The sequence below is a fragment of the Leptosomus discolor genome, chromosome 8 (assembly GCF_034619465.1).
Source record: "Leptosomus discolor isolate bLepDis1 chromosome 8, bLepDis1.hap2, whole genome shotgun sequence".
Classification (NCBI taxonomy): Eukaryota; Metazoa; Chordata; class Aves; order Leptosomiformes; family Leptosomidae; genus Leptosomus; species Leptosomus discolor.
The window spans coordinates 24199113-24343291 of record NC_141398.1 but is presented as its reverse complement, the minus strand read 5'-3'; the positions used below and the strand labels follow the sequence as shown (position 1 = coordinate 24343291).

General features: G+C 35.8%; 1 protein-coding gene across 3 annotated transcripts; it reads left to right on the top strand.

Annotated features, from left to right (window-relative positions):
* The first annotated feature begins 51390 nt into the window (after window positions 1–51390).
* LOC104345085 (cadherin-9) lies at window positions 51391–118389 on the top strand. Of its 3 annotated transcripts, none has more exons than XM_086469018.1 (11): window positions 51391–51633; window positions 74708–75002; window positions 93300–93419; window positions 95707–95874; window positions 99704–99891; window positions 101200–101453; window positions 102740–102876; window positions 104256–104377; window positions 113378–113495; window positions 113589–113840; window positions 117902–118389. In XM_086469018.1, the coding sequence occupies exons 1-11, from the start codon at window positions 51403–51405 to the stop codon at window positions 118387–118389; spliced, it is 2373 nt and encodes a 790-aa protein (XP_086325144.1). In that variant the 5' UTR covers window positions 51391–51402. The 3 variants fall into 3 exon arrangements, with proteins under 3 accessions (XP_086325144.1, XP_086325143.1, XP_086325145.1); XM_086469017.1 differs by having other exon boundaries at window positions 51448–51633; window positions 117866–118389; XM_086469019.1 differs by lacking the exon at window positions 93300–93419 and having other exon boundaries at window positions 51565–51633.
* Window positions 118390–144179: the final 25790 nt, after the last annotated feature.

The following is a 144179-nucleotide window of genomic DNA, read 5'->3' as shown; positions in this document are numbered from 1 at the left end:
CTCCCTGCTCTCCTTGTTGAGTTAAGGAAAAGGAGAAGTCCTCTATTCTCTGCCTATTACCATTTCCCAAAACAGCCTGCTTCTGTACATAATTGCACATAAATGAGAGCAACCTTTTCAATAACCTAGTATTAATCAGAAAATTAAATTACTTGGCAATGTCAGAACTGGTGGCCAGAAAATTTGCCATTTAGATAGATATGCTCCCTGTTCAGCTGTATTGATCTCACAAGCCAGTCATATATATGAAGGAACAGTTGGTTTAAATACAGTTATAGAGAGATTAATTTTAAAGGCTGATACAATAATTGGTATGTGTGAAGAAACCACAGCTGGGCTACAAGACCTACACATATTTCTAAGAAAGAATTAACAAGAAAAATGGCCAATATTTATCAAATAAAATTTATCTTGCAGTAATACGTATATTATATTGTTTAACATTTAAATGAAGTCAGACAGGAAATATTTTTCCACCTTGTAATAAATAAATGGTGTTTCAAATTAAAAAAAACCCACAAAAGATCAACATAAAGTTTGAAAAATATATTAAAAATTTATTTTTTTATTAATTAATCTCTACATTTCAAATTTTCTTCAACTCACTGCAATAAAAATAGATATTCTCTTTTAATTTTCAAAATGTTCAGTTTCAGATCAGTATTTTAATCATGATTTCCTTTTGCCTGTAAATTTCTGTTTCTACAATCATCATTTTGTAAAAAAATAAAATAAAATTTGAACTCTAAATTTGACTGAGTTTGAGCCATATGTTTGTCAGTTGATCAATCATATCTGTATAGCATTCCAGCTTTCACTTTGTTCTAACATTCCAAAATTTAACATATTCCTTGAATTTATTCCCATAAAACTGATTTTGTACTTATAAAGTTGAACAGAATCATCTGAAAACACCTTCACTGCCAGCAGAGGATGAAGTAAGAATCACAGTCACCTGAAACACTCTCTAGGAATTACCATGCATAATCATTAGCAATATGAGGCATAGGTAAAATTTAACATACAGGAAAATTACCTTCTTTACAGAAATCCAGGAATGAATTGTATGACAACATTTTTTAATGGTTTGATAAACAGTCATAACAGAATAAGAAGCACTGCCTTTTAGCTTTACCTTATAAAAACAAACTAAAAATAAAGTAACAACAAAGTCAACAATAGCACCACATTTCCACCTTTGACACACATGTAGAAAATGAATATTCCAATAACACATCAATCAATGTGAAATCATCCATCATTGGAGAAAGAATCCAAGTGAGGAAGTGGAGAATTTCCTCAAACTGGTTAATATTTTCAAAAATACAGGTTTGATTTGTTTGTTTTCAGATTTTACAGTCACAAAACCAAAAAAACACAATGTGGAAAAATATCTCACTATTTCATGCTCTGGAAAAAGCACACTTCACCATGTTCTACCATCCTAAATTGTTCATTTCTTGTATAGCCATGATACAAGGATTTAAAAATATATAGGTAAGAAAGATTCGAACAAGTTCAAAACAAGACCTGTCAGTAAGAATTACCAAAACAGGACCTTCCAGAAGATTTCCTTACCTACAATTTGTTGTTATTAACTTCAAACTCTGAAGCTAAGGAAACAAAGATGCAGTTAAAACCACAATGAGCAATTTCAGAAGTTCTGTAGACTCCTACAACAGTATTGACAAAGTGATGTCAGCCTCATACTATTTACCCTAGAGCTCTTGGGAAGACCTTAGAGTTCTCCTGCTACTGAAACAATCTTCTTAAATGGAAATTGAGCCTTGCCCTTAAAACATCAAAAGCAATAATGGGTGAAATAATAGCCTGAGAATCAAATTCTAGATGTTTCAATTCCAATGTCATTATATATCTAAACTTTTTTTGGTGCATTTTTTATTTTTAAATGAGCAAAAGAGGCTTTCAAGAATCTGAAGACACTCTGGTTTTACCGGTTACTGAAAATGTTATTTTTTTCTTGTTTTGAAAATGTGATTTTTTTTTTTCTTGTTTCAGGTTCTGTATGACGCACTTAAATTTAATTAGAAGGAAAAAAGAGCATCACGTATATTCTTGGATTGTTCCTTTTCCTCAAGCCACATTGAACAAGAAATATGTAAAATATTACCTTGTAATGAGTTTTTCCTCACAGCTTTGGCTTTGTATAAGAACACCCTCTGGGCTCCTGATTGGATTCATGGAAGTTTATTTATAAATAAATGAATAAACAAAAGACGTGAATACTGAATATGCCTGTGGTCAAAAGTAATTGACATATGGATTGTTGGAAATTGTCAAGACAGACTATCTAAATTTCTTGCTTATGCTCAACTGTCTAAGGACCTAATGCTTCATTCTCCTTGAAAGCCAAAGACACTAAAGGAAAAATCAGTTGGAAAAACAAGTAGCTAATTTGCTAGTCACTTCTAGCTCAAAAATAAGAAAAACTCGCAAAGCTATTAAATATAGGGAGACCCGGGATCTGTGGATGAACTGAGCATAATTACAGAGGCACAGGCATCTCAAAATGCCAAAACTAAAAAAGTCCTTAATTTCCTCCAGCAGGTTTGCTATTGGCTGCATCATTCTTTCTATAGCTCACAAGCAAGATTTTTTAGCAAAACCCCTTATTTCACTAAATTATTCACAAATGGGAATAAAGTACATTGTGAAGAGTGATTGGATTTTACTGTATCCCTGCTTGCCTTCCAGCAAGCACAATGTGGCTTCACTATAGGGTTCCACTGATGTGAGGACAAGACCAGCTAACTTGTAATTTTCACATGAGTAAACATGTCAAAGTCTTGTCTCCTTCAAGACTTTAACTTGTGCTAGTAACTGGGGTTAAAACAACAAACCATTTTGTTTTCATTAAAATTCTGTTGTAATGTGATTCCTTCAAAACGAAAAAGAAACATGAAACTTCTCATATTAGTTATGTGAAAGATAGACTTATTCTGAGGGGAGAGCTTTGGCACTGTCTTAAAGAGAAGAAAGTATTCCCGGGTCAGCTATTTCTTGACTTTTATTATGCTTCCAGCTTATATTTATCTCCTTCTCTCAAAATAATTAGTGTCATTTACTGCCACTCAATCATAATCCTAAATTAAGCACTATACCTTTGCTGAAATAACAGCTGAAATGAGCAGAAAATACTACTATAAAACGTATTCAATTATGAGATAGTGCTTTACAAAGGGCAGGTTGTCAACTCTGTCCCTTATCCACGTTTGAATTTGAAGAGAAGTCAAGCAGAAGAAGAAACGAGAAGGATGAGGGAAAGTAGGTTAAGACAGGAACAAATGCAATACAATCTAGATTATATAAAACCAAGTAAATCCTATGGAAGCAAAGATTATTTTTTTTTTCTAATAGATGTAAAATAATTTACCATAAGAGAGTAGTTTTATAAAACACTTTTGTCAAGTGACAGTAAAATCTTAAACCCTGGCAGCACAGATAATAGTAATGCCCCATAGTTATTTAAATAAATAGGATTCTTTCTCTAATCATCCTGACCTGAGACAACTAATAGCTGTAAATCCTTCTAATTACTTCCTAGAATAGGATTACTTTCACCTGACTGAGTAAACTGACATTTAAAATTCCTTTTTAGAATATAACAGGATGTATTCTGTTCAATGCCGCATTTCTAATGTTCCAGTGTCTGGCAGAAGCATATTGTGAATTTCATTCAAAATACCAAGGCAGGTGTTTAAATAGATATCCCAAGCTCCAAAGAAAACACAACAAAAGCCAGCATTTAACTTGCAATGAAGAAGGAATGGCAAGGAAACATGTCAGCTTGTGCAATACTTAAGAAACAGAATAACACAGAATATATTTAAACTTGCATCACATTCATCTACCTAGTACGCAAACTTTGTCCCAAAGTCATTTTACTTCTTTAGAACCACATTTTTTGTATGAAAAACCGCACACTGACTGCAGGGATTTGCTTTGCTGAATGAATGTGCTCAGATACAAATCCTGATGTAACTGGAGTGCTAACAGTTAAAGTCAGTAGAAAATAGAAGGACTAGACTTTGTGACATATGCAACAGTTGTTTACAGCTGGATATGATGCAGGTGAGAGACGCAGATAACTTTACATGTATTTCTCAACAATGCAACTCAATTACAATAATTGAAAATGCTCTGGAAATTCAGAATTTGGTCTGGTTACTCAAATATGTAAAGATAATGAATTTTCCCAAGAAATTCTTCTTGAAGAATGAATGCATTTTATTGAAGAATTTGGAATAAAAAATAGAGAAAAACATGTCAAGGATATCAGTTTGGCAAGGATACACGTGACTAACTTTATACAGCTGAGGCATCTCACAAAGTCAAAGGAACAACTTACCTTAGCAGCTAACATTTGAGATTAAAAAAGTTAGTCATATGTAATTTAGCCAATTTCCCTCCTCGTTACACACCTAAAAATTTGTTTCAAAATCTTTTCTGGAGGAGCTTTTGTAGAAACTCCATCTTATTTCAGTGAAATCCATTGGCTGCACAAGATTGACTCCAGAGAAAAAAAACAGAAAGAAAGAAAAAATTATTGAAAAAAAAGTTCTTTTCAGATGAAAATAGGATTTACTAAATGTATTCCCAAACCTGGAGAACATGTCTTGTGGTAACATATGATTCACATGTTTAAAGAGTGTTAAAACCAGTTGAAAAAACTGATCAATAATCTGACATTTAAGTGAAAAAAAAAACCAAACCGACAAACACAAAGCATTCTTAAAAATTGGAGGTTAGTTCAGCAGAAAGAGGTGTAAGACTGACTGTGTAGCCATCATTAAATGGTTTGTCATAAGCACCAATGGATGCAGGATCTAGGTCAGGATGTTTGCATGTCCTTCAGAAGATTTTCAGAATTAAATGTGATATTGAAACAATGAAGCACATTATTACATAAAAAATGTATAATCAAAGCCACTAAACAACACTAACTTTTTAAAAAAATTATACAACAGGAAATATAATTAGGAGTAATGAACAAGTTTGTTGGGATCTTTTCATGAGACATCCATTACAATTTTCCCTCTCTAGCATCATTGCAAAAGCAAGTACGACATTTTTAGAGTCTCGACTTATATATTTTAACACAAATCTGTATTACTTTTAAAGTAAATCTTAGCACTATGTGTTCTGCATGTGTAGTGCTTGATTTTGTGATAATTGTCACTATAATCGGTTCTGCTCTGGAATTATAAATATGTTTTTCTAACTTTTCCAAATTTCTTTGAGAACCTCCCATGAAAATATTTAATCACAGACAAACACAAATCAAAGACATTCTGGAAGAAAATGTTGTTTTAAAATGTTTATGACAATGTAAGGATTATAAAACTTCAAGCTACACTGAACATTAAAAAAAAAACCCAACCAACAACTTGCCGCTTTTGGTTTTTGGTTTACCTGTATTATCTGGATCTTTTGATTAACTCAGAATAATGAAAAACAATGAAAACACTCTGCCCAAATTAAAATGCATATACAGCCAATTTATGTTTTCACGTGTATCTGTCAGTTCAAGGCTGAAAAATTGTAATGGGTCTGCATGGCAAGGTTTTGGTAGCGGGAGGGTTACAGGGGTAGCTTCTGTATGAAGTTGCTAGAAGTTTCCCCTATGTCGGATACAGCCAATGACAGCCGGCTTTAAGACGAACGCACCACTGGTCAAGGCTGAGCCAATCAGCGACAGCATTTTTTGCCTCTATGATAACGTATTTAAGAGAGTGGAAAAGTTGTTGCACAGCAGTAATTGCAGCGAGTGAGAGGAGTGAGAATATGTGAGAGAAACATCCTGCAGACACCAAGGTCAGTGAAGAAGGAGGGGGAGGAGATGCTCCAGGCGCCAGAGCAGCGATTCCCCTGCGGCCTGTGGTGAAGACCACAGTGAAGAAAGCTGTCTCCCTGCAGCCCATGGGCGGTGGAGCAGATGACTGCCTACACCCCATGGAGGGCCCCCACGCTGGAGTAGGTGGATACCTGAAGGAAGTTGTGACCCCGTGGGAAGCCTGCACCAGAGCAGGCTCCTGGCAGGACCTGTGGCCAGTGGAGAGAGAGAAGCCCACGCTGGAGCAGGTTTGCTGCTAGAGACCCCGTGAGGGGGGGCTCATGCTGGAACAGTCGGTTCCTGAAGGACTGCACACTATGAAGGAGACCCACGCTGGAGCAGTTCATGAAGGACTGAACCCATGGGAAGACTCACACTGGAGAAGTCATGGAGGACTTTCTCCCTTGAGGGGGACACCACATGGGAGCAGGGGAAATGTTTGAGGAATCCTCCCCCTGAGGAGGAAGAAGCGGCAGAAAACAACAGAGTGATGAACTGACCCCAATCCCCATTCCCTGTTTTCCCCCCTGTGCCGCTGGGGGGAGGAGGGGGGAAAATCAGGATCAAAGTTAAGTCCGGGAAAGGAGGGAGTGGTGAGGGGAAGGTGTTTTAAGATTTGGTTTTATTTCTCATTACTCCTGAGTTAATTTGCAATAAATTACATTTTTCCTTTAATGGAGTCTGTTTTGCCCGTGACGGTAAATGCTGAGTGATTTCCCTGTACTTATCTCAACCCCACAAGCCTGTTGTTATTTTTTTTTTCCTCTTCTCTCTCCTGTCCAGTTAAGGAGTGGGAGTGATAGAGTGGCTTTGGTGGGCACCTGGCATTTTGGCCGGGGTCAACCCACCACAAAAATCAAATATACTGCACCAGAAAACTCACAAAGGAGATCGCACTACATGGCTTTTATAAGGTGATTTACATTGCAATTGCAGGTAGCAGGGAACACCTTCATCTGTCTAAAATCTGGTATATTCCATGTGATTTAGTCAGAGATGGTCTTTTCTACAGAGACATTTAGTTCTGTGAGTTCAGCAATATCATCCAAGTTATGAGCAATCGTATCTTGAGGTAGATGGAGTTTTCCATGGAGAGAAGCATCAGCTGATTTCCAGATTAAATACAGGGAAGCTGGGCTATTGAAATGGTAGCTGAAGGCAGCGTCACAGATTCTGTGAGAGGAGAAGAGAAAAAATGCTTTGCTAGTGAGACAGGGACATACATGCCTCTTTTATCACAGATAATTAAATTAATCAGAGCTCTATTGCCAGCAGAGCCTCATACCCCTATCTCTTGATTTATCTGGTAAACAGTGGCCCATGTGGATGTCACACCATAGGGAAGGGCAGCATCAGTGCAAAGGCAACGTGGCACTTGATAGCATGTTAGGGAATCTGACATCTGTGTAAACGAGACATTTATATATTTGTGAAGAGGTTAATAATTGAATTGTCAAGCTAACCTAACCAAAACTTTCAAGCATTGTGAAGGTAAATGGTTCATATAATCAGGATCTTGAAAACATTCTGTGTTAGTTTAGGCTCTGTGATGTCTTCTTGTGATGGACAACTGAAATTTTTCTATCAGTTTTGTGTAACATACAAAATATTCTTTGAATCAAAAGTAGTTTACACGAAGAATTTATGCCTTCTGGACTCTTATTTTAGTTTTAATTTAAAGAAATTAAAAACCCAGGAAACAACAAGAGCTTCAGGAAAATAAGAGGATAATTTTGTTGATTTTTTTCCAAACTTTAAATTAAAGGAAAAAATTTCTTGCTTGTGTTGTCACTTAAATCTTCCATGAAAACGTAAGTAATTTTCAGACTATTTTTTGATAGTGCCATTTGCACTCAAAAAAGATTTCTTTAGCTATCTTTTTAGCAGAAAGGAGTAGTGTAAGTTTCCTACCTAAACAAGTAAGACTCTCATATTTTTGTTGGTGATTAGGAAACCCTGTTGTCGAATACATGTGCTGTACACCCAGTTCTTATGCACATAGTATAACTGATCACATGACACGTACCATCCACATGCAATTCACCATACATCAGCTGTTCACATACATCTGGAAAGCCTTGGATCCAGTATGCACATACTATACTGTTGATTTACTTGTGCAAAGTAAGACTGAAGCATCCAACCAAGCTATAGCAGGTACGCCTATGCCAACTGGCTTCAGGATGTCAAGAAACAAGTGATTAAACCTCTCAAATTTTGCGTAATTTTTAATAGCCTAAAACACAGACAAATCTTGATAACTATTGTCCTGCATGCAATTGTCTTGATGTACCCATAAAAAAAAAAGAAAAAACATGAATCAGTTTATTCAGAAAAAGAATTGTAAGATGTGAAATCCAATCTCTTACAACGGATCATATGCAAATATTTTGTTCTGAAGTAGTTGTTGTTGTTGTAGGTATAGTTTATTTCAGAAAGCAAAAGCAAGGAAACAAAGTTAAATAAAAGAAACATAGCTATCTGGCGCTCTCCCACAAAGAGGTATCAAATATCTCTTTATCACAAATATCATGCACTGTAGATCAGTCATTGACACTTCAACTGCTAGCATTATGGTTTATCAGGCTTTATATTCCTAACATTAAGACTATCATAGATGAGTTGCTCCAGATTTTCGTAAAAAGAAGGGGTGGTTTGAAAAAAGATTCAGTACCAGAATGTGATTACAGATGGAAAGGGGCAGGCTGCAACACTGTTTTTTCAAGAAATCTGGAACTGCTCTGCACATTGCAGTCACAGTACACATCATAGCATTTGAGAAAGTTTCCAGCTTTTCTATTGGGGAATGCACTTCTTGTGTCACCCTATAATCCATGGCAATGTTACAAGGTGCTAATGTGCTTAGGGAGAAAACCTTAACCAGTGAGTACTCAAGAAAGAATTTGGTGTCAAGTTGCCTCTTTAAAGTTTAGTAAGTATCAATTTTTCACTAATTCATAAATAAATTAATGATTCTTGAAGTGCAGGGACTGCTTTCTTTGCCCAATGTGAAAGATGGACTCTTCTGGCACTTGTCTGCTCAGTCCGTTTGCTGTACTTGCATTGTGACCTTGTTGAGTTATTTAGTTGTCTCCTTTTTTTTTTATACTGGTCTGCCATTCTTGAGGGATGTTCTCACCATGAGCATTCTGAAAGCCAAATCATCAAACACCTCCCCAGATACAGTTTGAAACATGCCACCTATTGGCTGAAGACCTAGAAGACTGAAAAAAAAAAAAGCACAGGAAAACAAACAAGCAACTCTCCCTATACACCCATTCCAAAACTGAATTTTCTCACCGAGAGAACTGGAAGTATGATGTGCATGCTCACCACACAGAACACTGCTCAGTCTGTCTTCACTAGCACGCACTATTTCTACTTTTGAAGCTCATACTATGGTTAAAAGGCTGTCTCGTGTGTAAAAAAGGCAATAATTCATAATATATTAATATGTGAGAACACAGTTTTATCATTATCTTGAACAAATAATTAGATGGAAATCAATGGTAATGCCACACTGACAACACTAGTATGTATAAGGAGAAGGAGCTAATCTTTCAGTGGCAAAGAAAAACCTTTTGTATTGCCTTACCCAGTATGCTTCAATAAAAACACTATCATGATATGAAGTATATGTTCAATTTTAAGCATATACTGTACTTCAAATATCATATTCATTTAGTATGAATATACCTACCCTTTTTCCATGTTACTTTGAAAAATATTCTATAATATTTTGCCATACATCAGTTTCAAAGAGCCTGAAGCTATAATATATATCAGTAATTTTCCTGTCCTTTAAGAATTTTTGACATATCAAAAATTTTCCCATCTGAAACGAGGCCAGAAAAGTCAAAATCCCCAAAATAAAATAGTGAGAGCTGATTAATCCTTCAGTCCATACCCAGTTTAGTTTCACATATTGTGTTTTACATCGACAACAACAACAATCACTGATTACTTTAAAATACATTGTTTTACTTTGGTGATTTTCTTTTAAACTATTCATTGGGTTTTTATTAAATATTTTTGATACAAAAAAAAAAAAAAAAGGTAGTTAAAAATATTAGAGTCAGCTGTATTAGAGTCAGCTCTATTTACTAGGTCCCCAAATCTACACAGAGAACAGCCATGGCAAACTGATTTCTCCTCAGTAAAATGAGAAGCCTGCGTCTGTGAATGTCCTTAAAGGCAATTTTTGAACTTCACAAATATCACACACAAACTACAGATACAAGGCTTCCCCAGAAAACAAAGAAAAAAAGAGTATCGCAAGATTAGTAAGTTGTTGTCTGATTATTAAAAATTTGCCCTTTTTTGAAGCCCAACTCATATTTCAATCCTTGGGATTGTAATCCTAAAAGATACATTCAGTCTAAGAAAGATGGGAGAAGAAATATATGACTAGCAAACACTAATCGTGGTAGTAATAATAAATCCTAAACAAACAGTCCTTTAAGTGTGTTTTAGACAAACAAAAATGTGTTATTTTTTAAAAAATGAGAACATCTATTGATAGTTACTGGCATGTTTACCCCATGTTTATTCTTTATGTTTTGTACATTAAGACTCTAATTGTTTATTAAAAATGAATTAATGAAAGCAAACTTTATGGCAACAGAGGAACACACCAGAATGAAACAGAAGCTGTCAGAATAAAGCAAATTTGCCCTGAAGCCCTATTAATCTGAGGCTTTATGATTGCCTGCTGCTTGTGCTAAGATGTCAACGACTGAAGTGTTGTACGTTTGGGATATTTTTAATCTCTAGATGCAACAACCGTCAGTCAGAGGGAAATTACATTTGAGTAAATGAGTATGGCTGTCCTTTGGGGTAAAGGGAAATGTGTCAGAATTATCACAGCAAGGCTGGCATAGTGTCTGGGCTGAATTAATCTATCACGGAGGTCTTTAATGTCTCTGAAAGAGAAGTGCACACAGACCGCATGCTTCTTCTGACACATGGAGAGATTTCCCAGGAGACCTCACTTTGGTCTACAGTATCACAAACAGTTTTAGGCAGCTTGACACAAACTGAATTTCATCAGTGGTCTAATTTCCCTAGGATTTACATTCCCCTTAATGCAAACGTCTGTCCTTGGGGGAGGTTGCACACAGATTTTTTTTTTTTCATTTTTTCATTAAGATTATGAATGGCACTGTGGTTAAAAAAAGTGATAATAAGTAGTTTAAAGCTAATCAGTGACATGTTGAATATCATCAAATTCTTTTCTCACTCTCACTACATCCCTAACTTGAAAGGGGAGCAAATTCAGTTTAATCTTTTAAGTAGCTTGGCAGAAGGTATATAAACTGAAAGACAACAAGACAAATAATTTAGAATTTACAAAAGAGAAAGGAGTCTTGAATAAAATCCCAGAGGGTAGTTTTAAAAGAATGCAGCTTACACTCGAGGAAATACAGCAGCCACTGTTAAGCTAGTCCCTGTATCGATTCTGACTACAGGTCTGAAGGTTAAAAGATCATTGCATCTTCCTTGATAGGAAGGACCCTTTGGCTGCACCAATTTTGTAGCTTAGCAGGAGAGAAATAATTTTACAATACAAGATCTTCGGAGTCATACTGCAGAGGAAATTCTTTTAATTCAGACCTCCCTTTTTAACAGCCCTCCAACTGTTCGGTTTTGTGTGCTATAAAACATCCAGTTTCAAACTAAAGGGCAGCAAAGTGGTGTTCAGGGCTCAGACACTAGGGAGGAGTGTGAAAGTCCTCTGGTACTTCTCAGATGAAGGAGGAAAAGAGCAGAGCAGTAACAGGAAAGCAAGTGTTGAGGCAGGATCATACCAGGGCTCTTGTTTGAAGAGGCCAACAAAAGGGTGGCTGTTCCTTTTTAGTCTTCCTAGCAAGGCCCATATCAGTGCCTGAAGAAAGGAATTGTGACTGGCAGTAAGGTAAGACCAGGTCAGTGACTGAATCTGCGTATTTTATAAAAAAGAATTGTTAATGTTACACTGTGACTGAAGCTGAATGCACTGAGATTAAAACATAGGCATTTCTTTTATTCTGATGAGTTCTTACACTCAAATTAACTATTGCTCAGAGTAATTTTTCTGTACTGGATAAGCTTCCAAAATTAGTTTTGTAATAGAAAAGACAGCAAACTCTATGTTAAAACACTAAAATGACACTACTATAGTAAAGACATTTATTCTTTGTTATCTGTTTGATCAGCTATGAAGGACTCTAACCTGCAGATTTCCTTACTACAGTGGCCTCAGCTGTCTGCTTGACTTAGCTTGAGAGAGCAGAAGAGAATTCACTGTATTAACAACACATATACTAAGTAGCTAAACTTATCCTCAAGGCAATACAATAAGTTTATGCATGTAACAAAGATTTCTTGGTAGAAACTGGACAACACTGTCATTGAAACTTTATAACAAAAATCCGTATTGAAATTTGAGCAATAATAATTCTTACTCAAAAGTCTTAATATTTGAATTGACCAAAATCTATTCCTACAATCAAAAAACCCAGACTCAGTAGTCAGAAATAATTAAATGTACTGGAAAATGATGTCCTCTTCCTTGTAGGATATATAAATTATTTGTTAATAAAATGTGGAAAAATTGAGGAAAAAATGTTACTGTCAGCATAATTATCACAACACATCAACTTTGTCTTTGTATTACTTATTCTCGTACTTTAACCCAGGCTTTCAAGAAAGATGGTTTCATTTGGTGTTTTTATGTTTTGTTTCATTCTGTATTTTAATTTTCCCTACTGCTACAGCTGATGTAGCTATAATTTTAAGTTTACTCCTTCATTTGTTCCAAAGCAAAGTTTTATTAGTGATGTGCACTAAGCTCAGAAATACTACTACTTAGTTTTTCTGGCTCATCTTTTCAGAGTGATTACTTTAGATATATTTTTTTTTAATTCTAGTGTCTGGTTTCGTGAGTTTTGATCTTACAGGGTAGGACCACTTCTGAGCACTCTTTTAGTTCAATAATAAATATCTCTAAGGCTCCAAAAGGAAATAAATGGGGAGCTGGAAGGATTTGAATATATTCACATGGGCGTTGTGATTTCCAACTGGCCAAAATGTGCAAGCAGATGGAGCTATGTCATTACAACTTCAGGTTCCTGGACAATGTATGTCACAGTCATTTGGCCACTGAATGCGATGGTTAGAGCTGAGAAACACTGAATGTCTCCTGACAAGACAGAAGATAGCTCAACGTTGTCAAGGGTATGTTGTATTTTTGCAGATGGTGGTCTGATGATCTATGGCCATTAGAGGAAAATCCCCTCATCTAGGCACAAAAGGACCATTGGATTGTACCAGAAGAAGATCACACACACGTACAAAATGCCCCACAAACAATAACAACAGAAAAAAAAAAACAAAATAAACCAAAACAAAAATAACACAAAAACCCCAGAAAAATCCAAAAACTGTCTATGGCAAGAACTGTTGCTGCTCAACTGGCAGACAGTGCAAAACTGAAGTGCTGACTGATGCGTCAGAGAGCAGGAGGTGCATATTCCATTCCCACTAACCAGGACAATGTGGCCACAGTTGCGCTTTAAACAATTGCCTGTAAAGTGGTCTGAAATCAGCATTATGGTCTAGGGGAGACACAGCACTCAAGGGGGAATGTGGACAGCTGAGTCTTCCCATCCTTCCCCTAAGCTGCTATATGACTGAGAGGAGTCATTTCAGCATAGTTTTATATGCGTTGCTCCTTCACACCCCTTCCACTCACATTAAGAGGTGTCTGGCTATTTAAACTGTACATTAGAATCGTAGAAAGAATCATAGGATCATATAGTAATTTAGGTTGGAAAGGACCTTTAAGATCAGGGAGTCCAACTGTTAACCTAGCACTGCCAAATCCACCACTGAACCATGTCCCCATGCGCCACAGCTACTCATTTCTTAAATACTTCAGTGAATGTTGACTCAATCACTTCCCTGGGCAGCCCGTTCCAGTGCTTCACAATACTTTTGGTGAAGAAATTTTTCTTAATATCTAATCTACACCTACATTCAAAAGTGTGAAACCACAGTCTTACAGCATCTTTCAAAGTAACTAGCATAACACATTCCAGAGTTCTACAAAAGCCCTCTATGCACCACAAAAATAGAAACGGATAGTAATAATAATGACCGAGTGTCACAATACAGGTTGGAGACTCATTCAAACACAAATTTATAAATCTGGCTGCATCTAAACCACTGTGTCATCCCTCTGTTGAAGTAACCTATTTTGCTTTTTGAGGGGATTCAGTAACAAAGTACTCCGCTGCCTTCTGGCCTTCATTCTGACGATACGTATTCACTCCAGCATAATATTTTGAAGCTTGAGCCGTTCTGTACCTCAGGATAATGCATTTTTGGAGCGCTGTATATTGTTTATCACTAACATGCAAATAGCTTTTGGATTTTGAATAAATTTTGATTCTGAATAAATTTTGAATGCTGTACTAAACAACAAAGTTAGCAGATGATCAGGCCTCACATTTGGATGCATTTATCTAATATATTTTCCTCTCATCTGTCTCCTTTCTTTTTATCCTTATGGCGAGCTATGCCCCCTCCTGAAATTTTTTTCCCATCTCCACACCTAACTTAAGGTGCTTCAAAACCAGCAGAAAACAGTTACTGATTTCATATAATGTAAAAAATAAATAAACAAAAAGTATAGCATTTTTAAACTAACCTCTATAAGTTCAAGTGTCACTGTGTGCACACTTATAGAATACGGTTATGGGTTTTCCAGTAACCTCCCAGTAGTATACAAGAATTCAGTATAATCTAGACAGTATTGCTTCTGATATTTATAAAGAATGGTTGATCTTACACAGAGCCCCCCATAAGCAGCTCTCCTTTTAAATTATCCTGCTATAGTTGGAGTAACATTTACCATAAATGTGTGTTGTTTAGAGAAAACTGATTATGTGGGACATGAAGACGCATAAGATTTCTAGTTAAGATAAATTCACATTAAATCATCACAGTCTTACAAAAATAAAGGCCAGGAAATAAGCACTGTGTAGATCATAGTCCCATAAAACAGTGCATAGCGTTTTGCATAATAAAAAAGAGGCATACAAACATGAGAGCACAATATTAGTTCTCTCTCTTCCTCTCCTGCTATTAGAGAAAGAAATGCTATAAGAGTTGACTGAAACAGAATTTCGAGTAGTTTAAGGTAGGGGTTTTTTCAAATCAAAATTAAAGACAGAAATGCTAATAATTAAAAAAAAAATCAAGAGGATGAAATATTCTGAAAAATAATCAGACTCTTCAGAATGTCAAAATGGCCTGATTTTTTCAAAAGACATGAGCCAAGTGGTTTCCCCACATACTTTAAACTATGTTCCCATTGGGGAAGCACCATGAAGAGTTGCCTGCAGAGTGTACTGCCTGTCACTTAAGCTGCATATCCCAGCTCAAGTCATGGACACTGACTTCCCTTAGCACCACAGCTCCAGCCTGGGGCTTTCAGGCCTTGCTGTCTCCAAGTCTGTTGCTGAATCCTCAAAACCAAATCGACTACCAAAGCCCAGGAACTCTCTGAGTGACTTAAGAACTGCCCAAAGACCAAACCAGGTTTTATTAACTTCCTGATTGTGCTTTGGTGAAGTCTTGAACAATTCAAAATGTTTCCTTGAAATATACTGGTATTGCCAAATAGGTTTTGTTGTTGTTTTCTTGCTTTTCTACTCTAAAATATTTTTAATTAGAAAAATCTTAATCGTCTGTGTACCTCCTACGCTCACATGATTAGTAGAATCTATCTGTGGATCCATTAAATCCAATTGGTTTGACCAGGTCAAACTGGTTAGTAGCACCGCTTATTCTCTCTGTATGCCTACATTTATATGGTCTATATAGATATCTTTTTGCAATTCAGCAGCACAGCAAAGACAAGTTCTGAGAAAACAGTGAGACGTCACAATATTTTTGAACAAATAACATGCTAAAATCTTCTTTCTTGCCCTCTTTTTCAGTTGCACTTTCATTCTACCCTCCAAGTCATGATGACTAGAAACATTAACAACAAATTAGGGGGAAAGATGACTCTTGAATAATTGGCATCATGCATCATAGACATTTCAGAAGTCCAGGAGCTGGAACTTGAGGACAGGATTCATCTCACCCGTCATCAGCAGTTGAAAGTTAAGCAAACAGTTGAGCTTCTCAGCAGGGTTCCCTCCATAGTCAGCTGAGAGAAAGAAAAAAAAAAATCCAGATAAGGTTGCTTAGCAACTCCAATTTTCTTCAAATGTCTTAGCTATCTTAAAATGGGATGAATCTTCCTCTGGAGACCTCTCTCTCCTTCCAATGATTATAGATGAAATAGCTTAAAGTGGCTGCCTAACTTCTGGATCAGCAAAATATGTGAAATTAATTCCATCTCAAGATCCAATTACAGCACAATTACAGATTTTGGTTATGTTCCAAGGACTGTAGTGGAAGGGAGCTTGAGTATTACCACACAGAAGGTGAAGAAGTTGATCTAAACAAGCTAATGTAAACAGAATAGAGATTTGCCAAACTGATGGAGAACAGCAACATGTGCTGAGAAGATTATGCTTTTATGCATTGTTTTACGTCCATAAGCAGAGACCAACATGGGAGAGGTCTGGGAATATTCTACACAAACAAAGATCTCTGCTAATAGACTTTTTTTTATGCATGTATATTTATCCCAATGTAGAAAGAATGAAAATTAATTTATTCAGTTTTAGGGTCGTTCTTTACCTTTGTCATATCAAGGGGTCAAACATCATCTGACAGAGCTTTATTTCTTTTGAAAAAAACTGCTGCTTCTGCTATTTTCTTTATTCTAAATCAGCTGCTTCTCCAATGTTAGAGGAAAACAACTCTCCTCCCACGATTTCTTTCAGTAACTCTTCACAACTGTCATATGTCACACTCTCTAAGCAAAGAATCTAGGCATCAAGCCCATGAAGCAATGACAGCTGAAGGGTTAGCAGTTCATCTTGATAAATTTTTGAATGCACATACAGAGCTCATATGGACTCTAGATAGGCAATTAAGGATGGAAATTTCTTGTGAAGCTAAATTACTTTTTATCTGTTCCTTATAAGTCAGAAATACCACAATATTTATTTTTATTTTCTGAAAAGAAAGTGTTTTCTTAAAAAAAAGCACTAGTTTTACTGATATTGTAAAATTCTACTCAATTTTTTTTTACATTTTTTTCAATATTGTAATTTTTATGGGTCTTATTTGCAAATTCATTTTAATAATTCAAGATATACCTCTACAAATAAGTACTGAGTCCAAATACCGTAGATGTGGGCACCTGCACTGACTAGGGTTCATTTTTCTGTAGCAAGAAGGCAACATTCACACTGCAGAGCACTTTGTGTCTTTTCAGAACCACCTGAAACAGTTAGGTAGGTAGGTAGTTAATTAGTTTGTGTGTGTGCACATGAATGAGGGTGGGAGCAGTTTTTGATCTAAGACACCGCGGCCCATCAGAGGGATGCTTCTATAACACAAATGTGAGGGTGGGTTATGTCTGGCCATGGATGTGGCACAGTTTCTAAAAGGAATTACATGCTTTGTTTATATACTTATTTTCTCTAGAAGGTACTCAAATGCCATTGTAGATCTGGTCTTCTGTTCTGTAAGTAAGGTATGTGGAGGACCACCCTGTGCAGGAACGTATGCTCTGTTGGGCTGGTCAGGAGTCTTGCATATTTTTATTAATATTTAAGAAACCCTATTTTCTTAATGTTTGGAGGTAAGGATGATGCTCTTTTGAGGAGAAAGTGGATTCAGGATATCCAAACCAAATTATTTCCTTAACTTTATTTCCTGTACCAAAAGAACATTTAACTTGATTATTTCACCCCTGTAGCTGAAGTTAATTTTTTTGTAAGTCCATCTTAGAAAGGTGTCTTTCTATTGCAATTAATTGCATAATTACATTAGGGCAGTCAAGAAATTTTCCATTCAATGTGATTCTTCAAATTTCTGAGAAATAAGAAGTCCTATCCCCAAGTAAAACATTTTCAAAATATTTTCATATTGAGAAGCAAAAAAAAAAAAACCCTCCAGAAAATCTCTTTCAATAAGGTCAATCAAAACAATGCATTTAAATAATTTTGAAAGGTTTCATTTCATGCAGGAATCATATGCTCACAATTTTCTGCACAAAGAATTGATAAAGGAAATAAACAAGCAGCGACCAATCATCAATAGTTTCATTAAACCAATATTTCCAAGTAAAGATCGTGACCAGGCCTAAATATCCATATAAAAATTGTGTATATAAGACTGAAAAGTAACATACTAAATAAGTCAGTTTATAAAAGAGTTGTGACTTGAAACAGCCTGGCACTCACACTTTTCATGTATGTGACTTTGACTTTACCTTTTCTTCAGGTATTAGTATCTTCCATCCAGTATTTGTTGTTTCTGCATAAGTATACTCCACTTTACTTTTTGTGTATGCAATATATTGATTGAAAATTAGAACATTTTAATTTTTATACATAGTTGCATTTGTTACGATGTACTTTCAAAATCTCTCTCAGCTTTGAACTGATTAGAAGCTAAGAACACATTAAAACCTTGCCACTGTAAAATCTTGCCTGATGTTTTAAAACATCAGTTCAGCAAAATTTCACCCAGATTTTTATTTTAATATTTTGAAAGTGTATTTGCAGACTGAGGAAATAAAGCAAGATAGAAGTGATCAATACCATGATTTATGGATGATAAAATTTTTAAATCAAAACAAATGAGTAAATTCGAAACTTCTAGGGATTTTTAAAAATGTTTTTCTACCTATTTAACCAGTGAAATCAAGTTAATTTAATATTACTTCTGAATCTTGAGATAAACAAACTTTCTCATAGAAATAAATGGAGGTGTGCATATGTGCAAATACGCATATGCATGTATGTGTGTGTATGCTAATAACTCTGATCATTTTGTGCCAACTGTCTAAAAAAAAAAACCACTGGATTTTTACCAAGCTGAGAAAAATTCAAATTTAGGTATCTAATTTACTTTAAAATGATGTAAACATAGTATACAGTTTAAGCTATGAAACTGATTGTTGCATATATTCTTAACTAAAGATTTTACTACTACATTTCTCAGAAACATAAATAAGTCTGGAGACATGTTAGCCTAATGCAATGATCCGCGTGACACAGGGTTGCCTTATATACGTGTTTTAACTTTGCTTTTATTTTAAGCAGCTCAAAGTTTAGCAATGTATAATTGTTCTTACCATGTTTTGGTATTGTTAAATGTTCTTGCCCACTCCCACGTACACATCTTCCCTCCTCTCTTGTCTTTTCTGGGAAACTGAAGACACATACAAAAATGTAATTCTCCTTCAGACAAGACAGAGTGGCTGTTCCTTGTGTAATTGTACCAAAGGAAGAGGTTCAAAAGTAGGGAAAGGAGCAGATTTCTTGTTCTCTCTCTTATGCCCTATCCTATGTATATCAAACAGGGGCAGCCAAAATCTAGTGCTTGTCAGGTCTGATTTAGTAATATTCTGACAATCTTTCAAAGTCATACACTTCATCATATTCTTTAACAAATAAATCATTTAAAGTCTTTCACAGGAAGAGAGAAGAAAGCCTGGAGAAAAGCTAATAGTATTTCTTTGAAATGATTGAGTACATGAAAATACAGGTATGTTTAAAACTAGTTTTTCAACTAGTGGCAATTATTTGATCCAGTTTCTTTGTGTTTCAGAATCTTAAAGGCTCCGGTGAAAATGAACAGAGCTGAAGTTTCACAACTGTTGTCTTTGTTCTTCTGAATCTTGGGGAGCTTTTCTTATTTATGTGCTTCTTGATTGTTCCATTCTGTTCAGCTCTATTATTTTTTTGGCATCACATAGAGTCTCTTATTTGAGAAAGACTAAATACATTTTTAACATTTCTGACAATGGGAAAAAACCTCATGTAAGTGTCACACTGAAGGGAAGGTGTTGCTACCAAACCCCAGACCAAATTTTCCTTACAGACCCTAGGACATCTGTGGGAACACAGATTTCGAGAATTCAGGCCTGCCTTGGCTTATCAGAAGCACAGAAAGAGGTAGCATGAGATATCAAAGTCCTACTGGCAGATTTCTAGACATCATCTACTGAGTGGATATAGGTGGAAAAACCTAGAGATAAAAATATATTATTCCTTTCCTCTTCTGAAGTTTTATTTGCATTTAGTTTTGCCTAAACAAGTTAAGGGTAAACATGTCAGGAAAAGAAAAAATGATGAGACACAGTGATTGAACTCAGAATGATGTAACATGGCAACCAGCCCAACTCTGTGCACTGCTGAGTGATAGTAGCCTCTGTGAAATAAGGAAATGTTCAGAATTTCAATGAAGACTGGGTATGCAATCACCACTTCCCACAGATGCTAGCAGACAAATCTTTAGGAAGGTAAAGAAAGGAAGATGAATAGGGGTCAAGAGAGAAAAGACCTAATTCCAAAAAAGAATTCATAAAACATAAAAATGAAGTAAAGCCTGTCTTGCAATAAAAACAATCCTGCTTCACCCTTTTTGGGCAATTTCTGCTTTTCCATATCTCTTTCTGCTGCCCACTCTTTTTCAGTAGGAGCATTTTGTTTTCCTCTCCTGTAGGGAGTAGCCTTCTGTGTGTTAGAGCACAGCCTCAGATTTCCACCAATCTCTCCCTATTTGCTGTCACACCTATGCTTTTTTCGTTTTGGCCTACTTTTGATGTGTATTCCATTTACAGAGTATATTGCAAAACTTTTTACCCCATCTTGCAACACTGTTTGCATCAAAAGTACCTCATGTTTGTGAATGCATGGCACATAATTTCAATTTTTTCCCCCTGTAGTAGTTACTGTGCTATATTTACAACACCATGAAAAGTATATGTGAGAGAGCAGGCATTATGCTGTCTAATATAAATAATATTGCTTGTTTTACTACAAAGTTGTAGATAACATCAACAGAAACAGAGCCATTTCCATTTATCTGAGTGTCCTCTGCCTGGTATTGAACAGATCTATGCCAGACTTTAAAGTAGAGGCCAGACCCCCCGCTGCCACTGAATAATGCTTTCTAATGCTCAAGGAAGTACTGTGCAAAGACGCTTTGTACATCTCTCCAGTTTCAGGGATTCCTCTGTACCTGGATGGTCTCCTAACATTGATTAGAGTAGCAACAATGTTCCTGAAGATCAGCCAAAAGAGCGAAAAAAAGCCAATACAGTGAAAAAAGCAGAGCCATTACTCATGCCTTTTTGTCATCCAGACATCTTCCTATTAAGAAAATGTCTTTTAGGATCCCCAAGATTTAAGGCTGCACTGGGACTATAGAGCATCAGAGATATGCACTTGTCTGCAGCTTTTCTTTTTACTCTCCCGTGTAGTTACTGAGACAAAAATTATACTAAATCTTTTTTCCAGTAGTTCCACTGCTAAAGTGGACCACCTGTTGGATGAAAATACTGATTAAAACTTCACTTTACAGCCTTTAGCTGAGGTACAGTAATTGATTTTGTTCTGGGTTTGGATTTTGCTTTTTGATTCTCAAAATATTAGACCAAATTCTGCAGTCGTCTACACATATGCAAACATTGTTTTAATGGATGAGCAGCATTCTCAGAGAAGACTTAGTTCACTCAGGGCCAAATTTAACTTCCACCAAAATCAATGGAAATGCTCTGACTGATGTCTATACGAATTGCATCAATCACTTAATCATTTAAAATGAGATTTAATGGTGAAATGGTCCTCATTAGAAACAGTGTACTGTGAATATGAGCCTGCTGAGCTCATCAATGGCAGTATTAAAGCAATAATAAAAGCATAAAGGAAAAGGAATAATTTATTTAGGTTTCTCAGTTGGCTATTTGATATAAACATTCCTTTTGTTACAGAAAAGTTTCTCTGCTAGAATAAACAGATTCCTCCTTTCACCTCAATTACTGAACCCACAACCTTAATGATATTTCATAATGAGAAACTAGCCTCATGATCCATCTTTCTAAGAGAAAATTTTGGTCCTAAATTAATTATGCTACAAGCCCAGAGAACTGCACTTCGTAACATTTCATGTTATACTATTGGTGTCCACAACAGTCATCTGATGAAAGCTGTCTTCAGGGTTTGTTAGCACAGAAAGTGATTGCAATGTACCAGTTCCTAGAATTCCCATTGCAAATCTTTATCTTATGTCAGTGGCTGAAATAGCCATTAGTAACCAGAAACCCACAAAAAAGCACAAACAGAAGATCCAAAACCAGGACTTAAGATACTCTAGTTCTCCCCTTTTAATAGATAACATCTTATACTTCAGTTGAAGTTGCTTGTTTAGGCAAACCGAAATATTTGTAATATTGAACATCTGGTGACATAGTAGGGAGCTGTGACTACTTGTACCCAAACAGGCTACACCAGGAAACAGAAAATTCATTACTATTGCTGGCAAAACCATATATTCCTGTGAATGATCTGAATATTATTAGCAACAATTCCTGGAACATCCTTTGCAGCTTTGTATTATGTCCACTTTCAGGTACAGTGACAAGCCCATCATTATCAATCGCTGTAACTGACACTAGTGCTGTAAACCTGTTGAGTACAGGGGGCAATCTCCCCCACCTTGCCTTCTTTCAACTTAATCTCATTTGTTACTGCAGTGTTACAGGGTAATATTGCGTTCTTCAGTGACTATGTGCACACAAATGGCACTGTATTGCTAGTTTAGATAATTAGACTAAATTTTTTCTCCACATAATTCACAGGTTATGGGCATGCCTTAACCCTTATTATTAAAACTGAAAACAAATAAAACTGAGCTGGTAGCATGAGTCTATATTTAAGCCTCAGTTAATAAGAGGGTCCTTAACAAAGCCCTCCTCTCTGAACCCTCCCACTGCATTCACTTGCAAATCACTGTATGGCTGGCAAAGCTGTCGTCCTGTCCCCCCTTCCAGCCCCAAACGTTCTCATGTTTAGCACTGCGGCTCTATGAGCAGCAACATCTCTCTGTGAGGGATGTTTCTTATTAGTCAGGGGCACTGAATGGAAACCAATCAGATAGAGAGTCCCTTTGGCTTCAGCTCCCTGCCTGCCTGACTTAAAAGTGATGCTGGGAAAGAGGGAGCCCTAGTTAGATGCAAGTACATACAGCACTGGAGATACAGTAACAGGCAGAAGGGAGGAAGCAGGTAGAGAAGCAGCGCTGGACGGAGAGAGCTAGTCTCGCATTAGCAAACACGGTAAGTAGACTAACTTTCTTTAGCATTGAAATTGCTGACAGCAAAAGAGCAGATGTTTTCTCAAAGTGTCTGAAATGTTAATGATGTCTTACAGATACTTTTCAAGGAGGGGGATGGGGAGTAGCTTCAGCAGAACACTTTGGGAAGATTTCTTTCATACAGTTCAGAAAAAAAATAATTGTACTAAATCTGAAATCTAAACCTCTGTTGCTGCATATATGACAACTGCTTGTCCATATTAGAAAGCCAGCAATGTGTATGCTATTTGGCAATGCTGTTAGATCTTATTCAGTTTTTACTGCAATATAACAGTAACAACATAGCCCAACTTTTGTGTAGGATGCTTTTTCACACGTCCAGATAGAAGCTATCTTCCTTTTCTTTCTTTCACATCTGTTTTTATTGAAAATGTCTAATCAAAATAAACCCAGTTAAGAAAGATGAAAAAGAAGGAGGTCTTTACTACTAACAAGAATGAAGTACCAATGCTTTATTTTGTTCTTCTTTAGTGGGAGTCGCAAAATTAGAGGTTTTTTATATGTGTTACAGGGCAAAGTGGCAGCTCAGGATTCACGAAAATTGAGAGCTGAGGGAGATGTCCCTTTGGATATTCACAGCAGTAAGTTAAACTCAACAGGCTCAAAGTGTAAAGATGTTTTCCAGAAGTGTTACCAAACAACCTTATCAGCCTAATATGTATAACCAGAGACTAGCACAGAAAGCAGGACAGAAAACATAAAAGGTCAAACTGACCACTTGATTTTGATGCAACCAGCAGAAACAAATTGCCCAGTGAATGACATTTTGCTTTTTCTTTTCACATGCTAGAAACGTGCAGTCACATCCGTTCAATTTCACCGTATGAGCTTCAAACAAAGAATGATGCATATGAACTATAAAGAAATTGATATCCCTTGCAGTTGTATGGCAACATGCATACAGTAGCCATTCACCTTCTCACAGATTTAAGTATTAGGTTAGAAAATACAACGGTATTTTCTTAGGATAATTGCCATTTCCAGTAAAAAAAATTTACAACCAGCATATCAGTCTTGCTCTGACTAAAATCAGTGACAAAACTCATATTTTACTTAAATCACAGCAGGATTATGCTTCATTGCTGAGTTCTACACTAGTTTCTCACGGTAAGGACAAATATGGGTAAAAAGGCAAGTGTAATACTTGCAGTAGTTTCACTGATGTGATCAAAAGCTTGATTTAATAAATAATATTGGTGGTAATGGCGGGAATTGCTAATGACAGATCTTTAAAAATCATTGTTTCCAAGTCATTCTTAAATCTAAAATGTTAATTCCTATTCCAAAAAGTGAGAATGGTCTAATTAAATATTTAGAAGTCAGTTAAATTTTTTTCCAACTATTAAGGACTCCATAGAAGAATTATGTTAGTTTTTAAAAGGCATATTGTTATTTATATGTCAATTTGACAGGTAAAATACATTGTTCTGTCATTTGTCCTTCACTATGTAATAACGTAAATTCAAGATAGAATTAAGTATGTTTACAGCTAGTGTGATTTTCTGTTAGCAAAAATACAAATCTTTTACAAGGTCATGTTATACAACAAAACACTTATGAAAGAAATAATTATTGTTTTGGTTTTTTTAGATTAGATAAGCAAATTTGATTTTAAATGGGGAAATGTAACTGTATCAGTACTACATACTAAATTTGTACCTAAAATATTTGTCAAATCTTTTTAAACTTGATAGGGTGATTTCAACAATCAAAGTTTTTCATATGTTTATTTGTGTGAACAAATTTCAGAGTATTTCAGAGGCTGTGTTGCAGCCGTTATTGTGAAAAATTGCATAAGTAACCAGTAAATCGCACCTCAACACAAAAAGCAGTTTGGAGAGAAATTGTGGAGAGAAACAGCTCTGCCATGGGCTTTGTACAGCTCCATGATAAAAGTGCTTCAAGCTTTCAGTATTTTTACACTTGTCTACAGAAGCAACCATTCCAAAAAGGCTGTCCTCCCCTCTGGACAGCAGCCCATTCATAGGGGTCTGTGCTCTTCCCTCACCTGGCTGCTGTTCCACAAGGATACTGATCTCAGTGGCAGTTGCATGGCATTGGCAGAGACACTCTCTCATCATTGGGTCAGCCAATGAGGATGATTTCCTTCTCCAATTTATCTGCCAAACAAAATATAATAACATTCAAACTAGTGGATTTAAATTATCACCCACAATGCGTCAGAAAGGACTGTACAACTCAGTTCTGACATTTGTTTATAGCCTGGCATCAGGACATGGTTTCTGAAGCTGCGCAAGGCGAGTTACAGGGAATCTACTGGCAGAATCGCTGAGTAGAGCTAGATAGTAACAGGACTGACAATTTTCTCTGAGGATGAGTTTGTTCAGGAGATAAAACAAGGTAGACTGATGTCTCCTGCTGGCTGTCCAAAGCTTGATGATAACAGGACACGTGAAGAAGCAATTATTACACACACACAGAGTGTCTTGCAGCTATTTTCAGAAATAAACAAAGATAACTGTTCTACCTTTCTTCCTCCTCCTTCTTCTTTTTCTAATTTTCCAAACTGTTCAGGAGATACAGCAAGACTTAACTGAAAATAAAAGCTCAGTAACAACTGCTGTTTAAAAATTATCTTAATTCCTGTACAAATCTTGTGCTTATAGGAAAACCGGACTATGTAATGTAGACCTGGATATAAGACAGTATAGCTATATAATTTTACATGTTTCTTTCATGCAGTTAGTGCTATTTAACTGCAGAAGGCAACTGGAGCAAAAGCCTAGACAAAAATGCATCTCCCACTCACATCAGAATGCCTTCTGAATTTCTAAGGCTTGCAGCAGGTGTTACATGCAAATGTTATTTTCAGAAGCACAAGTATTTGAACATGAATAGGGATGTCTGAGTGAAAGCTAACTGCATTCTGTGTGTGAGTGAGAAAGTTTATGAAATGTCATTTATAGAAATAAATCCAAAATTTTGCTAAAAGGGGGTGGGAGGAGAAGGAAAATAAAGCAAAGTGAAATGAACGAACAGAATCTTTGTAAAAGCAGTCAAGCGCCATTTTAATACCTTTCTCCTTTTGTCTTTTAAACAAATAGGAAAATGCTGAATGGCAAAAGGCAAGTTACCAACCTGACTTTCAGTGACTGATCATGATAAAAAACCCTAGTGGCACTGAGGCCTCCTTGCTGAGCGTGACTGAACAGGAAAGACATATCTTGATCACATCATGCTATGTGTTTGCAGTGCAAAATCATAGCAAAATTTGGCTTTGGTTACTTCAAGGAACATGTTGTTACTACCTTCAGGGAAAAAGGAAAAATAGAGGATGCATACTGCATCTTACAAGAATTCTCTAAAATTAGTACATTTTAGAAAGAAATAACTTTTTAATGCATAGTATGTAATGTAATTACAGAAAAGATAGGAAGTGAAGTATGTTATTTATAATCTTCATTCTGAAACCTTGGAAAGATTACAAAAGGAGATGGGTGGCATTGTCTTTGTCCCATACACAAAGATTATTGCACAGAGTTGAATTGACTTGGTCTCAAGTTAGAGTAGTCCAGTGTGAGAGCCAGAGGTAGAATGCTGCCTCCGTTTTTCCCAGTCCTCCAATTTCTCTGTATGAAAGCATTAATGTTCATAAAAATAAATGTACTTTGAATACTTCGCAAACACCATAAAGAGCCACAAATGTTTCTCTGGAAATATATACCTCTAACTGCAAAATGGAAGGCTCAAGTGATGGCCAGTGTGGTTCTTTGCAAAATAAATGCAAATTTCTATATCTACATTTCACACTTTTTAGTAGTAAGAGCAATAGCAACATCAAGACAACATCACATTAGATTGTTTTCCCTGTCTCATATGAACATAGTTTTCATACTAGAATCTCCTGACATGAAAATGCAAATATCACAGATGTTTATGTAAGCACAAATTTTGTAGATGTTAGATGGTGTTCAGGTTGCTTTGCCCTCACAAACTCAACAACCAGCTTCATGGATATTCTGCCTGGAAGAACATTGCAGTGTTGGGCCATGCATTTCGTTGCTTAGAGACTCCAGTTTCCAAAAAATACTGAAAGCATTTTCCTGTTGTATAGAAGTATGTTAGGAAAGAGCTCCTGAATTACTTGTCCAAATTCAAAACATATTCTATCCAAGAAAAGTTTCTGTAAAATAGAGAAAATTGAGGGCCATGCATTTATGTTTGGGGATGGAAACAGCAGGCCTTTCCCTCATTTCAGACAAACTACACAACAACTCTTATAAGCAAATTATCTCAATTTGCATATTTCTAATAGGTCAGTTGAAGGCAATTAATAATCTATACAAACCTATCCAGCAATATATAGAGGCATTATTAGATTTAGCCGTTACTTTCAGAAAATCATAATCAATTACATTGATAATCAGTGCTGCAGAATTTGACATTTATATTTTGGCACCTCTACGAAAGAATTAAATGAAATATCAGGTTGTATAAGAGTGTTCAATAAAGGAAAATTAAAATGTATAATGATCTAACATTCTCAGCTCAAGATATTAATGAAATAATTGTTCCTTATTTTCTCTGTATTCCATCACTCAATATTTGCTCCTGAGGAGATGAAGAAGAGATAAAGTGAAAAGGGTGTGAGACAGGCATAAGGGTGAAATTAATCACATTACTTCTGTTTTGAAAGAAAAATTAGGCATAGCACAAATGAAAATTAACATTTTAAAATCCAGCAGTTACAGGTTATATATGCTTGAAAGATATCAGTAAACTACTCATACCTGAATTCAACAACTCAAAATAGCCCCAGGTCATTAACAGAATTCTTCATATATATACGCATATTCATACCTATCTATTTATGTTTACAGACATAAACTCAAGGATAATTCATGCAAGTTATAAGATGAATGATAAAATGTTTTAAAAGGAATAGATTAAAATGAATTTGCTTAAGTTTGCAGTGCAACTTTCTGGCTGGATATGTTTGCCTGCTTACTTTGTTGTTTGTAACAATACTTTTATGTGATTTGCATTATTCTTTATCATAACACTCTATACTAATGGATTCATATATCAAGTTTTGTAGTGGGAAAGTATTGTAAACAAGACCTTTCTTCTGATTTTTAAGACATAGGTGCTGGTTGTTGGCAATCTTATGGAAATTATTCTGCCTGTGTAGTAACAGAAAAAAAAAAAAAAATCAGGAAAACAGAGTTATTTCAAAAGGAAATTCTTGCAGTTTAAATTATTTGTCAGAAGACCTGTTTGTGTTTCTGCCACGTTCTGGAACCTTATTCAGAATGACTAACATTTTGCAATAACACTAGTTCCACTGAAGCCAGTGAAATTGCTTTTGTGCATTTCCCTTACTCAGAGCAAAAGTGAGTGCTGAATCTGTGTTTTTATAATTATTCTATCTAATAAAAAAATATATTTTCCTCAGAGTAAACTAAAAATATTCCATTACAGAAAATATTTTCTTATTTCCTGCAAGATTTGTAATAAACCTTACATTTGTTTCCCAAATGTAAAAGGAAATTTCACCTCTAATCAATAGTCAGACTTGTTGAAAATATCTTTAAAATTCTTTAAATATCTTTAAAAATTAATGTAGAATTTTTGTTTCTTGCTGTTGTCTGCATCCCACGGATTACCATCAATTGATTCAGATCTTGCTCCTAATGGTTTTAAATTTATGTGATACATGCCTTCTTTCCTAATCAAGACACATTTCTGGACTGTATTTATATCTTTTCTAGGGGCAAGATACTGAGCAAAACCCTTTGGGTTCTAAAGAAAAATTAGTCCCTTACTTTTCCTTCATGGAGACAGAACTTCTTTATCTATGATGCTGAAGATATTGTTCTTTGCTTGGTAGTAGTAGTATCAAGGCTGAGAACTTACATGTCATTTCAAGTAAGGATTTGTAATATTTTAATAGCATTTGTCACATTTTAATAAAATCCAAGCTTCTGGTGCTGCCTGCTCTTTCAGTCATAGTTCCAATGAAAAATCCTCACTACCCATGATGGCAAACCATCCCTGCAGTAAAAATAGGACTTTCAAAACAGAAAAGTATGTCATGTATTTAATACACTTCTAACTACATTAAGGCAGCTAAAGAGAAGAAATTCTCCAAAAGGTTGGTACAGCTGCTTTCAGCTACAAGTGGCCAAAAAAACCCTACTGGTTGAGAACCTTTCCCTGAAGTTTTCATTCAGGAAAGGGGAAAATAGCACTAGGGAAGTAAATTAGGAAGAGGCTAGACTGCACTACAGATTGATGTTTGGGGCAAAAAAAAGAAAGAAACAAAAAGAAAAATAAAAGATGCTCATTCATACTATATGACATAGATCTGAAAAGATTGAATCTAATAGATAATGGTTTAGGAATGTACCCAGTGTTGCACCTTCAGAAACATAACTGTTATCACTACTAGAAGAAAAGATTTAGCACTCCTGCCAATGGTGCTCACTCTATTTATTTGTTATTTGAATTTACACTCAACAAATTCACATTTACATTTTAGAGAAAATGTGCCTAAGAGCCCCCTACAATTATATATCCACAAAGAATAAACTTCTCAAATATACAAAGGTCCTTTGTTTTTTTGTGTCCCCAACATGTTCAGATTCTAATTTGTAATACTTTCCCCAAACTAAAAGTCTACAGGTAGAATAGATACGTTCTTAAAGCTACTTTAAGGATTTTGTTTACTAACCATTTGTTTGATCAGTGAACTGCACTGCTATACGCAGACACAGGACCATAGTTACCTTTGATTACTCAAGAAATATATTCAGTAATAGCAAGTAATATATAAACTATGATTTCAAAGAAAGCACACCTCTGAAGATTTCCTAAAAATTGCATATGAGACCAGATAGTTTTTGTGCAGTTTGTATACAGATCTGTGTAACACACTAGGAGTAGCATATATTCACAACTTGAGTGTTGAGCAGAACTAAAATGCATTTTATGTATTAACCAGCATAGGATTAAAGTTGCTGGTCTCATGACATAAAGAGAATCTCAACTTCTATTCAAAAAGAACTCCACTACTTTTTAACTGGCAGAAACTTGTATAAACTCAGGATAAATATTTAAGTGATACTTTTCTGAAAGTACAGGTAGTTTGAAACAGTAGCTATGTGTTATGCATGTAACTGGGAACTTTCCTAAGACCTACCCATGGGGGTCCCAAACAGTACAAAGCCAGGGCAGAAACATACCTGATTTAATTGTTAAAGGACATGCCTAGAGCCACTAGAAGAAGTCCTGCCAACCCGGCAAAAAGAATCACTAGCTCTCTAGAGAAGGAAGGCAGGCAGCTTCCTCTCCAAAACTTCAATAGTGGATTCACTAAGAAGAAACAGCATGAAGATTTACTTAAAACAGCACAAGATTCTGGATTATGTGATTTGAACACTCTTTAAATGCAATACTGAGGGCAGCTACAATGTAAACAGGACCAAACTGAAGGTTGTGGTTTGTCTGTATCCTTTCTGTACAAATAACACCAGAATCATTAATTTGTACAGACTGAAAGCTGAAGTCTGAAAAACCATGCTTTTAAGGAACATAAATAGGGGGACATTGCTGTGAAATAGAAAATAAATGAGTCACATTAATTTTCTGCTTCTTTCACCTCAAGTTGATTAGCAATAATTAAATGTCATGGTACTCAACCTGTGAGTTTACTAGGCAATAAGAAAAATTCTGAAATTTCGTTGCTTGTGGTGAAAACACACGCACACATATATATGTATGCATACAAATATCTGTATCGATATTGATATAATTTTAGAGACAGAGATGAGATGGAGATAAAGAGATTCAGAGATACCTATGTAAATATATCTCTATCTTCACATCAGCATAGATGTATGTATGTATATATATGTATGTGCACAGCATCGGTGTAATAAAAGCCACGCATGTACTTCCATCGTAAGGCCTCCAGTGGTATACGTTTTAGCCAATATCAGGTAAGGCAAATGCTTGTGTGCTCTGAGTTGAGGAGATCTCTGCAGACCATTTCAATTTGCTAACAGCAGACCCAGACTGGTAAATATCAGAGGAAAACACAGCAAAACAGATGATCTGCCTACATAATCAATTCAGAATCATAGAATGGTTTGGGTTGGAAGGGACCTTAAAGATCATCTAGTTCCAACCCCCCCTGCCATGGGCAGAGACTCCTTCCACTAGACCAGGTTGCTCAAAGCCCCATCCAACCTGGCCTTGAGGGAGACAGGGCAGCCACAGCTTCTCTGGGCAACCTGTTCCAGTGTCTTAGCACCTTTACTGTAAAATGCTTCTTCCTTATGTCCAATCTAAACTTGCCCTCTTTCAGTTTAAAGTCATTGGCTCATGTCCAATTTTTCATCCACCAGCACCCCCAGGTCCTTCTCAGCAGGGCTGCTCTCAATCCCTTCATTCCCCAGCCTGTGGTGATACTGGGGGTTATCCCAACCCAGCTGCAGGACCTTGCACTTGACCTTGTTGAACTTCTTGAGATTCACGTGATCCCACTCTTCAAGCCTGTCCAGGTGCCTCTGGATGGCATCCTGTCCCCTCAAGGATATCAACTGCACCACACAGCTTGGTGTCTTCTGCAAAATTTCTGAGGGTGCACTTGATCCCACTGTTTTATGTTGTTAAAGAAGACACTAAATAATACTGGTGCCAGTATAGACTCTTGAGGGACACCACTCGTTACTGATTTCCACTTGGACACTGAGCCATTTACTGTAACTTTTTGGACATAGCCATCCAGCCAATGCCTTATCCATCTAACAGTCCAACCATGAAACCTGTATGCCTCCAATTTAGTAGCAAGAGTGTCATAGGGGATCATATCAAAGTCCTTACAGAAGTCCACATAGATAACATCTGTAGGTTCTTGTCCACTGATGCAGTCACTCCATCATAGAAGGCCACTAGATTAGTCAGGCAGGATTTCCCTTAGCGAAGCCTTGTTGGCTGTTCCTAATCACCTCCCTGTCTTTCATATGTTTTGATATGTTTTCCAGGAGGATCTATTCTATGACCTTCCCAGGCACAGAAACGAAGCTGACTGGCTAGTAGTTTCCAGGGTCCACTTGTCAGTCAGCCTCAGTTTATTCTTTTAAGATTTCCAGGAAACAATTTCCACTTCATTCAATAACTTTGTATTGAGGCAAGAATTCCCTGAAAGAGGAACTCACGACTAAGTCACCTTAATACAATTACATAGCATGACTGATTACTTTCAGTGAAGGGCCTATCTTTACTTTAATACACATACACTTTCTACTTCATAACATGTATTGACAAGATTCTACCTTCAGAAAATTTAAGCAACTATTTCAAAGTGCAGTTTTCAGCTTATCTCACTGTTTATCACCTCAAGGGGCAAAGATTCAGGAGACCTGGAATCTTGTTGCTACAATGCAGTTTTCAAAATACCTTCAGCCTTACTGTATGGTCATCTAAATAACCATTCCCAAGGCAGACAAAACAATACCTCTGGTAACTTTCATTTAAATGTCCGTTTACAATACAAATATAAAGTGGACTTCTTATTCCAATTTTACTTACTTACTCCTAAAGTTCACCTTTATCCTGATAATTGACAGTCAAATGATGCAAGCATGATCCTTTGTTTACATTTAGCCCGTATCCAGGACTAATGTATAACAGTTGCTGTATCACTCAACAGCCCCTCCCCAGCCAGGAAGGGGAAGCAAGAAAAGGAGATGACACCCACGGGTTGAACTGAAAACAGGTTTAACAAAACAGCACTAACGTCAACAAAGGTGTACACAGCTATACTTAGCCAAATTAATATGCAGTTGTCACCATTGACATGAGAGCAGTCCTCAGAGGCAGAGAGAACCCCAGGAGGAACCACACAAGAGCTCCCCTTCCTTAGCAAACCTTCCCCCTTTATAATGGCCGTGACATTATGGGATGGGCTACACCTGTAGCTCACTCAGGTCAGCTGCCCTGGCTGACTCCAAACTACTAACAGCCTGCCTGGCATGGCTGGGCTAGGATTCTGTCCCAGTCAAACCAGGCCATCCTTTTAAACAAAAATTTCTATCCAGGTGGCCACTATCAGGTATCTGAAGGACAGGAAGGACAAGAAAGGTACAGATATGTTCTCTCTCCTTTCAAGGTAGTCTCTGGTGGTTAGTTCTAAGGCACGCTGAATGAAGTATGAGGTTTTCAGGATTGCCACAGAATATCCAAAATTTCTTATCCTGTTTATAAAAAAGAGAATTGTAGATGTTAAGATTTTTGTTTAAATCTAGTCATAGGACAAGCAGGTTTAACTTTGCCAGAGAAAATCCCACTGTCCTGATAGAAAATATTTGTAAGTCTGTAAACCATAGTAATCAAAAAGGAAACAACTTAGAATAATGTTTGTCTATTGTGTTTTCAACAGATTTGAGGTTTATAAAAAAAAAAAAAAGACACATGGTCTAAGTAACTTTGTGTTCATGTACTGCAAATAGTGGAAGCACAAAATGGGGAGGCTGTGAAAGGACTTGAGAGAGGAATTTTTTTATTCATACTTTGTTGTGATTTTGATATCACTAACAAATCTGAAGGACGGGAGAACAGACAGGAAGGCACAGACAGTGAAGTTTTAAAAATGAGAAGTTTTAACATGAAGCTATTGACAAGTTCAGAACTTGCATGGATATATCTGCATTTGACTTCAGCTAAGATAAGAATAATCAAATAATTTTAAAACTGAATTTGGAGTCCTGTTAAATTACTGGTACAACAGGAGAGTATAAACAGAGATATAGCTTACTGTTTAGTAAAAAAAAAATACTCGAAGTTGTATAAAAGGTTTTCTGATTAGGCACAGAATAAAATACTGAAATTAAATCTTAAAGAAGAAATCTAGAGATTGAGAAAATTATACAAATAATATTAGCACATCATATGTAATGTCTTTATACGGTTCTATCTCACTATCACCAAATTGAAAGAAGATCAGTGTTGTATTAGAGACCAAATAAATTGATATTCATATGATGCTCCCAGAAATTACCAATTACCAGTCAGTAATTAGAAGAAAGTATGTCAAATTGTTCTATGAAAGCAGTTAAGTATAAGCTCCAGGTAAACAATAAAAGTGCACACAGACTTGATGGAAAGCTCAACATGGTCTGGTTGAATATTCCCATGGACATCAGTAACATTTAGATTCAGTCTTTACAGAGGGAGGAAATACTGTCATGGTCATTATTAAGCAGAGCAGAGGAACTGAGACCTGTAAAGGTACAGAAGGGGCAGAATTCATTATGCAGCTGGGCACCAGCTTGTTCAGGAACACCTGAAGTGCCTGACCCACACCAGAGCCCACATGCTGGACAATAGCAACCAAACTAGGGGGGAAATGCTCAACTATTGTGTAACTTAACTAATGTTAAATTATAAGATTTTTTTTTCTTTTCAGCCTCTTCACACCCTTCCTCCTGCACGTTAGTTTGTATAATGTGTGTGTGAATATAATGTGAGCAGATAGATAATATTACATGACAAAGCCAATTTACATACAATATGTGAAAAATTTATTTGGATAATTATTTTTTTTAAAATGAATTATCTTCTGCAAATAAGTCATCAATATTCAAACAAATAAATGGAATAACTCTGTGCTCCTTGCAAGGTAAATGTCAGAGTAAACAGTATTGAAAAATGCCAACAAGTACTGATTTCTGATACTGTAAAGATGTTTCCTTCTGCACAGGCTGAGAGAGAAAGGGAAATTATGGCTTGTTTAGCTATCAAAATGAGATTGAAATATAATTTCCATATAGCTTAAAACAGGATAAATAGAATACTGTGAACATATTGCTTATAAAAGTGATAAAACCTTTTATTATATAAAATAAATAATTATACTTGAGTACTGCATAATTAGAACAATAGATAAATGCACAGTAAAGATTTTAGATTTATACACAGGGCTAAGAAATCTTTGGTTTAAAAAATCATAATCAAATGTATACAGTAGTAACATATGTTAAAGAAGCCATTGCTTTAGAAGGCATTAAAATGCATATATCATTAAAGAAACTTTCATTAAAAGACAGAGACACTAAGTAACTAATGCTGGATAAAAAGCAGAAAAAATACAGAAATGCAACAAAAACCTATCTGTAAGACCCTGAGGTTAGCAGAATTTTTTACTAACTTATAGAACTTTCTTCCAAGTTGTGTAATTTCCTGCAAGGTTGAGAACAGCAAAAAAAATATCAACAGTATTATGCAAACCTGAGCAGAGGAAATACATTGCATGTAGGAAAGAGGGGAAAAAACCCTACTCCTACAAAGATTAATTTCTTATTGAGATAATGTCAGGTGTAAGTGATGGAGGAAAGAAAAATGGAAATAAAGAATGTCTTACCAACTTAAGCTTTGAATGCATGCCAAAATAAAGATGATACTGAAATAAATACACCAAAGAGATCCAGAAAACATTATCTTTCAGAAAGGAAAAGCAAAATTATATTTATATGTCTCAGAGAAATCACCAGCAATTGGGATTTCCAACTATGAAGTAAATACCTAAATTCTTATGAAGACCACCTTTGTTAGTGTAGGTACAGATACAACCTGCTTTAAAAACAAAGAGTTATTAAGTATTAATCATAATTCACTGTATGACAGAGGACTTACATGATTAAAACAAAACAACAAATTGAAAGTATGAATGTTTTTGACTTGGTAATGGAGTATTCAAAGTGAGCCTGATGGCACGTAAAAGAACTTCAGTGAACATAATTGGAGAAAATGTGAACATATTTTCAAATGCCAACAGGAAAAACAAAAAGTAAAAATACGGCTGGAGTAAGCACTTTTATTTTTAATTATATTCATGAGGCTCACATCCAAATGAGGAAAGTTCCACATGTAGTGTATTTTTCAATGCATTATCTGTTATAATTTCAACATTCACAGGCTGGTGTTAAAAAATGTATTTTCTTACGTATTCATCAAGACTAAAAAGAGAAAGTTAAGATCAAAAAATAGGTTTAACGTCAAGCTCCTAATTTCTTTTGTGATGACTTAATGGCAGCTGATACGTTTTCTTTTTTATTTTACGAAATGATCTTCTGTCCAAAATCACTCACTTTCATTATAACACAAGTGGGAGGGGGGTTCAATCTGGAAATTGAGATAAAGTATTTCATTTTGTAGTAGATAATAAGGCCTCCAATAATTGAAGTAGTTTTATTATTTCATATTAACTACTAAAACATATCACAGCAGAAGTGAAGTGGGAAGCTGTTTACATATTGTGAAGCAATATAGTAAAAACTCATGAAATATTGATAGTAAAAATGAAAAGCATAAATTTTAAAGGATATCAACTAAAAAAGTTCTCTTTTACAGTATATTTGGGAAAATACTGATAATGAGAGCAAATTATGAAAGGTGAACAACTCTTAACTCTTAGCTCTTAATAATAACCTGTTGAACACAAACAGTTGTAATCAATCTTCTCTTTTTGAGTTCAAATATATTGTTGGAGGAAATTATTGGGAGGGCAAGTCACAAGCTGTTCCAACAAGGTGCATTATAGGCTGGATCGACATGTGATAAAGTGACATGTGATAAGCAAAAACTATCTAAAGAATTTCAGAGTGAAGAAGAAACTGCCTAGGTGCTTTGTTTGGCTAAATTATTTTAAGGTGGAAAGTTTTTCTGTCGTGCTTTATTTGGTTGATTGCTTTTCTCAAAAAAATCTGCAGTCCTACTTGCCTACTTTGAAGTAGAGTCACTCTTAAATTTTATCACAACTCCAATAACATAACAGTTTTCCTAAAATTTACCTATATTATATTGCAGTAGAAACTGTTAGGTGACTTCAGATATCACTGTGGTAAATAACTGATTTATGTGAACGATGCTTGTTCCCAGGCATGTGTATCTTTGAAGCTCTGCAAAAAGTGTCAGAGGCTCTTAAAACACATGGAGAAAATACTGCTATAACATGTATTTCCAGTGAGGAAATAGCTAGGGACAGAAAAGTTTAGTGGATCTCAAAATAAATCAAACAATAGACCCAGTGTAACACAGACCATTTTCAGAGTTGCTAAGCATTTATAAAACTAGTTGAGTTCCTGGACCTGCTGATACTCAGTATCTCTGAAAAAGTCAGATCCATGTTTCTTGAACTGAGTAACTGAAAACAGCAATTCTAATGGACAGCCAAACTTTATGTAACAAATATATTCTATGAATGGAATGCTCACACTTAACTTTATAACTTCTCTGAAGAACACTTACCCTCCTTTCCTACTGCTTTTTTGTTCTCAAGTGTTTGTATCCTCTTGTTTCTTCTCTTTCCGCTCCTCCTTGGTACATTTGTTCTTTCCCTTCCCTATACTTGCCTTCCTCTTTTCTTATTTATTCAGCACGCATTTGATTAAAAAAAAAAAAAAAAACAAAACAAAGAAACAAAACAAATCTGAGAGAAAAAAATGTAAAGCTTTAGATTATATAGTGCATGTAGGCTGTGATATTTAATTTTACTTGGAATAAGAAAGGAAAAAACCTAGAAGCAATTAAAAAAAAATCACATTCCATACAAGGGGTAACATGTATTTTCTTATATATTTGAGCATATGTGGGTTCAATCATTGAATTTGTATTTATACTTGCATCTCCAGGGTTTTAATTTGGTCTGTATTTTCTTATTTACCAAATAGGTCTATAATGTCAACATTAACGTTACTTTCTACCAATTACATTGCTACCAAATAACGAGAAGTAGTCATAGTCAAACGAGCAAGAGTTATTTTTTGTAAAGCAACAGGCAAATCAAACCTATATTTTAGTTCAAAAATATTAGAAAGGGATTAAGTAACTACCAATGCTTCTCTGATGCCACAAATACCAAAAAGTCCCTCCTCACATAAGCTTATTGGGGTGTGCTGGTCTCCCCATGTGGTGCACAGAACTACTAGGAAGAGGCAAAGAGAATGGCTCTACAAAAATAATGAAGGTAAAGCAAGTGTTACTGATCACTCTGCTTTTCTATTCTACTCTTTCAGATACATCCTAGTCCACTGACCTTTCAGATATGAAGGCAATCCAGTCTATGCTTTCTAAAATATGGGTAATGCCATTATGAGTATTGTGTTCCTCCAAGCAAATGTTTCATAGAACTGGATGTCTCATCAGTTATTAAGAGGGATATTTTACGTTGATCTTACTTTTTACAGAGACAAACCACCAAAGTATGTTTAGCAAATATCTCAAGAACTCTTCTCTGATAATAATTATTTTTTCCATTTCATGTGGTGGGAAAGGAGTACAGAGAGATTAAACTCTTTTCCCAAAATGGGTAAAAAAGCATGTGGTGGAATCAAGGACAAGAGAAATTAATCCAACGGGTTTTTTTATGACAGGATGTTTTTCTTTTGTTTAAGCATATTTAGTACAACCATTTCACTCAGCGCCAGTAAGATTGTTAACATGTATTATCTAGTCCTGAACTATATTATTCACTCATATAAAACCAAAAAACCTCAGAGCAAACATCATCTTTAAGTACAACTAAGAAATAGGAATAAAATAATGTATGCAGCTTCACTGTCTCAAAAAGTGAAAAGGTATAGTATAATGTTATGGCTCCCTCTTTTGGATAGTACATATCTAGTATTCAATAATAAGAAAACTTATTATGTCCTTAACACCAAAAAAATAACACAAGCCTCTCTATTTTTCCCCCAGATCCTGCTTAACAGTAATAAATGCAGCCAATAAAAACCTGATTTTTATAAGTTTCTTGCAAAATGCAATTATGTTGCAGATCTCTACATTTTATAAAAATAGACATAAACTTCCCAGCTGGGACTGTAACTAGAATATTTTTAAAATACATTAAACATTATCAAGTACCTATAAAAATTGGAACGCTAAATTCTCTCATGGATTGCTCCTTATTTTAACAGTGCTGTTAATATAAAATGGAGAACAATAAACAGCAGATTGATGGAAAGCACTTAATCTAATTTAGTCCCTGGACAAACGACCAGAAAGGAACAAATTTTTTTCCCACACTATTATCTCTTCTTTGGGAACTGTGAGTGAAAAATAAAATACATGGTCATTTGGGTTGCTCTTTTAAAATCTTCAGCATAACTGTGACCTAGTTGGAAGTCCAGAGACTTATATGCATTGGCTTCAGGAAATTTTTAAACATACCCTTGAAGAATTAAAAGACATCATATAACATTTTTAGCAGAAAAAAATCATTCCTGTAAAATAAAAGTTTTATTAGATGCAAAAGGTGAGGAAAGAGTAAAAATTGTTAAAAGGTATCAATCAACATAAAATAGTGAATCCTGAGAGTCTGAACTCCTATAGTTTTAAGATTTTTTTTCTAATGTAAGATTAGTGATCAAACATTGTTGGCTTTATAGATACAGTTATATTTAATTCTGAATTGGGATTTGGCTTTGCCAAGTATTGGAGGCATACCACCATTCTTCTACATTAATATCTAGGCATAATTCTACACTACACAACAGGTTCAATTTTCTCCATGTCTCCATGTATGCTGCTTGTGAGACAACTAAAAATAAAATTTTTGGCAAAAAAATAGTCATGAAAAATTCAGTAGCTCTATTCAATGACTTCAGCTGTGTCAGCTTGAAGACAGACTTTATTTCACTCAAAAATCCTTCCTGTTGTTTTCTTATTACCTTTATATAAAATATTGATGCTAGGCAGGTTAAATGAACTGTTCTACAGGCTTTGTTTAGCACTTTCTGTTACTAAAAATAGCCATTCCTCATCATCCATTAAGATGTTGGGCTATACAACTAAAAAATTGTTAGATATATATCAATTAACTTAAAATGGTTATATCATGATGCCCCTTTTAATGATGCCATTGCAACATGTTTTCCCTTCACAGCATCCAGAACTGCAATAGGACAATTGCATTTGGCTGTGCTGGATCCTTATTATTCACTCTGTTTATTAGTAACTGTTAATATAAGATATTTATTTTAAAATCAGCACTGTAATAATGAGATTTAGATAAAGGTAAATTCTTCTCCATGAAGAACTGCCTATGGATATTGTATATGACAGTTCTCCAGAGTTAATAAAAAATAGGTAATTTAGCATGCTTTGCTGACAGTGGTAAAGAAACTGTTTCACTAACTTACACCGTGTACCCCCAGCCATAGTACCAAAAAATTACATTAAAATTTGGTTGTAAGGGCGATTGCAGAAGCACAAAAATAAAAAGAGGGAGCAAATTCACTTGTAGGGAGTGTAAGTTTGTTTCACGCAAAATATCTATTCCCATGTAAACCAAGATCAAAGAAAAGTAGCAGACATACACATCCATATATACAGATTAACTATGCACTTTCTTTTTTCCTATTATGTGATTGAGTTAATTTGTTTTCCTGTGAAGCCAGATATTGTGTGACTTGCCTTAGCAGTATGGAGCCCAAACACAGCTGTGGTCCCTCATATATACCCTTTGCCCTTATCTTTTAGGAATAAAAGAAGGGAGACAGTCACATTTGAGTTTATTTGAGAAAGTTCTAAAGCTTGACTATGCCCTGCCATGTCAGGCAAAGCTGGACAAAAAATACTAGAGCAAAAAACATAAAGCAAATTTTTTGTTATATCAACGTTTTCCAGGCATACTTCTAGTCTTTTTTCACTTTGAAACTGGAACATTATACACGGTTTAATGAAATTTTATCTTTTGCTTCTTACAGAATTTTAATGAAAAGGGCAGAAAAATACAGAGGGTAATTCTGGAATTCTATCTGAAAACTACTATGTGTGTTTTGAATTAATCCAATAAATCACACGACAATCTGCATGCTCTGGGAATTCATGCTGAGAATGACTATTAAACTCTCTCTGGTTCAGATTTTACTCAAGGAAACATTCACATAATTTGAAAGCTAACTGGTATCTTAAGAGAAATAAACTAGTTATTCCTGTCTCTGGTTTTTAGAAACAAAGAAATCAGATAGTAAACTAGTTTGTATCAGCAATAACAACTGCAGTCCCATCAGAGCATGATTAAATGCATATGCAGATGTCATTTCCCCATCTTTAGATTCAGTTCTAGATGGGTCTGAAGTAAGTCTTCTGAAGTTGCCTATCACGGTACCAACAATAAACCACATACAAAATCTAAGCTAATGGTAGAAATCTGAGGAGGGCAAATTCAGGAAATACTATAGGAAATCTTGAAACCTTATTGGGTGGGGGTGGGGGAAGATTAATTTTTAGAGGATTTCTTTGGGGTTTTAAACTTGAAGTAATAAAATTTCAATATGAAATTGAGCATGGAGTCCAAACTCTGAGCTATCAACCAGATTTCTTGATGGGCTTCTCTGCAGGACTGTCAAGTACCAGAGGGAGTTTGACTGACCACATCAGGGCTACTAGCTCTTAGGAGAGAGCATAAACCCTTAAGAAACAGCAGAAAGCAACTCTACGAGAACAGCCTGTACACACAACATCCAGTGCCATGTGTCTCTGTGATACCCTTTCTGTCACTTCATCAGAGGAGGGAGAACCACTTTGATTTTAACAAACCGCTACAATTAAAAAATGAAAACTTCTTTGGGAAGTTCCATGAAAAACTTTACCATTAGTGCTACGCTTGTGTCTACCCAGTGTTCTCTGGTTCATTTGTCACAGTTTTCAGGAGAAAATGGAAAGGGTTATGAACCCTGAAGGATTGAATGCCAGATTTTTTTATTATTTTATTCATGTATTTAACCAGGGACTCATCAGAAGATCTAATTTCAGTACAGTGGGATTTCAAGTAATAGTAATGGCAGTGGCTTCACGCATACTATCAGGAATCTTAAAAATCTCAGTGATGAAACTGCTGAAATATTCATTATTTTCTTTAATCTTTCACTTCAACTTCCCTGATATTTGAGAGTTTCAAGGTGTCAAATGTGATGTCAGCTTTTAAAAAAGTTTCAGTTCTACCAGGGACAAGTCACAGGGGCAAAGTCTGAGGTCCAAACGAGTGAAACTTAGCAACTCTGATAGAGAATACAGTTGTTGGACACATGACACACTGGGCAAAATTTCGTGTATTTTTTGGAAAAGGAAGTCCTGCCTCACAGACCTGTTCAAGTCCTCTGAAAGAGTTTTCAAGCATATGGATAGCTTTGACCTCTTCAATATGATGTAGCTGTGCCTATAGAATGCTTTTGACAGGGTCGCTCACAAAGCTTTTAAGCAGCCACGAGATAGAAGTGAAGGTCCCTGCATATATTGATTAAATGACAGGAACCAGCAGGAAGAAGTAAATAATGAGTTTTCACATTGAAATAAGATCTGTTGTACTGTTCCACAGTGATCTGTACTAGGGCCAGCACTACTTAACATACTCATAAATAAACTGAAAACAGGTTTGAATTTCAAGGTGAAAAACTTCACAAGTGACATCCAGCATAATAAAGCCAAGGGGCCTTGGCAAAAGCTTGAAGAAGGATCTTATGGCTATGATTATACTAATATACTTCACCTGGCAAGGAAACTGGCTTTTGTGATGTAATTGTCCATACCATTTACTGATGTTACAGTCCCTAACATCAGTTTAGCCTGTACCAACTGGCACTCTCTCAGAAAATTCCTGTCAGTGTTTGCAGACCAAACCCAGGGTGGTTCCTCATAGATGATACGGATGTGGCAAACCTGTTTTGGAGGGAGGTAGGAGAGAGAAGAGAGTTTAGCCATATGGATTTGAGCCTTGCCATGCAAACCAGTCTCTGCCTTACAATGGTTTAATAACTATATTAGTTTGTTATATATAAATTTGCAGTCCATGCAAAACAGTGAGTGGACACCAAAATGGTGGATGGTGAAATTGTTATGAAATTATGTAAAGCCACACACATAGTAAACCCCAGATTTTACATTTAAAATAGCAGTCTGACTGTTGTCATTGGGGAATAACACCATATTTTAACAATAAATAATAATAGGAAAACACTAACCCAGAGCTCTGAGGCAATCAAAAAAAGCGAAAAATGCCATGTATCATGATGAAATTAAGTAGACAACATGATTAAGCTGCTGTCTATATATGCATGAAGCTCCTGCAGCTTGAATACTGCAAGAAATTATGATCACCAATCTCAAAAGATACACCAAAAAAAAAAAGGAAGAGATTCAGAGGGCTACAGGTGAATCAAAAGTATGGTACAGCTTCCAAACAAGGTATGATTAAGCAGACAGTTCTAAAAGTTTTCATCTTGGAAAAGAAACAACTGAAGTAGAAGCTGATTTAAGTCTATACATTCATCAGTGGCAAAGAGAGTGAAGAGGGAATGACTATTTACTGTGCCTTCCAATGACGGTAACTAGCTGTCTAATGTCAGTTACAACATTCAAAAAACAAATGAAAAGAGTTGGTTCTTTTCACATGATTGTTAAACTGTGAGTCTCCTTGCAGAATGTTATGGCTTCTAGGAACTTACATGATTTCAAAGCAAAAATGGAGAAAGTTATCGCAAAAAAAAAAATAATCTATTGAGTATTACTAAATACCTAATATTTGGAGACTGAAAAAACATACAGGAGAAAAATCATTATATACTTCTCCATGTATCATGGATGATGGATGTACACTTCTTGAAGACATCCTCATCTTGGACTATCAGACTATGCAATACTTTACTACACTTACTTAGAATTTGTTCATGTTTTGCATTTGTCTTTCATTAATGAAATCAAATGAGATGCAAGTGAAAGTCTTCTTTGGTTATTTGGGGCAGGGGATGCTTTTTGTTTTTAAGGAAGAAAGTCAGATCTAGAAGAGGAAAAAAAGGAAAGTCAATGTATTTTGTATTTCTGAGATGATATTATTCCTGTAAGTGGTAGAATTACAGCTTATAGGTATTTTAGGGTGTTTATTATGGAAATAAAGTTTGAAGCTTCATCTGCATCAGATTCCTTTCAGATTAACTGAGACAACAAATTGCAAAAAATTTTGTTAAACCTATGCACTACCTCTGTGCACAAATCCCTATGCTTGCAAGGGTCCTTCTTAGCTCTGATGATAAGATCTTTCTCGATTTTGTGATCCCATTGGAGACAGTCAGAAGGGCGTAAAGGGGGTTGAGACAGCATTCAACATTCCTTCAGGAAGGAAGCAGCAACAATGGATTGCAATCACCAGTTTGAATCTGCTACCTACCTTTAATTGGTCAGCAACTCTGTTTTTCCAGTCCAGAGATGTGGATGTATATTCTCTTGCAGGCAGTAGTTAAGTCTGATTTTCATAATCCTTCTCTATAGGAACAAGATTTCTAATGACTCAGGAGTACATGAGCAAACAAAGGAGGACAGGAGAGATTAATAGTTTTTAAAAGTCTAGGAAATACTAGCTCAAAGATGTCCTTATTCCAAGAAATTCTGTCTTGTAATTCAGAGCCATTATACAAGCTGTACTCAGGAAGTTTAGCAAGCTCTCATCATGGTGCCTGCTATGCTCAGGAGATATGCAGAGGTGGGAGACATCTGACATGGAATCTCAGACTGCTTCATTACGACGTAGCTGTGTGACCGGGGTGGACTGCTGCATAATGAATCAGCAAGAAAGAGGCATTTGGCAAAAGCACGTAGTCCCAGTTATCAGGAGAACTGGTGAGTATGTCCTGTCATTAACAGCGCTGCCACAGGTGAATCTCATCTGCTTCATGCAGACAGACTGATGACAATCTATGTGCCTGGACAATAGGGGCCTACACCTCCAGATACTGCTTGGTTTTGTATCAGGCAAATAGCGGGCTATGCTGTTTATGGAAAAAAAACAAAACCAACCAAACGAACAAACACCCCCCCAAAACCAAAAAATGCATTAAATGTTACAGGGTATCAATATGAAAGTACAGTCAATCAGTTTAGGAGTGACAGAATTTGAGACAATCTTAAAGTGGAAGCAAAGAGAAGAATTTTGCTTTGATGAGAGCATTTATTTTTTCCTCCTGTTTCTGAAGGCTATTTTTAAAAATCATGAATGTGATGAATGGATTGCATTTGTAAATAAGGTGTGGTATAAAAACTTATAATGCAGCTTCATTATATGATAAGAGTAAAATGTGTTCCCTGTGGAGAAAAATTGATACTAAAGATCAAAGGAATATCTTCAAAAGACCTTGCGTTAAGGGTTTACAAGTGCTCTATTTCCTAGTTCCCCTCAGGTTGACGAAAAGCACATCCTGTAAAAAGGTTCATTATTGGATAAAAAGGGTCTTTTTTTTTTAATGTAAGAACATACATTTCACTTTTGTAATCCACTGACCTGCTGCCTCAAGAGTAGATATTTTTAAAGTCTTTTTTCAGTTTCATTGAATACTGTTGCTAACAAGTGAGAAACCCTTATACAGAATGTGTTGGAAGTGCTGCAGGCTTCATTCACTGGCTGACAGGAGGATGGCTGGGGGAGAAAGAGTCCAGAAACAGTTTCATCTGCATCTCAGAAGAGACTTGCTCCAGAGAAGGGCAGATGGTATTTTCACTGCCCAGGGACAGTTGCTTTAAATCACAGTTGTGTCTCTGCACAAGTCTTTCCCAATGGGGATTGTCCAAACATGAACCAACAGATTCTCTTGCCAGATCCACCCACCTGCCCGCTTGGGGGACTGACGTTACTCACTGTGAGTGCTATAGAGAGGCTCAAGTCATGTTGAGTTGAATTTGGATCAGTTTCTCCAATGTACATGCCCAAGAGGCTGGCAAAACTCTAAAATAAAAGCTAACTCTCTCTTGTCACAGCAAGATAAATGTTTCTTATAATGTGCCTACTAACCATAGATTTGTTTGCCTAAAGACATTAATTCAACAGACATTCCAATAGAATTTTTTATTAGTTAGCATTCCCTAGAACTTTATTTATATTTGTGCGACTCTTCATGTAGCTAAGGGAAGCTGCACTGGTGTCCCAGACAAAGAATTGCCCTCAGCTGTTTCCTGACAAAAATTTCAGCTGAGCTTATCTCCACTGTATATACTGCTGAACAGACCAACAACGCAATTGGCAAAAAGGAGCTCTGAAAATCTGTTCCAAAAGGTTGCAGCAGGAGCTGCTGAGAGGGGAACAGTTTCTTTTTCAGTGTGCTCATGTTTCTGTGCCTGAATGGGATCTGAGTACTTGTACTCAAAGAATAAGTGTTCATCAGCCAAAAATCTGACCCTTAAGTTTTGGGGATCCCTCAAAAGCTGCTTCAGCTCTCACAGAAATAAATGAAAAGAGCTTTCTTGATTCTCCCAGGTTCAACACGGGAGGTCAGTCAAGATGCACATTGGCTGTTCTCATTCTTCAATGTTACACTCAACCCCACCTTTACCTATGAAGAGGGTAAAGGGAAGGAAAAGAATTAGGAAGATGAAAACAAAAGGAACTTGCTTTTTGAAATTTAGCCATCAATGATCCATCCACAGTCTATATCCATGTTTGTAGGATGACTGCATTCAGAGAACATTTGAGTGCTGCAGTCAGAGAGAAGTACTAACCTGGGCTAGTTAGGGGAGTAAGAAAAGTGAACCTACAGTGGCACAGACCTAACCTCTACCTAAGCCTTGGTATTACCAGTGGCAGTGTGCTGTTTATAGCACAGCCTTTTGTTGCTACATCTTCACTGTTCTTAGTATTCAGTCTAGGTATGTCAGAGTTGCGTTCAAATATTTCGTTTTCAAAAGAAGCACAACCAGTCAATGAGACTACTTCCATGCATGCAGGTTACACAAGATTTATACTTGCTATATCCTGTTAGAATATATATTTTGGTTTTACAGATTGTTTGGACTATCCTGCAAATCAGTTGCAACTTCCCTATTTAAAGATTAGTGAGCACAATATGAAGCACTACTGCTGCAGTTAGCTCTGCTATTTTTAGCTATGGCACTACAGCCTTTTTCTTTTAGAAAAGAATTTTACTTCACTATTAACAAATGAAACAAACTAATGTGGGATACATTATCAAGTTGCCGAAGGTTAGTCTTTCTTCATGTCGTGCTTGTGAGTGACTGTGCTGCACTAATTAAAAACATTGCCATGGCAATTGCTATAGAAACATTTAAATTGGCATCATTGCTAACAAATCCCTGTTATTGATCCCAGCAGGGCTTATTTCACACTACACCTGAAGAATCTAAATAGAATATTTTACATTCAAAAGGACTTCAAAAGATGTATTTTTTCCAGTTGCTAATGTGCTCAGGAGAATAATGTTTTTCATACAGAGGTAATTCATTTACCTGGAACTGTTGTAGGATTCTGATATCAGAGTCCTTACTGCAAGGAGAGACTGTAATAGTTCTAGCCTACCACCACAGATCCCTCAAACCGTAAAAATAAAAAAAAAAAGTTTATTGCCTCCACTCAGATCCTCTGATTTTCAAAGTGGGGAAAGAACACAGATTCTCTACAATTTAGGGCATTAAAATGTTTAATACACAAGTACCTAATCTTAAAGGAAGTTTCCAATGCAACAATGAAGAAAATAATTTTCCATTGTTTGACAAGAACAATAAATTGGCTGTTGTATTGAGTAAATGGTGGAAGAAAAATGAAGCAAGAGAGACTGAATATATAATTTTGATCAGTTAGTTGAACAAAACCCATTAAAATTATTCTCTCTGGTTTCAGACTTAAGATCTTTATATATTTACCATAATGTTCAGTAGATCTGGACAGATCCAGACTAATAACTCTCTGTACACCTAGTACATCCAACTATTGTAACAATCAAAAGAGGGAAACAATGGGCTACATCTTTTTTCTTTACTTTCTTTCTTTTTTCTCTTTTAAATAATTCCAAAAACCGGGTTTTACCCTTCTTGACCTTTCAGCAATAGCAAAGTCCTTCTGCTAATTAGCAAGGACTTCAGTAGAGGGCAGCACTACACAGAAAACAACCTGAGATTAAGTTCTGCCCTGGCTGGAATAAAATGTGGTAACCTAGACTCCTCTGAGAAAAAATTTGTAAAAAATTGGTGTTTGCACAGAAATAATTTCTCATAGCACGATCAGAGCATCTGTGCACAGTGTACTGTGGTCACTTGAACAGCTGCTCTTACTTTTCCAGGCTAGACCAGAATCCTTTGTTCTACTACTAAACTACACCTTCTGAGTCTACCAAACACAACTCCTGAGCCACTTGAACAGCTGACTACAAGATAAGATGCATAAGCCAATGACCACCTCGAAGTATTTCTTTGAGTACAAAGAAAAGAGTAGCATAAACATCTTATGTGTTTGAAGGAGTATGGCAAACAGTATTTGCACAGAAAGGAATGAGGGCAATTTCAGGAAATCAAATATTTCTAGTTTTGAAAAAACAAAAGTGAAGCTTTTGAAATTGTATTTCCATTTGAAATTATTGCAAAACTGAACATGAAATCACACGTCTCCAAATGGCCAAATGAAAATATATTGATGTCCCCTATCCTTCTCCCTGTTTCAAAAAAAGAGTAAAAATAAACCAGACTAATCATCTGTTAGATTTGTCTAAGTTTCGAAACAAGGATATTTTGAAGAGAAAATTTAAACTGTTTGACATTTTTTGATAATTTATTTTTTCCAGCAGTCTTCCAAGGCTTAGAGTTTTTGCAAAATATATTTTTAGGATGATTAGTAGTTTCATAAATTTACTATGTGTTAAAATTTTGCTAAATACTTATGTAGTTTTCAGGGCTTTTTGTTTGTTTGTTTAATGGTTTGTTTTGTTTTAACACAGATCTGACATGTTCCAAGAAATTAGAGAAACAAATCAGTCATGACCTTAAATATATAAAAACATAAAATATATCAGAATAGTTAATAACAACATATCACTCAAATGCAAAACCAAAGCAATCAAATCCCGAATTTGATCAATATTTGAACATGTTAGTGTTCAGAAGGTATGCAAGTTGAATTCTTGAACTACAGTCTAACAAAAAGTTCTGTAATGCAGCTGTCAAAGACCACTATTTGAGGACACATCAAGCAAGAGTATCTCAAGAAGAGATAACAGACTTTGGAACCATTGGATAAACTCAATAATCTGCGTTTTGAGTACAGTATTTTCAAAAATAGTTCCTGTTGTTATTTACTTTCATTTTACAATACCTTAGGCAGGATTGGATTTATAAAGTCTGAAAAGGCCCTGCAGTCTGCCTCAGATGGTGCAGTGGGCTGGATTTGAGGATCTGGATGATCATGTCTTATGCTCTACATTGATAAACAGTTTTATTCAGAGACAAAAACTAGTTCGGTCTATATTACACAGGGAATTAGAATCATCAAATTGAGATGTGGTTAAAAAGTTGGCTGAGTTTTTTTTTTCTTTTGATCTGTATACAGTAAGTTTCAATCACAAGACAAGATCATCATGTACAGAACATGTTTTCCCATTAATGTCAAAATTTACTGGTATTAAATTAGTCACAGGAGACTTTGACCTTCTTCATGCAACAGGAACATACGAGCATTACAAGGAAGAAAAAAGGTTTTCAAGTATACTTACAGAATTAAAAAAAAATACAGCCACTAGTGTATGCCAAGATCTATGTACATTCATGATTTTATGCAAATAGTTAATTTACTTTGTGCTTTGATTCTTCAATTAAAATAAAGAAGTAGAAGAAAATAAGAGTTTTCCTGCATTATATCCGTGATCTGCTGCGTAAATTTGACACCTATTAAATTGTTTTCTTTTTTGTTTTTGAACATGATGTTAGAAAGTGATAAATATTCCAAGCCTTCACTTCTTGCTCAGCTAAAACTCTGTTTGAAGTTACTAAATTGCTAAGACTTTGATCCTCTTTCAGGATTACTAGTTAAGATCCTGAGACCATACAGGATATCATCATTTTAAGGAAAACTTCACACCAGGGCACAATTCTATCAATTTAATCATTAAGACCTTTAGAGTACAATTCACTAAATGTTTTCTGTTAAACAGTTTTGGTTCTCAACTGACTAATAAGTTTCACAAAAAGCACCTTATTTCAAAAAAATTCTATCTTTTAATACAGGAAAAGATTTCCTTCCCCTCCCCTAAAAAAAACCAAAGTGAAAGTAGCTTCTGGTAATGCTGGGTTGTGGGAGAAAGGAGGATAGGTATGTATATTTTTTTAAAAAATTTTGAAAATTTCAGTACTCTAAAATTTCTGGGTGTGTGTCTTGATCCTATTGTTACGGTTCATGGACTAGGAGTCCCAGAGCAAATAATACTTTTGGTGTTGAGTTGTTTTCCTCTGCTTTCTGTAATATACAATGATAGTTCAGCTAAAGATATCCTAAAGCAAAAACAGACTTGACAGGAAACCTAGATTAAGGAAGACTGGGACACCAGGCACCTTAGTTGTACTGCTGAATAAAAAGTATAGACGGGAAAAAAAAAAAAAAAGTTTGGGTTTGATTAAATGTTGTTTACAAACTTCTACACAATACATCAGTTCCAGTTTCAGGAAAATAATAATAACGATAAGATTCTACATCATGAAATTTCCCATTCATTCAAGAGGAGAAAAAACCAAAATACTTTCCGAATGCAGAATTTTGCTAACCCCAGCAGGATTCTGGTGAACTGAAACTTACCTAAAAAGTATCTTTTCTCTATTGAATAAGGAATCCGTTGAAGGCATCAAAAATACTTTAAATTTCATCTTATGAGTTCCTTTATGCAGAAATGGACAATAGGGGGCTAGCAAAGGCGACGAAGGGGCTGATGTAGTACATGAAGTAACAGGAAATTCAGGTTTGCAGGCAATTCTGAGTAGATGGTGAGAGAGGATAGCATCAGGTTGTGCCAGGAGAGTCTAGGTTGGAAGGTTTCTTACTATTCGGGCTGTTTCATTGGGTTAGGATTCTGCTGGTAGCTAAAGCTTTCAGATGAAGAAGTATTTTACTCAGATTTAGATTGTGTTTTAAATTAACTACAATAATTAATTACAAACACTTAGATTGTGTTTTAAATTAACGTCTATACACAGTGTGAGAAAGTGAAATAGAAGAAAATGAAGGAGACATTGAAGTCCTTGACTTAAAACTCTCTGAGTAACTTCTGGTTATATGTATGGTTACATGTAATTTCCATGAGTTACTGTCATGATCAGTAGGATACTGGTATTCTTGTTTCCCTAAGGTTGTGGCCTTAAGGAAACAAAATTATTGCAACTGACTCAAATACTTTTCTCCATCCTATAGGTCATACACAGAAGTGGAATATAACTTTTGAAAATTTTGTTCTGGTGAATTATTAGAGGAGTGGAGGCTAACAGCACCTCTGCAAATGATGAGGACTTACTCCTTCTTGACAGTTTTGCTTTGTGGCTGTATGTTTCATGCGGTTCATATGATGCCATCCCAAAAAAGAACTAACAAGAACTCACTCAGTGAAAGGATAACAGGATTGTCAGAGAATGATGGAAAAACACTGCACCGCACCAAGCGTGGTTGGATGTGGAATCAATTTTTCTTGCTGGAGGAATACACAGGTCCAGATACTCAATACGTGGGCAAGGTAAGACTTGTGTTTAAAGGATTCTTTAAACCTGATGAATCTGACACCCTTGGTATTTTCCCTCCTTCTCCACAATTGTTTTGCTTTTTATACAGAAATGGTCCCAATTTAAGTCAAAAAAAGCATGTCATGGAACACCTGAGGCTTCCATGATTGTTCAAAGTTGTAGGAGAAATGAACTAGTTTAGTAAAAAAAAAAAAATACGCTGTTCAATCTAAAATGTTTCCATTTCTTATTATACATGCCCATGCAAGTTTTATCACTGAATCATGTCCAGTTTTCAACTGTTAAACATAAATACTAGGTAAGGAAATAGAGGAGTTACGCCTTCGTTCATCTAACTCGTGGCATTTGCTGGTATACTGAGATGTGTACTTCATCAAGTGAAACAGAATTCTATCTATATTAATAAAATTGCTGTCTGTTCACAATTCCAAGTATGGAAAAAGTGTTTGAGGAGAAAAAAATCTGATTTTCGTCATTTCTGCAATACACTGAGATCTTTACTTAATGGCTTGAAAGACTTTCCATTCTTCGAGACCTATCTACAACAGCTATTTCCAACAACAGCTATTTATTTCCAACAACAGCTATTTATTTCCAACAACAGCTGTTTCCAACAAGAGCTGTTTCCAACAACAGCACCTCTGAATTCCAGCTGTCTGCAGCCTAACCTTTTCTGGCAAGACAAAGCTCAAAGATTTCCAGATTTTTAGCCCTTTGTGGTATCTCACCATCCACAGACCTGCCTTGTGGTTTGGTGTAAGTAAACAATCTTGGCAGAAACCTAGAATACACACAGCAACCTCCCAGAATGACTTACAAATTAAGGAAATATTTATCTTATTATTTTAAGTTAATAAATGCCGATTCTGTCTTCTGTGATTCATCCACAATGCTGTCACTAGCTCAGACTGTTAGGTAGCTCTCTCACTTTCTAGTGCTTAACTATCAAGTGGATTGAGACATTTTTAATTAAAAGACCCCCAAATGTTTTTGGACATTTTCTAATATCTCTGGTTGTGGGAGGCATGATCATCTGGAAAATATGGAAATCATCTCTTTTTATTATGAAAAAAATGTCAAAGAAGCCAGCCACAGTATGAACTTGATTCTGACCTCATCTATACCAACATTACACTCATACAATTCTGCTTTCAGCAAAATTAATTCTGATTTGCAGTAGCAGAAGTAAGATGAGAATGAATAATGCTATTGCTAGATCTATTTATCAGCATGTAGAACAGGAAGGTTTGTTGTAGGCAAAGAGATCTTCAATAATGAGTGTTCACCTGTATAGAGACATTTCTAAAAAAATATGTGTTGGAAGTATTTTTTAGTATTGAGTAACTTGCAAAGAAAACATACAGTAAGGCACACAATAATACGGATGTCCATAGCCATAGATTCTACCTAGACTCACAGAAATATTTTTTTGTAAAAATAGAAAGCTGTCATAGAGGAGAAGTAAAACATGAGCTGATTCCAGTTTCAGCCCCACTGCTGTAGATGAATGGACGCCAAACCGTCTGTGCTATTATAAACCTCAAATAAATTAAGTTTACATCAAGACCGTCATCACCATCTCTGTTTCACAAAAGGAATGCCTACATGATATATTGCAACAGCCGAAACATACTCAGCACGTATTCCAAACTAACTAAAAGCCATTGGGCCTTATTACCATAGAGTTAAGTCCAGGAAGGAAAACAAATGGCTGTACAGCAGTTGGATCTGAAATTATTAATTTCTTACAACTCAGATAACAGGTTGATATTTTTCACATTTCACTGCAAAATACTGTACAGAGGCCCTGAGGGAGAGGTCAGCATTATTGATTCTCAGATGGAGATGGAAATCACCCCAGATACTATCCCATGTTCACAAGAGATGAGGTTGGATTGAAGTGATAAACTCCATGTGGTTGCATTAACTTTAGAACAGTTTATGACATGACAAAATGATCATAAAACCATAGTAAATCCATTTGAGTTAGTTCAAATTATCAAGTACATGTGACATACAGCACCAAGAGTGAGCTGCTACAACAAGTCAAGTAAGGAATTTCTTTCTTTTTTTAAAAAAAGCAACAACTTCTTGGAACAATATTATTCTGAGAAAGGCTTAAATCTCAGGTTTAGTATTCTCCTGCTCAAAGTGATGGTAATTAGCAAACTGATATGTGTGAAGAGAGAGCACTTTCATTCCAACCCATGGGGACTAGTTCATAGCAAGTATTCTTATCCAGTTCTCTTTAATATGGGTATGCACAGACAGATGGATTACTGGGGTAGAATAATAAATGTTGTATTAAAAATTAAATAAACTGAATGAAACTTTATTAGAAAATAAACTTCCAAGGGATCATAGCCATAATACTAAAAAATTAGTTTTCTTACCCTAGTTTGATTTTCAAACAATTTTAATTTGTTATGTTATTGTTTGTGCTTTGTTAGTGGTGCTGCTTTGTTGATGCTTTATCTTGTTCTGAGTGCATTCTGCTATTTGCAGTGGGGTAGGATCACTCAGTATGACACAAAGGGATAAGATTTATTTACTAAGGACGGGTACATGGGATGGACAGCTATTCTGTGAAATCCACACACATCTCACTCCCACCACTCAGCCCCCCCAGCCCAGTTTATAAGAGCAGAAGGGACCCAGAGGAACCAGACACTTGCTTTGACTGCTGGACTGTTCAAGCCCTGGCTAGCAATATGGCCCCTACGAGGGCACTTCTACCTTGTGCTCAGGCCCCACTTGGTGTCAGAGGTCCCTGGAGGGAGGGGTTTCTCCCCCATATCTGAGGTGTTACCATCTTAAGCAGTGTTTTTTAAAATTGTGTTGCCAGCAGCCAATAGCCTCACTAGCCAAGTAGCCCCAGGACTATCTCTTTCCCAATATCTAAGGCCAAATAGCCATTGTTACTGGGGACACTCTCACCCTCTGGTCTCTTTCACAAACATCTTCCAAGAATGGCAAGTGGTTAGCTCCATCATCCCTGATTTTTTGTTTATCTCCTGCACACACCAGACTAATCTAAGCAGTTAGAGCTGGCAGATGCAATCAAGGACTCATTTATTTGAGTGATTTTGTGTGTAGGCTTCATCCTGTGACAAGAAGTAACTAAAAAAGAGGTCTGGTGTACTTGTAGCGTAGATGAAAAACCCAGCTCCACGCAAACCTGGTGCATGGCTCCCAATACTGCTAACAGGGGTAACACAGTGTTAATGGACTAGAACAGAGCTTCAGTTTCTGATTATAGTTTTACAGCTTTTAGACAAAAGCAGTGGTAGTGATTATTGTCTACATTTATTTAGCCTGTACCCAAGGATAAACTGTAACAGTTGCTCTATCACACAATGAACACTCACCAACCAGGAAGGGGAATCAGGAAAAAGGAGAGCAGTAGCACAGGTTGAAGTGAAAGAGATTTCATGAAAAGTATTATTGTACCTGCAACAATGCAAGAAGTGCTTATGACATCCTTCGATTTCTTATCCTTTTAAAATCTATTCAGGATATGCTTGGAGAAACCAGTGGCTCCTCCATGGTAGATGTTGTATAAAAAATGCATAGGGAAATAAACTTTGCTCTGGAGAGTTTGCAGCTGAAATATTCAGTCAGACACAGGTAAGGCAAGCAGTATCAGAGAGTCCTATTTAAAAATTTGGCCAAGAAAAAAAAAATTCTATGACAATAAAATGGCCTTATTCTTTCAAGATGCCTGCTACCTAGTGTGAGTGTTGAATATGTCAATGAGAACATCAGTGTAAGGTATTTTCAAAGGATGTAGTGAGGGGAACTGTAAAACTCATTCTGCCTACTAAGAATTCACAAAAAAAGAAAAAGTAGATTACAAGGTAACATTCAGAGTTAAATGTATGAAAGAAGTTTCTTTTTTTTAAGGGAAAAGAAACAACTGACAATTTTTGTGAAATATGAAGGGACTGAGAAAATAAAACACTTGACTGTATGTCATACTGTGACATTCCTTGATTTCTGGGATCACCTTTTCTTTTACTAGGGAGGGTCTATACATCCAAGTTCTTAGCTGATACTAACTTCAAGCCTCATGCAGAACCTAAGAAATTAAATCTGAAATACTGACCTTCTATGAGAAAAGTCTATCAAATTTACTCACTTCCTAAACAAACAATCCAAAGATATAATAATCTAAAGAAAATAGGACATGCAATTTAGGAAGTATTAAAATGTTGATGAGGATGTTGTTCATTAATTAAAGTAAAAACTAATAAAATGCACAGAAGGCTCTAAAAAAGTAGCTCTTTAGGGATAATTAGTTTTATTTTCCAAAGCTAATACTGATTTTATGTGTCTCCATTTCTAAATAATTTGCCTAATACCTACTGAGAAGGCATCAGTTGTGCAAAATGCCAAATATCCCACCTCTTCAACTCCAGACCTTAAGAAATAGCCCTAGGCGGGAGAAAATAGGCCTGATCAAAATCATCAACCATTTTGGAAAATGCAGTCCTTTATGCTTTGCGACAATGTACTTAAGTGATTTCAAGACACAAGAGATTTTCCCTCCTTTAAGTCACTCAATTACATTTTTTACACGAAAGCTAGTCTCTCCCTGTATCTAACAGGCACTTTACTAATGAAAGGCTGCTAATCTTGATGGGCAGATAATGTGTGAAGATCCATGCAATGTATGTTAGACCCAATCATAAACTGTACAATCAATCACCCGTCATATCCCAGAATTTAAAAACAATAAAAAAAAGAACATTTTTCTATACCACCTGCAACCTTTCTTTTCCATATTAAGGGGGGAATTACACAATAATATAAATGACACTACTCAAAATTAGATGCTCCATGAATAACCTCCTGTTTAATAACTTCCATAAAAATAAATGAACTAGGCTTTGTATGTCATAAGCACCACATAAATTGGATGCAAACTGAAGAAAAATCTCTGTTCTACCTTTAGTTAACCACTGAGTTTGATTCATGACATTTGTCTGTGTGTCTTATTAAGAAGTATAAAGTGAAAAGAAAAATAATCAGAGGATGGGCTTTTTTGGGTGGGATGGTTTTGTTTTGTTTTTTTTTGGGGGGGGGGGGAGTCAGGGGGCGGGGCGGAGTACAACATATATCTAAACGCAACCATTTAATTCTTGTAGTCTGCCCTTACAAATATCCAGACATTTACAAGTGAGGTTGGCTGCTGTGGCTGTCTGCCTTATAAGAAAACAGAGAGACAGGAACAAAAGAATTTAATGTAACAAGTCAAGAAGTCTCGCTGAACTATCAGTCTCACCAGACTTATTGTTATTTAATACAAAACTTCAGCCAATTACCCTACTATACTGTATGGGGTTTTTTCTTATTTAATGGAATTGGATAGTATTTCCTTGTAAACATAGACTGAAAATTTACTAATACCTGGAAATATTATTTCATATTACATTGCTGGCTGCCTTTGGTACACCACAGAAGTCCAGAGTAGGGTCCCTTTTAGCATGCAAAGCAGTAGAGAAGTCAGAAAATGGGACCAGTGAAGCCATTCCTTACCATCCATGCCCTTTTAATATGTTGGCAAGGATTTGGACATTCTCAGCCTCTGCCCTGAGCACTTTGAGAGGAAAGAAGCTCATGGCCCAAATAGGTGACCCACTCAGCTGGCTCTTGACAACACTGCAGTGCCAAACTCTGCAGTAAACTTAGATTCTCCATCCCGAAGCATAATGTTCTCATCTGCAGCAAATTTTTTTTTTTTATTAATTACCTAATATTGTTTGCCTTATGTACTGATTTTTTTCTTAATCTTGCCTTTAGATTATGTGAGAGAACTTACTTTTTCATTTGTACCTTTAATCAGTTTATGCAATTAATCCATAAGGATTTCTTTAGAGCATTTGTTATTTTCACTCCACAGAGTCGGTTTAAGAACAACCTGTTCTTAGTATGGGAGAACATATAGGTGTACTATCCTTTCAAAGTTTCAGGTGTGCCCTCCACTTTATTATAGATGCAGCCCACTTGTCTCATTTTAAAAACTGTTACACTCAGTATAGCACCTAAATGCTGCTAGAAATTGTACTTCTTTGACATCTTTTGACTTAGCGGTATGTTGTTTCAAAAACCACAGAATCATAAACAATCATATGATGCTGACATGTAACACTTTAGTAGTGTAATACAACTGGGGAAAGATTTCATCGCATTCTTAACATGTTCCATCTAGCATGCACTATATCCCAAAGCCATCTTTTAAAACACAGATTTGAAGATTTAATAATATATTTTCATTAGAATCTCTGTTCTTAAAGCAAAATCAGTATTTTAAGATTAAAGAAAATAAGAAACATTAGTGGAGTCTCTTGATTTTACTCCTCTTTGTCTTTACTTTCCTCTCTTAGACTCAAAGTTTTTCTTTGTCTTTGATGAATACTGCAGAAATAATGATGTATCAAAACAGAAAGGAAAAAACCCATAAGGACAGAAAAGATCAAAGAAATAAGAAAAAGTGTCTGGCCAATATTTTGAAAAATAAGAAATGGAAAACATGTTTGATTAAAAAGTTAATAAATTCATAAATTATCTCCACTTACATTGCATTCTTCATTTAGCACATTTTTTCAACAAACATTTGATCTATTTTCAAGCAGCCATATGTCTAGGCAGATCTATCTTCAAAATAAAACTAAAATGGAAACAGGCAAACCGAGAAAAAAAAGGTTAAAGAAATGCCATACCAAGTCCCTGTCTCCAGATCCTTGCATAACAACTGCAAATACCAATGAAGAACCATAGCTTTACTAGTTTAAAAATAACTTATTTTCTGAAGGCTTCCAATGTAAACCTTATGGGAAAATTGGTGGAAGTTTTCAATGAAATTTGATTGCTAGTTTTAAAAAGAAGGCTGGAGGGCCAGAGTAGAAAAGGGTGCAAGAAAAAACAATGGGGTGCTTTCTTTTGGACAAAGGACAGCAGCTCATTTCTGACAACCTAAATAGATTTTTAATTGAAGTTTCAAAAATAATGAAGAGATCTATTCACATCATGCATAACCCAAGTATAAACAGTTTAGATACAAAATATCTTGAATGTCACTTTACAAAGACAGGCCTAAGCTAGAATGTTGTAATCAAATTTGGACATCATATTTCACAAAATAAAGAATAATTTCTGAAAACAACAATGTTCAGAGACTTCAAATACATTAATAGCAAAAATAAGTTGGCATTGTTTGGTACAGATAGAGCAGCTGTCATGAGATCTGACAGCTTCTGTTTCTTCCACTATATAAAAGACTGCTAAAAAAATAATCTCAGGTTCTTGTCATGTTCAGGGCAAGAAGTTGGATTCATATTGTCATAAGGATGATTTACATTCAACATCAGGATAAAGTTTTTGATGGTAAATACAGTCAATACGGTGAAGTACTAGGTAAAGATCACTCACAGAGATAGGATTGTCTTGATACTGTAGGTTTTCATGACAAACTGAAAAACCACATGCCAGAAAGTCCGCACTGAAGCTATCTGGAGGCAGGAGGATGGCACGGATTACCTCTTTTGATCCCTGTGTGTTTTTCAATATCAAATGTTAAATCAGCTAAACCACTTGTGAAATATAAACCTAAGCCAAGAATAAACTCAAAGACATAAGAAATGAGAAAATCATCAAACTGTTTATTCCAAACTAGTCCTGCTTCCTTTTCCTTCCCTTTTCTTTGCCCTTTTCCATTCCTCTCCCCTCTCCTCTCCCGAGACAGAACATCTAGTGTGCAATGATTTTTAACTTGAAAAATAAAGTAGAAAGCTGCCAAATATGTGCCTTAATAGAACCTGTGTACTTAATGGAAAAAGAATTTGCAAGATAATTTTTGAGATTTTAGCAAGGGTGACAGCTTCATCCATAGCATGTATACAGGCATCTGAAAAATTACCCAGCTAATTTTAAAGCAGAGCCAATACAAGACAATTCAATAAAGGCAAAATAACAATGATCCTCCAATTCTTTTCCCTTTTTCCTCTATCCCTCCATTATCCTCTTCTCAGGTGTGGAAAAATTACGGTTATCCAATACCCAACATAGCAGCAAAGGCTACTGTGTGGAGTCTAGTTTATTGTTCACTGTGATGCTTGTTCTTTGCTTAGTCGCAAATTCCCTTCCCTGGGGATCTCCTGAGTGTGCTCAGAGTGCTCAGGGACTGGGCCAGGACAACAGTGACGAGGGTCTGGGCCCCACACAGTGGAGGCCCACTCTGTGGAGTTTGCTGGAATTGAGGGTGTTGACCAGCTAATGAAAACCAAGGCTCGAAGTAAAAACATCTCATTTAAAGACAAAGTGGGCATGGAGAATGGAGTTCTCTTCTGTCTCCAGTGGTAACTTCCAGTTGCCATTCAAAACACCATTTTAATTTTAATAAAAACTGGCTTTTCTGAGCTTAAAAGCCTTTTGTTTTTGATGAGCTCCTTATGTGAAAATGCCTCAGCAGGTCTGGCTCAAAGATCTGTCTGGCTCGGGAACCTGCCACAATAGGCAATTGTTATTCATAGAATAGTCCTATCTTCTTATTACAACTTCATAGGTGGGTATTTTTCAGCTTTAAGCCTGTGGGTAGAGAAGATTAGACTAGTGGCAATCTGCAGACCTCTCATTGTCTGTTATCAGGCAATTATTTATTGTGCATAAAAAGGGGGAGGGGGAAGAAAATGTATTTTACAAGATACTTTTCATGATGTTGTATATTTATTGCAATGATTACATTACGGGAACGTTTCTGAAAAGGGGAAGTGTTTTGACTATACTGTGGTTTACTGGTACCTGCCAGCCTGGTGATAAAAAAAGCGCAAAACCCATCAGAGCAAATCAATATGTGACTACTTAGATAGGACAATTTGACTGCATCAGAGGGCGGTATTGTACAACATCTTGTCTGTCAGAGAAAGGTTTATGACTAATCACCTTGAAGACAATCAGACAGAGGAGCGGTCAACAAGCGACTGTCAAGAACAGCAAGTCTTTTCTTCCTGTATGTGTCTGATACATCAAATCCTGTCCATTGCAGGAATCATCACACATTCCAGCCTTCTAGAAACTGAAAAATGTGTTAGTCTAGCCAATGAAATCAGTCAATTTAACACTATGCTGGGTATCAATCAGAAGAGGAATCTGTGATCTGTTATCAGTTATAGAAATACATAACTACAGTCAAATCCTTGCTGTATGTGTTGCTGTAGCAACACAAACACACTGGGTTAATTTCTGCTCTCTCTTATATTAATCTATGGTCAAGAAACTCTACTGAAACATCTCCTTTCTGTTTTTACACAGCACAGTGTAATAAAAAGAGTGAGAAAGCATTCTGGCCTCCACAAACATGACAGAAGTTATAAATTCCTCCTTATCTTGATTCAAATTTCAGGGACAAATATTACCATTTCAGATGGAATCACCTGCAGCTATTTTTGCCCTTTGAACTTTTATTTGTGCTACATATTTCTGGCAAAGAGCTGGAATAGATTTAGTTTTAAATACTGAAAAGAAATTTGGTTCTTATAAAAAAGTTCTGATTTACAACTTCTATGCAGCTTAAGAGGAATTACACTACATCACACTTTTAAAAATGTTGCAACTACCTATGTAAGCTTTAAAAATGGTGCTTTTCTGATAGTTCAGCCTTACAGAGATGGTGGAAGTAAGCATATTTTTCTTTTTAATAAGCATTTATGATGAATAAACACTGTCAAATATCAGGAAGTAACAGAGCATTAAAAGTTCAAATATAACTGGGTCAGGTAGCTGACTGATAGGACTGAATTAACAAATGAAAAATAAAATATAGAAAGTATTTGCTTACCTTGTCTCTCTACCACTGCAGCATTTGCATTTAAAATGATGAGACTAAAGATACTTTAAATCAATAATTAAGAAACAAAAAGGGAAAAGGTTACTGTATGTTCTGCATAACATAATGACTAAAAGAAATAACCATGTATATTCATCTTTAATTTAGATATAAACAAATGGTGTGGACAATAAAATGAATGTAAAGAGGAATTTGGCACGGAAGCAAGTATTTCTGTGTATATGGTTGCTGAAGTAAATGGGAAAGCAGGGTTTTTGCAAGAAAGCAAAATAAATCATTAGACTTTTTTTTTAACTGTCTTTAAGTTTCACAGAAGATGAAAATACATTCATCTCTATACAGGCTATTTTTTTGTGATTGAAATTGTGAAGTGGAAGAGGTCATAGTCTGATTCCCACCCATTCCATATGAAAGATTCAGATTCATATACAGAATGGCATGAAGCAAAATGTGAATCTAACCCAGAAGAAATTCTTCAGTCCTTCAAAAACACTGTTAATGGAGGAAAACAGGAATGACCCATTCTGTTTTCATTGTATTAAACATACTGCAACTAATTGTCTTTGTACTTCAGGTGGATAAATCTGATATAACTTCAAAGGGTGTAAAAGAACAAAAAAAAACAAACCCAAAAAACTCCATAGTTTAAAACTGTCTAATGCTTCTAAAAAGCTATGAGAATATAGATATACATGTGTATGTATATGTATATAAAATTGTTTTCTCTTCAGGATAAAGTAAATACTTATATTGATCTCTGTTGAGGATAAAAGAAAAAAGATAAATAAAACCTTACAATGATGATGCCATGACTATTAATAATAATTTACATAAGTAACAGCCAACAAAATATATAAAATATTTTATATTAAATGAACTTTGGTGAGGTAGGCAATGACATGGTGTTTTTATTCTGAGGAGAAAACTGCAGCAGAGTTGCTGAAACAGGGATTTAAGGTCACAGAGTCAGTCAATGACAACAGCTAGGTGCAGAACTGAATAGCCACCGCACAGGGACAAATTCAGCAAAACAGCAAGGCTTATCTATTTGAAAAGATCAAGGCAGAAAGGATGGCACACATCAGGAGTGAAAACCATTTGAAAAAAGACCATTCCTAATCCCTCATTTTGAATATTAGCAAAATCTCAAGTTCTGTCTCCAACCCTATCTCCAAATGGTCAAGAAGACCATGATCAACATTTTACTCCAGATGAAGTCATAGGATAATTAGCAATACAGTCATTTTTACTTTTACTTTGTGTGCCGTGTGCTTCTCCAAAGGACAAAATAATTCTTTAGGCAAAAATGGATTTCAGAAAAGGATGCAGACAATCAGCACTGAAGACTCCAGTCAACCCCCAAAAAATTTTTTCTTCATAAAGTTAAGACAAAATTAGCATTGATACATTCAGACTTTTATCTGTTTTAACCAGATGCAAAATCTTTGAGTATCCATGCTGTTAAACTAACATTAGTTTAACTCTATCTTTTGTGCACCTCCTGCTGGGCTGCTTTTTCATTAATATTTGCTGTGAGAATCTAAAAAAAACCACCAACAAACCCTTTAAAATAACTCCTGCATTGTCTAACGTCTCTATATTAATCCAACTTCATCTGATAAGCATGTAGATTCAGCTATTAAATTAAACATGCTTTCAATGAAGCAACACCATAGGGATTTAACCTGGGTTTGGGTCTTACGCCTTGGCTTCTCTAGGCACTACTTCTCTTTCATGCAGTTTTCATCTGAAGCCCCAGGCAGCCTTATCCTGGCTCTCCTCTAAGCCAGCCTTCATGCTTAATCAGACAGGTACAATCAGCCTGTGGTTTATGTGGAACCTGAAGCCCATCTCAGACCCCCTCCTAATGGCATTACAATTATCAGGTTTTATTGTGTCAGGAAAATAATTAAGATGTTTCATTAACTATTCCAGCCACTGCCTTGTTTTTGCCATCATTACAGGGAGGACCTTCTAAAGATGATATTTTAAAACAAGATTTAAAAGAATCATACAAGTAGGTAATGCAAATTTCAATAAATATAAAATCAGTGAAAAATAAGAAAGAGCAAAAAAAATTACCCCAAATATTTCATTCCTAACTACTGCTGTTCAGCATACTCTTCTTGAAACAATAGATTCATTTAGGAAGCTATATTGTCACAATGCAGATTCAAGGCTTGGTGCTTATTATGTCCAGTCCTGATTATGCCCAGTCCTGATTTGAAACCTTATGCTTTCATGTACCTACCTTTGAGAATCTGCTTCTCAGGTTTTACCAAAAGTTGGGTATGCACCCATGTGTGTTGGAGCAGGCACAGAGCAGGGGAATTGGACTCAGACTGAGGAAGGCATGAGACGGATAACTCTACAGTATACTTTCACTGAGTACTCTTTGGTTGGTATGACAGTTTGCATTTCCAATATGATCTGCAGAATAAGAACCAGTATAGTATTTCAAATTAATTTCAGCCTGTGTTTTTCTTTTTTGTTTGGTTAACTTTGCCAATAAATAAGCAGTAGCTTATAATAATAAGGACCTTAGTGATGCTTTAAGTCAAGCAATGACCTTACCTACTTTCTACTACCGTTCATTTGAAAGTTTAGTTTTAGTTAAATATATAAAATACTTTAAAGTCACCATTTAACAACAATATTCTGAATAGAGTATTGAGGAAAGAAGGGATTTCTTCTTGTGAGGTGTGTACAGTGTCCACAAAATATTTAGCTTATCATTTTGCAAAGCAGGATCCTAGGAAAAACACATCTTTTAAGATTGTAATTTGAAGCTTTGTGGTAGGGATCATTGTGAATCAGTAAGTATGGAACTCAAAACCATCACTTTTTAGGTTTGAAATGCAGCCATGTAAAATTAAATATGTTTTAAGGATAGTAAATTATTTAAAATACTTTCAATATTTCTGGAAAAAACACATAGTTGAACAGCTTAGCAAAAATGCGCACTTTGAGATCTGCTTCTTTTGAGTCAACAGGGCTACACTCTGGGTTTTGTTTGTTTGGTGCTGCAAACCTGGAAGTCTGTTTACATATTTTAGGCCAAAAAAGACTCTTTGAACACATTGCCTCACATCTCGACATCTTACTCTATTACTCTTGCATTATGCTGTATGACTTTTTGAAAAACATTGTCTTGATCTGTAGACATCTGTCTACACGCATACATACATATCTGTGTATATATACATAAAATTATGATTAAAAGAGCAGGGAGAATAAAAGAAGCAAAAATTACAGTGGCCAGACTTGCACACTCTCTCAAACCAGCATCTCTTATTGCTTCTGAGACAAAGTAGCAATAAGGTGTGGCTAGGCAGTAAGTGGCTAGGCAAACCATTGGTCTCCCTTACTAGAGTATTTCTTATAGCTTATTAGTGTAGAGCTGAGCCCAGATCAATTAGTTCTATGGAGGATAGGGGATAATCCATCCACATGACAAACTCATGTCACTTCCAGGGTCAGAGCTTTGATTCCTGCCTATCTCTGTGCACATCTTTTGGAACTACAGTGCATTTTGAGTGCCTCTGAAACAGCAAGAGATATCACACAGGCAGACAGATTTCACTCAGAAGTTTCTGGTGAGAGAAAAATCTATGAGAACAATATTCTTTCTTATTGTGAAGCCTTTAAAATAATGATGGATTTACCACCTGTTCCAGGGATTGATTAAAGTGACAGTGCTTGATGTTACGATGTGATAATTTCTGACCTGTGGACATAATTGATGACTGTAGTCACTTCCTGTAAACTTGTGTCTCACATCATAAAACAGTTAAATGACAGGCTATGGCAAACCGTAAAAAAACAAGTTTGACGCTTTTCATCAGGCTGAAAACCTGCAACCCAGCTGTTGATTTGGAGACTAGAGAGAGGAGAAAAACCAAAGAAACTCTATGTGCTCTGACATCCGATTCTTTGTGGAGAAGTAAGAATGCATCCGCTTTTCCAGATTTGACTACAACTTAGCATATAGGCCACAGGAAATGTAGAAATTATGCAGGGGAAGGAGGCACTTGAGGAAACAGCTCTGGTTTCCAGGATTCACCTCTAGGTATGGGGAGATGTACGTTGAGGGAATGAATTTCCCTGTGTTGTGTTTATATCAGCAGAACCAAAAGCCAACTAAGAATTCTGCTGAACCCTTCCTGAATGACAACTAGATTCACCCTTACCTACTAAGTCAAAATCAGCACCTGCAGCTGATGTCAGCAGTGTTTTTCACCATATCATTCTCTAGAGAATTTGTAACAATAGACAGCTGAGCACAAGAACCAGATGCTGGAAAACAGAAGATAAGAAAAGTAAATGTCATTTGCCTTGTTTAATATACAGTCACTTAGGTTACCATCACACACAGAGCTTGGTTGTTTAATTAAGAAGTTTGTGCTGATGTCACAAATTCAAGTCAAGTAAATACATTGCCGTCTAGACATACATAAAACTTTTGATTAAACAGAAATAAATAGAAAATTAAAGCAATGCAGATACTTCTACTGCAATCCACTCTGAAGAACAACTGCCGTTATTAAGATATCTTTAGAGTTTTTAATTAGCTAAAATGTTAATAAAGGACAATATTGGCTGAGCTGCTGGTGGTGCTGTGTTCTACCTGCTGCAAATCTCACAAAGGTTTGAAATCATACAATGGGGGCACCAGTTAATATCCTACCTGTCACTTGCACTCAGCATATTGTCTGTGAGATTTTAGGGTGGCTAGTATTATATAAACTCTTATTTCAAGTACACTTCTTGCATTTTTGATATGACTTTTTTTTTTTTTTGGTTTAGGTAATACTTATCCACCCTCCTTCACAAACACTGTTTTCTTTTCCACCTCTATATGCATAACCTTCTTTATTTAAGCCTACTGAAAGAGTAAGATTAGAGTGATAATTACAGTCAGGTTTCCTGGGGGTAAATCAATTTATGTTTTAATACATATTGGGCAGACTCAGAAATCTCAATCTTTTCTGTGCCAAAGCTTCAGAATAAATAGTATAGTACAACTGACATATATGAATAGAAATTTGGTGTAAATAGGCACATGGCTTTGTAAAAGTAACATACACTTAAGCTTGTGTTTTCCTGTATTTTGCATGTTTCTTCCCTCAACCAAGGAGCTTTAGGTAGCAACTGTGATTAAAAGATGTTTGAGGAACTTTAAAATCATGGAAATTTTCTTTTTTTCCACTCATTTTGGACACACCTGAATAGCTTGTGCTTGCCTGCTCTTTCCCACTGCTTACTAGTTATGCTTTTGCATTCACATTTAAGAAGACATAAACATATTTGAAAGAATCATACTAGATCTGACAGTTAATGACACTTAACAAAGTTGACTGTTTATGCCATGTACAGTCTATTATGGTTTCCCTATACATTTTCCAGAGTCAGTAGGTCTGGATATATCACAGCCAAACTCAACATTTTCTAGCTGTCAAACTATTAATATAATGCTTCATTATGTTAATTTCACACAAAAGTTTTTCAATCTGAATTTATACATGGCTTGAACCTATTTCCTTAAGCCATAAAAAAAGAAATACTATGAAAGGTAAACTCAAGGAAAAGACTTCGTAATAAAGGCAAAATTGTGACTGGCATGCGGAAAGCACTTTAGCTGTGCCAGGAATTAAGAGGTTGAATACACATCATTTTGTGGGAGAGAGGGAATGTTTTTCCACCTGAAGTATAAATTGCACATGAAATATAAAAAGAACAAAGATGTGTTTGGACATCTGCGTTATGGTTTAGCAAAGCCTTAAATAGAAATACATTTGGTATAAAAAGACAATATCAATGTAACTCTTGCTTCAGCTTTTATTTTCGGGGGCGGGGGTGTAGGAATTTTTATCCTTTATATCTCCCAATTTTCCCCTGCTGACTTACTATAGACTCAAACCAAAATATCTAGCACCATTTACACTTTATGTTTTTATTGTTATGTCTCCAGCAACTGGAAGAAAAAAACAGTAAACAGACCCTAAAGCCCTCTTTAAGAAAGACCTTTGAATTACACACATTGAAACAAAACCGTGTTCCAGGCAAAATTAGCAAAGAGCATGCAACAGACTACTGCTCCAAACATCTGAAATACATATACAGGCATACACAAACTTATCATTAGCATTTACAGTGTTTTGTGCAAATACAAACACAATCTAACTCTACTGGTAAGGGTGGAAAGAAATAACAGAGAACACTGTGGTAGAGTAGACTCCTTAGAAACTACTTCACGCAACTATAATATGAAACAGAAATTAAGCCTTTTAGATTATAATAGCAAATTTACAGAAATTCTGAAAATACCTTCACAATTCTACAGGTTGAATTTAAAAAATACTGTAAGGATATTAAAATTTTCTAATGTAATTTGTAGGACTTTTTCTCAAAGAATTTCTTACTTCTACTTACACATAACAGTAAACAGCAAGAAAGGATGAAGACCCAAGTGCAGTATTGCACAATATGCAAGGCAATGTTGTAGACAGTGAATGCAGGAAGAAAGGTAACATGTCATAGCCATATCTAACCTGTGGGACCCAGAACTCCTTTCCTATGCCACGAAAAGACTATTTTGCATCTACCTCCCATTCCTCCCTGTCCTGGATTAAGAAGAGAAAATAAAAATAGCTGAGACAGATAGGAGGCTCCCCTTGCTCTATAGAGAGTTTGGAGTTTCACGCATTTGGGCCTGGACTGGCCATGCCCATGAATTCACTTTTTCTCCAGGTCAGATGTCAATTAACTGCTTATCCATCTGGTAAGTTTATGACACCTCTGCAAAAAAAAAAAAAGGCTCATGACTTTTAAACTCTGTATTTGTGCCCTTTGGCCCTCCTACGTGCATTCACATTTTAGCTGTGATTACAGATACATGCAATCTTGTATCCTTGACACACACTTAGAATCACAGAACACTTGAAGAGGTTCGCTTCTGTTCTGGTGGTAGTTTCACCACTACAATATGGAAATCAGTAGGGTCTTCATTTCCCATTAAAATATGCAGATGTACCAATTTAGTGACAACAAAACCAGTTCATTTGACCACAATAATCCTCTAACATATCTTCACTTAAAACTAAGGAAAGAACATTGTTCACACTTTCTAGAAGGCATATACAGGCAAATATGGTCTGAGACAGAAGACCATGGTATATCAGGATTCTTCTTCTGGAGATAACTGTGTGAGTGGAGGCAGTGGAGGTAAGAAATCTGTAGTAATAACCCTTATTCTACACCATAATACAGTGACACACTGTAAACCATCTAAATTGTGTTAGTACAGTGCCTACCACAATACAAGCATGTATTTACCCTCTCCTTGATGTGTCTTCAACCTTCCTTTCCCCTCATGCCTTTCCACAAGAGAGATTGTACCTCTTTTCTGAATTTAGGTGATAAAATAAATGTTTTCATTGTATTATTATTTATGACAATCTCTCTAGTCATAAGTAACTCATCTTGCTCTTTTTCCCCCTTTTCTTTTGCAGCAATAGTTGTACTGAAATAAATTACAAATAAAATGAAATCTAAATGAAGTCTGGCAATTTCTTGCTTCTAAATGGGGAAAATTCATTTGTTAACTGTGTCCATTGATTCTCCCCTCTTCCATTGATTATATGTCTGCCTAACTTGAAAACAGTTACCCTCTGTCACAAAGAGCTGAGATTCTCATCAGCTGCACAGTTTACACTAACTTTAGTAAATAAAAATTGAATTAATAAGAAAGAGCTACGTATTTTTAAACTTGTCCCTTTAAGGAACTCTTTTCTAAGGCGATATCTTTTTCTTTTTCCTCTATGTTTTGTTTTGCCATTCCATATCAACTCCTGAACTTGATAATTTATGAGGTATCTTTTCCCTCCAAAGAGGGAATTATACTGTATATAATAATAGCAGTTTTGAGAGAAGTTATCAATTAGCCTTGGACATACTAAGAATGCATAGTAAAATAAAATACTTCCTGAAACCAGGCAGTTATGTATTATAGCCACCATGATAAATATTGAGTGCTACATGAGAGTGGAGTGTAACCAAAGGAGCAAGGTATTTAATTTAGGGGAAGTAGAATTATGCTGCAGAACTCTGAGAAAATCTATTGTTTGCCTACTCATTTACTTATTGGAAATCACAGTAACAGGGACCTGTGTAAATTTATGTCAAGATTTCTTTTGAGAACATCAAGAGCTCAATTATCACATCACATAAAAATTCAGTTTCACACAACTGGATAGACAGGTTAATTTGAGATGCACACTTTTCCCATGTAAATAAAGAAAAAAGACTGAAAGAGCATTTATAATTATGCCCATATTTATAAGCATGCATTGTTACAGAAATAGCTAATTTTCACTCCCATAATTATTACCAATGTCTTTGTCTCTGATGATCCTCAGGAGTTGTGTTGAGAATGTGTTTAACCAGCCACAAAGTCTATAGAAAAAGAAATGTGTGCAAAAGAACATTAAGAAATCAAGATACTCAGCAGCGCATCGTCTAAGTTATATTTTTATTCCAACATGTTTCAAATTAATTGATGCTGGATATGGAATGGAATGGGGATGCCATTTGTTATCAGTGTGATCACTATATCCTGAGTAATCTAATATATTACCTGGTTTGAGGGGTTGGTTTTTTTGTTTGTTTGCTTTCCTTTATCAAAGTATTTCATGATTCTCCTCCTACCTGCCAGCTCTTCACAGAAATTACAGAAAGAACAACTTATATATATGAGAAAGCACACATTTGACGAGTTAGTTTTCCACCCATATAGAGTTTTTGCTTGCTAACCTATCCTAACCCAAATAGAGAAAAAGGATCATGAAGAGTAAAACAAAACAAAATATTTCAACAGGAATGACTTTCTGCTGATAATGAATGGTGGACATCCCCAGACCTGTAAGATATAGAGCAACAAAGATCACTTCAGATCAAATGTATGAATATTGTTTTTCCAGTTTGAACATCTGAGCCTCCCTCACACACCTAAATAGTTTATTAATTAAAAAAAAATCTAGAAACTATTTCATATGTAGAACTATTTACTGTAACTGGAAATAGGATTTTGAAAATTTCTCTGTTCTTGTTCCTTGGTTTTAATGAATAAAGGGCATGATATAACTTATAACACACCACATTTTTGCATGTGATTTTTGTAGATGATTTTCTGTAGGCTCTTTGTAGAACAATTAAATTTTGAAAATCTGAAATGATATTTTATATTACAAATTCAAAATATTTAAGCAGTTTACAGATTACCAGTCATAAAGTAACAATATATATTGGTCAAAATTAAATTGCAGTCTCTTTTTACAAGTGTATATGTCCATATACTTATTTTGCATAAACATGTAAAATATTATTTGGAGTTACTCTGTCTCATAAATTAGAAGCATGTTTTGTAATTATACTACTCTAATACAGCGAGAAGATGGTTTGATTGTTCTGTTTTACACAACTAGTATTTTATTTCTGTAAGATGCTGGATAATGTTTTGCTTTATTTATTCTTAAATATGAAAATGGTCCTCCTTTTCTTTTTTCATAAACTATGATGTTGCAAAATTACTTCACAGATTAATGAAGATTCCTCAAATGTGCAGTGCGAAACAAAACATACATAGGAATTAGAAATTGTTACAGGTAGAATAAGTGAAAGTTTGCACCTGCACTTTGAGTGATATTTCTTATAGTAAATTGGCAATAAGAGCTGGAACTCTTCAACGGTACAAAATCGCATTCTATTTCCAGATTTATCATGCTTGAAAATTCTGTTTATCATTTGGTAGAAACACGAGATAAGTACGAGCTTAAAATACCCATCACAGTTTGAGCTACCTGATATTTTTGTAGATGGTTTGAACAGACAGATAAAATAAATTAACCTATTCTTTGAGGATCCATTTATAGTTGAGGAGCAGGGTAAGGAAATGGCAATGGATGCATGTGATTTTTTTTTCCCCAAATCACTTGTCAGTGCAGAAAAGATCACTGCTCCCACTACTTGCTCGTTGTTGCCCGATTTCAAGAGGTGGTCGACCCTGGATTACCAGCAGAGTCGCTCATAGGAGCAATAAAAATGAGATTGGCAAGCTAACATATTTACATTCACAGCCTGGATCTCTGCTGCTCACCTGCCTCTGAGTACATAGTTTTTTTAGTATATAGGACCTCTTTTCAGCAGATGACCAGCTCCTCAAGTCTAGAAAGAGCTTGTAGGAATAAAAGTTTCAAATAGCAAAATAAATAAAAAACAATAAAGTGCTAACTTTAAGGCAGTTTATAGTCTCTGAAAGACTCTTCAGATAGTAGAACTGCCTGGGAAAAGCATTTAGCATGTTTTCAAATATGAACTGCATTATTACCACACTTTCAAATAAAATTATATTAAAATAACATTTCAGGTATCATTTCGAATGAAGTGCATACTATGCACTTATTATTTCTGATAAAATTCCACATGTACAATATGTTCCTATTTAAACTAAGATTTTTGTTTTCTGTTCTAAATCAAGGCAAACAATATCAAAACCTCATTCTACCTCCCTCTTTCTTTTATTTTCCAATTCAGAACTGTGTGATATTTTGTTTTACTAATGGCTGCTTATTTATAAAGTGGAAAACTTCTACTGTCTCTGGACATCCTCCATTCTTCCTGTGCATAGCAGTCCTGACAATTAAAGACCAGGGCTCCTGAAAGTTAAGTCTCTTTCTTTGCAGTTGACCAGGCAGGCTGCTACGGAGATAACACCTGAGGGCCAGAGTCTAGTTTAATTCATATAACAATGAAGAAGTTAAAAAAGTTTCTATCAGTAACAATGTGTGTTGGATTATATACATTTGCAGGAAAAAAAAATAAAAGCCCCAAGGAGACTGATGGAAATTATTTCAAAAATAAAAGACGTAACTTTGTAAATACAGGGCAGAATGTGCAGCTACTCTACTTTTGAGAATTTACATGACTAATGTTAGTACAATAAACAGTTTAACACATTACTGATTACTCAGTGATGACATTGTGCAAGAATAGAGAAGTATTTAATTTATTCAGTGTTGAGAAAAGATGTTAGCTTCACAGAGGCTCCAGCCTCCGTAATGCCTTATGTTAAGTGATTTCCCTTGCCCTGACCATGGGATCAATCCCTCACTGAGTTCCCAGACACTGACCATGGGATCATCCCCTCACTGAGTTCCCAGACACGGCTCTTGCTCCAGCTGCTCCCCCATCTGGCTGGCTGAGGACGTTAAGGAGACACTTAAGAACATAGGGCATCATTAAAAGTACTTGGCCTTTTTAAAGACTTGAAAAGAATCTGTCCTGTCTTCATGAGAAAAACTAAGTTCAGGTGCTAGTCATCAGTCCTGAGATCTGATCCTTATCTGGCATATTTAAAAAAGCTTCTACCTCAAGGAAAGAGGAGAAAGCTCTATTTGTCCTACAAGGTGAGGAATATCTCAACAAGAACAAATGTTTCTTAGGGACAGAAAATGGGCCTGTGTGGCACAAGACAGAATCATCTGATCAAACTATATTTTGTACTTGATATACAAAAGAGACTACTATTTTTTTTCCTGAAACTAAGAATCTAATATGAAAATAAGAACAAATATAAAAATAAGAAATATTTTTAATGAACTTCATATGGGATTACATAATGATGCACATTCTGCATCAAGATACCCATAAAATAGTTATTTCCTCTGTATTACCTGTAGAGTTGACAGGTTGAGAGGGGCTTTTTTTGAATGCTGTATGCATGTTGTATATAATTCTTTCAACCCCTTGTATGCAATCCTTAAGAATTTTCACAGGTATTTATTACAAAAGAATATATTAAGTGCTAAAACTGTTTGGATAGTCATCTCACCCAGTCTTACCTCTAGAAGACCATAACAATGATCAGATCACATTTAGTGACTGGTGTTAGGCTACAGTGTTAAACTGAAGAAAAAAAATCAAAGTAAAGAAATTTAACAAAATCCACCACAATCACCCTTCATACACATGGAGTAATAAAAAGATGCAATGGCTCAGCTATGAAACATGGAGATAAATGCTGGCAGGAATACAGAAACAAGGAAAAAAATGGCATAAAATAACTTATCTGTCTCTAGTGACTATCAAGAGTAATACCTTCACTGATACTGAACAACATTTTTTCAGGTGGATGACATACTATATTTTTCCTCTGAGAAAAATAAAAAAAGTGCTGGGATAAGATTCTTTCTGTCCACGTTTGAAAAACACTCAAGTCACTGCTTTGTGGTCAGATGTGACTGTAAGCGTATATCTGAGGAAAATACACTGCAGATGTTCATAAAAAAGGAACTGTGAGTCCCTGTAAATGAAATTAGAGGAACAGACTGCTGAAAAAGTGTATTATGTGAGAATTTCTAGTGCCTAGGTCAGCTTCAATGGTTGGCTTTGGTTTTAGGCACTTTTTCATGATGGTGCTATATGGCAAAATAATCAGTGCTTGTAAGTTCACAGGGATACAGTTTTGAACTCTTATGAAGAGGTGCAGTAGGAAAAGAACTGTTAAACCCCACTCAATGCTTTGAAAATTTACCTCCTAGTGTTCTTGAAAATTATTTCTCCTGTGTGGAGAGGACTAGAAGGAAAGAAGTAATTAACTGAGGTAAGATGTTCCTAAAGAAATTTTTTTTAAAAAAACAATCAAACCAAACCAAAACAAAAAAACACTTAGAAACACAAGTTGCTTAAATCAGAACGTTTATAAGTGATTTTGGGAAGTTCAGAAGCTATAATTCTTAAAATCCATTTCTTCTTTGTTGTTACAAGATAACTGTTTGCCTTGTCAACAACCAATAAATGCGAAGACAAGTATTATTTTGCAAATAAACACTTGGGAGATTTACACCCCCTGTCATCTTCAAATAGGAGTTTCTGGTAGTTTCTGGACAGATTATTTAAAGAAATACGTTCTTTTGTTTTACATTGGTATTATTAAATACTACTCAAATATCTTCTACATCCCCCTGTGTCCTTATGAGTTTGTTTAGGGCGATTTTTTATGTATGACAATCTAAAATTTGCAATTTTTCCAACAGTGAAACAGAAGATAACCACTACCAACCCCAATTATAGTTCAAGATTGTACAGACTTTCATATATGCTGAATGATTTGGTCTGTAATAACAATATATATATTTATAGAAGTCTTCTTTTCTACCTCCCTAAAGCTACACACTGACCAAGATAAAGGAGATGGAAATTTAAAATACATATTAACAGGAGATGGGGCTGGCAGTCTATTCATTATAGATGAAAATACAGGAGATATTCATGCTGCAAAGAAATTGGACAGAGAAGAAAAGTCCCTGTATGTGCTACGTGCCAAAGCTATAGACAGAAAAACTGGAAGACAAGTGGAGCCAGAGTCTGAATTTATCATTAAAATCCATGATATCAATGACAACGAACCAAAATTCACCAAGGACATGTACACCGCCAGTATTCCAGAGATGTCTGGAGTTGGTAGGTAAAAACTTATCCTTATGTAAAATACAAATGGCTTTGAGTTGATTTGAAACTTATAATTAATTTACTGTTTGAGACACTTAATACTAACTTCTGTGAATATCCATGGAAAAATTTTGTTGCCAGTAACGTGTCATAAATTATTGGTTTCTTCTTTTATATATTTGTTTCATCTTCATCCACTTCTTAGTCCTTTTTCCACACTATAAGCTACTCTTTACTCTTTTAAGCCCACCGAAACCATCAAGGAATGCAGGATGTATGGTTGTCTTATCAGTTACTACATAGTTTTGCCACAGCTGAGAATGTAACTTGCATAAAATGTATCTTTTTTGTATTTGTAAAGTCTAATTTACCAAACCTTTCTGTACCTTTAGACAAAAACAACTTCAAGCATGTAAGTATGTAAATCAATTATTGTATCAAAATGATGCAAATTGTGTTCCTACAAATACATAAACATTTGGTTTGGATTTTGTTTGTTTATTTGGGGTTTGGGTTTTTTAGGTATCAATATTAGTAGTTGATGTTGGTGGTTTTTTAATACGGGCTTGTCTGTTTGGGGATTTTTAAGAGACAAACATATGAACCCCTTCCCCAAAGAAATAACTCTTTTTGTTTAAAAAATATTTTTCTTCATGGGTAAAAACCTACAGCTCTTCACAACTGCTGCACTTAAAAGTAAAAATGTGGAGTGACAGTAGAAGACAGGTGACAAACATAGCATCAACAGAAAACAATTCTCTGAATTTTGTTTAAATAATATAAAATGATAGATAATATTCACTAGTACAGACTCATCAGAAGTTATCATAATTACTTAAGTGCTCCACTTTTGCAGCAGAGACAGTCTCTCTGATAAAATTAGTAAGCATAAAATACATAGGCTATGGGAAACAACTGACAGATAAATTCTCCAGAGTTATTTACTTACCATTAATTACTGTAATGGTGTGCAAAATCAGCCCTGGATTATGGCACTGCTAAGAGAGACAATAAAATATCGATCAATATTTGTGACAAATCTGCAAAATAATTTCCAGAAGCTAATAATTATCACTGAGAGCAGTAGCAGAAGTGTAACAGAATAGGACTGTCTTTTATAACTCTATTTTATAACAATGAGAAGGGAATACCTACACTACGATGTATAATGCAGAGTCCAAGAATGGTTCTTTTAAAGATGCATGGAAAATAGAGAAATCCTTTCCATTCAGAATTGACTTTGCGGATAATCTGTGAAGAAAAAATTTTGGCAGTGCGCCTGTCATATTTAATTTAAAATATATTTGTAAGGAAGGAACTCTATAGGAATAGATAGGATAAAAAGCACAATGTCCATGTTTAACATTATCACTTAGTCCAGCTTCATTAGATTCAATAGAATACGATCCAGTGCTTTGGCACTGCTTGTGAAATTTTAAGTCTATGAAATGTCTATATTTGATGAGGATAATGATAGTATAAGTACCATTTTGTACTTTAAGCTGAGAAAGTGTCCATAAAAGAACCAGGTAAAGGTGAAGAAAGAATTAGAGGAAAAGGACTTAAAAACAGTAAAAAAAGCCCCTTGGCTTCCAAAATGAAGGCAAAAATGGATCTGAGTTACTCTTTGCTCTGTTTAGTTGACATTTGCATTTAAGTATATAAATACTACACTGGAATGGCAATTTTTAGCATTTGAATTTTAATGAGTAAAAGTAGTTTTGTAATTCCTTAAAGTAGCAGAGAATAAGAACCCAAATCCAGATCAGTCCATTCAATAACTAGAAATTCTATAGTTCTGAAGTCATAAGAATGCCAATTTAACAGTCAGGATGTACATATAGGTAATGAATTCACGAATATATTCCTTCTTGGAGTCCTGTTGTCCCATTCCTCCAGATAAGGAAGCAGATGCCATAACTGAAGAAAACTTGGGAGTGATAAAGGTGAGATTCTTACCGTAAGTGGAATAAAACTTACAGGTAAGCCAGTATTAATCTTCTAAGCCTTGCCATAAAGCACACAGGAGAACACATACAGAATGAAGACAGTGTAGTGCTCAAAATATCTAGACAGAAGAAATCCATATGAATGTAAGCCAGCATATATGCACTAGGCAGCACATGCAAGTAAAAGAAGAAAAAAGAGAGAGTGATAAATATTAAACTCAAAACTGATACAGTGTGGCAATGGGCTGCGGAAGTAACTCCTGGTTCATACTTTCCACAGTGGCTAGTGGAATATCCATTAAAAAATCTCCAATGCATTATGAAAATGGCATTTAAGCAGTTGTATTTATTCTTCGTTCAATAGATATGATTCAATGAACAACTACCAGCTTTTCTTTTGTCTGCATATGCAGTTCAAATAATTTTTTCCTGAACATGCTGTTTGTTGCAAAACATCGCGAATTTACAGAATTGTCATTTGTACGAGCAGTTCATTACACCTCAATACTTAATCTCTTCAGTGGTTTTGGTATACGCTGCTGTTCACAGATTACATAGAAGTTCAAAGCTAAATTTGGTAAGGACGTAGGGCCAAACCTTTTAGTTGGTTCTGGACTGTCGAATTTAAAATAGAATTTGAAGTTGGAGGTTGTGTAAAATAAGTCAAGAACTGAGAAATTATTGAATGAGCAGTGCATATTAGGTTTATGCTGCTATGAAAGTAACTGCATCTGAAATAAAAGGACAGAAAATATACTGGCAATTAAAGGTAAAAAAAAAAATCACAAAAGTCCCTTCCAGAAAACCAGAAGACTTTAGAATAAAAAACTAAGTGCCCTTTAATTCCATTTGTCCCTCTATAACAAATGGAAGAAAATAAGAATAATAAAATAAAATCAAGAATCCCTGGAATAGGGTGACCATCTTTACTAAGACTATATCAAAGGAAAAAGTCAGTGTAGTCCTGTATTACCTGCATAAATAATTAAGATGATGAAGGTTATTTGTTGTAAGTATATATACACAGATTCTTGCATACCTAACCAAATAAACTTTTTGACTACAAACAACTATATAGTTGAATTATACACATTTTAAGACACAGATATACTCATGATGGGCAGGTTAAAAATTTGTGGGAAAATCTCAGTTTCTTCCCATTCTTCACTTCCTCCCAATTTTGTGCTGTAAACAATAGGTTTTTTCTTAACTATTATATTTATTATGTTTGCCAAGTTCAACAAACATGACAGCAAATATTTATGAAAGCTCAGGAAAATGTCACTAAGATTGAGGAACTGAAAAGGAATCATCACTAGCAATGTTTCCAGCATACTACATATTTCTCATTGTGTTACCAATTGTTTCTTGGAATAACCAGATTTAGAGCACACAAGGAAAAAGCCCAAGCTAACACCTCTGTCAGAATGTGTGATTTTCAGTACCAATAGGCAAATCTCACTCATGTTTAACTAGTTTGACACTAAGAACAGTGAAAGCGTAACATGGATATTCAGCACAACCTGTCCAAACCTGGAGGGAAATATGAATGCTCATTTGTGCACTAGTTTGTGTTAATCTTATGTTGTAGTATCTACACTGCAGCCATCAAGCTATATATAAATTAGCCTTCCTATGTCTAAATGGGATCCAGTCATATCTCCAACAGCATTATGGGTATACCTAAAATGCTGTATAACAAGGTTAGTACCGGAAGAAATCAAAACCACTGAAGTGAGCTTACTGCAGTGTCATTTCAGATACTTTTATGGAAATGATCATGCTAAATGCTCACAGTGATATTAACTTAAAAAATTAAATGAGAAAGTTAGTTTAAGAAATTCTAAAACTCAATAGCATGGAATTTCTCATTAAAATCAGCTACTATACAGAAGAACTGGAGCATAACACCTGCTGTAGCTATACTTCTAAAGAGTGCTAGAGTTGACTGGAAGAATCCTGAGATTTATGTCAGACTAGGAAATTGATTCAATAGAAAATAATTCTAAAAAAATAGAAAAATATGCTGGACAGACCCGTAAGGTTTAATCAGAACATAATACAGAAATAAAGGAACAGAATATGTTTAACATTTGAAATTGATGGAATGCCAAAGCTGTAAGATACAATCTTGGTCACAATGAAGAGCAGGTGGATTTGAAGCATGACCTATTCTGATTTGGTTATGTTGTAAAAATATTACAAGAGGAAACTGCAGAGAAGCTGAATACATATTATGTATTTTGAGAATAATATTCTCATTTCCTCTTCATGTGGAAGGAAAAGTACATCCCCGATCATATTTAAAATCTACTCATTTCATCTTCAAGGCTTACACAATTAGAAGCTGTGATCCAAGTATTTTTCCAAGCGAAAGATGATTGCTAAAAAATCAAAATAAAGCAAAATCAAAACTAACCCTATTCTCATTGTGAAAACACTTTTCTGAGGACACAAATTGTTATTAAGAAATTTTTAAAAAGGGAAGTTAGCAATGAGATGTTCTATGCAGTCCAATCCCTTTTGACACTTGAGTCAATATTATCACATCCTCCTGTATCTGCCTTTTTAATTTTAATGATAAGGCTTACCATTTTTGCTCATTAAACATATTTAGCATGCAGCTGATGAGTATTTCACAATGTATTTTCAATCTTTTAATTGATCCTGTTAAGAGAAATGATAATGCCTAATTTAACTTAGCATTCATTTCTTCATACTTAACTGCCACTTTCTAGATTTTATGGATCTAAACAAAGGCACCTTCTGGTTCAGAATTTATACATGACAAGATTTGTATAATATTTAAGTTTATTTTAAGATATTTTAAATGGTTAATTTTAAAATTTAGAATTTTTCCATTACATTACTTTTATTGTAAATGCAGCCAGAATAAAAGAGCTTTTCTTTAGCTGAGTAGTGAAGTTTAATAGGGCATTATGTATGGAATATAGATAAGGCCATTTTCAACTCAGGCATACAGGATTACAGTATTCCTAAACGTGCCATGTATTATATGCTACTCTAAATAAAAGATACATATAAAATACATACACACAAAGAGAAAGAGAGAGAGAGATGAAATTGCAATAAAACACACAGGTTAATATACATTGATACTACCATTTTTATTACTGTGCTATTGTCTGTGAGTGCAGTAGTATATACTGCAACATCAATTACACAATGATTGTGTTAGAAGTTCCGTTGCTGTTCACTGTTTCTATAGTATCTCTTGTGAGTCTATAAGCATCACAACTACTACTTGATTTAAGTAAGACTGCATTCTGAAATTTAGCTTTAGTTACATCACATTTTCAGCATCACATAATCATAAACACATATTTCTCAAGAATAGTTTGTTATTTTGTATAGGAGGCTCTTAAATGAACAAGTAGAAAAAAAAAAAAAAGAAAAGAAACTGAACCAAATACAGTAACCATCTCGTTTTCTATTTTTGAATTCGCTTATGTCAGTAAGCATTAATCTACAGATGTGTGTAAATGACTAAAAGGAGGCAGCTCTCATCTTTCATATCTCAGCAGGAAATAATTATATTTTCTCCTCTGCACATTTTCCCTAGTTTCAGATGTTTATTAAAAAAAAAAATAAAGCTATGAATGACTGTCTTGACTTTGCCACAAGCTTATAAAAACTAGTTTGCTAACTTGCAAAATTTCAGAATGCTGATAGTTAACATATACTTTATTTTAAAATGAATTATTGAGTTAGCTTCAAGAGAAAGATATATTTCAAATAAATATTTTTATCCACAAGTTCATATTTTACATTCTGCAGTTGAAATAGTATTAGAATTCCTTTTTGTCAAACTAAGCATGATGGCAGAAATCCCTAGCTAGAACATTTCCGATATTTCTGTTCACATTTGTGACTACAACTAAAAAATTTCAAAACAACTATAACTGTCAGAAGCTTCATAGGGTTCTTTTTTTTAAATGTAATATTTTAATCCTTTTAAAATTTATCTTCTTTTTTATTTTTATATAATGAAAAAAATGCCTTTCCACAAAATAAAGATGAAAATATAAAATTAGTTCAAAGCCTTATTATATTTTCTTAAAGAAAACAATCAGGGTGAAAAAACCAAAAACCTTATTTTGCTAAACAGTTAAAAATATAAATCTAGTTTTCCAAGAAATTTGGGGTATTTGGCGTGTTTGTCCATATGTTCTGTTAGATACATCCGTAGCATCTTTATTTACAATAGGCTTGCACTAGATTTTTATTGAGAAAGTACACAGAATGCCTTATAAATATTTTGTATTCGGTATGAGGCAGAACTTTGTCAGAAGAGTATGAGTGCGCACTTTAAAACTTTATATTTCCATTTGAAAAAAGAAAACCACTGGAACACCAACGGGATCTTATTTAAAACATGACTATTTTTTTCCTTAAATTATTCTATCATTCTTGTACATAATATGGACAGCATATTCCTAGCAAAATGGAGGTCTACTCTGCAAGGAACTTACTAGAGCTGTGATACTATAAACTGGTTATTTTGAATTTGTACAGCTCCATTGATTTCAAGCTGGATATGATGTAACTGTTCATATTTCCCTGCATGGACTTTATTTCATGATAAATGTATATAACTTCTGTAAAATTCAGATGTCCATTTACAACTAGTATTCTTTTCCTGAGGTTTGTCCTATGTTTAGTTAGGTAAAAAAAATCATAGGTAATGTAGACATTTTGGTTGTTCAGAAACAGGACAAAACCATCCTCAGAGGAAAACCTATGAGTCTACAACACTCCCAAATAATTATGTGATCTCAAGAACAGAAAAAACATACACTCTGATTCAAGTGAAAAGCAACAGTTTCTTTTAAGAACCAAACAAGAAATGTAATTAATTTTTAACAGTAATATTTTGGGATGATTATCATTGTACAGCTCTATTCAACATCCAAACATAACATATGAAATTAAAAGTAAAAAATTTATATATTATCTTTTCTTCTTCAGAGCTTTGCTAATTTTATTTTTACAGAAATAATTTTATACATTAACGATACTGCATTATTCTTTGTTACATACTGAAGAAAAGATAAACACTTTAAAAACTAATATAAGCAATCACATATATGAGTGAGTATGTGTGTATATATTTATATGAAGGTAAAGAGGAAACTTAAATATATAAATATTTTTTTATAAAATTTGGGAAATTCCTCATAAGTCGTCAGAAACACCATAGTTCCTTCAAAGTTTATGCAGAACGTATTAATGTCACACTTGAAAAAACTGAGACACTGCATATTCAGAAAAATGAGGGACAAAAATCAGCCTTAACAAGATTCAAAGCAGTGCTACTGAAGAATTCAAATAATTCACAAATTTAAGATTTACAGAATATTTTAACATTTCAGATAAGCAGATCTCAAGCTACAGCCAAAAGAAGTGGCGCTCTTTTTCTCCTTTTGGTGCTGTCTTATGCCTTACCCATTGTCCTTCTAAACCCAAAAGAAGAAAGTTTAAGCAGCTAAATTGTCAGAAAAAAGGTCAATATTCTATTCTGCTACTTTTGGTTCCTGGAACAGATCACATGAGTTTAGATGTCAGAACTGGTGCTAGGGAAGTGGCAGGAGCATGTAAAGCATAGCAGGTAAAAGCAGGAGAGAGTATTTCATCTAGTAGTATCAAACCTCAGCTGAAAAATCACTTGACATATTCATTTTTCTTCAGATACAAAATCCTCATATCTTCTAAACAGGACTCCTCACTTTCTTTCTCGTCTTCTTTTGTGGGGGGAAGTTTTGTTTCTTATTAAAAGACCACAAGTCTGAGGCAGCATGATGGGAAAATCAGAACCATCTATTCGCCCCCTGTGAGTAACCACCCACTCTTGGTGCTAGAAGAAATCGAGGATTTGTAGAAGTCCTGTCAGCCAGTAAAGGTAGCTAGCTCATGCTGTAAACACAGGAAGGTATAAATAATTTCCATATTTCTGTACCATGGAAACTGAGCCTCTGTCAACTCATTGTTAGAAGTTTGTGACCTCCTCTGAGCTCTCGTAAACCTCCACCTGCTGACTCTTCATGACATGGTGGCCTAAACTATTTCTTGTAGGAAGGAATAAGATGACAGCAGTTCAAATGCAGCAGTTAGTAAGCAGGATGTGTGACTTTTAAAGCATTATACGGGACTTCAGGCTTTGTAAACTGGTTGATCTAAACTTTGGAGATGCAGTTTTAAGGTGACAAAAATCTCATTTAATCTCTGTATGTCTCAATTTTGCACCAATTAATGGAAGACTAGAAAGCTCCACACCATAGAAATATCAAAACACGTTCAGCTACTGCAGCAACGGACAACACAGTGCCCTTGGAGTGACAGTCTTCTGGCCAAGCTGAATTTTAGGCCTGGGCTATGCTAAATATGGCTCCCTTTTATATAGCTCTGAAATTATTCAGTGCAATACTGGTTGCCTGGCTATTTTATTGCAACAAATTTATTATTTCCCATTATCTGTGTACATTGAAAATAAAACAAAAAACACAGAGGTCTCGACCTCTCTAGATTAGAGCTTGAAATTAGCATTAAAAGTTCCTGTGTCATACTTAGAGTAAAAAATGTTTGATGCATCCATTTTCCTTCCTTTTATTTCAGTAGATTTTCAGCTATAACACTATAATCTATGAACAAGAGTGTAATGGGCCTGAATTCTTTACATCAACACTTTTGCTCACTCTGCACTGCAGTACAATGGGATATGTTCTGCATTGTTAGAGATGCTGTCCTTCTGATGGAATGTTAAACCAAGGTACTTTCATCTTGCATGGCTTCACATCTAGAAAATAAAAAATTCACTGACACTCTGCAAGTATTAAGGAACAGCCCTGTTGCTTCAGCCAGCATATACACCTCTTGATACGAACATACACTCTTTATACATCCTTTGATATAAAGAACTGTTGCAATTCACAGCCATGTTCAACCTGATTTCAGAGCCACAGTAAATACTGAGTTCCTATGCATGATGACAGTTTACAGGCACCTAATTTATTCCCTTATGAGCTCTTGCAGCTACCAAATAATTTTGCTTCTTTTAAGACACACTACAGCACAACTGGTGTGGTGAGCCCCTTCTCACATTTGTGTGACCATGTTGGAGCCTGCAGCAATTGAACTACTGGTACTAAGAACTGGAAGAGCTGGGACTAATATTACTAAGAGCAGATCTTGCTTATAAAGTGCTAACATTAATGTCTCTATTTATATGATATTAATGCACAGGGTTCTTTCCTGACACCATGTAGTTAAGTTACTTGTGTAGTTTTAGGTGTCCGAAAAAATCCTTTTCTTCATTTAAATGATTTTTGAGAATGGGATTTCTCAAATATTGGATCGGTAGTAGGCTGGGAAGAATGGACACACAGATCTAAGTCAGGAATTGTAATTAACTAGAAATAAGTTAAATCTGTTTGAGAATATGTTATATGTAGCCATAAAAGAAATTTACAAATTATATTGAGAAGTATTATTTCATGGTTTTTTAATTCTGTTAAATCAAAGCACAACTGGGTTACTTAGTCTAATCGTCTGAATACAGAAGCTTTTCTATTGTCTTATTCTGGACTATCTTGTCTAACTCCTGCTTATTTGAATACTATTCTATATTATTCCAACTGATATTCATCTTTTACTAAGTACATGGAACAAAGTAGGTTACAATATTTCTCATGGCAATTTCTGTATTTTTAATATCTAGCAAAATGCACATCTGCAAGTTTTCACAATGACAGCAACCCTGATGCTCACGTTTCTTTAATATCTACTATCTAACCAGATGCCTCAAAAGACTTTCCAGAATAGCTTTTTCCTACAACCTCATAGATACGTAACTGTGAAATTAAGATCAAGCATGATTAAGATCTCTGCAAGTATCAATTTTATTCCTTATGAAAGTTGTTCATATCTTCTTATTTAAAACACATATTTCTCACACCTAATTAGTAATTTAAGGAACAAAACAAAACAAAACAACCTAACTTTCTGTCCATTGAGATACGTATGCATGTCTGAATAGCCTGCATTTAGGAGGTGCTGCCAATAAACTGCACATTTTCAGCAAAACTTTCTGTCGAAACCCAGCTCAATAACAGATACCAGCCTTTTGTCTTAATAATAATATGCTACATTATCATGGTCATAATAGAGATTCACATATGGTTTCAAATCGCAGTTGTTTGCAGAGCTGGCAAAAGGTAAAAACGCTGTAGATTTCTATTTACTTACATTACAGATGTATTTTGAAGATGCAAATGAGACTGAGATTCTTGTTCCCAGTCATAAACAGAAATCCATAGTAAAGAAAGTCTCCAAAATCTAATAAAGAGATAGAAAAGCTGAGCTCAAAAAAGTGAGCAAATTAAAAATAGGTACAGAAAGCTAACTTGTTCCTTCCCCAAAAAATCATTAACCTGTCTGTATTGCATTGTAAAATACAGAACTGTACAGGCATGTACATCAGAAACTCGAATTTTAGTCCTAAAAAGTGGCAATTATTGAAAACTCTTTTCTTTTAAGCTTGCTTTTTTGTTCTTAATTGAAACATTTATTTGAAATCATATGGAGGACTCCTTTTCTTTCAAGAAAAGGCAAAGCAGAAAGCTTCTTAAAGCCATGCAGCACAAAAGGCCCTGAGAGTAGCGAATAAATAACATCACTATGATTACTTCAGTATTTTAGAAATTAAAAATTATAAATAGAATGAACAAGAACAAACTTGGTTGGAACTGTTGGCTAAGAATTGGGATTTTTAATCAATAGATAACCATGGTGCAGCCTTTACAACTACTACTTCTCCTAGTAGGATCAACAGGCATAAACTCTTCCTGAGTTTATGATAAAAACAGCTGAAAGCTGTTTTTCTCTTTTGGCATATTCCATAAATTAAGAGGGCCAAGATCGCCAGCTCTCATCTTTAAAAAGGAAACATGTGATAGGATTCCTGTGACAGACCTGCCATGGATGGCAGCTGTCAGTCCTCAGAGCTGGCCTGTTTCCACATACTCTGTAAAAGCATCGTGGTCAGAGAAAGAGTAACCAAAGTAACTAACTGCCATATTATGGCATTACTTGTTCATCCTTCAACATGTTGGTTTTGTTAGCAACTAATTCTAGTTGGAACAACCTTACCATATGCATAGCAGCTCCAGGCCCAGAAAATGCTATTGATGAGTTTCACCATTATTTTGAATAGAAATTTTGAGGATAATTTTGTGATTAATTCTTTTAATTTGGGGGTTTAATTTCTCTTTGAGCATAGACTGCAGATACTTGCTCTGCCTACAAGAAGTATGTTTTCTAACTGTAAGTATGTACAGCATATTGAACAAAACAAAAAAAATTGCTAAGCTGCGGTTCATTTATTTTGGATGGCAGATCACTTTATACTGTAGCTCTTTAGTCACTAGGAAATGCAAAGTAAAAGCTAGTCAACAGTAACACTTGAAAGAGTCTGACTACTCTTTTTTCTATCTTATCACTGCCATTTGATGGCACCAGTATTGCTGTTTCAGAAGTAACTTTCTTTATGGTGAGAAGGGGAAAAACAAGCTTCCCAGAAGAATAAACATACACAGAGCTGTTCACCCACCAATACTTCAAACTATTTTTGTTTCCCACTTGTTACCGGATCCATAATGCTTTTCAAATTCTCATGAAGGGCATCTGATGCACTTCACAGTTACAATTACTGCCAAAGGAAAATTAAAGTTACTGTATCAAGGTGTTGAACAGCTGGAGATAGAGGGCCAGAGGCTTAATTCAGCTTTAGCCATTCTTTTCCAATTCAATTTCAGACATTATGTTACAATGGTATATGTATTGTATTCACTAGCAAAAGCCTCTACCCCATACAGCATTTCAAGCAGATTAACAACAGAGTGGTTTAGTCACATTGCATCTTTCTATATGGCGAGACAATCATTGTCACGTACTTTCTTCTTTAATGCAAGTTCTGATAGCACAATCTAAAATGTGACTTCATTTTATCATAGAAAAGGAAACATTAAACAAAACCTCAAACCATCAAAACACAACAAACACAAGAAATGATGAGAATTATTTCCCCATTATGTTTATAAAATACAAGGGATTGTTTCTGAGTAACGCTGCATAAAAATATCTTTTTGAATAGGAATAGGAATTGGTGGTAAGGTCCATCTGTTTTTACTGGTATGGAGTGAAATGGAAAGGAAAAGGTAGTTCTGAGGGAAGAAGTGAGGGTGTACCACGCACTGTAGCTTGGTTTTCTTGCATCTCATAAATTACTTGTAGTCACATTAACAGGGATTACAGTGACTGCTGATGTACACCATAGTGGTACAAAGTTTGTGATTCCTGGATAGGAGATTGATGGGCAGCCAAAACAAAGGTACAGTACCCATCTACAGGAGCTAGCAACCAGCTGACTTCTCAATCAGCCATTATGTGAGACTATACGCACAAAAATAAGAGACAGAATCTTTTCAAGCGAAATTAAGTTTCACCTCATACCCATAGGGAGGGCTATTAAAAATTATCAACTTGGTAAAATATAATTTATGAACTAATGTATCTCCTGGTTTATGCCACCTTTCTGCATCTTCTATTTTTTTCTTTTTTATATACATTTCTGCTCAATATATATGGTTGAACTATATTTTAAGATTCTTCTTAACTTTCCAGTGTCATGTTATTGCTCCTTTGAATCTGGTTCTTCAGGTTCCTTATTTGTTCTAAGGTGCTTTATTTGTTTTTCTTAGTCACACCCATTTATTTCTCTTCTAGCTTGGATCATTTCTCTATTTACCCATTGACACTTGACCCTTTTCTGCTTTTACTCTTTGTTTTCCTTTGCTCTTACAAACTTTCATGCTACCAACCTTCTGTCCTTTTCTGCATCAAAAAAAAAGCAGTCTAGCAAAAACTCCACTGCATTGTGGTCATGTACAAAAGAGCAAAGTTCACTTTGCCATTCCTATTCCTTCAGCTTTCTAGGTAGAGCTGTCTTCCAGTCAAAACATAAGAGCTACATCTCAACCTTATTTAGCTCTGCCCTTTGTATAGAAAGCAGTCTGAAGTAATGTAGCCTAACTAATGCAGTAATGAGATTCTTGGTGGCAAATTCTACATGTTCCTAAACTTTTTAGGACTGGGTAGTGCCATATGACTTCTCCTAGTTCATAATTTCTCCAGGTCATTGCCTAAGCACAGACTCCTGTCCAGAGGGAACAACCTGCTCTCAAAACCAAAAGTGGTTTAATACCTCTCAATATTTCTGTTGCTCACATAAAATTTCACTCATGTCTTCATCAGGGGTATCTCCATAGTATGTCTGTATGAAAATAATCCTTGGAGCCATGCTATCTGAGCAAACTATCTGTCCACTTATCTTCTTTAGGCTCTTAGCCAAACAAAATTCCTAATTTTGCCTCCAGAGGTTTTCCAGCGCTGTCCCAAATCTTTTCAGCTTGCAAAAGTAATCCAATTCTAAAATCTTCCCTCCATGAATAAACTTGATGAACAGCAGATTGTCACTGTGCTTGAAAACAGGAAGCAAGCACAAGAGCTTCTGCTTTAGGGAGATAAAGTACTTCCTGCCTCTCCACTTAGTCCAGCTGGTCTTCTATTTCTGAAGATGAAACAGCCTTTCTGCTTTGAGTGGAGCTCTCTTAAGCAGAGGCGCACATACATAAGCACACACACAGAAGTTCTCTGTAAAAATCAGAACTTTTCCATAATTGCCAATTTTGACAGAAGTTGACTTGAGAAAAAAAAAGAAAAGACGTCTGGCAATGTAAAAAACCCTGTTTCAGCAATTTCAGATTTTTTTTTCAATTTCCAAATTACTTTTTGAAAACTTTACATTAGAAGGCCAAAGTCTAAACCAAACATCTTTTTTTTTTTTCTTAAAATCAAAAGTTTAAATTGATCTGAAATCCTGCTTTTAGAAAAAATCACAGAATCAAACTCAAAATGTACTTTGAAGTTACAAAATTCCCTTTGGAAAAGAAATGTCATGGTTCTGAATGATAATTAAATCACTATCATTTTTTTGATCCAATGTTCATGGTGGAATCTTGACACATACTATGCTAACAACATAATCTGCTCATTTTCTTCACCCAAGATGGAGATTACTGTTCAAAATGAAGGTTACAGAAAAAGTTATCAGTAAAAATAGCATTTTCAAGTAGACACAGATATATTCTTCTGACTGGCAGAAGCTGGTTTAATTCATGTCAACCAAAGGAGCCAAGTAGGAACAAGAGTTGCATGCTGAAGAGTATGACTTTACACGAAAAAGTAGCAAAATATGTGTCTATCTCGTCTAGTGGAAGACTTCTTTTGCCCTACAGCATCCTCTGCAGGGTATTTACTTCATCTTTGCAATGCATTCTGGTATTGTACTAGGACACCTAAATATACCAGAGGGACTCTTCAAAGACTGAGTAGCACAGAAAAAATAGAAAGCATTTTAAACATAATTCAAGAAAGTATTCTCATTTCAAATGCTTTTTCAAATTTCTTTCTCGCTCCTCACGAGTTCTGGAAATCTGTGTTAGTGGGTCTTAGTTCTGACACTGAGTTATGCTGTCCTAGATATGGAGCTGTGCTCTCTAATTCAATTTTCCTTTTTGGACTCTACATTCTTACATGCACATACATGCATACGTATGCACACAGAAATACATGCACACAAAGACATTACTTAGATTTAGTGTAGCTTTGTCTTCTCTTGGGTTATGTTCAAAATTATCCTTCTGCATTTTGCTATCCTTACATTAGGACTGCATCCATTACAGATGTGTTGTCAAAGTGCTTAAGCTTCCAGACTCAAATGTACATCTAAGCAAAGAAGAAAAGGAAAAAAATAATTAATGCTGATGTTATAGCACTCACAAAGCTTGGCAAATTCAACAAATTCAGCAAACTGCTATTTCTTGCTCATTGTATGCAGACATAGAAAGAATCTTTGAGAGACAAAGGCAAAAAAAAAATCTGCAAGCTGTGTGAAAGAAGTATTGAGAATTCATCAAAACAAAACAAATAAGGGAAAAAAAAAAAAAAAGAAAGAGAAAAAGAAAAAAGAAAGGAAAAGAAAATACATCATACCTCTTGAGAACTCTGAGATTTAGTTCCCACCCTGAGATGGGATATGTTTGCTGGGTAGGATTGCATTGAAATTCACTTTGTTTTGCATAAAAGTGATGTTATCACTCCTTAGACTGCTATTGTAATCATTCTCACATTTTCTCTGTCATCTTTCATACCAGATCACTTGTGTGGTGTGTTTGATATTGGCTGGCTGCCAAAGGCCCACCCAGCTGCTCTCTCACCTCCACTCCTCAACAGGACGAGGGGAGGGAAAAAAGATGGAAAAGGTCATGGGTTGAAATAAACACAGGGAGATCACTTACACATTACCATCAAGTGCAAAACAGACTTGACTTGAGAAAAAGAGGCTCTACCTCACTCCTTCATTCCTGCTTATGTTGGCAGCTGTAGAAGTATCTCAGAAAACTTCTAATTTCTACCCTAGCAGCCTGATTCATATTTTAAATAATGCTGACCTCTGCCAACAAATGTGGACAAAAGGCTGCTTGTGTAGTAATCTATAAATAAACAAATGAATAAGTACATCCACATGCTGTGGGTGTCATTTACAGGGGTGAAAATAGAGGATAGCTGTCTTCAACTAAAAAGATCCAAACTGGTTTTGCCTCATTACCAATTACTTTGTAATTAGTGCTAAATTTCTTTATTTCACTGCCTTTCCTGGTTTGTTTTTGGACCCCAAAAGCTAAGGGAAGTTTCTTTCCTCATAAAAAAAAAAGCTGCACAAAAGCTGTCATCCATGAGGATCCTCCTTTATTACACAGCAGAGAAGAGAGTGAACTGCATGCTGATAATAAATTTTCTGAGAATATACTTTTGTTAATTGTTTTTCATGGTTGTACTGTTAGTAGTTTACTAGAAAGCACTGCTGCTATAACACTATTTTTTTCAACACTCTACAAAATTCAACAAATAAAAAAACCCATCAATATTTTGGAAACTGTAATGAGATCTCTTTCTATATGAGGTCCACTTGAATTATCTGGTAGTGACCTCCAAAGTTGCTGCAGGGTTACAGCTTCTGTACTACCCTCAGCAACCATAATTATATGGCACTTGAGCCTCAGGAAACAAATATGATATGCATTCCTGTGAGACAAAGAAATTTCCCAAAGACTGCCCTGAGTTCTGGAATGACTTTGTTTAAAAAAAAAAAAAAAAAATCATTCTCAAAACAGGCTTCAGGGTTCTTTTTTTCATCAAAACAGTACACTAGGAAAAGAAAGTTAATGTGCCTTCAGTTGTTATGACCATACTCAAAATTCTGTATCAGTCCCAAGACAGTGCCTAGATCAGGAGGCCACAGCAATAAGTTTTCCTGATGAAGATATTTTGGAGTTTTTTGAGGGAAGGGTGGGATGGACCTATGTATTTCTTTTGATTCTTACCGTCTAGATGATACAGTGGCACACAGTATATGATTCTACTGATGACTTTTACATTTTTTATAGGCTAGCAAGTGATACTGACTCTCCTGGTTATTCTTGAGGAGGCATGGGATATAATTTATTTGGGGTTTTTTTGGAAGCAGATAGGACTCATGGAACTTTAAATTTCTTTTAAAAATGTCTTAATTTTTTGTCCAGAGGAACAGTTCTGCTGGACACTGTTAGTGATAAAATTGTCCTTAAATATTCAGTTCTTCAGGATTATATTTACAGCTCAGCTTGGCACAGAGATGACCTCTAACTGTTTAACCAGGCAAAAAGTAATCTAGATTGCTGATGGCAAAAATCCTCTTCAGAGTTTGATGAATTGTGACAAAGCATTTTCACAACTTTGTTCTGCTGGTATGTTGCAGAGAAAGTATTCCTCCTCTCTTGTCATGCTGTTCAGACAACCTGAAATAGTGGAAACTCTTATTATTCTGTAGGTAAAACTGTTATGTGTAAAGCTGCATTACATACTACGAGAAAATAGGTGCATCTAACAGGACCTAATAATAACATGTGCTCTCATAAATCTATTTTGATTACTCTGGATTTCTACTTTCCTCAATCCCTCCTATACACTGAAGAATGACAGACGATTCACTTCAATTCCATTAGTCACAGGTAAATGAACTGCTTCTAGTTTATAGTCAAGACAGATACTTCACTGCAAGTTATCTGGGTGAACTTCAGCCTAGAGAGGCTGAATGTGAAGAAAAAAAGGAATAGGAAATGATATTAAGTGCACAGTGTTCACTAGACGTTTTTCTTATAAGAAAAGTGAGATACATAAAAAATACCCAGCCAAAAATAGGGTAAAGAGCTGCTTCTCAGTCAGCCTTCTGTCTTTGCCAAGGAGTTAAGGACCTTTACACTTCTAGTTATTAGACTGCCTGCATTTATCCGGACATTTGTCAGCTCTAGACTGTGGTAGTAAAATGTATCCTGACATCTGGAAAATTGCTTAGAAATAAAAGCTTGTGAAGAACAGTTTTGTCCTTTTATATATCTTACAAGAAAGGTTTTACAGAAGCTTTCATATGCCTCTAAACCATAAACTACACTAAATGTATTGGCTCAGAGTGCTCTTAATTCCATATAGCCTATATTCATCTTGTGATCACAGGAGACAGGTAAGCCATTTTCATGTAAACTAAGTGGATACTGAAAAAAAAACATAGTTATTGTTTAATGGCTATTGTTTTCCAAATAGGTGGATAACTTTGATCAGAAGAGAAAAGAAACACAGAATTTCTTATTGCAAAACCAAACTAATTTTTTAAAAACTAGTTAGGATGAAATAAAACTTTTTATTCAGTCTAACTTCAGATATTTGGAGGTCATCACCTAAGCAGAAAACGAGTATGGGGAAATTTGCTTTAGGTTAATTTATTGATTAAGGCAAACTTAAGAATCACAATGATTCTTTTCACATAGCAGTTACCTACATTTTAAGCAAACAGTTTCACCTGAGGTCATGTTATTACCAGAGAACAATCTTCAAACCTGTTTAATCACCAAAAAAACCTAATGCTGTATTGGGTTTCAAAGACATGTGTCAATCCCTATGCGTTTACTCACGTTTAACTGAAGCATGAATCTTAAGTGACAATGATTTTAGTTTTAGTCATGAGGAAGTTGAGACATTATTTTACTGTTTACTTGGGCAGGATGACGCTGGATTTGTTCCCCAGATGCTGTTCAATTTTTTACTGAATTCAATACTGAAAGAACTGCATGTAGTTTACATGTAGGTGACTTCTTAAAATCTGCTGTTCTCTTGTTTGGTACACATTTAGGTACATCTGTTATTCAAGTGACAGCCACAGATGCTGATGATGCCAACTATGGAAACAGTGCCAAAGTGGTGTACAGCATCCTACAGGGACAGCCTTATTTCTCAGTGGACCCAGAAACAGGTTAGAAATCCATTCAGTCTTAATTTTTTTGATGACAGAGACAGCATGCAGGTATCAAGACACTTTTCACTTGCATTTAAATATTGGAGCAGGCGTATGGCTTCATATGACTTGACACAAAGCTGATACACTTTTTCTAAATGGGAACTGGAATCACAATAGAAGTATGGAGGGTTTTGTTAAAATAATATTATTGCAGAAGAACTACTTGGTATGAATAAGACTTCTTGAAGACAACAGTTAACTGTAAAGGTCAACAGTTCAGAAAGGGTGTAGAATATTGGAAAGAGTCCGAAGAATCGTGAAAGTATTAAAGCTTATTTTACACCAATTTCTGGGAATTTCATCTGGTTTTCTTTAAGAAAAGAAAAAAGGAAATGGACAATCTCAGACTGTAAGGTAAAATAAAAAATATCCTCAAAGGTAAATTAAATATTTCTAAGTTTGTGATAGATTCTTGACCATTGACAATTTTTAGCTCAAGATGCTTTTTGAAACTGTACTACGATCCCAACAGCGATTTGAATTGAAGCAAGAAGCATTAATGCTTTTAAGTTGTAAAGCAGGAATGGAAGCCCTTTTCACTGTTATGCAGGAAATCAGATAAGAGATAGACACAAAACAGAAAAATTTGTGTGAATTTTGAATATCTATAGTCAAAAATTCGTGTTCAAAAAAGAAACAAAGACCACCACTCTCCTGTTGTCCAGATTCCTAATCCTAACGCACATAAGACTTAGCAGGCATTGCACTGACTTCTTCCTGCATGTTATCAAAATTGTTCTGGATTAAGAATCCAAAATTTAAGTGCAATTGTGCCTTAGAATCCCTGAAGTTCTTAATCCATTGAGCATGCTCAGATGATGGCTAATTTTCATTTGAAACAATTTCTTTTTTGAATACAGCAAGGGCATTATATGAAAAAGATTATGAGTCACACGGCTACAGTTTTAAAAGGGAGCATAATGATTTTGCCTAGAATTAAAGCGTTTGAGTTTTTTCCACCTTTTCCTATCCCTCTCTTTTTTATCTTTTCTCCAATCCACTACTCAAAACAGCTTTACTGAGAATGAGCAGGGAAGCAGGATCAGTAACACACTACCGTTAACTGCTGGCAGCAGGTGATTAGGCAGACAGATGATTTGGGGGAGACTTGGGCTCTCATCTTGGGTTCTGGGATTATCTTTGGTTTTCTCTAATTTGGTTTTTAATGTAACATATATTAACAAGCTTAGGTTCAGTAATCAGAACCTGGTAATCCTGGATCAGACATAAGTGTTCATAATGACTAGACTAAATTGTTGGGGTTTTTTTGTTTCACTCTCTTTCTAGGAGTAGTATTTTTCCAGGATCGTTTTATTATTTTTTTTTGCATAATAGAACAGCTTCCATATGAAGCCAAGCTTGTAATGAGAGACACCTTCTGAGAAAGGAAAGGCAGGGGTGTGAATCCTCCAAGCAAAAAAGGACACTGTATATAAATTCTCCCACTTCACAAGAAAAAGCTCTGATCACTTCAACCTTGTAAAGCAACCATCCTTCTAAAAACAACAAAAAAGAAAAAAAGAAAAAGCTTTACTTGGTTTTCTAAAAGAAAATATGTGTGTGTGTCCACTTTAATGAAAAGGTCTTTTGGGGTTTTGATCCCAGGAGGACTGAGATCACTTCTATGTTTAGGCTATGGGATTTTGGGTTTTCTCACCTAAGGCCCCCACTCTTTTTGTGTGCTGTCTTAGACATTTAAATTACATTCATGAAATTCTTGAGATCAGACACCCAAAACACCAATCTTACAATCTTGTCCAATTCTTTTATTAGCTATAGCCCTAGCTGACTTACAGAGGCCACCGCTGGGCATCAAAATCTATGATCTGTTAGAGTCCAAAAGAATGAATCCAGGGCATGTTAGATTCAGCCTTATGCTATAATATCAAAACCTCACTAGGGCTGGAGATTACATAATGCATTAAAATAATAACTGGGGAAAGTAGCAGAAAAACTGCATTAATTCAACAAATATATTCATATTTTTGTCATTGGAAGAATAATTAGCTGATTTAGCACAAAGAATAAATGATGTCTCTGTTACATTTATTTATCTTTTTTCTCAAAATCACATTAAATCAATAGATTGAAAGTCTTATTGCAGTATACCTTGCTTTGATTGCTATGGATTAACATCTGCATAATATATTTTACATGAATCCATTTAAAAATTCTGAGATTAAAGTGGGTGGTGCTTCTTCTCATTCACCTCTCTCTCTCTCTTTTTTCTCTCTTCTCCAAGGCGTAATCAAGACTGCTTTACCAGACATGAGCAGAGAAAACAGGGAACAGTATCAAGTAGTCATCCAGGCCAAAGACATGGGAGGCCAGATGGGAGGACTATCAGGGACCACCACCGTGAACATCACACTGACTGATGTCAATGACAATCCACCTCGCTTCCCCCAGAGTATGGAGCATCTAATAGTTCTGTTGTTTTCCAAAGAACCTTTCTAAAATCAGTTGTTTCACTGCTGCCGTCTGGGATCTTTTTTTCTCCTCCTCTTTTATTAATATAAATACTGGCCCACTGCTATGTCTGTTTATGCTGCAGCATTACTAAGGCAAATGGGAATCTCTGCCTATATTTTTTTAACTGCAAAATATTTCTTGGAGTGATAAACTTACTTCCCACTCTTACTCTGCTTACAGGAACATGAGCTGTAAAGATAACCTAGGCTAACTGAAAAGACTTGAAAGCCTTTAGAGGAATTTAATTACAAAATATAGGGTTCAGTTTTTGGAAACACTTTTATTTCCACATGTTTAGGTAAGCAAATAGGTCAACAAGTTTTCTAATGTACCACCTTACAGAGCCAGAGTTGGTCAGGTGGTGTGCTCTGCTGGAAGTCTAAGAATTTTTTTAGATACTTGTAACCGGTGTTCAGCTCTTGATGTTGAATGATTTTGATAATCTAGATCAGTTTGACACAATTAAATTTTTAAAAAATATTTCTGTAGAATAAAAAATGGCAAACAACAGAAAGCTGCAAGATATAGAAAGCTTCAAAGTAGCGTACAACAGATACTTTCATCCTTGGCCACTGGTTTAAATCCAACCCCAAATTGTTATAATCAATGTCTGAAAACTGTTTGATAGGCTGCAAATAGAAAAAAATGTACAGCCTCAATTCACTGCGTGCTGGAAAAAAGTCCACATTATAAAATTTGAATTGCTTCTTGGCAATGATTAGGGACCTGACTGTCTCTCTTTACAGATTCACCAAGGACTGAACAAACAAAGCTGATTTAGAAAACACTCTCCTGGACTTGAAAAAACTTGAAAAGTACTTCAGTATCACAGCTATAAGTACACTCAGAATAGTATAAACAGGTCAACCTAGAACCTAGTTTTTTAAAAATATTAGAAAACTCTGACAATGTGGGAGAAAGGATTCTTAAAATTACCTGTAACACTTTTTTTAATCTCTATTCATGATTACAGATTGCTTTTTAAAAATAGAGGGAAGGGAAAGTACTGCAGTCCTCATAAAGAAAACATAATTTGAATTTGCACTCAGAGCTTACTTGCTGAGAATCACCTTCACATGGCAAACTCAAACAGTAATTTTTAACCAGCCTTGCTCTTTGACTTCAGGAAGGGATACTGCTTAAACATGTATAGAATGATATAGCCCATAATATTTTGGCAAATAGGAATTCTTTAAGCCAAATTAAAATGCAGATTGCATTGCAAGCTTTGTTGCTGAATTAAATTATACTTAGAAAATAGAGAATGAATAATGCATAGAACTGCAAAATAACTTGGGTTTTCAGTCTCCTTAGCCTTTGTTACTTATGATGCTCTTCTTTCAAGATTAGCTGAAGCTTGAAGCCTGTGGAAGTTCTGATTATTTCAATAAGCTGTGGGTTTGGTACTTAATTATAGAGAAATTTACACAATTTGATGCCTCATGCAATATTCTCTGTAGCTTTCTACTTTGAACATCACCGAAACACATTGGATGTGCTATAGAAGACCTGCTGTGGGATCTATTCAATGGTACAATTTTAATTCTGCTGATGACCCTTCCCTCTCATTTTCTTTTTCCTTAGCAGGGTAGTTTTCAACACTTGCTAGGAAATCAGAGAGGAACATCTGGAGGTTTTTATTTCTTCTTAGATAGTTATGAAGAGGGACATACCTTCAAAGAACTATCTATTTCTGGAAGTCTGCTCCTTCCAAAACCAATTATCTTCCATTTTCCCTTATGTGAGGCAACAATAAGTGCAAATGTGACCCGAAGTAAAGGCTGAATTGCAAATGCAAGCAACAGAAGTCAATGCCAATGTATTGAAAAACTAAATATTGATTTCTTAGAGGGACAGAAGAAAGGAAAACGGCAGAGTGCACTGTGAAGTACTGGTTGTTCAGACTGAATTAAGAAGGAACAGATTTGCTGTTTTGTTTTGTTTCCTGAAATGAATCCTGGATAGTTAAAAGACATAGGCCTAAACTGCATTTAAATACCACCATAATGAAAACATTACACATTTTGAATTCAATTGTACTCTAAACCAAACTAACCATCTTGCATGCTGAAAATGTGTAGCACTCACACAGCACCACAAAAATAAGGAATGCTTTCCAATGTAAAAGCACTCAAGGGAGTTACTTATTCTGGTAGAAGCCATAAGCAGCATGATTAAATCTGTTCTTCTAGTATTTCTGTCAAACCCTTGAATTTGAGCAAGCCTTCAAACTTATGGTTTAGCTGCCAGGAATCCTAAGTTACATCCCATTTTCAACCTGGTTTAAAGGAATAATAATCATGTTGGTCTGTGTGGATTGCAGCCAAATAGTCTACTGCTGTGTCTTCAGTTACAACCTTGAATTTGTAACAGAAAATACGACTTAGCATCAAGCATCAGCTTCCATTTTGTTACATATCTATATAAATACAGTGTATTTGCAGTGACACTCTTTTGTACAATTGTGGATGGAAACTTATTCAGCACTCTGATGTTTGGTATATTCCTTGTACTTAAAAGGAACCTTCAGGACCCTTTAAGTGTCTTCAGAAAAAGCCAAGGACATGTAAATATAAGAAACAAGCTAGTTGCAAGAAAGATACTTGACTGTATTTCACTACAGGTCAACAATTTATACAGGTTCTTATTGGACCCTTCAAATAAAGTTTGTGCATTTTATCAGGTGTTAATTTTGTCAGAATCTTAAGGTATTTTTCCATTGCTACTTCACTCAATTTCATATTAATTTACATGAGAAAACAGATAAAAAGAAGTATCACATTCTGGAATGTGATGTAAAGTGCTGAATATATCAGATTTTTTTTTTTTTTTTGCATTTTCTTTTTAGCAAAGAACTGAAAATGCTGATCTAGAAACATTTGTGTCTTGCTAGGGGTGAAAGGTCTTCATTGTTTAGTTCTGACTGGTCAAGAAAACCATCTGATTAATACTTTTTCTGTAACAGTGTGTTCTCATAATTCAAATTTTATTGCAAATGTCAGAAAATACATATAAATTCACTTTTCATACACACAGGCAAGATTAAAATGTCTGTGTAATCAGAATTCTTTCTAGCAAACCCTGATTATAAAAACATTAAATGAAATCAACCATTGAAAGAGCACAAAAAGTATATGCAGAGTAAATTGAAGAAAATCTGAATGTATCTGCATTTCAATTAACTACAGCAATTAACATGAACATATATCGAAATGCTCTTTACCATGACTCTTTGATATGTATTACCAATAATGGATGAATGAATTACTTTCACAGAGAACACCTACAAATCTTGAATATATTTTTCAAAAGAATAATTAAAAATGCCTATCCTATCTTAGTCTCTGTCTAAAACCCACACTGGTTTCTACAAATCTTTTGCCTTGAGAAAACAAAACAAAATCCCCTACTACTTCTAAATATATCTAGGAACAGTTCTAGAAAACTGAGAGAAAAAAAAACATATATATTGTTAAACAATCAAGGTTAGAACTTGGTTTTGGGCTTCTCTGCTCCTTATAGAACAAAAAACCAACACAAAACATTAAAAGCACAGTACTAAATGGCTTTGAAGAATCACTTGAAATTTTTATGATGCTTTGTCAATCAACTTCAAACCCTGTTTCAAGTTTAGTATGATGACCAACAGCGTTTTTCTTAAAGTGTTTCAAACTTCAAGTTACTTAAAAAGTGCAGGTGAAGTTGAAGATGTTTATTATGCAGAACAAACTTCTCAAAACAATAAATGCTTGATTTTACTTTTCCAGGCACCTACCAGTTCAGCTCTCCTGAGTCTGCACGACCTGGGACTCCTCTTGGCAGAATTAAAGCCAATGACCCTGATGTGGGTGAAAACGCAGAGATTGAGTATAGCATCTCCAATGGGGATGGATCAGACATGTTTGATATCACCACTGACAAGGACACACAGGAAGGGATTATAACTGTCAAAAAGGTTTATTTTTTTTCTCTCTCTCTTTTATATGTACTTAGCTCTTCAGGTGTTACGGTTATTTTTCTTTTTCCAGGGGAAGGGAGGGTAGATCTCACAAGGGGTCAGGCTGCAAAGGAGTTGTTGTATTAGTTTTGTTCTTCTCTTTCTTCAGCAGATATCTGTTATTTTCAAGTCTCGAGGGAAATTTACTGGTGTGTCACTTCACATAAAGCAATATTTCAGTAGCTGCTGTCTGTTTTATACATATACTCTCACACACAGTGCTTTCAAATTAGGGCTGTGAAAACCTGGAGGGGTTCAGTTCACAGCGGGCTTTGTCAGCTGAATGCTGCAGTAAGGCTCACAAGGGTTGGAGGCTCACCTGAAGTTTGATGAACTTACATCTCCAAGGCTAAACTGGCCCTCTCTAATCTGTCCAACAGTCAGGTATCTCCAGTACCTAAAATCTGTCTAGGTTTAAGTCCAACCTTGAGGAAATTTAAGTTGTTATATATGTCTGTGGTAATCCAAAAAGCAAAGACATGGGCAGAAATTTAATTCAAAACACCATCTCCAACAGATTTATTGGCTGCTTTTTAGTGTTCAGACTGTTAAACTCTGAACACTATTTTCAGTTGTATTCTACACTGCACATATCAGTAATAAATAATTGATATCTACAAATACATAACATAATTCTATACACATGTATGTAGAAACACGTGTATATGTATGTGCATGCATGCATATATGTGTGCATACGAATGTATATATACATATGAATATATGGATATGCATAATACAAATGTCACATAGATTGGAAATCAGACTTTATAGTTTTTCTTTTCACTCTGGAATGTGGAGGCCAGGGACAGGTCTGAGCTGCTCCTGATGCAAAACAGGCAAGGGTAAATGGTAATGAAGGATGAGTAAGGAAAAAGGAAACAAGACAGAGAGTATTTAAGAACCGGGATAATTGTTCTTATTCCTATCTATAAAATGAGACAAATAAGACCTTTAGCAACTCCTGCTTGTGGGTTGAGTCTAACTTCCCCATTTTTTTCTGTATTTTCTACAGATTGACCCCTCCTGGTTTTGCAGGAATCTGAAAAAGTACTAGGCAAAGCGATCATAATTGCCTTGCTGCCCTATAATACTCCTTAATTTTCTTATGCCTAGAAGAAGCACTAATATACTCCATCTTCTCCAAGATGCATCAAATTTTAGAGCTTTTGCTCCTAAAAACGCCTACATTTCTAATTTAGCATTACAAAACTGATTAATATTCTTCTGACACAATTTTCTTTATTATTATTATTTGATCCTCAGCATCTGGATTTTGAAAACAAGATGTTATACACCTTAAGAGTGGAAGCAACAAACACTCATCCTGATCCTCGTTTTCTTCATCTGGGGCCATTTAAAGACACAGCTTTTGTCAAAATTTCTGTGGAAGACATAGACGAACCTCCAGTGTTCAGCAGACCCTGGTATTTAATAGAGGTAGATGAAGATGTCAAGGAAGGAAGCATGATCGGGCAAGTTGTAGCCCAAGATCCAGATATAACAAAGAATGCAATAAAGTAAGCCATTACGCAATACAAAATGCTTTAAGTGTGGGTCAATTCTCATACACAAGGAGTGATGAGAACACAACTTAACAGGGGGCCGCTTGAGTAATTAAGCACATAGGGGCTACTGAAAAGTGTCAAGCAGAAAAATATCAGTTAATAGTGCAGGGTATGCTTCTAAAGGACAGCCTAGAGGCACCAGATGAAAAGAAAAGAGAGGTCAGCATCTAACTGGTACCATGTTCTAGTACTTTCCTCAAACTGCTCATAAGATTATACTTTTATATTACGTTTCCAGCAGCAAACTTATGTAAAATACTCAAAATTGTATATTTCTGTGCTTCCTGCTGGTTAATTGCAGTCAGCCTTCTGTACCTTCATAATCCCTTAGACATAACATTGTCTACCATGTTCCACAGTTTAACTATTTAATTATCACATTATATTAAATAAGAAATGATTGCGAGAAAGTCATAACAATTAGAGGTAAGAGTTCAGTGCTGTGAAATTGGTATAATTGTTAGCCATCTGCTATTATTATCTGCAGTGATAAACACAGCACTGAAATTTGTGTATTTACCATGAAACTGATTAGGAAACCTGATTTCTGCATATCTGAACAAGACCGTTATATCCTACAGTTTGAGGTAGGAGGTGTGAGAGGAGGAAAAAAATAAAATGTTTTTTAAGAAATCTATGTATAAAATCTCAGTTTAACCTGATAGCGACTGGTAACCACTAGACTAATTAAAAACACCTGTAAAACAAGTTCTTCCTTGCTGGAAATGAACAAAGCAAAAGTAAGTGTCACAAAATAACATTTTAAGAACTTTCATCTTGAAACAACAACTTATCCAAAGATTTTTGATAGTCCTTGTGACATCTCAAAAGTATCTTGTTATAAATTGTTCCTTAGTTATATCTGCAATGTGTGTCCTTTGATGACTGAGTTCTCCAAGAAACAATTAATTTGCAAAAATACTATCTAAGTTTTTCGGTTTTAGTTGTTATTCCAGCATTCACTTTCTAAGTGAAAACATAATTTCAAATATCAATATAACAAACTGCCCACATAAATAGTTTGCTCTTCACCCTGCTCACTAGTCTTAAAAAATTGTTTCTCAGTATTTCTAGCATGGTGTACTCGACAGGCAGATACAGGAAAGCTTAGATTGGTTGTAAAGAAAACATTCTTGGTTAACCAGAGTTAAAATTAGAAAACTTTCAGAGATGGCTATGAGCTAAACTAGAGACTGTGACAGGAGATAGTGATGCTCAGTTGCACTGTATCTTGACAGATATTCTGTGGATCGACACACTGACCTTGACAGAATATTCAACATCTATTCAGGAAATGGATCCTTATTCATCTCAAAGCCACTTGACCGGGAAGAAACTCCTTGGTACAACATCACTGTCATAGCAACTGAAATCAGTAAGTTGGACATCATTTATCTCAGAAGGGCATTACAACTGAGAAAAGACTGAAATTCTACAGTATCTATGATTTATCTTGTTTCATTAGTTTTGCCCTTATCCAGGTGTTATCAATAGACATAGTATCTTTAAATGCACATCTAAACATTCAATTTACTACTTTAGGATTATCTTTGTCCATTTATGAAAAGATACAGTGTACAGTATCTATCAGAGAAGTTAACTGGTTCCCTGAGAATTCCCAGAAAATAATGTGGTGCAGGTGTAATGCACTGGCTTTATCCTAAGCTAAGTCTTTGGGAAAACCCTTGGAAGAAAAGAGGTCCACAACAGACAAATAACACTTTGTCAGAACGACCACTGTGTTTACACAGTGTTCCCCTGTTTAGGGGAAGAAATTATGCTTTACCTCAACAACTTTAATTTATCACAGTAAATGGTTTCATTAGAAGCTAAGACTAGAGGAAATTCTTTCCCCTCCACGTCTGAAGCAAAGCCTAGCCCTAAGTCTTTCACCTGGATTCTTTACTGTTTTGTGGGCCCTTTTAAATCTAGATGTTTCTTGGCTGACTTTTCTTTCCAGCCAACCGATAGCAGTCATCAGAGGAGAAAGAGAGATGCTGATTTTAAGGAAGAACTTTTCTCCCTTCCTTCATTCTCCCTATAGATTGTCCAGGAGTTTGTGCTTAACAGTCTGGCAGTTGGGTAATATAGAAAGATGAACTATATACCCATTTTCAGAAAGACTTGGTCAAATATGGTCTCCATTTTCAACACGTGTACTGTGAGATTCATCTCCAGTGATAGCTTGACCTTGGAGGTCAAGTTTGTGAAGATGGATTGATGATAACATCTAAGTATCTCCTTTTTTTTTTTTTTTTTTTTTTCCTTTGTTTTTATGTTTTGGGGAGAAAGGACAACTTTGGGTTTTTGGGTTCAGGGGTTTTTTTTGCGTTGTTGTTGACTGACACTGTTTAACTCTTTACTGATTTGAACAAGTAAATGTTCCTGATGGCTTGACCTCAGGAAACAGCTTTTACAATGAATAATTTGAATCGTTTTATAACGAATCACTGATGTATGGAATACAAGTCAATATTAACTCAGTGACCTGTTTTTAATGCAAATCAATTTAAGTATGCTTTATGTTACTTCAAAATATATATAAAATAATACAAAAATTTGTTTCAAATATAAATAAGGCTTTCATGTATATAGAATGCGTGTCAGTAGAAAATGAAATATAATTGTTTTAGTATAATCAGGGAATTGAACGAACATTTCTAATGGAAAAAATATATTAGATAATTTCAGGTCTTTTCACAGACATGGACTGTAAAACTTTGCATTGTAATATAAATATTTTTTTTGTTTCAGATAATCCTAAACAAAGTAGCCAGATACCTGTCTTCATCCGGATTTTAGACATAAATGATCACGCACCAGAATTTGCCAAATACTATGAAACATTTGTTTGTGAAAATGCAAAAGCAGGACAGGTAAACAAATACTTATGTTACTGAAGAATTTGTAATGAAACTATCCTGGACCATCATGAAGATTTCAACATATATTGATCTGAAATACTGCAAACCAACCCAACCGTCTTTATTCTCTATCTTCTACAGAAACTACCAGTTGATTCAAAAAAGGAAGAGATAAAAGATGCAGGATTTTACCCTAGTATAATAACAAAATATATAATACTAAATCATAAATTAAGATGCTTTTTCATTCCTAATATAAAAAAATATTTTCAGAACTCGTTATGTATAATGCTACAAAAGCCTTCATACTCTTCGATAATTCAATTTTTTTCTGGATTTTTTTCAAAGCTTTAATATAGTCACATCTTCAAGGACAGAAAGCAGGAAAATTTTTATTATGCTTCGGTAAAGGAGATGCAAAAAATAAACTTTTACAAAAATAAAAGCTAATGCAAATATTTCCATTGTAAGTTAAACTTCAATTTGGAATTGAGTTGAATTTGGTCAAAACTCACGTATATCCTTTTCTAAACTGTCTCAACAATTGTGTAATAATGTAAAAGGAAAATAACAAGATTTGTAGAGAAGAAGTAGTAACTGGAAAGGGACATAGACCAACATGACTCAGAGCCAGGATATTACAGAAATCTTTTTATATTACTGCCACTACAACAAACATCTATTTATGCTAATGCCACTCAGCCTTTCACTTTAAATTCTGTGAAGAAAGATGTATGTTTTGCTGATTTTTAATTCTGAAAATATTTACCAAAGAACTGGATTTAATAGCAGATTGTGTACCCCGAGACTGTGTTTCAAGCATGGGCCTAAGCCCATGCACGAGCCTCTTCTCTAGATGAATGCACTTTTGAGTGGAAGAAAAATAGTCTAAGGCTTTACAGGGCTGGGGGTTATGGATACACATCCGGAAGTACGTTCACATTTTACCTTGATTGCTGCCCTATTGTATTTAACATAGTCATGAGCATGTATTAACATAGTCATATGCACTGAAAGTAGCATAGCTGGCACCTGAGATGAGTATAGAATTTCAGGTCCTGCAGAACTCTAGACAGAGCAAGAAAATGCAATTTACCAGCTGCAATTTGAGTGATGTCTTATGAATGGTTTAACACCTGGGGGTGAAAAAAAAAAAAAAAAAAAAAAGAAAAAGAGACCAAAAAACGGAGAAAAAGAGGATACAATGCATTGCTGGAGTTTGCATTCAATACTACTTATTTTTCATTCATTGCACCTAATACTGGGATTTAGGTAAGTGGGTTAGAAAGACAAGGGATAATTTGAGTGAAATCACTTGGCTTTGAAAAGCTACTTGACCATTATTTTAATCCTTTTTCAAGAAAGTCTTACTATTTTTGTTACAAATTACACAAATAGAGGAATATACATATCAGTGATTAATTAAATTAAAACAGTGGAAGGAATTATAATATCAGAAAAATTAACAAGGAGCACCTTTCAAAACAAGAGATCAGAACATTGTGTCTTACCCAGTAACATAAATTGTCACATAAGAATACAGTTCAGGCCTTACAGAATGAGCAAAAATTCCCTAAACTTCTGGTTATTGTGCCATCATACTTTTATTTTATGATTTATTAGCTGTTTTTCCAGGTAGAATACATTCAGATAATTCTAGCCACTAATATCAGACAGCTGGCATATAACCTAAATTCCATCTGTGAAAAAAAAAAAAAATCTCTTTACACAAGGTGAAATTGGGACAAATAAGCCTTAAAATCTCAGTATAATGACTGACAGCAGTCATGTACTTTAATTGCATAACACAAAGAAAAGTTCCAGAGCTTACAAATGAACATTTCATTGAAATTAATCATGTGCAATTTTAAACAAAGCACAGGTTTTGTCATATATTTGAACCAAGTTCAATCCAGGCATACTGCTTGTCAGTTTTCTTAACGTTATTTCCATCTAGTCTACCACACTTGATGAAATATCCATTAATGTATAAAATGTATAAAATTTCTTTTACCTTTCTGATAAATTCTGTGCTTTTCTAACAACGGAAATGACAGAGATCCATTAGATAGGTATTGTTATTCAGACCTCCCTTACATCTAGCGTATCAATGTAATTTCAGAATTATTTTCCCTAATTGGAAAAATCCACAAAAATGCTAGAAAGACAGTACACATCAGGTGTAGCTGCAGAAGAATAAGAGATCCAGACTGTTCTTCTGTTTAACAACTGGGTTCCTCAAGACAGGCATCCAAGTTCATATCTGGAGATTTACATAGAGTTGACTTAGTATTTCAGAAAACAGATTACCTTCAGTACCTGAGACTACTTTTATTTTGGTGCCTAGAAATAACAATGAATATAGAGATACAAACTTTAATATTTTGGCCAAGAATGCTAAGTTCCAGGTAGCCTGTATTGCTCATGTTTAGCAGTCCCCCTGTAATACAATAAAGAAACAGAATCATGTTGTGTTCATTTAGTACTACTCCACCTTATTTTAGAGATCACCTAAAGCAGCTGTCTTATTAGAATCATTATTGCTTCTTGACATGTCACAGCAGTGCTTCTACATCTAGTACCCACAGCAGGTGAGCCAGACTGAAAACATAAATACATATAGTTAATTTTTAATTTATTTTTTTTTTAATTGGGCCCAGATATTGATCACATCACTCTCTAAATTTCAGGTGCATCAGGAAGCAGTCAGAATGATCAAATATTGCTCTCTGCTGTAAAGTGACATTATTCATTCTCAACTTCAGCAGATATTAGAGGCTGCATTAGTTGTGTTTTTCAGATAGCCTTAGGAGGTTCAAAGGAAAGAAAATCCTACTGCCTCCACAGCCGCTCTTATCTCGAAACAACAATGGCATGACTGGGGAGAAACATTCTCACTAGAGGTGCATAAACAACTATGTTCATTAGGCTGGAACACATTTGTCACTGTACGAGTCCTGTTCAACTGGTTAATACATAGGCTAAAGAAAAGTATGATGCAGTCTTCCTCTCGCATAATTTAGAAATCCTTAATCCTTTGATGGTGTGCTAGAGCCCCAGGGACTATTGTGGGGAAGGCTCTGGTACAAGTTCTCTCATGCCCTTGTCATGGGAATTGATTTGGTCTTTTCAGATGGATTAGAGGATGAGTTCTCTCCATGGAAACTAGGAAGATTTACTTGAAAAGGGGACTGATTTAACTGAACAATTTGCTGGTAACAATTTAGCTAATTTCAACACCCATCAATAATACTATTTAATAAAATAACCTGGATCGCTTTTTTTTTTTTTTGCACTGATGCTATATTCTTTCCTGCCATTCAGGAGCTCTCAGATATCAAAACAGAGAAAGAGTTTGTTCACCCTTCAGAAACCTGGCAGACTTTTCTTTTCATTAGTCTCCGTACTCCCTTTCCTTTTTCAGATTGAGCAGACAGAGATCACATTTTTCATCTGGCCATTTCTAATTATCAGTCATGAGTTGTTTATACACTGTAGCTGCCTTCTCTAGGTAGACACCTCTTGGCTTGATTTAGTGAGAGACCCATGCTAACAGTCTGTCTCCTTTCTGAAGTAAGAGGTGGAGTTCAAGGGAGAATTCAAATTTCTGATAAGCATTCAGTCCTGCTTTAAAACTGCCAACACATTTGTGGGACAGAGCCAAGACTTGAAAAACAAACAGTTTTGCGTTACCAAACATGAATCTTTGTTAGGTGGCGGGCATTTTAGAACATTTCTTAAGGCATAAAGCATCAAGATCAAAGGTCTATTCAAGCTTACACACATGTGATGGAGGCTGGTTTCTGCAGTTAGCACCATACAGGTGTATAGTCTAGAATTGTGCCTGAACATGTGTGATCACTCAAGCTGCAAAATGACAAGGTGGGCCTCCACTGACAGGTGGATTGATTTTGAAACACTTCTACGTGGGGACAGTGGAACTGCAGTATTACTTCAACCCTAGAGAAACATAGCCACTTTGAAATAGTCTACAAAATCTTCATCCCACCCACTTACACAGTGTTGTGTTATTAATATATTCAAGATTAGTTAGTGATTGGCCCTACCAGGTAGTACAGGCAGAAAGAGGGGCAAGAGAAATAAAGGACAGGAGAAACACAAAGTTGCTCTTCCACCATTTCCCCATAGCATTTGCACACTACTACATTCCGATCATTGTCAAAAGTGTAGTCTCTCACAATATTATTTTTCATAGTTTACTGCTGAAAAAATGGTAAGATCTTTCCATATTCTTGAGAAATGTTTGCAGCACAAAACAAGTTTAATAAATTTCAAGAATGACAAAATCAGCGCTCCAAGATCCAGGATTTGTTCTGTTCTCTTCTATACCATTTCTGAAAAAAACTGTCAGACAAAAACAAACATCAAAATGTCCCAAACATTCCTTTCTCAAGTGCTTACTGATATTTTTTAAAATCTTATCTCAGAAGCAGCTGAAAGTAGATAAATGACATTTGAGAAATTTCTCTATGATATCCAGGTTTGACTAAGAGCATAACATAACAAGAACGAAAGCCCAAATGATTCAAGTGGATTGAAGGCCTACTCCTCTGCATATCTATAATCGTATACAAGAATCAACAATAGTCAGCAGCTGTTACTGTATCTCTAGCTTAACAATGTCTGTCTCCAGTGGTCTTACTTCTCTGAGACTGGAAGTACAATTTTCATACTATACAACAATTACGTTATTTTAACACTTCAGAAAGGCACTGTCTACAACAACAGTCCATCTTTAAATTCCTGTGAAAGTGACATTATTTTTCACTGTCTTCTTTATAGTGAATTTTAAAGGAAGGATAAAAAAATTAAAATACGATAGCAACCACCAATATGCCACTGTTTTGAAAAGAAGCAGCAGCAGATTACATTGTGGACATTCTGTCTGAAATTCTGGTTTATTAGTAGAAATTTTTAACCTGAAAATATATTGCATCTGTCCACCCATAGGCCTCATCTTGTTCAGCTTTCTTCAATTAACCTATCAAGAATCTGTCTGAAGAATTGTTGCTGCATTTTTAAAGTGTGTACCCTGGAGCCAATGTGCAACTGTGGTTTATTTGCATGACAAACCAAGCCAGCAATGGCTGAAAAGTCCATCTGAAAAGTGGCCAGCTGGTGCTGACCTCTATACTGTTAAAGATGCACTACTAGCTTAATGTTTGCTTTAATGGTTTCTATATTCCTTTTAGAGGCAGTCCCAAAGCTAAGCCCATGACCCAAGTCTCCTACTTGTGCAGCTCTCCCTGTCCACAAATGCAGCCTCAGGAACAATAAAGGCATGCTCTGAAGTGCGCAAGGCCCCTTGTTATTTCAGAATGCACCCACCTAGCTTTTAATCAGCTTTTACTTTCTGTCTTTAAAACATCTTGAAGAAAACTGGAGACGGGCTACATCTAAGGATGTACCAGATATACATAAGGAGTCTGTTACTAGGTGGTCTATTTATCCCCAATCATTTCTTCAGAGATGAATATGAATAACTATAACATAGCCTGAACATAAACTACAATCACAGTTTTGACTGTGGTGTAAGTCATGGCCTTAAAAACACAGTATCCAGGAGAAAAAAACCCCAACAACACAGTATTATAATTGAACCATTTCCCCATTTGAAAAAATTATGTCAATGGGAAATAGGTCCAAACCCTTTCATAGGATCTCTGGCTTCATCTATTCAAGAAATTTTTTGAGTGGCAATGATACCTCATTCACCACTCATCTTACATTGTCAAGCTGCTACAACCGCTTTGTCCTGAGTGTAAAGGAAAAAACTTTATGCCAACGCCCAAGTTTAAAATTTCAGTACCTGCAAAGACAAGTGACCCCTAAAAACTTGAATTTAGCCAAAAAGATCCCCTGAAGAGTATGACTCTTTCTTTAAACACAGAGAAGTGCATATGTACATGCACACGCAACCCTCAAAATAACAAAAATAATGCTGTATTTTCCAAATTGTGCTCATTTGCATGGGAAACCATGGAGGAAAGAAAAAATGGGAATGCTTTTTATCTTCTCTAACCTGATATGCTTGAAATATAGTAAAAAGTAAAAGTCATTTTCTTGAAATAAGTCTTCCCTCATAAATCTTATAGTGTCAGAGATCTTTATCTGAAGTCCTGGTGAAGAGTGATCAAAACTCAATGTCCGTAACTGCTTCAAAATGGAAGAATACATTTCCAAAATGAAATTGGAAAATGTACATGAAGTGGTACTAAAATTTTTCATATAACTCTGGTACTTAAAATAAAAATAGCCACATCTCTCTTATTCCTGCAGTAATTGTCATTAACATAATCCTCTTTTATTTACAGCTGTATAACTGAAAAAAAATCCTTCATTAGATAACATTTCTAATTTCTTTTCACCTATTCATTATTTGGAAAAATTCACCTGCAATCATGCTTTCTCATTGTTCTTTTATTCTTCCATCTTTCCCAGTGGGAGAACAGCTGGTTCCAAATTTATGCAGCTAATAGTTAGAGCAGGTATTAAGTTTGGTGGGTTTTTTTTCTTCTTCTTCAGCTTTACCCTTAACAATAAGTTTTCAATGCAATTAGGTTCCTCTATGCCTAGCACAATTGTCCTCCTCCATGTGATTTGCACATGAAGAGAATCAAATCCAGATCCTACAAACATCCCACTGATTACATCTCAAAAAGCCCCAAGATACTCAACTGCAATTTCTGATAGCTATTATATCAGGATATTTTCTTCTTGAGTTTTTCAGCAAGTAATTGCTCATATATTATATTTTATTCTAATTTTCTCTCTTCTCTCTGGCACTTTTACACTTTTTCTGTCTTATAAAACTTGTAAAAATGTGAGAGGAAAATTTTCTCGTTTCAATTTGATATTTTAGTCCTCTCAAAAGGAACTTTTTTTTAGTAGCAATATTACATTTTTGCATTAAACAATGCAAACCTAAAATTAAGCACTATCCAGGTCTTGTTTTCTGTATTGCCACTCTCAGGCAGATTACAGCAAAAAGAAAAGCAATGGGACATTGGAAACCTTTGGCATAATCAGAGACTCAGCAACAGAGATCTGGCTAATCTTGGGATTAAAAAACTTTTTAAAAAATAAGTCTAAAGACCAATGATCATCACATTTTTCAAGAGAAGAAACCTTAATATGTAGTCATTATTCTAATCAACTGTGTAATTCTGCCATCACCACAGTCACATCCTCTTGTACAAGGCTGATGTTCATAAATTACCTTCCAAGTTCCTCAACATGCTTCAAAAATAACAAGAAAATGATAAAAAAAATCTTGAGGTTTTTTTTAGAAGGAGCTGCTAGGAAGTGAATGAGCCAAACTCAGACATCTCTACCATTTGTTTTTTGTTGGGTTTTTTTTGTTTTTTTTTTTTAATATAACATCTTAATAGCATTAGCTGTAATAAAAGTATCCCAAAATTAACTAAAAATTGTGCCATGTAGTCATTGTGCAGTACAGCAATAGCAGCAGCGGATTTCTGAATGACACAGTGTAAAAAACACTTCAGTATTTTTGGTAGCCCTGTAATTATGTTTGTCTAATACAGTGTTCCATCCAGAGAGGTACTAAATACCCTCCAAAATATAATTGTATCCTCATGTCCCACTCAACCAATGTTCAGAGAAAGTACACAAGAAAAAGGCATTCCTTACTTGATTACTGCAAAGCTTAAAAGTTGTATCACTGTTACTTGTCAATTATTGTATTTCTTGAAGAAGCCATGCTGTACGGTTTCCTGGAAATATCAGAAAAACAAGCCGCCAAGTAAGGTTTTGATAACAAGTGGCTTTCATGTGTGTGGGATTTCAAGACACCCTATACACTGGAAACACTTGAAAACCTCAAGACAGGTATTGTCTTCCTCATGGCTTTGAAAGAAACTAGTCTGACTGCTGAGCTGTTTCTGACTTTAAGTTTAGGTGCCATAGGAACTCACCTGTACTGAGTTGCAGCATCCTCAGTGGAAGCTTACTCCCGTTGTCATGCCACCAAGGTTTGTCGTCTTGTGATGGAACTCAAACATGTCCTTGCAAGCCAAGGTGGAATATGGGTCACTCTCCAGTGTGATACTCACTGGTGAGTACAAAGGACATGGCAATCATTCATACAGCTCACTGAAGTTACTACGACTCATGCAACCTGGCATGGTGTTAACAGTTGCAAGTCATTTCACAAACCACAGTTATTCCCAGGCAGCTTTTCATTCTTCAGTTCTGCCACTGTTTTCCTTAGCCTCTATCTATCAGTCTAGCAATAAATAGGGGGAAAAAAAAAAAAAAAAAGTCAAATTGCTAGCATAGATATGTATCTATATATACATGAGTACACATACTTGCACATGTTTTGATGCAACCAGAAAGCTTCTACAATCCAAAACTACTGCTGAAGCCTCACTTTTTTAGTCCACTGTACTCTGACCCTATTATAGTCAGCACTATTATCACTCCTTCCCAGCTGGGTTTGAGTGGTCTTGTTAGGGCAGCTATAACGATCCACAGCCAGAGGTTTCAATTTAGGAGGGAGTAAAGTATCTCTTTTTATTACCTCAGGAGAACTCAGTATCCTGCCAGTGCAGTACTCCAATTTATCGCCAGGACCAGATGAGGTAGACTGGGAATTAGACCCACTTAACAACTGGTTTAGGTACTACTCTGTGTCATTGCTACATGAGGCCACAGGAGGTTTATGGCTTATTCAGAAAGACAATGGTTTCTGTATCACGGCAAGACAGTGAGTACAAATCCAAGCACACAGCTGTCTCGCAGTGAGGACAGGCCCCTTTTTCATCCTCCACATAATGCATTTAAACAATAAAATGACAATTTGTTTACTGTAACCTCTTCTGTATTTATGTGGAGAATATTTGGCTTAGGACATTAGTTTGTGCCTTCAGATAGAGATTAATTGGATTCTTACTGGACATGAAAAGGAGAGACCTTATTTCAAACACAAGATTTCTAAAACAGCATGAAATACTGTTTTCTTTATAGCTAATACAGACTGTGAGTGCAGTTGACAAAGATGAGCCTCCTCGAGGACACAAATTTTTCTTTGAGTTGGTGCCAGAATTTGCTGTTCATCCAAACTTCTCCATTGTAGACAACAAAGGTAACTGCTGACCAGTACCTTCTCCCTTGCCAGCCCCAATACCATATGAAACTTCATCTAGCAACATTTATTTATTCTGCTTTTCCATTGTAGATAACACAGTGGGAATTATGACTGGAAGAAATGGTTACAGCCGTAGTAAGATGGATACCTATCTCCTGCCAATCATAATATTTGACAATGACTACCCAATCCAGAGCAGCACTGGCACACTGACCATTCGAGTCTGTGCCTGCGACAGCCGGGGGAACATGCAGTCCTGCAACACTGAGGCCTTGCTCCTCCCTGCTGGGCTCAGCACAGGGGCACTGGTTGCCATTCTCCTCTGCATCATTATCCTGCTAGGCAAGTACCTGTGATGAGTCATTTAATTGACTAGGCAAAGCTCTGGTCACATCACTTCTATTCTTCAACCGGTTATTCACATGACCCTGCAGAAGAGTATTTCATACCTGATGTGGGTTTGGTTTTGGTTTTTTTGTTGTTGTTTGTGGTGGGGTTTTTTGTTGTTGTTGTTGGGTTTTTGTTTGTTTGTTTTAACCAACTGTTTTCCAAAATGGAAAAGGAGCTGGGAGAGTGACAATGGGCTGTTTGTCTTCATTACTATTCAGAAGAATGTGCAAAAAGAACGAGACTGTCAATGTTATTTAGACAAAATCAATTTGAAAATTTAGGGTCAGTTTTAGATACTCTGCTGATTTGAGCAATGTTTTATCTTATAAACAGCTCTTTATTTAGATCAAGGACTTTAAAATCATATTCCTGAAGCTGAGTAATAAGATACTCAGTGATTAAAAAATTACCAGTTATACTAGCTATTTAATCATGAACGACTTGTAATTTTTATACTCAGGAAATATTTAGCTCAAAAGCATAGAAGAGTAGTGTTCAGTTGCTTGCAAGCAGTACCAAAAGCAGTTGATTAAATAAAGTATGAGCATAGAAGTTAGATGGGTGATTGGAAAGCAGAAATATTAGAAAGATAAAGTGACATATGAAATAGCTAGAATAACTTCTAGCTCAAGACCTGGTGTTATAAACAAAAAAATTGCAACTTGCATGTTTTTCTTACTAGAGAAATGCCTCCTTAAAAGTGCCATCACCTCTACTTTTCAGACAAACTCTGTGGAAAACCTCTTTCCCTTTCCACCTGTCCTAGAAATCACAGTTTCTATAATTTTAATTTTAAGGAGAGTACTTTTTTTTTCCCAGTTTTTAGACTGGATTCAAGCTACCTCCAGTAAATATTCAGAGGACCACAGAGGTTGTTAGGAGAGGGGCAATACATAGGAACTATAGCTGTACTGATGGGCATAGGGAAGGGAGGGTACTTGAATTCTGACAAACTGACTGTACACAGTGCTTAGGTTCAAGCATGAGTTCTGGCCTGGTTTCAGAATGAGCCAGCTTGGCTTCCCCACGATGTTACCCAGGCATAGCCTGAGCAGCAGAACTTGCACGGCACCACTTCCAGCAGTCAATTGTGGTTCAAACTCTACAAGATCTGGCTCTCCACCTTGCATAGTTCTGAACACCATGTCAACAGGCTCTGAGTCTTCAAAGCCACCCTTCACGCCCTAACATACAGCATGAAATGTGTACCATGAAACACATACCCTCACTCACTCACTATGAAAATATTGCTCTGATCGGCTGCAATGCTTTAGTGCAGAAACACTGAAGCAAAACCAAAGTGCCTTAGGACCACAACAATAGCACATGAGACTCAGAACAGGCTCAGGGATCAGTGCTGTGCAAAACAAGTGTGACCACTTGGTGTCTCTTGGCCTCAGGGTCAGAGACCCTGCTCTACTTCACGCTACAAACATAGCTGAAGCTACAGTAGCATAAGACTGAAGCGCATCTAAACATAGTTGTTAGTCTACAGCTGGTGTGATTCTTGGCACCTTATTTAATTGTTCAACAAGATGTAGTGTGTTAGAATAGTAGACTGATGTCATCACACTCAAAATAGGATACTTAAGTACCTGGTGTGAAAGACACTTCATAATAACCTTTTAGTGATCTGCCCTACACTTGTGTATGAAGTTCTTAAACTTAAGTACTTAAATTTTCTACTACCTATTATGAGGAAAATTTGAAAAGAATGGCTGCTGTACAGATACAAAAATGACAAACAAAATAGAACAGAACAGCTTTTACATTCACAGCATTGTACCATGGCATGCAGATGACCTCAGTTCCCCTCTCCCTACCTGCAGCATGTCCAGTCTTCCCTTTTATTTACCAGTACTCAAGTCATTAAGAGTAAAAACCTTGCTCCTAAGACTCAACAAAAGTTCTTGGCACTGCTGCAATGTGTGGTTCAGCTACCACAGTTATGCTTCAATGACAGATGATCTCGCTGGCCTCTCCTATTTACTCCATCTACTGGAGCTAAGGCCAGATTTTTGAATGTATTTATACATTGAATTCCTACTGAAATCAATAGCATTTAGGTGCCAGAATGTATTTGCAAATCTTAACTTAATTCTTTTTATCTCTCTATGTAGAGAGATTTTGCATCAATCTTTACCTCTCTGAAAGGCTTATTCTACTAACATTTCTTAAACTAGGGGGATCATCTTTTTGAAAAGATGGATTTTAATTCTTGCAGTCATTGAAGCCAAAAATAATTTCGTCAATAGTATTGATAGCTGAAGGTCTTCAGGTTCTTATTTTCAGAAGGACCCGGAGATCCCATTTTCAAAAGTGAATCACACAGAATCACAGAATGTTAGGGGTTGGAAGGGACCTCAAAAGATCATCTAGTCCAGACTCCTGCCAGAGCAGGACCACCTAGAGTAGGTCACACAGGAACATGTCCAGGCAGATTTTGAACTTCTCCAGAGAAGGAGACTCCACAGACTCTCTGGGCAGCCTGTTCCAGTGCTCTGCCACCCTCACAGTGAAAAGGTTTTTCCTTATGTTAATATGGAACCTCCTATGCTCCAGCTTGCACCCGTTGCCCCTTGTCCTGTCACTGGCCATCACTGAGAAGAGCCCAGCTCCATCCTTCTGACACTTGCCCTTTACGTATTTATAAACATTGATGAGGTCACCCCTCAGTCTCCTCCAAGCTCAAGAGACGCAGCTCCCTCAGCCTTTCCTCATAAGGGAGATGTTCCACCCCCTTAATCATCTTTGTGGCTCTGCGCTGGGCTCTTTCAAGCAGTTCCCTGTCCTTGAACTGAGGGGCCCAGAACGGGACACACTATCCCAGATATGGTCTCACCAGGGCAGAGTAGAGGGGGAGGAGAACATCTCTCAACCTACTGACCACACCCCTTCTGATACACCCCAGTATGCCATTGGCCTTCTTGGCCACATTGCTGGCTCATGGTCATCCTGCTGCCCACCAGGACCCCCAGGTCTCTTTCCCCTACGCTGCTCTCTAACAGCTCAGTCCCCAACCTATACCGGTACATGGGGTTATTCTTTCCCAGATGCAAGACTCCACACTTGCCCCTGTTGTATTTCATTAAATCTCTCCCCACCCAGCTCTCCAGCCTGTCCAGGTCTCTCTGAATGGCAGCACAGCCTTCTAGTGTGTCAACCACTCCTCCCGGTTTTGTGTCATCAGCAAACTTGCTGATGGTCCACTCTGTCCCCCTCTTCCAGGTCATTGATGAATATGTTGAATAATACTGGTCCCAGTATCGACCCCTGAGGGACTCCACTGGGTACAGGCCTCCAATTAGACTCTGTCCCATTGACAACAATTCTCTGACTTCTTTCCTTCAACCAATTCACAATCCACCTCACTACCCGATCATCCCAACCACTCTTCCTCAGTTTACCTGCGAGGATGCTCTGGAAGACGGTGTCAAATGCTTTACTGAAATCAAGATAAACCACATCCACTGCACTACCATTGTCTATCTACCAGGTTATGTCTCATAAAAGGCTACCAGATTTGTCAAACATGACTTCCCCTTGGTGAAGCCATGTTGACTGCTCCTTATTAGGCACTTAAAATACCTAAATTGCTGTCTTTCAAGAATGTTAATTAGTTTTGCCAAGAAGATTAATCTACATTTGATGTAATCACCCTTAGTGACTGCCAGGAAGGCAGTACTTCACAAAACTAAAATCAAAGTCAAACCCAAGTAGAATGATGAATTTTAAGACATTGTCTTCTTTTAAACTTCAGCTTAATTGTATGTATTTCAAATATATACTATTTTAATCTTTAGGTTTAAATAGTATAATTTTTGACTGCTATGAAATAATTAGTATTTCTCCTTATTAACTTCAATTTGGAGATAGCTTTTATCACTATTTTCCTACTAAAAATGACATCCCAGCCTTAAAACTTTTCCAGTTCAACAAATAATGCAAAATATTTGCTCATTTATTTAGTTTCTAAGTACTCATTTCTTCATTCATCTTTTGTTTCCTTTCAGTATTAGTTGTCTTGTTTATGGCTCTCAAGAGACAGAGGAAGAAAGAACCCTTGATCATCTCAAAGGATGATGTTCGGGACAACATTGTGACCTACAATGATGAAGGAGGTGGGGAAGAAGACACCCAGGCTTTTGACATTGGCACACTGAGAAACCCAGAAGCAAGGGAAGAAAGTAGGATGAGAAGAGATGTTATCCCAGAAACTATATTTCAGATAAGACGGACTGCACCTCTTTGGGAAAACATTGATGTCCAGGATTTTATCCACAGAAGGTTAAAAGAAAATGATTTAGACCCAGCTGCTCCTCCTTATGATTCACTAGCAACATATGCCTACGAAGGAAATGATTCCATAGCAAATTCACTTAGCTCTCTGGAATCGCTTACCACAGAGGGCAACCAAGACTATGATTACCTCAGTGACTGGGGACCTCGGTTTAAAAAACTAGCAGATATGTATGGTGGAGAAGACAGTGATAGAGACTAAGAAAGTAGTCTGTGACCTGGTCAGTGTTAGTGGAATTCATGTATAAGTTACTCGATAAAGTGGCCCACTCTCTCTTACTCGGGAATAAAAAATTTACAAAAAATAGGTGTTGTCTTAGTAAGGGTTTGCTTAATCAATAAGTCAACATGAATGAATATGAATGATTCACGTTTTTAAAACGAAAATAAATCTATAATCCACCCTCTCTGCCTAGAAACCTCTGATAAAAGAGTTTTATTGACAATGAAAGGCTTTTTGTGCCTTCAATAATGAGATGGAACCGTAATTTTTATTTTTATTTTTTTTAACTGCTTTGCATTACCTTTCCTACTAGTTGGGACAGTGTGCACCTGCATTGTAACATAATCTCAAAAATAGACTTTAAAAAGATTAATATTACTGCCATATTTATTGAGTTAAAGAATGTCTATGTGTTGATTCATCATGATATTTTTATATCTGTATATTTATATTTTTGTATTTTTATTAAATAAATTAGTATTTATAAAAACAGTACTCACTCGTACTTTGTTAATCATAAGGTACTGTCCAATCTTTCTGAACAGAGGAAACTGCGTATCATGCAATACTTAATCTTCTTACACTGGATTAGTGGTTGAAGTGTACTGTGCAAGAATAATATGGAAAGAGTGCTCTGTAATGGGAATACAGCGTAGAAGAAAAAATTATTTTAAAAAAGTGATTATAAATAAATGTAGTTTGACTTGCAATGTATATTACTATATGGCATAATAATATAGTTTCATTGTGAAACTCTCCCCCCACATACCTTCTTATACTAGCAGGTGACGAGTAAGAGGATTTAACAGATCTATGCCTGGGGATTTAAGGAATGAAGTTTTATTCTGAAAACAATTTTATAATATGCCTTTTAAAAAAATGGAATAATTAAGCAAACATCAATAATGAAAGGAAAGCTTTTGTATTCTCATCTTATTTTTGGGTTTTGAGGCAATTAGGCAAATAAGACACGTTACCAATAGCTTCTTTTTAAATCAAAGTGAGCCAAGCAATAGAGTCCAATATTTTAATAAAGATGTTAGTGTTCTCTTCCTTCAAAGAAATGCATACATTTACATATTTTCTAAAGTGTTAATGACAATCTTCAAACATATATTTGTGTTTAAAAATCCATTTGCTGGATCAGCTTTTATGCAATGCACATTTGGGTTTTTTTTAACTAGACAGGAGAGGGGGAATTTACCTGGATCACATAGAATCTAACTGAGAGTTGCAAGTTGTATCCACAGTTGTTTAAAAAAAAGAAAAAATGCAAAACCTCAAATGTATGAAAAACAATCAAAGATGTCAAAGATATAGGATGTACACTATCCACAGTATTTCCATTTTTAATATTGACTCTAGGGGAAAACAACTGGCTATAGATGTCAAAAATAATCATGTTTTAAGGTTTTATCTATACAACATAGCTATTTTTCAGATATTTTCAGAAAGAAAGATACATATTGGCAATGCAATGTGGACTATTGAGGCACTCATCTCATACAATAAAGAGGCTACATACAAAGTCACTTCAGCCAGACATAGGAACACACTGCTGCCTAATATTTTCCTCTCTTCTATGTTGACTTTCAGATTATTTCACCAAAATCTCTCTTCACTATTATTTATTTTACCCCTCTACCATATTCTTCCGCCAGCCCCACGGATGCATCTCAAGTTTTCTGACACTGAACTCTTTTTGGGAGCACGGGGTGTGGGTGTCAGGGGACTGGGGTTCCAAACAGGCACCTGAACAGCTCACTGTGAGCTGCATGTCAGGTCTGCAACACTACATTGCAAGCAAGAAGCTTTAGTTTTAGACAAAAAACTCAAAATAACCTGCAGCCATGTACATGGATGCGATGTACTAACAAGACATCAGCATATAGCTTGATGGCATAAGAATCTGTATGTCTTTTGTGTGTCTTTTGGAGGTGAAAACAAAAGGCTTACAGAATGTATGGTCTCAACAGTGTTGCTGGTAAAGTGAAAGTACACAGGAATGCAATAGACTTTCAATGCAACTTTCATAACTTTAAGGCAGTGCCTTAAGATGGGATAGGAAGAAAAAAATGGGCAATAAAACAACTACATCCCTGAAGAAAAAAGATTGAAGGGGCCGGGTAGTAAAAAAACCCAAACAGAACAAGAATATAGAAATTGTACACCCAAACTCCACCTTCAGTGACAAACGTAGTAAATCAAACTAAGAGAGCTTTTAACAATCTTGTAACTTGTCATCAGAAATCTGATTATCACACAGTGATGTAGAATGGCAGTAGAGTGGAAAATGAAAATATATCTGCCCCATGCAAGGACACATACAGACAAGGTATATGTCAGTGGAGCCACGTAAGTTTCTAAGATGTTAAGAGTTGGTACAGGACACAAAAACTACCAGTTTGATTTCAGAGGCGCTACTGGTGAAGGCAGGATGAAAGAAACAGGGTGTGACTTCTTACTTGAAGACATATAATTTAGTTAGAAATTATATTTTCCACATAGAAATAATCTTATTTTTGTATTGGTTTTTGGTTTTGGGGGTTTTTGGGGTTTTTTGGTTTGTTTGGTTTTTTTTTTTAGAAAGGAGTCAGAAAGGAGAAAGAAGTATTGTAGAAGTCACCTCCCAGAACACTGTTAGACACATGTCCTCAGTATCATTATGTCATAGTACCACTATGGTACTTTGGGAAGAGTAGAAACTCCAGAAGATCATTAAAAAAAGACATCCCCTTTCTCTCTCTGTATTTTCTAATCCCATAAGTAACTGCCACTAAAGCAGAGAGAGTTTTAGCCTTTGTTTTCAACAAGAGAATGAGATTTTCCCATGCTTTCCTATTATTTCAGTAGTGAACCCAAGAACCCTGTACCACTTAAAGCAATATATGTTTAAAAGATGACCTACATGGCTTTACAGCTTACAAATTCACATAGTTGATATATCAAAACAAGTAATTTCTCAAAATTGCTAAAAATCTCAAGCATTTTTAAAATGACTAAAATTAAAAACAAGATTGTCACCTGCCGTGCCTAACTGGTAGTTATGTGGGCTTGTTCATTCAAATAGGATGCAGAAACTACTTTTTCTATTACAATTGTTTTTTAAAAAATGGATCTTTTACATCTGAAACATCACAGCAAATAGCACATGATCAATGAAGAATTTGTATTCACAAATGTCGTATGTGCATATTGCTCTGTACAATTTTTATCTGTTTACATTCATTGAGATTTTTTGCAGGGCCTTTTTGATTACATTTAATACAGTAGAACCAATAAGTGACAACTATATGCAACAGGATGAGATGTTTCTTCTGGTGTCCTAAGCCAGACTGATTCCCAGGGTATTTCACATGAGAGTCTCTTTGAAGAGCAATAGCCATTTCCCTCAAGGGTACCACTGCCACCTTGGTCTGTGACAGAGGCATGCACCTTTGCTGCAGTGGGTATTCAGCAGAACAGCTGCACTGCCTCTGCATTTGCCCACCTGAAATGCTAGAGGGTTATGCCTGCAAAACTGATGGTGTATCACCTTCCAGTGCCGATGATGTTCTAAGATGAACAGAGGCAGCTTCTGGCCTGTGACTTGCTGAGGCTGCTGGGTGGCCAGATGCTCTGGATGCCCTAGTAGGTATCACAGCTAATTAAAACTCATGTTTCCTATGCCTCTGAACAGGCAGAAGGCCAGATATAGGAACCAGCAGAAACTCGCATAGCATTGGCAAATACAGAAATCTACCTTGTTGGGTTACAAAGGTGGCAAAAAACCCTCGGATCACCCTTTGATTAACTTCAATTTTCCAGTAATATGTTCAGACTGGTGGAGTCATGGACTTCAATTTTTTTGATAATTTAAACAATATTTTTGCAAAATAAATATTAACAAAGTTCATCATTCAATGAATAAACAGGAATTTTGAGGAAGAAACAGAGATTGGATAATAAATGTGTTTGTGTTCAACTCATTTTGAAGTCCAGTTATTGATACATCATCTCTTTTTAACCGTCAGTGAAACAACAGCATCACACCTAGATCCCACTATTACATTGTATTTGGATTCCTGAAGATACAGGGAAGGAAAAGAAGGTCCTGAGAGGCCTCTTAGAGTTTGATGGCTGCTGTTAGTTTCACAGATCCCCATTTAGAGAAATTGGGTGAGGTCCACTACCCTAGCATAGCTGAAGGAGCTAACTGACTGGAAAATGCCTTTGAGTTGTCCAGTACAAACTAGTACTGACAAAGTAATTAGTTTCATTTGGCATTTTAAGATCAGTAACATTGATGGGTACAACTGACAAGAGGTCCAACAGGAAAAAGAAGATCAAGCTTAATCTGAATAGGCAAACAATGTTGGTCCAATACTGGGCAGAAATTCTGATTGACACAGTGGGATATGCAACACTGGTTAAGCTGCAGGAAGCAGAGGTATGAGAGGTAGGAACCCCTTCCATTGATGCCTCTGCAGATGTTCCTCCCTCTGTGAGAGAACAAAGGCTCAGAAGTGCTGGGCCTTTCATGATTATGCACATCTTTATCCTCTGTGAAATCAAACATGCTTAGCAAAGTTCCAGATCCATGGGATTGCCTCAAGCCTCAGACACATCTCACTGGGACGTTCAAGGCCTTGGGACCTTAGAAGAGGCTCAAAAGGAAGGAGAAATGCCGTTTTTTTTGACATTAATCTCACCAAGGATCTACCTTTCTGCCACTCAGATACGTTGTGGTTCACCCCACAGGAGAATTATCTGGAAACCCTCAGGATGTACAAGATCTTTTGATCTCTTGCAGAAAAAAATACTTCTGACTGTTAAGGGCCAAGATAAACTCAGTAACTCCTGAGGAAATATTGTGGGATTTAGTCATCATTCTGAAGAGTCTTAAATCAAGTTTGAATGGGCTCTCATCAGGTTTAACAGTAAATAGGCTGAGAAAAATGAGTAAAAATGGACACATAAAAATTCCAAGTGAATGTTCCAAGGAAAAAAAAAAGGTAAATCCATTCCATCTTGAAAGCAGGAAAAAAAACAAAGGAGGAATATATGATGAAAGTCTTGTTTTGTAAGGTTTATGTATTTTCTATTTCTTTTTACTTTAACTGATTTTTGTAACATCTTCATAGAGTTACAAGGTTATCCTGATAAATAGTCTTATCAGTAAAAAATAATATGAGACAATCTCCCACAGAAAGTTGCATCTCTCAGTGAAATGCCGAAACAGACACCTCATTATGCCAGGTTAAGCAACCTAGCTGCAACCACCATCATACATAAACATGCCTAAAATTATTAGTCATTTCATGAAATGGCTGTTTTCAGAATAAAATAGTCACATACACAAAAAAACCACACTTCTATAAAGCTTCTCTTTAGTTTTCTTATGCGTTAGTAACAACAGGCATTGATGCTTTCTGCTCTACCAAAGGCATTTCAACTGCTAATGGTCTAACTTACACTGAAAGTTGCATTTTAAAGTCCCATTTACACTTCACTCCTCACTTACACTAAACAGACAGATGGAACACCTAAGTATTTGTGTCATTGAATATTGGAGCATTGTTACATTTTATGTATTACAATTGAATTTGTAGATGAACTTGAGTAGTTCCAGAACAACAAAAAAAACCCCAACCAAATCACCAAGAAAAAAAAAGCAGAATAGCAAAATCAAATATTTTTGCCTCTGCTATGGAAGACGAACGGAGGACAGATGAATTCAAGAAGAATTTTTCAGGAAGATGACATGGATATTACTTTGTATGCATATGATTGTTTGTCTATATGTATGGGTGAGTGTGTATATATATATGCATACATAACCCCCCCCCCTCACTTTATTATCTATAAACTAACCTTAGTGATACCCTCAAATACCACTTCTATTCAAACAGAGATGCCCATCTAAGGGGAAAACACATGTGGCATATTACAAGACACATTCAACTGTGGGCAAACTGAAGGGCATAAACCAATCTGATTTTAGATTATTTTATGTTGTTCTAGCATTCTGCTGTTAAGAGAGTACATTTTACACTTTGTCTATGTTTAGCCTGTACCCAGGGCTAAACTATAACAGTTGCTCTATCACCCAGCAACCCCTCACCAGCTAGGGAGGGGAAGCAGGAAAAAGGAGAGCAGACCCACAGGTGGAAGTGAGAACAGATTTAATGAAAACTCCACCAATACCAACAGAGATACACAGAGTTATACTCAGTCAAGTGAATATCCAGTTGTCACAAGCAACCAGAAAGCAGTCCTCGAGAGAAGCCAGAAGAGGAGCAGAAGGAACCCCACAGGAACCCTCTTTCCTCAGCAAACCTTCCCCCCTTTATAATGTCCATGCCATGATGGGATGGGCTACACCTGTAGCTCACTCAGGTCAGCTGCCCAGACTGACTCCAAACTGCTAATGGCTTGCCTGGCATGGCTGGGCTGTGATTCTGTCCCAGCCAAACCAGGATAGGCTTTGATCCAGTTTCAGTCATGAATCATAATTCAAACAGGGAGGAATCTGGCCTGAACTCTGCTTAAAAATCACTTCCAAAGTTGGGATTTTGCCTCTTTGTTAAAATCTCACAGAAATAGAAATGCAGAAGAATGTTGTGAATATCACTGCTCTTGCATTCCAAAGCAATCATGCTGATGTTATTTCTGCAGGGGAAGTGCCCCTGTGTGGAATTAGCCCACTGGCTGCCACGGGGCACCATGCAGCAGAGAAAATTCAGGAACATTTACTTCTTTCACTTTGCTCCCCAGCCCCCACCATCCTGATTCAAAGCAAAGCACTCTGCAACACCCTTCGCCCACTCCAGCAAAATTCATTAGAATACATTTTAGCAAATTTCAGATCACCAGTAAAAGCTGAAGAAGTGACAGTGTCTTGTCACAACTTCAATGTCTTTTTCTTCTTGCTAGTGTGCACTGTTTTAGCATGAAATACATTTTCATAGCAGTCCTGTGACTTAAAATATGAGCATATTCCTGATTTTGTTCATTTTACCATGGAATTTGACACAGCTCCTGTCATAACACGTATTAATATACCTTCATCAAGCTTGGAATGAACTCCATAATTTTAAAAAGCATTGGCTTTTAGAGTCAATATGCCAAGCATTTCTCCCATCACTTCTCACAGGAGAATGACAGGCTGTACAAAGTAAGCCTGCACAAACACAGATTTTTGATTTTTGGTGGGAGTAAAATAATAACATTGTTCACTGCTTATACTTCTGTCCTTCAATTTACCTTTTGAGTTTCTGGTAGACATTTAGACCACATTAGAAACAGTTTATGATCTGTTAGAGCAGTTGAAGAATATCTTCAGGGCAGCACAGGATCCAAAAAACAGTCCCGGATCCTTACAGCCTTCCTTTCCCTCCAGCAGCAGGAAGTGGAATGACCCTCCCAGAAACTGCATCACATAAATGCATACCTGGCACTTACTACTGGAAGAAGAGGTGAAAGCTAGAGTTTCACAAGTGAAAATGGTGAGAAGGAAATTAGGGCTGGGATTTTTGTCACTTGAGAATTGCTCTTGCAGCTGTCAAGGAAGCTGGCTGCTAGTTGCTAGGAGCAACAATAATAATACTTCTTATATAATGGTTTTCACCCCTAGTTTTTAAACCTTTTTACAAAGAAGGTCAGTGTAATTATCACCATTTTACAGGTAGGAAAAGCACTTATTTGTACACCAGTTTCCCCAAGGACATCCAGCAGGGCAGTAGTGAAGACAGGGGCAGAAGCCTGCTCTTCAAAGGCCACACTGCCTTGAGGACAGCTAACCATTTAGGCATTAATTTATGTACTTTCACTACTTAAACTGATGAGAAATTTTGCTTTTAATTAGCTTTTACTGACCCACAAGTTTCAGACATCTTAAAGGAAGATGCCCTTCCATGGAACACCATGAGTCAAAGATCTTTTCAAAATTAAGGTTGTGCTTTGGACAAGTATGTGTTTCTGAGAGAGGTCCAAGCCAGCTGCAAGAGAAGTTGAGGTGCTTTCCCAGGCCTGCTTCCTGCAGGAAAGTGAACTAAAGAGGCTTTTAATTCCTGGTACAAAGTGAAAAGAAGAGACAAAGAAATGTGGAGTAAGACCCAAAAACTGCAGGAATACGCCCAGATTTTGAAAGTAGCTTTAACGTAGAAGGTAATCTTTCATTTAGAGCAGATGACAGTAGGACAGAAGGGTCCAACAGTGGAAGAATATCAGGTTGTAGTACCCAACACCAGCTGGTCTCCACTCCTTCATAATTAATTATTTTTTATTTCTAAGGGCTCCTTCCATGCCTTTCCATCTGGTTTCTTGATGAGACATTATCTTTTGATTGCTGAAAAAAAAATGCTTTTTCCCCAGCAGTTCCAGATTGATAATTTAATGACAAATCTTTAGGAACAAGCCTGACCAGCACTCAGCAGAGATGCATAAAGAAAACAAGACTTGAAGAGGTTCTTCAACCCCATCCCCTGCATAAGTGAAGGGCTTTGTTTCAACTAATGCTCAAATAGGATACAGAATGGACACGAGGCAGCACAGCACTATCCAACAGGATCCAGAGTGAGAGCCAAAGGGAATAAACAGGTTCCCCACCTGCTAACACATATGCTGCCATCTGCAACTTACTGACCAAGGGGAAAGTTTGATCTTTTCCAAAGCAATGGCAGTGTGCTTTCCTCTGCACCATGGCTGAGTGCCTTCAGCCATCCTGTGCAATAGTGCCAGAATATTTGTTGTCACTGATGTTCGGCCAACCCTGCACTGTTCTACAGCCAGTTTTTACACAGCACTACCAGTAAGGGCCGGATTTCACCCACTGCATTCTTCTTTCAAAATCAGTGACGTGCTGCTGTACATCACAACACCAAACTCACTGCAAAGTACTATGACAAATAAAACAGCCATAATTTCTTAGAGGAAGCAAAACCCTCATGTTAATGGTCTTTCTCGTGATTTTATGAAAAGCCCTTAAAAATTAAATGAAAATGAGTTTTGTATTACATAATTAATGCAAATACATGCCTGTCCAAGTGTCGTAATTTACACGTGTATTTGAGTGATATAAAGGAAATTTCTTTTGATGTTTCAAATGAGATACTTGGATGTAAATTAAAATCTTGATCCTAATAATCCTATAAAGCAGGCTTAAATAAATATTGGTATTGTATATTGTACATATAACTTGCAGAAAGATTCTTTTAAATAAGATTTTTAAATAATCTTATAAAAGATATGAATTTATATTCTTACATAAAGTAGGAAAAAAAAAAAAGCAAGGTGATGCATTTCTACCTAGCAAATAGGCACTTTTCTATTAAAAAGGTTTATACATTTGTAACAGAAGGAAAGTCTGAGGAGAGAGGTAGTATCTTTTATCCAGCTATATTAGCTGCTTTAATAAAATCAGACAAGTTTTCAGGCTTATGAATCCCTTCTCATCAGGACTGACAAGGACTTGAAAAATCTCCAATGCCACTCTACAATAAGATTTTTAAGTCCAAATGCAAAATTAATGTTTATACCATTTATGAACTGAAGTACTCATTTATAAATTGCAAATTTTACTAATTTAGTAGGGCAGCATTTGAAAGGTTGTTGTGCTGACATGCCCTATAGCTACATTTAGGGGCATTTCCCAATTAACACTTTTGTCAATTCACTTTTGTTGTATGTGCATAAATATGGCAAACCAGTTCATGAGAAAGCATTCTTCCAATCTCACTTTTCAGCCAGCAGGACAACACGCTGCCTGAATTTTGTAGGAAAGGACTGTCAGTATGCCCAGAGAGGCAGAAATGCAGAATTTCAAAGCAGCTAGTTCAAAATTATTAGATAAATTTGTTTGCCACATATTAGTTCACAATTCATATGCATAATACATACATATTCTAAATAATTTTACTATATAATTAAATAACAATTTATCCTGTGGCTCTTGTAATATATACAGTTCTTTAAAGTACTGCACACAACTTCTGTGAAGCCAGTGGGTCACAGTAGCCAGACACTGGATTTTAAGAAAATTCCTGCAGTGTCATGGTTATCCTGCTAAAGATGGGAACTCTGAACAGTTAGATTGCAGCTCTGGATGGCAAAAAAGAGCAAGAACATAACATTTGACTCCAAACATTCATTGTTCCAAAGTCAGTTATATTTCTGATTCAATAAAGGTCTCACCTAAATCCATGTCTTGCTTCCCAGCAATGTTTGGATGCGGAGTACTGTTACAGGCAACTCTTTCAAGTTGCAACATCATCATGGCATCAGGTCTGAACAATTTTGTTGATTCCTGCAGTTCCATTTAACGATGGTATTGTACTAAATATCGTGGTGAACCAGGACACTGCAGACATGGTTGAATACACCTACGAAAATAAAAGTTCACTAACAGAGCTTTTGTGGTTTCCAGGTTTGAGAAGAACATGGTAAAGTGATTATTGCATCATACTTAGCAGCTCCAGATTTAATTTTCTATTCCCTCCATAGCAATTTATTTTGGATTTTAATAGCCGTCTGTCCCATAGCATCATATCCTTTCCTTATGGAGTGTGATATAAGTAAATGATGTCATGACGAATCTGTACAAAGTTCCTTTAATAGCGAGTATACACTGCTTAAAAGTATAAATCTAGGCAGCATAAATCCACATAACACATAAATCACTGAACCTATATAGCACCTATCAGCAGGTCTGAAAAACACTGTCATGTTCTACCAGTTCTGTTCAAGGACAGATCCATTTTTCCCCAAGTTTCTTTTTCTCCATTGTGTTCTCCCAGTTTTTGCAGCTAACCCCAGACTGCTAACCTGCAGTCTCAGAGTACATAGGAAATTATTTACTGTTATATAATACCTTGTGCATCCACATACATTAGTGTAGTACTGCCTCCTAATTTTGCAGTATTAATTTTCTCATTGAGTAAAACTGCAAAAGCAACTGTGCATATGTTTCTGCTCTCCAGAATATTGTTGCTGCTGATGATTTGCTACTAATCTTTTGTTCATGCAAGCAGTCAAACCTGCAGAATATAAATAGAAGAGACTGAGAAAACTACTGTTCGTTCCTGCCGACACACAGATTCCTCCAGCAGTTCAGCTTTTTCAGGCTTGTTTAGATTGGGGCACTATTATTTTTCCTAAAAGATGCTTTGTATGGCAATAATTGGATGATCTTAAATGTTTTCATTTATCTACATTAATTTATGAAAGGTTGATTTATTAATGCTTCAGGAATATAAAATTTATATATATAATATATATTTTATATATAGATTTTTCTTTTTCGTTTTTAACTGAAAAGACTTGCTTTCTTTCCTCTGTATCACAGTAATACAAGTAAGCTCTAACAAGCGGCCTCTAGAAATGAAAGAGGAGAACTTGGTTTAATACTCATCATGCCCTGTTCTGGACTATTATTTTAATAGTCACTAATAGATCTATCTTCCATGAAGCTTTAAAAAATCTCTTTTGATTCCATGTATACTTTAAATATCTTCTATTTAATTATGATTTGAGCTTGCAGTTTCTTTGAGCCTGCTACCTGATTTTCTCAAAAACTATGAGATCAAGTTTTACAGTTTTTAAAATTCATTTTTTAATGTTCTTTGACTATCTTTTAATGCATAAATAAGTTTTGAATAGTTAATTTGGAAAAAAAACACCCAAACCTGGAGGTTAAATAGCATTGACAACTTACGGAAGTTAAGAAGTTACTGAAAACTTACTGAAGTTTATCATTCCATTAGAAGATGATTAATGTAATGTTGTTTCAGTTTCCCGAAAAACTAAGTAAGCTCATCAGAGGCTTATTGCAGCACCTAATTGCTTAAGGATGAAAAATTAATAGAAAATAGATATTTTTTTTTTTCATACAATAAAGAGATATTTAGAGAAAGAGCAGGACAACAGAAAAATATTTATACCCAAGTTCTTTACTAATGACTGTGCATTGCAGACCTCAGATTACAGTTTGGGAAACATCAAAATATATCATAAAAGAAAGATACACAGATATTAGAATGATAACATTGAAAAGGATAGATGTGTGGGAGGATAAAAGATATGGAAATTTAGAAGAAAAAATCAAAATAAAATATTTTGATCCCATTTTAAAGAAGACCAGGGTCACAAAATGTACCCAGACTGATCAAGGAACAGACTGTGGACTGTCATAGATGGGGCCAGTGACCAAGAACAGAAATTGGTTAAACATAAGGCTGGTTATGTGCTTGCATTATGCTATTGGTTTTTGTAGTGAGGAAAATCACAAAACTAGAAAAGCTTAAAGTTTTAAATTGGTTTTATTGATCACTAGATCAACAGTGATCACTTTTAAACCTCTTTCAGCCACCAATCTTATGAATATTTTATCATTTGTATTCAGAAGTTGAGTGATTCCTAAACCAGATTTTTATTTTTTAAACTAGCTTATTCTTATTTTAAGAACTTTGGTAGTAACTTCAAAATAATTTGAAGTACAGTTTCCCCTTCTAAGATGTGAATTTACATATATGTTGTGATTGCTAATAGACAATATCGTCCTAGCCTACTAAATAGCTCAACAAAAATGGGGATTCCAAATTTATTAACTGACAGTGACTTCAAGATCATATTTGCTCAGTCCCCTAGTAGAAATATTGTTTTCATTCTTAGTCATGCATCAAAAGCTACATGGAAGAGTGAAGATGTGTCCCTTTTCTACTCATGCATTGCCCACAGTTCTGCAGTTAGAACTTATGGAATGAAAAGGGAAACAGAAGGAAGGAGAAGATCTTGTTGCACAAAAAAAAGTAGTCAAAAGGTAAAGCTTCTTCTGATATCATATACTTTAAGAAATAATCGAGCCAATGGCCTGTTTGTGAACTACAGAATGTTTAAAAAAAATTTAAAACAAATAAAACCAAGAAGAATCCTTTAAAACCAAGCAGCTTTCCACAGTAGAAATGCACCATTCTTATTTGAGAAGACCAATGGAAAAGACTAAACACCAGGCATGGTCTACAAGACATTTCTCTTCAAAAACATAGGGTATTCCACTTAAAATTAGGAATAGGGATGCATAGAGTGACTACAAGGAACTCAGTATCAAAGCACTGATATTTGTTAAACCGGAGAATTATCTCCCCAGGAAAATTGTAGAAGCTTGTTTACTTGTTACAATTTAAATTAACTAAGAGAAGAACAAACAATAATGAAGTAGAGAACCATTCTGCTAAGGCGTAAGGGCTGGAAACCAAATGAGGGGTAATTGCTAAGATGATATTACTCTGTTACAGCAGTAGCATCTGCAATATTAAATAATTGAACATAGATTCTTTCTTTTATTACCTAGTATTGAGATGCAGAACCTGGTCCTGCAGAGCTTCTCCACAAACAAACCTTTGTATACGTGCAAAATACCCCTATTAAATTGTCTTCATAGGGCAAAATCCTATTTTTTGGAAGGGTCTCATTTCCTAGCACTGCTACATAAGCATAAGCCCTTTGGGGCATGGTAATGCTAAATTTACAATCCTGCTGTGCTTTTTATGCACATGTTTTCAAAAAGAAATATTTATGCTAATATAGCAAAATGCTTGAATCAGCCCAGTATGTATCATTTATATGCTCTCTTGCATTCCTAAGGAATATTAAAAAAATATGGTGTTTCATTTGCCTTAATTTCAGCATTATACAGAAGAAACCATAAGAAAATATTAAATATTTTGATTATATTTGAAAATTATTAAACATGACATTCAATGTATCAGCATACATTCCTTGTGCTGCTTCTCAGGATGTAATCAAAGAAAAACAAATCACCAATATGTCAGATATGGAAATTTAAATCTCAGTAGCATATACACATTTTGTACGCTACATTCATATATAAATATTATCATTCCCATGTGGACCTTTTCTTTATTCTTTCCCATTTTTAGTATAATACAGCACTGAAGTATATTTGATGTACTGCCATTTTCATACTGGAACATACAGAGAATAAAAGATTGTTAAAAAAAAAAAAAAAAGAAAAGAGGAAGAGGAAGTGTACTCCATTGTTTTCTGTAGAAAATGCTAGTCTGTGTACTGGATTCTGCTATTTCTGTCCCACTTCCTCTGCCAGCCAGAAGGTTACCAAAAATGCCACCCACAGGCAAAACTGCTAACCATCACAACAAGAATGAAAACTTTCTCTGCTTCCGCATGCAGAGAAAGAGAGACAAAGCTCTCTAAGTGCCCTGAATCACAGTTGGCACCACTGCAGAGGAGGGTGAAAATAAAGCAGAACCTAGAAGGCACACTCAAGAACACGGATTGGTTCTTCACTGTGGAGTTTCCCACTTTGAAAGCTGGGGAAAAGTATGTGCAAGTCATCATCCAAGTATACAGTCACAAAAAGTCTGTGAGAAGGCAGGGGAAGAACTGTTCACAAGGGTTTGTAGTGATTGGATGAGGGGTAACAGTTTTAAGCTAGAAAAGGGTAGATTTAGGTTGGGCATTAGGAAAAAGTTCTTTAATATGAGGGTGGTGGAACACTGGAACTGTTTGCCCAGAGAGGTAGTGGAAGCCCCATCCCTGGAGACATTCAAGGTCAGGCTTGATGGGGCTCTGAGCAACCTGACCTAGTTAGAGATGTCCCTGCTTATTGTAGAGGGGTTGGATCAGATGACTTTTAGAGGTCCCTTCCAACCCAATACATTCTATGATTCTATGATTCACAATTTTGTTGCTGTTGTCTTACATTGACACCTGAATATTTGAGGACAAATCCTTGACTTTGAAGCCTATTTCATGGGGGTTTTTTTAACACTTTCTAGCTTCAAATAAGGAAATTAAGCACACAAAACACATTCGTTTTCACTGAATTTTATTCTACCTAGGAAAGGTTCAATGAAATCAACATGTCAAAGATGTAAAATTAAGCTAATTATTAAAATGAAGTTTTACCAATTACATATAAATTGTTAATCATTCCAAATTTTTTTCTTATGAAATTTTCAAAGATATTTTTTATTATTACTATTTTCTTGCCTAAAGGTATATCAGAATTTCTTCTGGAACATAAACATATTGCTTGACGACTATGCTATATTTGTATAGGAAGTTGGAAACCTATTCTACAGAAAAGATTACAAAATTGTGTTAAAACATATTTCTTCAAAAGTTTCTTTCAGCAAAGACCAGTAAATATATCGCTGTAGAGATATATTTTTAAGTTTTTATTGTCAGCTCCTACTTATTTTTTGATAATTTTAAAGTATAATGAAGAAGCTAAAGTTTCCTTAATACTATGCTTTGCTAATATGGCCCTGTATAAAGCTCTTCAGACAAGTACAAAATTAGTTTAACAGCAATACCTATTTCTAAACTTAGGCCTTAACAGTACAAGATTTTTAATACTAGTTAAACGGTCATGAGGAAAACTCTAGAGCAGTTATCTGCCATGGGACATCGCTGAATAACAATATGCTTTCTACAGACACCGATGTTTAAAGAAAAACAAGCATTGAACTGTGCACTCCATGCTTGCAAACTTGCCATTGTTAGATACATCAATTAAACTGCCATTCAGAAAAACACAAACAAGGCCTCAAACACTAATTTCAAGCTATATTGAATGCATTTAGGTTATTTTAATATGTTGCTGTTGTTTACCCTAGTCTCAAGGCATGAGTGTTACTTTTCCTACCCTTCTGCATTATTTCTGTAAATTTTTTTGATACATACTTCTTACTAGAATCCACACTGGAATCTGTGGTACTGTATCCCAATACAGCTTTCCAGTTGAATGAATATTTAGATAAGAGGCAATCTCAGAAATACACTGCAGAATTCACTGTGCCTGCTGTTCTCTCAGAGACATTTGGTAGGATACGACTTTCCACTCTGCCAGCTCCCCAGCTTGGTGAAGGATATAGTTGCCCTTGGCAGGGCTGTTCTGCCTGCCTGGAACAGCTTATGTGAAAATGAAAGCCAAACAGACTGCTAGATAACTCCATGCAACTTAGGTAAGCAGAATATATGCGACCCATTTACAGTGTGGTTACATCATGGTCAGGAGTTACACCCCTCAAAACACAAAAGGTCCTTCAGCAGTCATAGTCTTTATGCTTTTCCTGGACACATCTCTTTTCCTAGAAAAAAGATACTGTTTTATATTTACCATATAAGTTTTATATCCCACTTACCTTTTCCACAGACTGCTTCAGGCGATCAGCACAGATTCTGTTACCTTCAGTCTGGTAGTTGGACTTCATGGTTGGAAAGGGAACCATATTGGGAGAAGTGTGTTAACTAAACATAATAAACCTCACTGTGCTAATGCAACATATTTTTTGGGTACCTTTAAAAAAATTCTTAAAAACAAGCATTGGTTCAAACTACATCTTGAAGTGGAAAATTGTCTGGAGTCTCCATTGTTAATTTGTCCTTACCTATGATTGACAGGATATGAATTTTCCAAGTGAAAATGCTATGGTACCAGTGCCATTTCATGACAGGAAATCAGCGCAGAATTCTTTTCAGAGTGCGGATTCAACCCTGTTCCCTATCTCTGGGATCCTCAGGTCTGTTCAAGACAAGATTTTAAAGCTAAATAACTATAGGAAGCCTGGCAAGAGTCAGGTATACAAACTCTTCATACTCATGGTCTACAAGATACCAGAATTTTCCGGTATACAGACAGAACAGAGTTTATTTTGACTCCAAAATATGAAATGGTTATCACAACTAAGCACTTACGAATTACTTAGATGCAGATAACTAAACTTTTCACAATACACAATGTACGATATGCAGTAAATGTATTTAAAAAGTAAATTGCAATTTATTCTGCACTCATTTGCATAGTAGGTTTTAGCATCCTTCCTTGAGTGGCCTTTTTTCCCTTAGGCCAAGAACAATATATCAGAAAACATGTTTTGTTCACATCAGCAATGGCGATCTGAAATGAGTGTCTTTTTTCCCTCATTTCAAAGATCAGCTGTGTCCGTGCTTCCAACGGAAGATGATATTTTGCCATTTTTATTGTAAATCAAATCTCCTATTTCAAATCTCTGTATTAAAATACACTTAGCCTTGTCATTAGAATTCCACCTAATTAATCAGTTATGCTCACAGAATAGCTAATAATTTAGAAACAAAGTCAAAGGATATTGAAATGCAAATATGCATACGTCAAATGTAGGCGTGCTTTGAATCTTTACTAAACCATAGTTAAGATTTTGTTAAAATTCAGCCATAATTAATTGTGCTACATAACTTGTTGACTCTTCTCAAATGAAAAAAGAAATTTAACAGTATGAGCTCTGCATTAAGTGAAGGCTGATTCCACGTTCTGTTTTCCTGTGAAATCTTTCTGCAGTCATTTCTAAAAAAACCCCAATGTCATTCTGCATATGCATCATGTGGACAAACCTCCCCAAATTTTTATTCACTATAGGTTTAGACTAACTTTACTATTAGAAAAAATTAAATTTCATTCTGTACTGAAAAGGATAACACTTCCCTGTACACCAGGAAAAGATTGTAAATCCAAGGATGCACTAATAATTTTGTTAGTCCTTATTGGTTCAGCAATAATTCCTTCAGTCTCCCTAGTGATTTTGCACCACTGTTAGGATTTCTTCATTCAATCACTAAAATTACTAACTCTATGCTATCATAAATGTGGCTGCCAAGGAGTTTATACTAAAGAGCAATATGACCAATAGTTATATCCTATCATAGCAAATCTATGCACCTAAGACAAAAAATAGAAAGCACAGTGTCTTGGTTTACAACCATTGTTTAAACACAGCTATGCTAAAACAATTGGTTTTCTTTCAATTTATTAAAAAAAAAAAATAAATCAGTATCTGCCTTTTCTATAGCTATTTCATGTTATCTGCATATTCTTTCACAAAGATGCCAAACTTTTTGTGAAATCATGTCTTAGTAACAATTCTAATGCCAGCAATTAAATTTGTAACCTAGTATTCCTCTCCTTAAAACATGTAACAAACCGTTTATAATTTATTCTGTAAAACTACATTGGGAACCTACTAAATGTAGAAAAGGAAACAGGAAGACTGTACAGCTGAACACAGAAAATGGAAGATCATGAGTCTAACCTTGTTACATTACAAGCAGAAGGTTTATCAACACAAAGAAGTAGCTCAAATTTGAAAGACAAAAATGAGTAAGATTGCTAGGATAACTAGGATTGCTATGCAGATAGTTCAGGAAGACGGGATTATCAACAATGCCAAGTACTGTAGTGAGGGTGAGGATGTTTCATTAGCAGAGAATAAGAGGACACTAACTAGTCCAGGGAGAGTGGTTTCTATGGAAGCCACAGCAGATCCCTTACTGAATTTGGACAAATAAGTTGCTTCAGGGTAACAAAACACTTCTAAGAGATGTGATAAACAACAACAGATTTCATACCCCTGTAAAAATAAATCAAGAGTTCAACATTAGAAAGATTCATAGTACTATAACGCACAAAGCACCCTGAGCACCGTGATGCAAGAGTAAGAGAGGATAACAGAGAGCTTACTTCTTTGTCACATTGTTTTCTTGAAATTTCTTGTCTTGTCCAGAATCAAGAGTATATGCAAGATACTGATTAGTTAAAAAATAAATTAAAAAAAAAAAAAAAAAAAAGAAAGAGAAAAAGAGATAAGAAGGAGAAGCGGGGTGTGGAGTAAAAGGATGCAAGCTCTTTGTATCTTTCTGGAAGATGTAGCTATGGCGGAAAGGCTGGGAAGAAATCAGTCACAGGAAGACAAGCTTTTTCATTTATTTGTCTTTTTCCAAGACTTGTAAACTAGATTTTGTAGGTCACAGGATTTACCAGATAAAAAAACCTCACATTACTCTCCAAATCCCATAATTTCACAGCAGTATCAAAACCTAAATGTCACAAAAGCCATACACATTATACATATTAAATATTTATTACCTATCTGTGAAGCACAATCCAGAACATAAGGAAAATCATTGTCACCTAAGTGCATAATTACAGTGAAGTTACACTATTTTTATATACAGTTTAATGTTTACTTTTAAAAGGTTGGGAAATTTTAGAATTGATATATCGAAAAAAGCCTTTGATTTCACACTTAAGCAAGTTCTTTTGTGCGCTAAGCAAGAGAGCAGCATATAGGAAATTTGATTTATTGGTAAAGGACCATGAGAGTATTCTCAGATGTTGTGAAAACTTAAATTGCTTTTTACAGTTGAAGGGCACAATCTGTATTTACTGAGATCAATCACAACACAAATTTTTGTTTCATTACCATTTACGTCATGATAGGCACCACACTACCCAATACATCCTCATTAACCACCACTCCCCTACCTATCCTTTGATCCAATACACAGATATCATTCCCTTAGTCCACAGACCACCCTTGTGAAATGTCCATAAAATGTCCAGAGACGTCCACAAAACATCCATTGAGTTCATTTAGTCCATGACTTCGGGCTCCATCTCTTAATGGTGGTCACTCAGCACAGGAGAGGTGGTGTGTTGCATGGAGTTATTGGACACCAAAGCCAGCTCAGGTCAGGTTGCTGCTGCACTTTTGCTGTTCCTTGTAAGGTTTGTCCTCCATTGGTTTAGGTGGTTCCTGCTGTAGTAATTCTGTAACATGCAACTCAAATGATGGGTTATGACAGTTTAAATGTATTTCCATTACAGTCTCCACCTCTGGTCTCTTTGGGCCAGGTTATAGGGTTTAATATTGCAATGAACTCTTCCCCTTGCTCCTAACCTGGCTTGGATTTATCCACAGACAGCAGTCCCTTAGGGCTGTACTTGCTTGTGCTGATTTTGGCTGGGATAAAGTTAATTTTATTCACAATAGCTGGTATGGGGCTGTGTTTTGGATTTGTGCTGAAAACAGTGTTGATAACACAGGGATATTTTAGCCATTGCTGAGCAGTGCTGACACAGAGCCAAGGCCTTTTCTGCTTATCACACCCCCACCCCACCAGCGAGGAGGCTGGGGGGTACGTAAGAAGTTGGGAGGGGACACAGCTGGGACAGCTGATCCCAGCTGACCAAAGGGATATCCCACACCATATGACATCATGCTTGGCATATAAAGCTGGGGGAAGAAGAATTATTTTGTCATAACCATATAGTTTTGAATGTCCCTGTGAATATTAAGTCCTCTCAGGTTTTGTATAAAACCACTAATCTGGCAGAAATTTGTTGCTGACATTTAACCTAATTAATGATTTTGCTAAGCAGCAGTCATTAATAACATGTTTCTGAGAAAGTAGTACTCTCTTTCCATTACATACATACTCTAAAAATAGAAAATGCAAATTTTTTTTTGCTCTTAGCAAAAGATGGTTTAAGTGATTCTTAAGCTATTCTAAAGAAAAGATGAATCTTCAATCATCTGTACTATCCTTACACATTGCATAATAAAATTGAAAAAAAAATTAACAGAACTGTTTTCATTTTAGAGGCAACTGCTGCTAATACAAAGACAACAGAGATCACTTGTTTAATTTGAAAGTTTATTTACCTTTTTCAATAAAATGCAGCTAAATCTACTAACATGAAAAAGATAAGTATTTCAGATTCTTTATAACATATATAATACTCAATACTTACACAGTGACAGCTCTGTAAACTGATAAATACCATGTAGGCAGTAGTACCTATAATCTCATTACATAAATTATAACAGCCTATAGTCAATAATCTACATATTTATGTAGATTTTGCTTTTGGTATCATCACTTATAGTTTATTCATCCTGTAATTCATTCCATGTGTCATAAAGTGTAGATATTTTTAGTTTCGTGGGGCTTCATTTTTAAAGCAATTTCTAACATTATTTTATTGCCTCTGACTCTTTAGATATGGAACAAAATCATTGTCCCATTGTTTCCCAGGTAGCAAACTGTAGAATGGAAAAAAGAAAACGAGTACCTAAATAATTTGTTGTAATTGTGAAGATATTTGACATTTTATACTCTACGACATTCTTCCAACTTCAATTTTAGAACAATTTCAGTATTCAGTGCTCTTAAGCTAGACTGAGTATTCCTTATATGGAAGTTTCAACATCCTATTTCCATTAGTTATTCAATTCAAAGGTAGGTTTTAAAAGCTGCTTACCAGTCCTTGTACAATCATACAGCTAACCAACTTCTTTGCAACATCTAACTCTATAGAACCCTCTTCAGCAAATACTAATTTCTGAAAATACTTACAGTACTTGTAAGCATTCAGGAAATTTATTCCTTTGCAGCACAAGGACTGTGAATATTAGTGGATCTCATAACCAGCAGCTTAAAAAAACACCCTCTGCCTGCAGGTCATCAGTATACATTTGCTCTGTTTTTTCATCAGTTCTATTATGTGCTTTGTTTCCAAATTTACATTTCATTTTCCCTCTTTTCATGAAAAAGAGAACAGAGCACTGGAAGAGAGAATGGGAACCATTAAGCATGCCTAACCTGCAATCACAACCAATTTACGTCTGACCCAAAGGGCCCACAGAGCTTTTACCCCATGTTCCACTCCACACCGTGGGTCACAAGCTGATTTCCAGATCCTTGTGACAAATCTAAGAAGAGACAACATCGAGGGCACGATCAAAATCTTACATTCATGCAATAATAAAATTGAACGATTTAGTACTGTTCCTGAATACAGCTTTCTGAAACAGAAAAATAATAAACACACAATAGCAAATGATATTTTAGGCATTTATATAAGACTTCTATTGAAGTACAGGTGATCAAATGGGTACTCTGAATAATATTCAGCTAAAAATCTGCTTGTGCAGGCAAAAACAGGGAAAAAAGATTCATGAATGTGCCTGAACTGGGAAGCACTCAAAATTCAGCTGAATATTCAGCTTGTGGTATTTTATTAGATCTAGTTAGTTAGCAGATTATAATAGTACCATGGAACGTACAAAACCACATATACTTTTATTTATTTCTTCTTGTTTAAAAATAGCAAAAGTGTAATATTAACAGAGATATGCTTAAGAACCTTTTCTTTATAACCATGACACGCAATTGAAATACAAATCACACTGGAAGATTACAGAAATTGCTAATTAGTCTAGAAGAAAGTCAGGCTCATGGAGAGCTAGGAGATACTACTAAGAAGTATGCCTGAAGAACCTATATTTTATCCCCCAGTGTATAATACTGTATTACAATACAGTAATTAATTGCTGTTTACTTAGTCTCTCCCCAAAGGACCCTCTCTACCCTCCCATTTCACATACAGCATAGCCGGCTTCATAAAGGAAGAGTTACTTTACATTCTCCTATACTGTCATTACTTAATGTTTGTCACATACATTATTTAGTGCACATTATGCAGATAAAGCACTGAACATAGTTATCAATTTTCTCCCTATAGGTCTATTCACTGTATGAGACAAATCTGGCATATCCATCAGATACCTTTATTCAAGAATTCTTCCAGAGCAGAAACCAATTCTTTAGGCTGCAGTAGACAAATTATATATTTGCATATTATGCACTCCTCTATCTATAGCATACTAATTGCACGTGTAGAAATGATCTTTCCAAGTAGCTTTGCATAAGCACTGGAAAATACAGGAAAGAAGACACACTACTGCAGGACACTGCTGTGAATTGGTGTGACATGGCAGGTAGTTACTAGATATTCTCTTTTAGTGATTCATGGGTATAAAATAAAGAGCTTTGCAAAGGAAGGAAAAAAAAAAAAAAGAAGCAGCTTAATCAGACGTTAGGGATTGGCATCCAATTTGTGAGGCATCCTGACTGTAAAAGTATTAGAGCCTATGATCATAAAGTGCACTCCCTAATCCAAGGAATTTTGTGACTCCTTGAGACACTATTTGAAGAAAAAAAAAAAAAAAAAAAATGGTTCTGAGAGCAGGGATAGGAATCTGAGCTTACCTTTTCTTAAATAGGTGCTCTAAAAAAAAATAGGTTTTTCAACTAAACTCACTTCAAAGTGTTCTCTGCATCTCAGGAAACTTAATTTTGTTTTGGTTTTTGTTTTGTTTTTTTGACTGGTACTGATAGAGTTTCAAAGATAAGAATGAAATGTTCCTATTCAATTTCCTGCTTCCAATTCCCCTCATCTCCTCTCCCTACCTTGCAATAGTTTTTTTGTTAGAGCAGGAGGTAAAAGATACAGATGCAGTTCACTACAGGCAATTCTCAAAAGTAGAGACCTGACCTGAACTTGCAGCCTGGATAATCCTCTATTAGCTTTTATTTATATACATATATACTGGATCTTGGTTCAGTTTTGTAAAAGAACATTTAATAGGTGCCTACCTTCCCAGCAGAGGTGGAGGAAGCTGAGACCTCCCGGATATGTAATTCCTGGAGCTGTGCAATCCAGTGCTGTGAAAGGCCTTCACACTGCATTCACTGGGTTCAGAGTGAGTCAGCCTCCTGCACAGTTAGTCAATACATGCATGCCAAGCCCCATATCTCCAGTGCATGTCAAATTCTCTGTGCCTGTGCAGATCATAGGCTTGTAGATTATAAAGAATCTGGGCTTCACAGTTTTATCAGTCTGAATGCTCAAAATGGATGCTACAGTACGATATCTATTTAACAAGAACCACTCATTTTTCTTCTCCCCTCTACCTCTAGAAAAAAGTTCTAAACAGAAAATGGGGCATACCCAAAGCAAAATAAAGAAGGTGCCAATGTCTCAGTTGAGGTCTGGGATAATAATATGAATGTCAGAGCCCTAAAATTTATGACATTTAACTGGAAGCTCTTCAAGTCTTTTGCCAGATGTACTCCCAGAGTTCTTATTGTTAAAAACTAATACAAACGTTTTGAACACTGGAGACACAGGATAATGACCTCAGCTATGAAAAAGTTCCTTACTTTTTGTAAAGGCTAGTAAGTAGAGATTATTGTTATTCAACACACAACACATTGCTTTTCAATTTTTTCCATGAGGATATATTAATGTAGCAGTTGTTACTACAGATTGATTCTTTTCCTTAGGTATGGTGGAGAGAAAAAAAAAAAAAAAAAAAAGAGAGAGAGAAAAAAATCCAAGGTTAGATAACAGTCTTAGATAAGGCAAGAAATTAATTGTTCACCAAAACAAAAACAAACACCAAACACTTGGTACTTCTTTCACTCTCGTCAGTGGATATGAAGTCAGAAGTTCAAAAGTGTAAAATGTGTAAACACAAGTGGAGACTAACAGTCAAACTGTACAATTAAAACATAATTTTCATTTGGAATGACTGAAATCAGCAACACAGGATTCTGTCTGTAAAACTACAGTGGTTTTCTTGCATTTTTATGGGATGACACTAGATCAAAGAAATAGTGAAGGTTTCTTAGCATGCTTGTTGGACAGAAAAAGTTTAGAACATAACTGAAAAGCTTATAGAAGTGTTGGATTTGCCCTATTTCCTAACTCATTTACTAAGATTGCCAAGCTATATCCTCCATATTTCAGTTACGAGTTTTGTCAACATTATTCAATACATTTAACACAGTGAACACTTAGGCTTTTGATATCTTTTATTTAAAAACAAAGAGAAAGCTATGTGATAGTAAAACATTCCCTTGCAAGTTTTCTGAGATTAATGTGTTGGGTTTGCTTGGGGGGGAGCTTTTATTTTAAACTGATCATCATAAATTTGCATCATATTAACACTAGTTACTGTTACATAACTCTGCAAAATGTCATGCAATTTATTGTGCTAATACAGTTCAGACATTCTCCATTATCTTTCAATGTCCATATGCAATTAAAGTGCATCACTTATAGGAATTTGGCTTGATAAATGTTTCACAAGCAAAAGTCAAGGTCTCCTTACCTTTCCTAACCATTAAACTACCTTTCACTGAACTATAGTTTGTTATTCTGGCTGTTACTGGTGGGAAGGCTGCTAATCTGCTGCCCCTCAGTGTGAGCTGTGAGAGAAAAAAAAGCCTTTCGGGTTGTCTTCTTGCTACAACAAAGTTATGAACCTTTTGATTTGCCATATGCCAAGAGGAAAAGCTTTGAACAGCTATTTGATACTTACGAACTATTATAAAAATGTTTAATTCCCCCTTGTATGATATTGTTACTATGACAACTAACCATTCTGATCTGGTGAAGCCAAAATAGCTTTCAAATTTCAAAATATTTCAATAGGTTTTGTTTCAGTAATGCACTTCAACTTCACAAGTTTCAAAACTAATGAATATTTAAGCCAGAACCCTATGTGGACACAGTAAACAGGCAAAGGGTAACTTTGGACAGAAAGATCTGGAGAGACTCTGATAGGGGTCTATGTTGGCAGTTAGGACATTCAGCAAGGGAAATTAAACACAAGTGAGCACATCTAGAATGCCAGCTTCATAAGAGTGGTCAAACTAATGAACTGAAGCCACATCTTGACACAGCGAATTATTTTTTTTCTTCCTTTTTTCTGCCTATTTGTTTACAAAAATCACCTCCTTTTTGTGGCAGAAATCATCATCCTATATTCTGTTTATGAGGAATTTGATGATAAGTGAATTGGCTTTCTTACGCAGAGAAATACTATTTTATTTTTCATTGTACACCCTTACTCTTCTCCTGTAACACTGTTACTTAGAAATTCAAAACTTTACTGTAACTTTTAAAGGCAACACTAAGTATTCCCTCAGCATTCCCTGGCTTGGTCTACAACAAGAAATATTCACTTTGAGTAGGAGTCTGCATTCCTTGTAAAAGTAACTTGCTTGATGGCTTCAGTGGGAGTCTTAGTTGCAGAAAGAATACAAAATAGATCTTATAAATATGATGTGCAGCACTTCTA

Coding starts and splice junctions, on each gene's coding strand:
- LOC104345085 (XM_086469018.1), top strand. CDS start 51,403: ATGATGAGGACTTACTCCTTCTTGACAGTTTTGCTTTGTGGCTGTATG. Junction 75,003..93,299: donor TCCAGAGATGTCTGGAGTTG/GTAGGTAAAAAC, acceptor GTACACATTTAG/GTACATCTGTTATTCAAGTG. Junction 113,496..113,588: donor CTCCATTGTAGACAACAAAG/GTAACTGCTGAC, acceptor TTTCCATTGTAG/ATAACACAGTGGGAATTATG.